The following is a 144179-nucleotide window of genomic DNA, read 5'->3' on the forward strand; positions in this document are numbered from 1 at the left end:
TACGCCCGGGGGCTTCATGGCGCTGTAGAAAGGAACGCGACGCACTGGTTAAAAGTAGAAGTGAAGCAGCTCAGCAATACGCCTGGGAGAAAAGCCAGGTTTTCAGGGAGTGTCTGAAACTGAGGATATTGTCACTCAGTTTTAGTTGAAGGGGAAGAGAGTTCCAAAAGTCTGCTGCAAGATGGTCAAAGCAGCAACCTCCGAGACGCTTCCTCTTGTAAGAAGGGACGATCAGAAGGGATTTGTGGATGGACCGGAGATTGCGGGAAGGGTTGTATCTCTTGAATAAGTCTCTAATAAATAGAGGGCCAGAGTCGTGCAGAGACTTGAATAGAGTGCACCCGGTTTTAAAAGCTACTCGCTGCTCGACAGGCAGCCAGTGTAGCTGTTTCAGCCCTGATCTAACAGACTGCCTTTTAGATAGATTCAGAATGAGTCTGGCTGCCTGGTTCTGAACCAGCTGGAGGCGTTTTAACTCTCCAGCTTGAAGCCCGAGATAGAGGCTGTTGGAAAAGTCTAATCTAGACAGGACCAGGGAAATGACAATCTGAGTGAGGGCAGCCGGAGAGAAAAAGCAGGCAATTTTCTTAATTTTCTTCAGTTGGAAAAAGCTAGATGACACAACTGCACCTACCTGTCTTTTCAGGGAGAGATCCTCGCTGATAAAGATTCCTAAGCTCTTAACTGAAGATGACTTAGACGGGGGGCTCCCATGCTAGATGGCCAAAAGCTAGGGTTCCAACTAAGTGCACTCTGTCCAGGCAAGACCAGTTCAGTCTTGCCTGGGTTAAGTTTCAAATGACTGCAGTTCATCCAACTCAGAATGTGAGACATGGTGTTTTGGAATTCTACCACTGAGTCCTTGGTGTTTAAAGGGAAGATGAGCTGCAAGTCATCTGCATAGTTGAAGATGGTAACTTTCGCTTTCCTAAGAGAATACAGAAGGGGGCGTAGGTATAAATTAAAGAGCAAAGGTGACAAAGAAGAGCCCTGAGGTACTCCACAGATGGTAGGTATAGTGGGAGCTGTGAAAGAACCCAATCTAACAGATTGAGTGCGTCCAGTTGAGGTAATATAAATTTTATGGTCAAGTTATGTTCCCTAGCGCGTACCCCACCGACTCCATGTACGAATTAAAGTGCATGTAACTTCCCTCCTGTACCAGCTATGAAGACGCAAATACATTTGCGTCCAACGTTAACATGTCCTCTTTCAGACCCACCATGAATGGGTCGAATGGTCTGTTCCTAAGTATGCTATGCCAACGTCTTTTTGTAGTGTACTCCTACGTTTTTCAGCCCTGGCTGAAGTAGGCCCTGAATCTCTGCCACCGAAACTCTTTTCTGGCTTCTGACTCCGAGAAATCTCTGCCCAGGCAGCCCCCGTACCCGTGAACTCTGACTTACTTCTAGCGCGGCCCTCCGTGCTCGGCTCAGCCTGCTGCCTGCGAAGATTGACTATAACCTTCGAGTTATCTGTTTCCCTCCCCGAAAATACATTCCTGCCTGCTAGCTTCAGTAAACATCCTTCCTCAGCTACAGGGCTAAAGGGCCGACCTGTCTCTGTGCAAGTAATTCATAGCTTCTGTTGCCATGCTTCCATGGAAGGCCCCATGCCCCCACGTTTCTCATACAGACACCCAGGCGCTTATACACGCACTCACAGCAAGTATAGAATAGCTTCTGCTCTAGAGACCTTTCCGCCCAGATAGCTTAGTTCCTAAACATCAGATATCAGATATGATAGAAGCACAAGTTGATCTGACATGCCAGACTTCTGTCTCTTTCCGTCAGTGTAAATGTCAAGTCCCCTGCACCCCTCCAATTACACGTCATGCAGCTGCGTGCGCATCCAAGCTTCCGATTTCTGCTGACATTGCCACATTTCCTGTTAGTGCCGCCCCTTTGTGACACCTATCAGTGACGTTTCCAGAACACACCTCTAGTTCACGCCTCTTGATTACGCACATGTACCACGTGTATATTGTTATCTTGTCTTCTCTCAGCTGTTACGCCTTCTATGATGTTTCCAATGATGCAAAATAAGTATATAAGCTATGTACTGTTAATAAAATGAGAGCGCGTTCATCTATCCCTTCTGACACCCTGTGTGGTGGTCAGAACATGATATCTTGGTCATGACCATTCCTTTTTGAGGAATAAAACCCCTTAGAACTCTAACACCACGGACTCTGTTTTTTTCACCCGATCTGAGTTATTATTGATTAAGTACTTACCTGCATAGAAATTAAGAGAGTAAATTAATTATTTACATCATTTTGGCGCCCGAACAGGGACCCCTCCCCCACCTCACGCGCCGGTTGGCGCATTGCAAGCTCTGTCCCCTGCCATCAGTTAGAAGGAACATACGCGTACCGGCAGGATTTCCTGCATCTCCCTCTGACCCACGGAGGTGACGAAGACTGCGATCAGTGCCCAGACGAGGCGGTGAGGAGTGCGGAGGATCCCGACCAGAGCCTAGCCGAAAGAAGCAAGGTCCGAGGTGTCAAGAGGCCCACCAGGTTTCCGAAGTTTCCGAAAATTCCCGAAGTTTTCCGAAGTTTTCCGAAGTATCGAGTCGAGTCCAGTCGAGTTTTCCGAGGCCTTCTGTTTCCGTGCTTCCCGGTGAGTACCATTGCTGGGTCGTATCTAGACGGGTTTGGGTACGCAAGTCCGGTCTGCACTGTTTTTAGGCAGAGTATCTGTACTGTTTAGCAGTATATCTAGTATTCCGAATTTCTGAATTTTTGCACTGTTACAACAGTGTATCTGTACTGTTGAGCAGTACATCTAGTATAGTGGGGTAGTCATCTATGTTTTAAATGTTTTTGTGATTAATGTCGTGGTATGAATGTGATTGTTTTCCTTGTGCATTATTGTGTTTTCTTGTATAAATAATTACATTCAGAATTAAGTATCAAGGATCGAGCATTTCAGTATCAAGTAGGCACAATGCCGTTTTTCAACAAGTTAAAGCAGATAGGAACTAGGAAAGGGATGTTAGAGGAAGAAATTCCGATCCCCCCTAGGGACACTCCAGGTAATTTCATGTATAACAAACATGGCATAGACGCCATATTGTATCTAGAGTTATGGACCGATTATACCAAGCACCTAGAGGAAAGATACCGATGGCCAGTTAACGGAACATGGGATGCCGAGTGCATCATAAAGGTAGAAGAAGCATTACGGAAAAAGAAAGCCAGACAATCTCAGAAAGACGCCATAGAATTTTGGCGTAAGGAATCACATAAACGTGCTGAAAGAGCACTCCGTAGAGAAGACAGACTTAAAGAATCAGAAAAGGCCCAAGAAAACGAATTAGTTATTGAAGGAATTCGAGTAAAATCAGAACAAATAGATCGCATCCGAAATAGCCAAGTGAACAACATGTATCTTTTGGCCGAGGGTACACCTGACGCCATTTCAGAAATACCGAAAAATTTGCCGTCACCATTAGTTCCAACTAAAGTAATACACAAGACTACTAAAGACATATTCCTAAATTCATACCTAGAGGATGTAGCACCAGCTTACACCAATCTGCCTGTTCGTGCCCTGCCTACTGACAGGGACGGGGGTGGCACTCCACCCCCAGGTCACGTTCCGCCGGTACCGCAACAGACCTCCCCCGTTCCGCCAGCCCCGCCACTTCCCGTACTCAAAACTGACCTACCGAAACCACGTTTGCCTGATCCACCTAAACGACAAGTTCAAGTTCAGATACAGACTCCACAGGGAGGTAATGTACAAGCGTCCGCTTCAGGAGGTGCGACCGCGGGTCCTCAGACCCCGCCACCAACTCACAGATTCAATCTCAGAGATATGCAGAGTCCTCTCACGTACAGGTCTCCCCACTCCTCTAATTCATCCCGCCTTGACGCATTAAAAGAAAACATGTCAGTTTGCAGATATGATCCAGTACCCGGAAAGGACGATTTAATGATATTGGCATCATTACGGTTAAGATCTGCTACTGATAGCTTGTTATGCTATGCAGGAATGAAGGAGCGTCTAGACAGAATATATGAGTTTGTTCAGACAGGAAAGGACCCTGACAGTATTAAGGATGCCATGGAGAAACAGAAGGTTGGCATGCAAGCGCTGATACTACGATTTTTCATAAATTGTCTAATAAGAGAACGAGACAGGCCCGGAACAGATCAGAGTGAATTAGATGCATTGAACAAGTGGGGTCAAAATATAGCTGATGGAAAACATGACAGACAGAATTGCATAGACTCTATGTACAAGAAAATTAGGAAAGCAGTGATAGCCGTACATCAGAAAGAGAAAGAAGAGGCTCCCTCCGAGGAGGAAGAAGAACAGGAAGAACCCGAAAGAAATGTAGGAACAATAGCATATGTAGGTAAGGGAACTTACCTTAGGAAGGGTATCCGTCCGGAGAGCAAGAGAGTTTTCTTCTCTGCCTTAACAAACCCGAATTCTGCTGAGCATCAGTTCCAGGAAACTGATAAAAGGCTCCGAGACCGAGTTGGGTACCATGTACTCAATTCTATGGATGAACAAGAACTAGCCCGATCAGCTGTATCATGGGCCGAAAATGCAGACATATATAATGATGACACAGTAGCGCAGACATTTCTGAACCTCTCCCCCGACGAACAGAAATTAGCAGGTGTATATATGATTCAGCAGGAGTTGTATTACCCAGAATCAGACAATACAAGTTACCACCCGATGCTGTAGTGGCTTTACTGAAAATCATTGAAGAGCTCATTGCCCAAGGAGTGGTCGTCGAGACCGACTCCAATATCTGTAATTCACCCATCATTCCGATTCTTAAACGTACAGATCCCAATGCACCGCCAGTATATCGGCTGGTGATTGATCTTCGAGAATTAAATAAATGCATTATTCCACGGTACCCTGTGGTCCCGGATATCTCATCCTTATTGACTGCCATTGATTCAGAAGCAACGTTCTTTACTGTAATTGATCTCAAGAACGCCTTCTTCAGCGTGCCTATTGATCCAGAGAGCCAATATCTCTTCGGATTCAGTTTAAATGGACGCAGCTTCAAATTTTCGCGCGCACCTCAAGGATTCACAGAAAGCCCCAGCATCTATAGTCAAGCACTGAAAAGACAACTAGATTGTATTCAAATGCCAGTTAACACCGCTTTACTGCAATACGTCGATGATCTGCTGATCACCGCACGAAGTGAGCCCGAATGTGAAAAAGCATCACTGACAGTTTTACACTTCCTGGCCGACAAGGGACACAAGGTGTCTCCTTCGAAGCTACAATTCTGTGTTCAGCAAGTTGTGTACTTGGGTCACTTGCTGTCCAAAGTGGGGAGACAGCTCACTCCCGATCGCATTCAGTTAATTGCAAATATGCCACAACCCCAGACACAAAAGGAAGTGCGGGCCTTCATAGGCCTCACCTCATACTGCAGACAATGGATTCCCCAGTATGCATTTCTAGCAAAGCCACTCATCCAGTTAACGACACAAGAGGCAGCGACTTCGACTGCCCTCCCTTGGACTCAGGAACATACACAAGCTTTTGAAGACTTAAAGAAAGCCTTATGTCAAGCACCAGTTTTAGCAACACCATGTTACAGCAAACCGTTTACACTTTTTGTTACAGAACGTGATGGTACAGCGTTGTCTGTCCTCACCCAAGATCAAGCAGGTTCACATAAGCCTTGTGCTTATTTTTCTAGTACATTGGATTCAGTAGCCCAAGCACTCCCTGCGTGCTTAAAGTCAGTAGCAGCAACAGCATTAGCAATAAGACAAAGTGACTCAATTGTTTTAGGTCATCAGTTAACAGTTCAAGTACCACATTCTGTAGAGGTTTTGTTAAACAGAACCCAGACTCAACACTTAACTATAGCACGACTGACAGGTTATGAATTAACACTATTCCAGCCACACATAGAAATCAGACGCTGTAGCATCCTGAACCCAGCAACACTGTTACCAAAAGTTATGACAGATCCAGCCCCACATGATTGTATAGAAATCATTAATGCAGTAACAAAGCCTAGACGAGATTTAACAGATGTTCCATTGACAAATCCAGACCTGACACTTTATGTGGACGGTTCATGCATGAGAACAAGTACAGGAGAATTAGTGGCCGCGTATGCCGTGACCACTGAAACTGAAGTTAAAGAAACACATCGTATTGACACACTGTCTGCTCAAGCAGCAGAGCTCATCGCTCTGACCCGAGCTTGTATTCTAGCCAAGAACAGAAATGTTAACATATACACTGATTCCCGTTATGCCTTCGGAGTTGTACACGACTTCGGAGTCCTCTGGCAAGAACGAGGTTTCCTGACCTCCCATGGGGCCAAGATACAACATGGTCCCCTCATTCAAGCACTGTTAGAAGCAATACATTTGCCCTCGGGCATATCAGTCATGAAATGTAAAGCACACACTAAAGTTACAGATTCCGTTTCCCAGGGTAACGACCTGGCAGACCAGACAGCAAAACATACAGCACTGACTCACATCCAGATTACTGATGTGACAAAGACAATAGCATCGACAAAGTGTATGACAGTTAGAGATCCCACCCTAGACGTAATCGATATCCAGACACATGCTACTCCAGATGAGATAAAGAAATGGGCTGAACTAGGAGGGATCCAGACAGATCAAGGTTGGGTGACGAAGGAAAAATCTATATGGTTTCTCCCTGACTCAATGGTTCAAGTCATGATAAATACAGCACATAGCCCGGCACATCTAGGAGAGAAAGCGATGTTAGACAGTTTACAGAATCTCTGGTACAACAAACACTTACGAGCAGCAGCAAAACAGAAAGTGCGTACTTGCATGATCTGTTGTCAGTTCAATCCAGGAAAAAGCGTCCCTGTAGAGCAAGGTGGATTTCATCCTCCCGATCACCCTTTTGAAGTCCTCCAGATGGATTATATCCAGATGAACAGTTGTCGAGGTTTTAAATATGTCCTTGTAGTTGTTTGTGCTCTGTCCCGCTGGACCGAAGCATACCCAGTTCCAGACTACACTGCTCCGACCACTGCCCGACAGTTGGTTCGTGAATTCTTCCCACGGTACGGTTTGCCCCGTGTCGTGTATTCAGATAACGGACAGCCATTCTCGTCCGAGTTGATGAAACAGGTTTCACTTTTGCTAGGATATCAGTGGAGGTTCCACTGTGTCCGACACCCCGAAGCAGCAGGCCTTGTAGAAAGGCATAATCAGACACTAAAGATCCGCCTTGCAAAGATCTGTCAGGAAAAGGGGGTCGACTGGATAGTCGCCCTGCCCGTGGCACTATTCTACATGAGAATGGTCGCCCATTCTAGATCAGGGCTATCCCCGTACGAAGTGGTCTTTGGCAGACCACCGAATATGTGGGGGACGCCCATTCCGAAGAAAATAACCGATGTTGATTGCAATATGTTGACAGATTACCTTGCCTCCTTGATGTCTGCACTCCAATCATGTCGTTCACAGGTTGCAGCAGCCTTCCCTGACAACACCGATGTAAAGGCGCATGAGGTCCGTCCTGGGGACCTGGTACTCGTCCGGAATTTCGACCGGAAAAGTCCGCTGGAGCCCCGTTGGAAGTCTCCGAAGACCGTCCTCCTTACAACCAGGACCGCCGTGAAGATAGAGGGGAGAAAGGGGTGGGTCCACACGAGTCACATCAAACTTTGCAATGAACTAAAAAACGGACTAAAACAGGACTCTGACTCGTCCACCCCCACCAAAGACTGTGTTGAAAGAAAAGACGTTACAGTGTCTGAACGAGAAAGGACTCCCCAAGAACTATATCGTATGAAACTCCGATCTAGCAAGTCAGACAGTTTAATTGTTTAAGTCCTCCCCTAGGTGAATCGGTTAAATAGTTTCTGACATGTATCCCCTACATCGAGATAGAGAGAGAGAGAGAGAAGCAAAGAAACGTACATACTGCAAATCACTGCGCAGTCACTGTATAGTGACGTTGTTAATAATGTTTTTTCTAAGTATTCTAATTATTGTTGCCAGCATTCTGCTACCTATATATTGGCCTATTTTCAGGCGTGAACAATCTGTTTACAATGTCTCTGCTGAACACACTTTTAGTGAACTTCCTGCACATGAACTCTCTTACAGACTTGCGCTGCGCAACAATACATTCATTAGTATGTTACACCACTCCCATCAGACAAATAATGCTACCGACTGCTGGATATGTGGCCGACTCCCTCCCTACCAGAATTACAAGGGAGCTCTGCCCCTCTTTCCGTACCCGTTCACTCACAATGGCTCCTGTGGGGCATGGTTTAAAATAATTAATTCCTTAGATCCTGATATTGCTGTTTTCGATGGGGGCTGGGTTTGGGGAAACTTGAACTTAGTCCTGCTCGACGTCTGTTATCCTGATAAAGAGGGACTTCCCACTCGAATAGGAACTGATCTAGAAAATGAAGTATATGGATTAGGTAATTACACAATTAGCCTTATGATCCTTACTGTTGAATCCGAAGCTGCTCCAGTTCTGCCCCATATGTTAGTATTACCAGTCACAGGTGAATTATGTATTAGCAAGAAAGGTTCAGTACACGTAGGTCATAGTAAATGCACTACTGTGGTCGAATTCAGTGATCATGGTAAATCGTCTTTCAAAGCTACCAGTCACTCCTATTTTGTTTGTGGTCATACCGCATACATACGTTTACCTCCAGATTGGGATGGTACCTGTTACATTGCATTCCTTCTTCCACCTGTTTTTCTAGCTCCTCCAGATTACCATAGAAATACGAATCTAGTACCGAATAGACCCAAAAGAGATATTCCACTTGTCGACTACACAGAAACGGCATGGGAACAGTATACTGATTTCAATAAAGGATTCTTTTTCTTTCTAGGACCTGTCCAAAACAGTAAATTAATACGTAGATTAACTAGAACACTTGAAGCAGTAGTACATGAAACTGCCTCCGCCTTAGGTAACTTAACAGAGGAGCAATCTGCTATGCGGGTTGTTGTCCTTCAAAATCGTCTTGTTATTGACGTCATCTTGGCAGATAGAGGTGGAGCCTGTAAGGTCATCGGGTCAAGTTGCTGCGTTTTCATCCCACAAAATGCACCATCTGTCTATGAAGCTATTACCCGTCTGCATAAAATTGCGAATCAGATACATCAGAATCCAGGCACCTGGACTTGGTCCGGTTGGTTCTGGACAACGTTAACAGCTTGGGGATGGAAGATCTTATCCTTCCTAGGCATTGGCCTAATTATAGTATTCAGCTGCTGCCTGTGCCTACAGTGTGGGCCAGCGATATGTGGACTATGTGCCACCTCGTGCATTGAACATTCCAGTTGTCTCTCGAACAGTCAAAGAAAGAAAGATGAACATATAATGTTACAAGAACAAACCGATCGATTTATGAGGATCGATATATCATGAAGGGTCCGTAGGGAACAAGGAGGGAATGAGGTAATATAAATTTTATGGTCAAGTTATGTTCCCTAGCGCGTACCCCACCGACTCCATGTACGAATTAAAGTGCATGTAACTTCCCTCCTGTACCAGCTATGAAGACACAAATACATTTGCGTCCAACGTTAACATGTCCTCTTTCAGACCCACCATGAATGGGTCGAATGGTCTGTTCCTAAGTATGCTATGCCAACGTCTTTTTGTAGTGTACTCCTACGTTTTTCAGCCCTGGCTGAAGTAGGCCCTGAATCTCTGCCACCGAACCTCTTTTCTGGCTTCTGACTCCGAGAAATCTCTGCCCAGGCAGCCCCCGTACCCGTGAACTCTGACTTACTTCTAGCGCGGCCCTCCGTGCTCGGCTCAGCCTGCTGCCTGCCAAGATTGACTATAACCTTCGAGTTATCTGTTTCCCTCCCCGAAAATACATTCCTGCCTGCTAGCTTCAGTAAACATCCTTCCTCAGCTACAGGGCTAAAGGGCCGACCTGTCTCTGTGCAAGTAATTCATAGCTTCTGTTGCCATGCTTCCATGGAAGGCCCCATGCCCCCACGTTTCTCATACAGACACCCAGGCGCTTATACACGCACTCACAGCAAGTATAGAATAGCTTCTGCTCTAGAGACCTTTCCGCCCAGATAGCTTAGTTCCTAAACATCAGATATCAGATATGATAGAAGCACAAGTTGATCTGACATGCCAGACTTCTGTCTCTTTCCGTCAGTGTAAATGTCAAGTCCCCTGCACCCCTCCAATTACACGTCATGCAGCTGCGTGCGCATCCAAGCTTCCGATTTCTGCTGACATTGCCACATTTCCTGTTAGTGCCGCCCCTTTGTGACACCTATCAGTGACGTTTCCAGAACACACCTCTAGTTCACGCCTCTTGATTACGCACATGTACCACGTGTATATTGTTATCTTGTCTTCTCTCAGCTGTTACGCCTTCTATGATGTTTCCAATGATGCAAAATAAGTATATAAGCTATGTACTGTTAATAAAATGAGAGCGCGTTCATCTATCCCTTCTGACACCCTGTGTGGTGGTCAGAACATGATATCTTGGTCATGACCATTCCTTTTTGAGGAATAAAACCCCTTAGAACTCTAACACCACGGACTCTGTTTTTTTCACCCGATCTGAGTTATTATTGATTAAGTACTTACCTGCATAGAAATTAAGAGAGTAAATTAATTATTTACATCACAGTAATGAATGAGCGGATCCAGCTCAGCGCAAGGCCCCTGAGACCTGCCTGCTCGACACGGTCAACCAAGATGGTGTAGTCAACCGTGTCGAACGCAGCCGAGAGGTCCAGCAGCACCAGAGCCTGGTGGATCCCCTCATCTGCGTTCCGCCTCAAAGTATTCTGCACCGAAAGGATGACTGCTTCAGTTGAGTGACAAGGGCGGAAACCCGCCTGGTTGGGTGCAAGATACTCTGATTCTTCCACAAATTTGGAAATACTATCGCAGACATGACCTCCAGTAGTTTGGCACTGTAAGGCAGCAAAGATATGGGCCTATAGTTAAGCGGGTCCAGCGGATTGGCGCCGGCTTTTTTTATCAGGGGAATAAGGAGGGCTTTTTTAAAGTTGTTTGGAACTTTACCCTGTGAGCGAGATCCATTCAGCATGGAGAGTATGCCCGCAGGAATGCTGGTTCCCACTTCTCTCAAAATGTGTGGGGGGCAGATGTCATCAGGGGAGCCTGATTTGACCTTGGCGAGAAGCTTAGATAGAATGGCGCCATCAATGAGGGGAAAAGATTCCAGAATAGCAGAGTTGTAAAAGGTGTCAGCCGGAAAGGAGGGAACAGAGTGGTGAGAATACTTTGTTTTATGGTGCAAATTTTATTAAAGAAAAAAGAATTCAGTGAGTTGCAGAGATCTTGGGTGGGGGCCACAGGTTGCGAAGTTCTATCGCTGCCACTAAGATTTTCCACGATGTTAAACAGTTCTCTTGATTTATTGTGGGCATTAAGAATTTTTTCCGAGAAATAATCGGTTTTGTGTTTCTGGATAAGTTTCTGATAGTCCTTTCGGGCCCTACAATAGCTGGCTTTGTCTGGTTCTGAGTACGCTGTTCGCCACTTCCGCTCCTTTTGACGAACTTCGAGTTTTAAAGCTTTCAGATGAGGTGTAAACCACCTGTGAGCGTGATTGGGGCGGGAGCGGGGAAAATTAGTGCAAGGGGCATGTACGTCAGCTGCCTGAAGTAGCCAGCTGGAAAAGGCTTCTTCAATCACTTCAATATCCTGATCTAATGGGGGAAGGGATGAAGTTAAGGTATCAATAAAGGCGGAAATATCGATATTCTTCCATATTCTGACTTTCCCTCCTTTCTGAAAAGGCAGCTTTCTACTTTTTGCAGTGGTGATGTTGAAGTGGATCAAAAAATGATCCGACCAGATGCAGGGCATGATGGAATTAATAGCCAAGAGGATGTTCTGTGACCAAATTTGGTCAAGGCTATGCCCTTTTTCATGGGTTGGGAGGTGTATCTGTTGGGTGAGATTCATGTCTAGAAGGGTCTCTTTCAGCGCAGCTGCCTGAGTATCCAATTCAGTAGAATTCAACCAAAGGTTAAAATCGCCCAGCAGCACGATTTTCTTGTGATTGATTATTAGAGGGGCAAGCTGTTCTGCTAAAGATGCCGCAAAAGTGGGCATGTTTTGAGGAGGACGGTAGATGAGGATCATAAGTAGTGATCCACTATTAGTGTCCATTTTAAAAGTCATGTTATCAGATCCTATGAGATCAAGAGACGGTAAAAGAGAAAATGTATGGGTATTGCGAATAATCGCTGCAACCCCCCCCCCTCCCCTTTTATCAGCAGGCCTTTTAACATGCAAGATGTAGTAGTCAGAGGGAACTGCAGCTAAAATGTCAGGCAAGGAGTCTGCATTGAGCCAAGTCTCTGTGAGGAGTAAAAGATCAGGTTGCTCAGCCTGGAGCAGGAAGAATATGTCCATATGGTGTTTGACCATGGACCTGGTATTTAAGTAAAAACATTTGAGAGTGGTCTCTAAGTCAGGTGAGGGTAAGGGAGTAAAAAAGGGGCTTGGGCGGGTGGCTTTATCAGCGATGAACTCGGGGTTCAGTATGCCATAGGTGGCGGCACGCTTTAAGACGTAAGCAGGTAGGGCGGGTCCCGCACTATCTGAAGGTCTAAGTTGTATTAAGCCTAGGGAGGAGTATGTGTAAATTTGACCAGGGATTTTGGCCCCAGGCCCCGGACTGCCGCGGACGGGCGCAGACGGGCTTGACTTATGCGCGACTTCGGCGCGCCTTTGTCGCGCCCGCTGCGCTCCTGTATACACATTGGTTTTGTAGCCTGCCTCCCGGGAGAACTAGACCGCTAGATCCGGTCCAGCCCCACCCAAGATGGCGGCTCGCCTCACCCTCCACGCAAACGGCACCGGCCACGATGGAACAGGGCGGGATACAGAGGTTAAATCAACACAGTAGGTAGGTAGGTAAAGTTTAAGCAATGATTTTCACTATTAAAATGAACATAAAATATTTCTGAAGCGCTGGCGCCTTGATCGCGCCAGAGCAGCGACAATTTCTACCAATAACTGCACGTTAAGCAGGAATGATTGGATTGGTGTATCTTGGAACAGCGTACAGTGAAATCGAGTTGAGTGGGGAGGCATAGAGTGTAATATTGTGGAGTGGAATGCAGTGGAATAGCATAGCCTGGAGTGGCATAGAGTGGAGTAGTATGCAGTGTAGTGGCATACAGTGGAGTGCTGTAGAGTGCAATACCATAGACTGGAGTGTTGGAGAGTGGAGTGGGGTACAGTTTAGTTGGGTAGGGTGTAGTGCTGTGCAGTGGAATAGTGTAGAGTATAGTGACATACAGTGGAGTAGCATACAATGGAGAAGTGAAGAGTGGGGTAACATTGAGTGTCACTGGCTTACAGTGTAGTTACGGAGATCGGAGTGGCATATAGTGCAATAGAGTAGAGTAGAGTCTCATACAGTGGAATAGCGTAGAGTGTAGTAAAGTAGTCGATTGGTGTAGAGTGGTGCAGATTGTAATATCGTAGAAAGGAGTGCTGGACAGTGTAATAGCATACAGTAGATTGTCGCAGAGTGGGGTGGCATATGGTGGAGGGGCGTACAGTGGACAGGTGTAAAATGCAGTGCGTAAAGAGGAATAGCACACAGTGCAGTGTTGTACACTGATGTGGTGTACAGTGGAATGGCATAGAGTGAAATATCATAGAGTGTAGTGCCATAGAGTGGAGTTGTATACAGCGGAACAGCATACAGTGGAGTAGTGTAGAGTGAAAGGGCGTACAGTGTATTGAGGTACACTGCAGTGTCATAAAATAGCATAGAGTGTAATAGCATACGCTGTAGTGGTGTAGAGTGGAGTGGCATATAAGGGAGCGGAATAGAGTGGATTAGGGTATAGTGAAGTGACTTAAAGTGAACTGGCCTATAGTGTGATCCCGTTGAGTGGAGAGGTGTGGTGTGGAGTAGCAAAGAGTGTAGTGTCGTACAGTGGCTAATTGAAACAGTTGTAGCGTGAAAGTGTTAATGGGTGTAGATGTAAGGTGGCAGGAAAATGTTTTATTTGGTGTAAATGGTGATTTTTGTTAGTATGTATTAAAAGAGTAAGTAGTTGTAAAGGTGTATTTTTTTAAATACTTAGTTATATATTGTGCCGTGGGATACCACTGTACATTTGTGGTATACTGTGGTACATGGGCATTAAAAAGCGGTTTGTAATTGGGCAGTGGCTGTCTTTACTAAAGATAAAAGAAGTTATGTTGTTTTTAGTACATTTTGTCTGCTTTCTGTATACTGCGTTCCACTACATTCTGGGTTAGGGTCTTAGATGAAGGTAAGTAGTAGGTTTTATTGTTGTTCCCTATCTATTACTACTTTATTAAAGTGTTAATTGGTAGAGAGATGTGTTTATAATTTTCTATATCTTTTTACAGCAGTCTAGAGAGAACTGCACATTTGTTTTAAAAACAGATTTAATTGGCACAGTAATTTAGTAGGTGTTACAGTGCTAGTCTGTAGACTTTTTACTGTGATTTAAATATGTATGTATGTATGTATGTATGTATATATATATATATATATGTATATATATATATATATATATATATATATATATATATATATATATATATATACATACATACATACATACATACATACATACATACAGACATACATACATACATAAAAAAAGCTGAGAACTCAGAATAGTTCCCAGTTTAGGTGGAAAACAGCTTCTATATGGAGCACTCTCAACACCAGTGACACTCTAGATCTGCTCACCTCAAATATCTGCTTTTCTATCAAAGTCTTTAAGCATAGGTGTATATATATATATATATATATATATATATATATATATATATATATATATATATATATATATATATATATATATATATATATATATATATATATATATATATATATATATATATCGGAGTATGTGGTGTATGTGCTGGAGTGCCCCTGTGGCCTGCAATACATTGGTAGTACCAAATTGCAGGTCCACAAAAGGGTACTCCAGCATATCAGGGCAATCAACACTAATGACGCCACCTACCCTGTCGCACGACATTTTAAGGAGTTCCATGGTAACAACAGTAGTCTCCTTAAATATTATGCTATTGACTCAGTGGGCCCTTTGAGGAGAGGTGGTAACCGGGATGGGATCTTAAGGGCACTTGAGACCAGATACATCCTGGAGATGGACAGCAAGAGCCCGAATGGCCTCAACTCCACGGAGGATTTTTACACTTGTTTGTAAGAAACACAAAAGTCTCCTGCTGCACTCTCACCATTTTCTCTCATAAATTGTGTTGGCTATATGAAGAAATGTTACCTGCCTTAGCCATCAGTGTTGGTCCGTTGGCGATCAAATATGACTATACAAGATAAAAAACACTAGGTCATAAGAATAATGTCGATAAAAATGGTTGCTGCATACCTCAGAAGCTTCATGTTACTGTAGTTAAGTTTAGTATCTCAGAAAAAAACCACTGTTTTTAATTGCACTTGTTCTATTTAGCACTTTCAACAGCGATGGTTTTTGGTATGATTATTTGTAAACACCTAACATTGGGTTAGGTATGGGGATATGTCAAAATGTACGCATATTTGTGCCCTTCTCATCCGATTATTATACTACTACACCGCATTTAATTATCTAGATGGTAGTAGTTTGGAGTATTTATGATGTATATAGATGTAAATATATGAAATTTTGTGTATATAATTTATATAGGTGGGACTTTTAGGTATGCTGTGCACTGATTCTTGCAACATCTAAGGCATTTATGCCGGCAGCTCTCAGACATTTGATCTTAATGTATTTTGACTTCGTTTGAGGGTTTTTCTTTGCACATGTTGTAATTATATGAAATTTCGTATGAAGTTTGTAAATACCTTATGTGCCCATGAATTAACTAAAATAACTCATTTGAATTATCGGATATTACAAATGTATTTAAACAGTTATCTAAGTGAAGGGCAATTGCGTAAAAAACGTTTGGTTCCCCGCCTTTGCAATGACAAGCAAATCAGTATCAGTCGCAGTTAAAACACTCCTACTGCTTCAAATGTAACCAATCAAATGTGTCTGTCGCTGTTGCAAGAGCATTTTAAATTTCTTGCAACTCTCTCAGTGCGTCATGTGACCAAGGCCTCTGTGTAGGCCGAAACGTTATGCTGGCGTGGTGTGCTGAGGAATAAAGAAACTCACCTGCACTCTGGGTCTTCCGTGTTTTTCCTGTCAGATGGTCAAGAATTCAAGTCTGTCGCAGTAAAGGCGCAAGTGCGGAAATATATATATATATATATATATATCAGGAACACTCCAAACTTCTGCATGCAAGTAAGGCACTGACTCAATGAAATTGACAATTCCAAATAAGTTTTATTCACTTATTAGGCTGCTTGACGCGTTTCGGCGGTAAGCACCCGCCTTGTTCACCTTGTACATATGTATATATATATATATTCACTGGAAAAAACATAGGTTTTAGGGGTGTTATAGTTAGCTGGACATTTCACTCGTACAAAACCATTGAAATTCCTCCGATATAGTTAGTTGTACTAACTACATCTCGCGCGCCCGCTATCCACTGCTGATGATGTCACATATTACATCATTCATGACATGGTCAGTGACATCACTGATGACATCTCAAATGACATCCCTGATGACATCACTGATGACATCATCCAGTGAATGTGGTTTGGTTCGTTATTTAAATATGTATGATATATATATAGCAATTTGCATTGAAGAATGATTGGATCTATAAATATAAATATCTGGATTGAATGATTTAGTAGCAGTGTGATTGACTGTTTACTTGACTAATTTACAGTCACGGCCCGTGCCGGGCGTTATACCGGGGCGGTGACGTCAGGCAGGGGAGGGTCAGGGTGGGGGGTTGTAAAATGCTGGATATGGACCATTAGAGGTAAGTACCGAAAAAAAAAAAAAAAACGAATTTCGTTGACCACGCTGCATCGCCAAATGTGATGCAGTGTGGGCAACGAAATTCGTTTTATATATTTTTTTCGGTACTTACCTCTAATGGTCCATATCCCGGATTTTACAACCCCCCACCCTGACCCTCCCCTGCCTGACGTCACCGCCCCAGTATAACGCCCGGCACGGGCCATGCCTGCTAATTTATAGTATCTCACTAAATATATTGGATAGTGACTAAACTGTGTGAATATCTGTATCACTTTGTCAGTAGGTGTGTAAACTGCTGCAACAGTTGGTTACTAGCTACGTGTAAGTCTATATTAGTTGTTGATTAGTTAACTGAGTATTTCTATGACTTTAAGGTCATGGTAGCGCTTCGCTTGTTGAGCGAGGTTGGAAGGAGGGATCTCGTCATGGTAGCAGGGTCAGCGAGCCCGTTGCGGCAGGCCTCGGCTGGGGTTGCAGCTGCTGTGGCTGCGTACACATCCCTGAAGCGTCGGAGGTCATCACCGGTGAGTGAGCGGGCCGGTCCCATATGAGGAAGCCGGCACTGCTGGGTTCTGTTCGTGGTGGGCGCGGGGGAGGCTCTGAGCTGGCGGGCAAACTTGCGCTTGAGGTAATGGAGGGCGGTCTCAATTGTTATACCCCCTTGGGAATTCCTCTGATGTTGCCCGGCCCCTTAAGCAGCGCGAGGGGGCAGGCGCATCGCTTTTGTTGTAGTTAAGCGTGGGGCCGTCGGGGGAGCAAGAAACGCTTTTCCTCCGCCCCTCCGTGAAGCGTGTAGCGGTGACAGGAGTCCGCGTTGGAGATGTGAGCGGGTGCAAATGTGTTGTGGCGCTGGGGAGGGGCTGAGCAGCTGGGAGGATGAAGGGGAGCCGAGGGAAGGTTTTTATGTGTTTCCACTTTGCCATGAGCAGGGCTTTTTGATGTGGGTCACGGAAGAATTAAATAGTGGCTTGCAGGGGGGTGTTGTCAATGTGGTTTCAGCCCCTCCTGCCTGTGATTTTTGTTGTGGAGCAGCATTTCGTAGAAAAGGAGGGAGGGGATTTAGGCGATGAGGGACTGGTAGTAGCCCCGTGCTGTTTTCCCCCCGGCATCTTGTAGGGGGGGTTTATCATTTGGGGGGAGCTTCTAGGGCGATGGTGAATGGGCCCAAGTTGAAGGGGGGATGGGTAGCAGAAGGGGATTCTCAGGTTTTGTTGCAGGGCAGGTTGGAGAGCATTTTTCTGGCAGTGGTGGTTTTTGGTAGATACACCGGCAAGGGCACGCGTAATGTCTCCGGTTGAGCGTGTTGGGAGTGTTGATCCTAGTTCATTGGTGGGGGTTCAAGGGGTTTTGGAGCCAGTATGTGTCGGGTAGGCTTCGGAGGGACTGGATAATTTTTCTTTTTTGGCCAGCAGGAGTACGGCGCCGTGGTGGGGTGAAACAGTATGACCGGGATGAATATATAAGGGGCGGTTGGTTTTCAAGGGGCCAGTTGGGACAGAACTCGGGGAGGGTGTTGTTTCTAGGTTGGGCAGGAGTTGTGGTCAAGCTTCAGCGGCGGTGGGGGACCTGTTGGGTTGGAATGATGTTGATGAAGGGAGGTCGTTTTTTCCCAGTGGTGAATTCAGACAGGAGTATGCAGTCCGGCCGGGTAGGAAGGTGGTCGGCAGATCCGTTGGTGTCTAGTTCGCAGGGGCCAGAGGCAGTTTTTTCTGTTAAGGGTCCCAGCACATCAGTTTGGTTACTGCGAGGCTACCGGGTTTGCACACGGGACGTACGGACTCTGGGATCTAAGGAGATAAACACCTGTAAGTGGAAATACAAAAGGCATTAATCTTCCTTGAACAGGTGGTGTGAGGTCTAGAATATTTTAAACGGTGGAAGTGATCTATGTCTACTATTCACGTTTCGTTCCACGCTACTTTGAGAGCCTATCGTACCGCGTGCATTATTGAAACCAATTGAAAGCTCGACACGTCAATAGCTCGTGCAGACGCAGATGTTTTTATCGCGTGCTATATAAAGTTTGAAATCAGCCCGCGGCGCATTACAGACAAGTATCGTTCGTTTGGAGGATAAGAGTGTGAAATACAACTTATCATTATCTCCAGCTAATTGGAATGTAATCTGGCTCGAACACGACTGGGTTAGCGAGCAAGAACTATATGCTCCATAAGGTCCATATGAATATTTTTATTCTCGCGGGACGAGAATAACCTAAATAGGAGGTATATACCCCAAGACCTTTATTGATTTGGATAAGAGAACTAGTGGGAATACATTACATGTTATCCTGATGATGGTGGCCATATATTAGTATCCACCGAAATGCGTTGATGCCAAAGGAGAAATACACCTTACATGAACTGAGGATAATTCTGACCTTTTGGCTGAATTAATTTTCTGTTTTGTACTTCCTTTTTATTGATTGGAAATTTGTGATTTTTTGTACATAATTTTCCTTATTCAACCAATGTCTGCTTCCCAGTTTTAATTTAATTTTAATTGTGTTTCAATGTATATGAATATCCTGTGCAGGATTATTTTATAGTGTTTCAATTGTTATATGTGTTGCATTGCTTCTATAGTTTTATATGTCTTTAAATGTTTGTCTTATGTAAGTAAGAGAACTGTTAATTTGAGTACAAGGTGCCAAAAGGGAATCTTTTTTTGACAAAACTCAGGTGTGGTACCCTATGCCTTTGGTATTGGGGTCCCTCTCTCTTTTATTAGAGTCCCAGCACATCAGTCCAAACTTTTCTTTTCAGGATTCATATCAGCGTGGAGCAGCAGACTCGGTAGGGCGCGGTTCGGCCCAACTGCGCCGAGGTGAAGGGAGGGTAGATCCTTGCGCGGCACTTTCCGTACCGCCGAGGGATCCCGCCGTGATCAGCACACGAAGGTCTGGCGTGACCTTGCTGGCCCCAACGAATAGCAGGTCGAGGTGGTCTACCTTACCGTCGGCTATGGAGCTCCAGAGTCAACGCTTGGGGGAGTACTGGCGGGTACAGTCTGCTCCCCCACCAAGAGGACGCTCAAAGGCCTTGTGGGCCAGTGTTGGTAATACGGGGTCTGGTAGGACCCGTGAGGTTGATTTTGCTAATGAGGGGCTTCAGGTGGTGGAGCCGAGTTTGCTTGAGTATGATGGAGAGTAGACATTCCCGATGGAGGGGAATGGAAGGATACGGAATGGGGAGGGCTCTCTCATGTATCTCATAGTGTTTTACAGGTTAACAGAGTGGTACAGCAGACAAGGAACTGACGAGAGCGCGGCCCCTTGGTGAGGGGTCCTCGGACAAGGGAAAGAGTGGAATTATCAGCACGACGGTCGGAGTCCGCTAGATCAGCCTCTATTGAGCCAGGTGAGAAAGCTCATACACAGGCCAAACCGAAAATGGTGTCTGTGGGGACTGGGGCGGAGGGGGTCGAGGGGGTGTTGGAGGGGAGACTGCTCAAAGGTAAATATGTCAAGGACACTCGAGTGGGCACGGAGGATGGAAATGTGGCTTTGAATGATAAAGTGGAGAGTTGGACTGATACAGATAAAGCAAGGGGGGTTAAGGAGCCACTTGATAGTAAGAATTAATAAACTGCCTTACATGGGGGTAACTAAGCCGTTGGGTGCTCCTTTAATGTTGATAACCAAGGAGCGTATATGGAAGGGTGAGTATCTTAAGATATTGAAACTCCTGCACAGAGAGGTCAGGTCTAAGGACGGTTCTAAGGAGGAGAGGTATGAATTGGCTAAACGCCCCAAGGTGCAGTTGACTATTGAAAACTGGACGGCAGCGTTCTTAATCTATGCAAGCCTATATTGTGAGAAATTCCCTGGGGACAGCGTGTCTATCTTTAAATATATGAATGTGCTTAGGAAAACACAGATTACAGATGGAAGTTATGCATGGGGCTCATTTCGATGAGGAGTTTAGGGCTCGGATGGCACGGGACCCAGAAGCAAAGTGGGGGGAGTTAGATACTGATTTATGGCAAGATACCATGGGAGCGGATGCAGGCGGTAAGACCAGTATTTACAGATAGCGGTCTGACGTTAATTTATTGGCCCTTTCAGGGGAAGCCCACCCGGGGTGGGGTGGGAGGCGTAGCAGCTACACAGATTGGAATGGGGGCATGCTGGGGTTTTCAATAAAGGGTCATGCACTAGGGAGTACTGTAAGACACAAATGCTCGAGCTGTGGTAAGCGGCATCCCCTTGTTAGATGTTGGGGTCCTAAACTGCAGGGTAGTCGGCAAGGAAATCCGTCAGGTGCAGGTACATCTGGCACCTCACAGCAATTTCAAGGGGGTCGAGGTGGTAGAGGCACACAGGGCACTGGGCCAAAGGGCTCCTACGCCAGTTAGGCGGGTAAAATTAGAAACGCTCTGTGGGGGTGTGAGGATTTAGGAGAGAAACAGAAGATTTTGAATGGTTTTCAATATGGATTTTATTGGGTTATCTGGGTCCAAGGTAGAGAATATGGGCGGAGAACTTGAAGTCAGTGTCAGAACATAGCGGGTGGTGTGGGAAAAAACTGAGCACAGAAGTGCATGAAGGAAGGATGGCAGGCCCTTTTTGATGATAGGCCGAAACAGAACTTGCTAACTTCAGCTAATGGAATGGTGCCCAAGAAAGAACAAGGTCAATGCAGGGTAATTCAGCATTTGTCATGGCCTGAGGGGTCTTCGGTGAATGGTTTCATTGAGGAGGAGGATGCCCCGGTTTCATATTCCTCAGTTGACGTGGCCATGTCACTGGTGGTGACCACAGGCGCAACTGCAGAGATGGCAACATGTGATATTAAGTCTGCATTTCGGTTGCTACCAGTCCATCCAGATGATTGGGATTTTCTGGGTATCCATTTTAAGGGTAAATGGTACGTGGACAAAACATTACCGATGGGTTGCTCCATGTCATGTGCTCTATTTGAAAGTTTTAGCACCTTTTTGCAATGCTATTTCACGCACTGAACAAGTCATAACTTGGTAACACACTATTTAGATAATTTTTCTTTGTTGGTTCCCCGGGCTCCGCGGAGTGCTAGACAGTTCTGGACACTTTCCATGAGCTCATGGAGGATATGGGTGTGCCCTTTGCTCCTTGAAAAACAATGGGACCTGCTATATTTTTATCCTTTTTGGGTATTGAAATTGATTCAGTAGCAATGCGGGATAGCTTGCCAGATGACAAAAAGTTGAAAATGCTAGAATTGCTGGTCAGTCTGCTGTCAAAACAGAAGGTGACGGTGAAGGAGATTTAGGTGTTGCTGGGACATCTTTCCTTCGCTTGGAGGGTGATCAGGGCAGGGGGGACTTGCTGTATAAGATTTGGCAGAGCTTTGGCTGGTCAGCATTTGCCTCACCACTGTGTCTGCTTGTCGGCAGGAGTGAAAGAGGATTTGCGTATGTGGTCCTTTTTCTTACTTCATTTAATGGTGTGCCCTTGGTCAGGGAGGATGATGTGCAGTGGGATGTGCGATGGTTTTCGGATTCAGCGGGTAGTGACGATTTTGGCTTTTTATGGTGAGGCAGGTGGTGTGCAGAAAAGTGGGGGATTCCGGGGTCTAGCCAAGGAGGCGGACAGGACCGCGACCCAATGCCTGAACACCAATGGTATGTAGGCAACGTAGGGTATTACGACTGGTGGTAGGTTCTTTGTTTACGTCAAGGCGAACTGCATATTCCCTGGCATGGAAGGAATTTTTTTAGCTCCTGGGGCATTGTTATGGCTGGGTTTTCTGTTTAGATGGGATCAGCCCCCAGGGGCCCCTATGACCCGGCCAAAACGTACTCACCTTCCCTCCTCAGATCGTATTCACAATGGATAGATTTACAGATATATATACAGGTCGCACCTAAGGATGGGGCATGATAATATACATATATAGGAATTTTCTACAATATCTTATTCACATCAGTTGGTCTCGCGGCCACCCTGACCCAGACCGGTCTACCCTAGGGCAGATATTGCGCACAATCCGGTGCGACTACACATGGGCCTGCAGAACCCTATGCTCCCGTTTCCAAACGCTCAACAATCCTGTCAAACTCCACGTCAGTATCCCCCCTGGCGCTCTCACTTATTCAAGCCACAATCCTGTGGGTATCAGCACTGGTATTCCTCCCCAGTGTTCTCACTAACGCCGCATATCAACGACGACCACATTCCTATGAACAATTATCAGGATAATATCTCAGTTACCTACTCGGAATAAACCTATAATAATAACTTTAAACACGGTTCCAAATTGTATGGTGTACTTTCTGTTCTTGGCATCAAAGGTCCACTCACTCCCTCTTTGTTCGATCACTATTTACCTGATCGGGATTACACATCCGTTCACATAAACAACTTTCGACTGAAAGATGCATTTACCGAGATTGAACAGGAACACAAGGCACACGATAATTCCATAAGAATTAGGGTATTTATTAACAATAGACACAAATCACATTACTATGCAACATAACTTCTGCAAAGAAAAGGTAAAGATTATAGCTGGTCGGACGTCACCTGATTAATATGAAGTTTGGACTCGGCAGTCATCTAGGTCCCCTTCTCGTCTCTGTGTCCTGGCTCGCCTCGCAGTCACCCTCAGCCGTCACAAGTACACGTCTGCACCGCTAGGCTCAACCTCGTCTGCTTCCCCTCAGGACCTCGGAACCTTGCTGATTATTAGCTACAGTCTCTCTCTCTCTCTGTATTAGTGCGCTCCGCGCTGCTTCTCGTTCAGTCTATCTCAGAGAGTTTCGGTCTTAAATCTTTCTCCGACTTCAAAGATGGCGACTTTTCCACCATGAACATGAATAATGGCAGAGATGCTAACGGCTAGATGCCGCCTACGGACTAACTGACAAACTGACTAACACCTTCGCTAATATCAAAGCCCGTTCCTTCATGGAAAGTTACGGCCAGTAACCTGCCGCCCACCAAATTCTTGTACCTCCCCGTACCAAGGACACTTTCCCAGCCGGCCGGCCTGAAGTTGTGTCTTCGGAGTGGAGAAAAATACATTCCTTCGATAAGGGTCAGCCTGAACCGGTTCTCTCCAAGCGAACAACAGCTTGAAACTAAAACATTACTCTTCACCTAGAAAGCCTTCTCGAGCTACTGGGCAGAAAGCAAAATGGAGTCTGTCTCGTTTAAGGCCTACGGAGCCCATAATATGCATAGCTCCATGAAAAGTAGCCTAGCATGTTAGCAAATGAGCAAATCATGACTAATACTTATATATCTATCCCCTATCTTAAGTTCATAAGCCTTACTCTAAGGAAAATGGTACGAAAATGCCCTAATATATGTAAGACAGGGTCCCTGTCTATCGGCCTACTCCCTATGCTATGGGGGTGATAGGCTGGAGTCACTCTCCATCATTCTCCTTCTCCAAAGAGCTAGCAAGAAGGCAGCCATAACATTACACCCCTTGACTCCAGTCTATTAACCACAAACTAAATGGAGCTAACGTCAGTAGACGAATAATATGAAACAAAATTAACTGATCTACGACCCTTACTAAGTCTAAAGAATTGCAGCAAGGAAGGTATACACTGAATAAAGCAACAAATAGCTAGTAGGATACAAATAGCAACAATAACCCCCCCTAAAATCTGTCGTAGGGAATGCATGTCAGGGAGCCAATTAAAAAACCAGTCAAAGAAACCCTGATCTATATGTTGTCTAATTTCTGCAGTCAAGTCGTGGAGTTTGTCAATATGGGATTGGATAGCTTTAGAATGGTCAGACAAATTAAAACAGCATAGGCCTTCAAAATCGGAACAATCATGACCATGTTTCAACAATAAGTAATCGATAGCCGCACGGTTTTGCAAAATAGCTCTACGTTCACCTTGGGAATCTAATAATAAGTCTGATAAAACAGTAGACGTTTGGTGAATTGACTTTACCATCCAGCAGGCCATTTTGCTGATTGTTTTGGCATTATAAACGGCCAATGCTGGCACACCAATAATAGAAAAAGCTAAACCAAGATATTCTGATCGGGAATAGAGATGAACAGAGGAATCACAATCTTCATGTAATGACATTGAATCTCGGACCATACGGGAATGTGAAGAAGGATGTGAGGAAAACATTAGCAAACTCAATCTAGTGATGGCACATGGACCACCAGAAATATTCGCAGGAATATAGGGCCAAGATGAATTCCCACAAGAAAAGAGCCATCCAGCAGGCAATAACATTGGACGATAATGGCTAGTGGCTACTACTAAACGTTTACAGGTCATATTATTCTTAACTGAAAGACATGAATCCGGAAGTCTCTTTGAACATAACAAGCGTTGATGAAATGAAAAGGTAGTAGCGGCTTGGAGCTTCAGCCGCAGGCACTCGGTAATAGCTTTAGGGTTGCAGGTCATCATGAAACAAAGATCTCCAGGGGTAATATTAAAAGTAGTAATTCTGGAATTAACAGAGACATCAAGGTCTGGAACAAGAGTACATGAGGGGCAGAATTCATGTGCTGCAAAGTCACCCAGAATAACATTAGGTCGGGCATTAGAAAAATTAAAAATATGGTGGAGTGTCTCAGTGGATGCAGGGACAGCTACCAGACAGGTCGCTAAAATGTCAGTAACGCTCTTCATTGGGGTAAGACAGAAATGCGGAGAGTTCGTCACCCGCTTCGCGAGTGTGATCCAAAAATTCGAAGACGTCTGCCACGCAGACCGCGGGGCTCTTATTATCCCATCAACCGGCGTCGGTGGATCCTCTCCTCTCCCGGCGTAGCAAGCCAAAAGGAGTCCAGCGCCGACACATCCTGCAGCAGCAATCCAAAGAATGATCTGGAAGAATACAAACACAGGCCTTAATCATTCTCGTAAATAACATTTATCAGCTGGGACAGCTTCCCAGCCATCTTTCCCTGGCTTCATCACCAAAACGGTGTTGTCATGACCGGTCGCAATAATATCAGCCTGTTCAGGAGGATTTTTAGGCGATTGCACCCATATTTTAGCTCCAGGAAGATCAGACGATCCGAAGCCTTTTTGTCCTCGCACAGTTAGCAACGTTGGGGCAGAGCCTTTTTTGATCTCACCACTGAAGACAGGCATAATCAGTAACTGAGCAACACGGTCAGACTTTTTGATAAACAAATCCGTCTCACTGCTATTAAGCAGGAGAACCTTAATCTCTCCCTGATAATCACTGTCAATCACTCCTCCGAGTACTTGTACACCTTTCAGGGCCAGGCCAGATCTAGGGGCAATTAATCCAAAACTACCGGCAGGTATAGAGACTCCAATGCCAGTTTCAACAATGATTCGATCTTTTCCTGGAAAATGTGCATCATTTAATGCATGCAGGTCTAGGCCTGCGGAACCTGGGGTTGCTCTACATGGAGCCAAAGCACCGGGGGTAATTTCCCAATATATTATAGTGTGTGACATAGAATTAGATTTTGCATCAACATGTGGAGGAAACAAACGCATCAAAGGAGATTCAGCATGTAACAAAGGACGATTGTTTAAAATCAACAAAGCTTGAAGTAGAACATCTCTCCACTGGCTGTAACGGTCATCAGTCAACTTGCGCAACTGTTCTTTCAACAAGCCATTCATTCTCTCAATCAGTCCTGAAGCTTGTGGATAATATGGAATATGAAACACCCAATCAATGTTATTTTCCGTACAGAATTCCTGCACCAATCTTCCACGAAAGTGGGATGCGTTATCTGATTGAATTTGGAATGGGACACCATAGTACAGAATAATCAGCTCCAGGGTTCTAATCGTATTCACTTGGGTAGCATTCTTACAAGGGAAAGCGACCAAAAGGCCACTATAAGTATCAACCACTGTGCAAATATATTGACAATTTCTGCTCATAGGGAGCGGACCAATGTAATCAATCTGCCAAATTTGGGCGGGCAATTTACCTCGATGTAAGTGACCTCGAACAATCTGAGGCACCTCTTTTTTCCTAGAATGCTGGCAAATGGGACAATGTAGAATGACATCTTTAATCAAAGAAAAGGGAATATGAATTCCTCTATCGGCAGCCCACCTGCTAGTGGCTTTCTCTCCAAAATGTCCTGCTTTCTGATGGGCCCACTTCGCCAATCCCGCCAAATCAGAATCTTGCATGTCAACCACTGCCTCAGAAATTTTAGACTGTTCATCTGCAATATTATGAAAAAATTTGTCAAGGGAGTCAATTGGAGTATGAGCATCCACGTGAAAGATTGTTACAGTACTCTGCGGGAGCAATTCCCAAATTTCTTGCCATAGTTCTTTCCCCCATAATTCTTTGGAATGCAATTCCCACTTATGAGAATGCCATGTTGGTAACCATACCGCCAGTCCATTCGCAGTGGACCAGGAATCAGTGAAAATATGACATGTGCCTGGTAGCTCCTGTTTCAAAACTTGGTAAACTGCATAGAGTTCAGCATATTGACTACTCTTACCGTCTCCAGTTGTGCATAACAATTTCTTTGTAACCGGGTTAAAAGAGACAGCTTTCCAATGTCTTTTGTCACCAATGAACTTCGCAGAACCATCCGTAAACCACACATGTTTTCTATCCTCCGCGGACAGATCATCAAATGATTTACCCCACTGCACGGGAGACTCCTGCACCACGGGAACCGAACATTCACTTTCCGCCTCATTGGAGGGCGCCTGCGCCACTCGCTCGTGTAAAACTGCCACGCCTTTCGGACCCACACGTGCCCTGTCCTGAATGTACCATTTCCATTTAATCACACTAGCCTCCTGAGCATGTCCAATTCGATGGGACTTTGGTGAACTCAAAACCCACTGCATAATGGGAATTTCAGGTCTCAAAATCACAGCATGGCCTAGGGTCAATTGCTCGGTATCCACCAGAGCCCAATAACAAGCAAGCAACTGTTTTTCAAAAGGTGAGTAGCGCTCACCAGCTTCTGGTAACTTTTTGGTCCAAAAACCCAATGGCACTTTTTGTCTGCCCTGCTTTTGCCACAAACTCCAATTAGCATACAAGCCTTCCACGGACACATTCAAATCCACATCACCTTCATTCACGGGCCATAAATCCAAAGCATACTGAATAGCTTCTTTAGCCAAATTAAAAGCAGTCTGTTGGGGCTCACCCCATTCAAACGCATTCTTTTTACGAGTGACTCGATACAGTGGAGCTAAAATTTGACTCAAATGGGGAATATGCTGACGCCAAAATCCAAACAAACCAATAAAACATTGAGCCTCTTTCCTGTTTCTGGGAACAGCAAAATCAAGTATTTTTTGTTTAACCTGTGGAATCACCTCTCTGTGACCCTCATGCCAATTGATTCCTAAAAATTTTACAGCTTGGGATGGGGTTTGTAATTTGTCAGGATTAATTTCCCAACCTTTCGCTCGCAAACAGTCAATGATCTGATCTAAATGGGATTGCACCTGATCTTGCGTTTCACCTTGGATCAAAATGTCGTCAATATAATGACAAACCTGAACTTGTGGATTCGTGGGTACTTCAGACAAATGTTCAGCCACCAGCCGGTGACAGATCGTAGGACTATGGACATAGCCTTGAGGAAGACTCCGGAACGTCATTTGACGTCCATTCCAAGTAAAACTGAATTGATCCTGACATTCGGGGGCAATCGGAATTGAAAAGAATGCATTAGCAATATCAATGGAAGCATACCATGTACCTGGATGTTTTTGAATTCTCTCAATCAGTGTGACAATGTCAGGCACTGCAACAGTCAATTTGGGCGTATGTTTATTCAATTCTCGATAATCAACAGTCATGCGCCAAGAGTTGTCACTTTTGCGCACGGGCCAAACGGGATTATTCCAAGCAGATGTGACCGGAGTAATGACTCCTGCATCAACCAAATCCTGAATCGTAGCGGTAATTTCATCATGACCACCTGGGATGCGATATTGCTTTTGAGAAATTACTTTTGTTGCCAAAGGTATTTTAATAGGTGGCATGCGTAAACGGCCAACCCGTACGGGTCTGGTCGAAATGTACTGTCGTATACCAAATTGATAGTATCCATCATCCAAATGCAAAGTCATACCTTTCAAAATGTCAATTCCAATGATGTATTCCAAAAGTGGCACAACTAACACAGAGTATTCTCTACGAGGGATTCTACCAATTTTAATTTCGAGTGCAGTCTGAACCGCGGGTGTTTCTTTACCACCCAGACCAGTAATCGTAAAGGACTGTCCATGAAACTTTCTCGATTTACCATGAATTAGAGTGGCCTCCGCCCCAGTATCAACTAACGCTCGGGCCCTTTGGATATTACGATGTTTCCAAAAAATCTCAATATCTACATAGGGTCTGTAATCTCTGTGGGCCCACTTGCGTACCGGAGCTTGACCTATTTCCTAGTCATTTTTCCTGCGTTCTGTCAACCAAGATAAATCAGGGTAAATGCTTTCGGCTTTCTTTGGCAATAGAATGTCTTGTTCATATCCGTCTCCAGTACGAAACGGATTAGTGTCATGTTCAAAAAGATGTGAATTACGGTCAGAGAGTCTGTTACGACCCTCCCTCCTTCGTACGTCAGGGGAATAACTCCTTGCATTTCGTCGGCTGTCGGAAACACGATCATCACTTCCTCTTTCACGATCATCCTCTCTCCCCCTTCCATCATTACGACGAGGGGATCCATCACGTTCATAGCGCCGATCACCACGGCGATCAGAATTCACACATCGTCTCTCATCACCACTGTCATCCGAACCACGATCATACTCATTCTTTCGCACACGACGGGCACCCTCCTTTCGATCCAGACCACGCTTACGAAACATATCCCATAAGCGATTATTAGGTTCACCATCAATGTCATCCTTTTTTACACCATCAGCAATGAGAGCAAGGAACATGTCACGTCTAGAGAATTTGTAATCACCACCAGTACGACCCTCAGGCCGAGATTGTCTTTCAGGTTTAAACCATTCACCCAGCTCACCAAGCTGACGAACAGATTTAAGCACAACAGACAAAGGGTTGCCAGTTTGGTTAATCAACAATGTCATCATGACCTGCTTGTAAGCAACAGGAGCAGAACGTATAATGCGATTACGCACAGAAGATGTTAAAAGACCATCCAAAAGTTTATCAGCAGTACTAAGAAAGATAGCCGTTTTCATGACCTCCTCCTTTAAACGTTGCGACGCATCGCGCAGAGTGTACCACGGTTTCTCATCAGTAGGCCAATCAGATTCTGTTGGATATTTATGATTACAGCCATCGGACGCAAGCTGGAGCAAAGAGATTTGACCAGCACCATTATAATTCCGAAAGTGATCCTGAATCGTAGAATCAGAACTCAAAGAGCAAAATCGTAAGCAATCAACAGCATCGAGCATAATACCGGCAGCGCCAAGCTCATAAAGACGCACCATCCAGGTAAGCAAGGCCTCACCAGGCCGTTGTCGAAATCGTTGCAGAATGTCACTAACCTCCTGCTGAGTAAAATCTTCAATACAGTCAAGAGCTATACCACCCGGATTACCAGGGGCCTGTTGTAATTTCCGTCGAAAAATCGGGTGAGCAGAAACTGCGGGAAGAGCTTCCGAGGAAGCCCGCATCTTAGATTTAACAGCACAATCAGGGCAAGCTACGTCATCCACACGGGAAGAACGAGCACGGTCACAATCGGGAGTTGAATCAATGCATGAAGCAGATTTACAATCACGTCCGGAGCGAGAAGATTCGCGCTTGTCACCCTCCTCTGCCGAGGAGTCAGAAGTATGAGAATCCCAGATATTACCGTCCCACTCATCGGGGTTCCAATCCATTCCAGCTTTCGCTACAACCATACGCACTTTGCGTGTAGATACACGACCACGACGATGTTTATACTTATATCGTGCAATACGGACCGCAGCTCTTTCAGCAATGGTCTGATATGTCTCAAGTTTGTCGGCAAGCAATTTATTTTGACAACGCAACAGAGTATGTGCATTTTGTAATTCAATACACTGTCCTTCCATATCTTTAAACTGCTTCTGTAGCTGAACAAACTTCTCATGCAATATTCTGTACGCATCTGCGTCCTAAAATAGGAAGCTCATCACCCTTCACTACTGGCGCTTTCTGCAGGCACGATACCACATCGGCAGGCTCCGCCTGCTCCAAACATGAAGACCAATTTTCACTCAAACCAGTAGAATCAGCCCACTCACGTGCCAAGGCCTCGTAAGGGGTACATTCCCAGCCGGGAATCTGAATCGGTAATTTGAAAACCGACGATGATTTTTTCGCAAACATAATGATACACAAAAAAGTATATACACAATTATAAACAAAATTTTATACGTACAAGCCGTGCGCAAACCAACAAAATTAAAACAACACAATGCACACAGGCTTCGTAAACAGTTCGTGACGCCAGATGTTATGGCTGGGTTTTCTGTTTAGATGGGATCAGCCCCCAGGGGCCCCTATGACCCGGCCAAAACGTACTCACCTTCCCTCCTCAGATCGTATTCACAATGGATAGATTTACAGATATATATACAGGTCGCACCTAAGGATGGGGCATGATAATATACATATATAGGAATTTTCTACAATATCTTATTCACATCAGTTGGTCTCGCGGCCACCCTGACCCAGACCGGTCTACCCTAGGGCAGATATTGCGCACAATCCGGTGCGACTACACATGGGCCTGCAGAACCCTATGCTCCCGTTTCCAAACGCTCAACAATCCTGTCAAACTCCACGTCAGTATCCCCCCTGGCGCTCTCACTTATTCAAGCCACAATCCTGTGGGTATCAGCACTGGTATTCCTCCCCAGTGTTCTCACTAACGCCACATATCAACGACGACCACATTCCTATGAACAATTATCAGGATAATATCTCAGTTACCTACTCGGAATAAACCTATAATAATAACTTTAAACACGGTTCCAAATTGTATGGTGTACTTTCTGTTCTTGGCATCAAAGGTCCACTCACTCCCTCTTTGTTCGATCACTATTTACCTGATCGGGATTACACATCCGTTCACATAAACAACTTTCGACTGAAAGATGCATTTACCGAGATTGAACAGGAACACAAGGCACACGATAATTCCATAAGAATTAGGGTATTTATTAACAATAGACACAAATCACATTACTATGCAACATAACTTCTGCAAAGAAAAGGTAAAGATTATACCTGGTCGGACGTCACCTGATTAATATGAAGTTTGGACTCGGCAGTCATCTAGGTCCCCTTCTCGTCTCTGTGTCCTGGCTCGCCTCGCAGTCACCCTCAGCCGTCACAAGTACACGTCTGCACCGCTAGGCTCAACCTCGTCTGCTTCCCCTCAGGACCTCGGAACCTTGCTGATTATTAGCTACCGTCTCTCTCTCTCTCTGTATTAGTGCGCTCCGCGCTGCTTCTCGTTCAGTCTATCTCAGAGAGTTTCGGTCTTAAATCTTTCTCCGACTTCAAAGATGGCGACTTGTCCACCATGAACATGAATAATGGCAGAGATGCTAACGGCTAGATGCCGCCTACGGACTAACTGACAAACTGACTAACACCTTCGCTAATATCAAAGCCCGTTCCTTCATGGAAAGTTACGGCCAGTAACCTGCCGCCCACCAAATTCTTGTACCTCCCCGTACCAAGGACACTTTCCCAGCCGGCCGGCCTGAAGTTGTGTCTTCGGAGTGGAGAAAAATACATTCCTTCGATAAGGGTCAGCCTGAACCGGTTCTCTCCAAGCGAACAACAGCTTGAAACTAAAACATTACTCTTCACCTAGAAAGCCTTCTCGAGCTACTGGGCAGAAAGCAAAATGGAGTCTGTCTCGTTTAAGGCCTACGGAGCCCATAATATGCATAGCTCCATGAAAAGTAGCCTAGCATGTTAGCAAATGAGCAAATCATGACTAATACTTATATATCTATCCCCTATCTTAAGTTCATAAGCCTTACTCTAAGGAAAATGGTACGAAAATGCCCTAATATATGTAAGACAGGGTCCCTGTCTATCGGCCTACTCCCTATGCTATGGGGGTGATAGGCTGGAGTCACTCTCCATCATTCTCCTTCTCCAAAGAGCTAGCAAGAAGGCAGCCATAACAGGCATGTAGGCGAGATGATGCTTGGTGTCGTTCTGAGGATGTAGTACAGTTCATCTTGGATCTTATAGAGAGTGGCCTGTCACGGGTGACCATTTCAGGGAAGCTAGCAGGTATATCTTTTATGGGGAAACTCTTTTGGGGCTATTCTCCTTCAGCTGGCGAGGTCAGGAAGAGAATGATTGAAGGTTGGGCCAGGGAGCGTGGAGGTGTTTAGTTGTCTCGTTCTTCCCTCTAGTGGCTGAATTTGGCTGGTATGTTTGAAATTATTTTCCCTTGGTTTGCTGGGATGACTTTGAAACTTGTTTGCTGCTCTGTTAGCATCTTTTTGAGTCCCGGAGTTATTAGGTTCCCATGCACTATGGGATTTTTTGGCAAGAAGTGTTTTTCTCAGAAGGTGTGCACATTTGGCTCTCTAGTTCTAAAACTGATCTCAAAGGATGGGGAAAGGGGTTTGGTTAGAAGCAAGGACTCCAACAGTTACTTGTCCATTGCGTTTGGCCCGTCGCTGGAAGACATTGTCGGAGGGGTCAGAGTGCGATCCTGTTTTTCTGCACATTTATGGGGCGCCATTAACAGCATTCCAACTACGCATGGTGTTGTGAAAAGCTTTGCAGCAGATTGGTTTGGACGGGGAGCAATATGGAACTCATTCTTTTGGGATTGGAGCAGCGACTGGAGCGCATAATAGGGGTTGGTCTCAAGGGGAAATCATGCGGTTAGGGCACTGGTCGTCAAATTCTTTTCAGCATTATGTGCGGGGCAACGTGGGGGAGGCGCATGCGTCATTCTCTTTGCTTTGAGATTCATTGTCTTTTTCTCTTTACAGGTTCTGTGGCTGGGCCCCATTCTAAAGAAGTGTCGGTTTGGATAGTGGGGCAATCGTTCATCCAATGGGCCCAAGTTCAAGCGGCCCTAACTTATTTTGGAAAATGTTGGGTTTTAATGACCAAATGTTTAATATTGTGTGGAAGGGAAAAGGGGGTATGCCTTGAAAGGAACTCATTCCATGTTTGAATTCGGCGTTGGTGAAGGGCCTATGTCCGGATATTTTATTGATACTCTTTGGTGAGAACGATCTTGGTGTAGTTATAGGCGTGGTCCTGCTGCGGTCTATGTAGAGAGATTTAACTTTACTTCAGGAACAATAGTCTGGTTGCCATGTGCTATGGTTTGAATTAGTTCCGTGCAGGGTATGTAGGGGGGCGGTGGACCCCAGAGAGATTGACAGGGCTCCAAAGAAAGTGAACTCAGAGATCTCAAGGTTTTGCCGTCATTTGGTTTTCGGGTGAATGTCACACAGGGATACCCTTTTTGAGTCAATTGAGTTCTTCCGTGATTATGGTGTGCATTTCTCCAGGGTGGGGAATGGATCTTTACTTGCTGGAGGTCAGGGAAGTTTTGTCCGGATGCCTGCATGTTCAGAAGTGAGTTTTTTTAGAATATTTCCTACGGGGGGCAGAAAGGGGGGTAGTTTCCTCCCCTGCCTATCTGGGTGGCGGGGTCTAGTTGTTTTTGGGCAGTTTTGGCAGAGGTTTGTTGATTAATGGGTAAGTTGTGTTATCGACAGGAAAAGGATAGGTTGGTCGTTTTTAGTTCGGATTACACGTTTTGGGGGATTGACAGAGGGCTTGTATTTATAGGTTATAATGGTTGATATGGTGATGTAATGTTTTGTAATGTTGAAATGTTGTATTGTATGGGTGTGGGCGGGGTCATGCACTTTTAGGGCGGGTGGGGTTAGGGATGTTACATATTTAGTGAGGTTTAGTTTTGGAAGGCTTTTTGCCAAGGCTGATTTAATATGTGTTGCGCACCTGTTCCAATAAAGCGGCCTTTTCCACATTTTCCTTGTCGTGGTCTGCTTCACCCCCCCTCACCCCTCCCTCCCATGGGGTGTTTGGGGGGGGCAGCCGACCGCAGGAAAAAAAACGAATGTCGTTGCCCACGCTGCATCACATTTGGCAATACAGCGTGGGCAACGAAATTCGTTTTTTTTTTCGGTACTTACCTCTAATGGTCCATATCCCGCATTTTACAAACCCCCACCCTGACCCTCCCCTGCCTGACGTTACCGCCCCAGTATAACGCCCGGCACGGGCCGTGCCTGCGATTCAGTAAAATTACCAAATGTGCAAGGGGGACAGGGTGTCACTTTGACGCTCTGTTGCACCCCTCAATTGTGCATGGGTGCACATGTTGCTGACATACATGCCCTTAGGGCATGTATGTCTGCAACATGGCATGTTTTTTAAAGCAAAAAAAATGCTTTTTGAAGGGTTTTCATTATCTACCACCAACTTCTAGTTGGTTGAAATTAACAAATTCTTAAACCCTTGTAGCACGGATTACAGTGCTACCTACATGTTGAATTACAGAATCGGTAATTTTACCAATTCGGTATTTTACCATATCGGAAAAATTACAAATTCGGTAAAATTACCGATTCTGTAATTTAACATGCCCCTACATCTCAATATCCAAATACCGGTCAGAAACGGACGAAAATTGGTATTTTCGGCCGTTTCCAACCGGTATTTGGATACCTACATCTGGCCCTAAACTATTTAAAAATCTTCAAACTTAAATTTCCCACTCCAGTGAGTGCAACAGTAGGAAAAGTTTTGGATAACGAAGGGGTAAAAATTAATATTCCCACTCCAGTGAGTGTAACAGTAGGAAACGTTTTGGATAGCGGAGGGGTAAAAATTACTACTACTACTCCAGTGAGTGCAAAAGTAGGGAAATTTTTGGATAGCCGAGGGGTAAAAATTACTATTACCACTCCAGTGAGTGCAACAGTAGGGAAAGTGTTGAATAGTGGAAGGGTAAAATTGACTATTCCCACTCCAGTGAGTGCAACAGTAGGGAAAGTGTTGGATAACTGAGGGATAAAAAATACTATTTCCACTCCTGTGAGTGCAGGAGTAGGGAAAGTGTTGGATAGTAGCACGATAAAGTTTACTATTTTCACTCCGATAATTGTAAAAGTAGGGAAAATGTTGGATAGCGGAGAGGTAAAAATTACTACTCCCACTCCAGTGAGTGCAACAGTAGGGAAAGTGTTGGATTGCAGAGGAGTAACAATTGATAGTCTCACTCCAGTAAGTTCAAAATTAAAAACAAACAAAATGTTAACAACAAAAATATTTAAAAAAAAAAAAATTTAACAAATATATAAACATGTTAAAAATTATAATACAAATATTTTTAATATTAAAAAGGTATAAAAACACATATTATAATGTTAAATACATATGGAAAATACCTACAAATATTATATTAAATAGAAGAAAAAATAATTTCCTAATAAATAAATAAATGTAATTTAGAAACAAAAACATTAATTATTCCATGTTTTCTTTTTTTATTTCCTACCCTATACCACCACACAATTCACAACCCACATCTAAATTAAATAAAATATACTTCCTAAATTTACATAATTAATTACCAATTAAAAAATATTATTAATTACAAAAAATTAAAACTCATAAAAAAGATTTTACTTTTCACACTTTTCCCCTATAATCCCCAAAACCCACAGCTAAAATTAACTGTAAAAAAATAATTACACAGTTAAAACCTATTTTTAATTTCAAAAAACTAATAGTATTTAACAACTAATTATAAATTAAGTAAAATAACTTACTCCCCACACAGTACCCCTACAACAATAAAACCCACACACAAAAATTAAACAAATACCCTAATTAAATATACAATAATTAATTAATATTAATGATCAACTAATGTTTCTTTAATTAAACATAAATTACCTCCCACCCTTTACCCCTATAAACCCACAACCCACACCTAAAGTTAATTACCCAAATTCCATATTTACTTATCAATTGATTAGTTAATATATATTAACAACCAATTATTAATTCATTAAAAATAAATTTCTTCCCACCCTTTACCCCATAAACTCCACACCTAAAAATCAATCACCCAATTATTTAATTATTTATCAATTAATCACTTAATATAAGTTTACAACTAATTATTAATTATTTAACATAAATTACTTCCCACCATTCACCCCTAAACATCTGAGAACCCACATCTACAATTATTTACACAATTTCCATAATTAATTTTCAATCAAATAAATAATATAAATTAACTAGTTATAAATTAATCAAAAATAAATTACTTCCCACCCTTTACAACTTTAAATCCCACAACCCATCCCTAAACAAATTACACAATTACCATAATTAAATAATTAATTAATTAATTAATACTAATTAAAAACCAATTAATGATTAATTACAAATAAATTACTTCCCACAATTAACACTATAAAATCTAAATTAAATAAATAAAAAAATTATCGCTAATTTCTTATAATTAAATTATTATCCACCCTATTCCCCTATAAACCCAGAACCCGCAACTGAACAAAAAAATGCAAAATTTAATTAAAATAAAATTAATAACTACTAAAAATGTACTACATAAATTTAAAAACATAAACAATACCTATACAAAAAACACACATCACATACATTTAAAATATAAACTAAAATACATAACACTGATTAAAAAATCTATATTTTAAACAACTATATTTTTGCAAAGAATATTAATGACTTCTATATTTTTAAAAACGATATTACTTACCTTAATTTCGATATTCTTGACCACAATATTCTTGCTGTTGATATTTCTGAATCACGATCTTTTCAACTCCATATTTGTGTAAGTAGACATTTTCAACTCGATATTCTGTCTCAACACCTTATTCTTTGCCACCTTATTGAAATGTATCCATCTCTATTTTGTGGTTTAAGAATACATGGAGCGGTAACATGGTGAATTTCCCTGTTTATTTAACTGATAAATATGCATTCACACTTTGATGCCTGATGCATTTTAGCAAATCAAGCATCTAATACAGCAGAACACTACGCCCACATGTAAATATTAGCAATATATACAAATATATGTTAACATATGCCTACATTTAAGGAAATCTCATCCTGTTTTTTGAACTACCCATGCTCGCTATCTGCTCAGATGTTGGCTTGGAATTCATGAACAAAGGGTTGAAAGTCACTCACTAAAAGCACAACTTTCAATATTTTTCTGCTTTTAAACATAAATACAGACAGGAAGCACAATGGTTTACTGTAAAAATCAGTAAAAACAGAAAACTGTGAGCCTTAATAATAAGAAAGTCTAATAAACGGCAGCGCACTCATTTTGTTAATTTAACTACATGATCTGAATATACAACGGTTACACGTTTTGATGCGATTACAGCATTACACAGATCGACTTCTATGCACACCTTTACAATTCCGTGAAGATAAGTTATAACCTAAACCCTGTAAACTCCCCAGCCACACCAACTATGGTTTAGGTTAGTATAAACACCGCTGTGGGGAAACAGGCTGGATCACAAACACAAATCAAACTCTGTTTAACGCTTCAAGTGGTCACATAATTGGTGAATACTGTGCTGTACGGATGACATAACGTGGACCCACTTTCCCCCCTATACAGACGTGAATAAATACTTGAATAAAATTATTCAGATCAATTCCTACCTTCACGAAAGTGGAAAACAAGTTTAATTGAAGCTGTTGCCTGTTTTGCAATCTATGCTTTATTGATGCAACAAGCCATGGACCCTATGCTTTGCTGAAGCGTGTTTTTCAAAAGCCGAGATCTTAATAAAATGTGCTTGCCTGAGCTAACATCAGCTAAGAAGATTCAGGTTTATTCTTGCCCAACTGAACACATAAAACAGATAGGAGCTTATGGTTAGTAGGGCAGCCCCACAAACAGGTCCTGGCTCAGCACACAGTCCTGTTGATAGGAATGTCTTCCCCATAAATGTAGGTTCAACTGATATGTAATGAGTCTGGTTTGATTGCGCTGCGGTATCTGATTCTTTACAGAGCCCGGGGACACTGAGGGGCAGATTTACAAGGCCTTTGCGCCACTTTTGCATCACTTTTCCCATGTTAAAAGTGACGCAAAGTTGGCGCAAGGGGCTTGTAAATCTGCCCCTGTGTCTTTTTTAGAAGGAGAACTGTGCATTCACTCCTTTAGTGTTTTGAAAGTAGCAACAGTTTTCCCTGCCCTTGAGCTAACTGACCTTGGGAAAACTATAGGCTATTTTACTTCCTATTTTTTTTTCACAGGACCCACTTCTTAGCGCTTTTAAGTACACAGACATTTGTCAATGTAGTCTCTTCTATCCCACCAAGTAGAAATTGTGAGACCTCAGATCAGGGAGAGAGTGTTGCAAGGATTTCTGAAAATAGTCCCCATTAGGAAAGTTCTACAGTGTGCCAAGGATCTGTGTTTCATCGGAGAGAGGGACGGTCCTGGAGACGACTGGATAAGCAAAAACGGTTCGCCAGACCTCTTTTGCGTCATGTTCGGCTGTTCTTTCAGATCTCGACGCAGTGAGCTCCAACGTTGGGCAACCATGACCAGATTGTTTTGCTTTTTGAGTATCTTTCAAAGGTCATAGCAAGACATCTGAAGCATAAAAAACATTCTGATCAAATATCATACTAGGACGTTGCAAGATACCTTCTTCTCTGCTTCACAGTCTTTTTCAAACTTTTCCAAAGCTCTCTAGCATAACAGTCTAAGGGTCTATCCTCTTCTCGCAGTTAGATGTCCAGTTTTAATTCGTAAACTGATTATCCTGAAAAAGAGAAAGAATAATATAGCTCTCACCTTGCCAGCCCAGTACCTGTCTTTCCAGGACTGGACACAGAGAAGGCGTCTGGAGCACTCTTCTAGAGTGCATGGGGAAAGGACGGCTCACTCCATTAATCCCAGGGCCTCCCTGAAAGAATACAATATGTGGAGGATATCAAGTATTTCCTTAAGATGACACTGCTTCGGAGGAAAAATACAAATGGTAAAAAACCTCCTTTGGCAATCTTTTAGTTTTGATTAACGATAAAGATAACATTAGAGTATTCAGGAAGGCACCAACCTCTTCCTGACAATCAGGATGGAGAAAAGGGCAAAGCAAATCCAGGAGCAGAATCCAGAAGGAAACGATCCAAACTGTAAAAAAAAACAAAGTCAGTGTCAAAAAAACGTAGCAAGTCGTGAAGTTTGCAACAAGCAAATCTGGGAACAAGATGCATTGTGACACGTTTCCCTTTTGTTATGCCTCCTATTTATATGCTGCAGCTTCAATAGGAACTTACATCACAGGAAATACTTTTTTTGGGTTAGAAGCCTCAGTCTTTCAATGGACTGACCATTACCTTGGAAAGATTTTTTGTAAGCTTAGACCCCACCCCTTTCTGGGAACTCATTGTGTCTGTTCAACAACAAAGCAGAGGCCCAGGTTTGACAACTTGTACACTGCTCGGGATTTTTAAGTCCCTTTGTGCTCTGCGCAACTCATGGAAGACATCTCAAGGTTACCACAAGCGTGGACGTGTCAGAATGATACGGGTGATGAAGGCACTCAGCCTTGAACTAAGTGCTGCATGTGAAAATGTGCATGAAAGTGCATGAAAAAACTCCTTCTCCCTTTGAACACAAGCAGTATCTGTTAAACTCTTAGGGGGTAATTAGGATGTATGCATCCTATCGGACAATGGGACCGCCCGCCATAAGGGTGGGAGTCCTGTGGGGGGTATTAGGATGCGCCCGCCATAGTGGCGGGCGCATCCTGCATTTTTAACATTGTGGCGGGCGGTGCTCTCAGCACCGCCCGCCACAATGCTAAAAATGCATGTATGCAATTGCATACACAAAGCAGCAGGCACCGCGTGGTGCCTGCCGCCTGCCGCATTGCGTATGCAATTGCAGGGGGGTACTACAGGTATCCCCCATCTGCACCCCCTACCTCGCTTTCACCCTGGGGGCCCGCAGGGGGTACCCCGAAGTGAAGACCGCCTGCCTTTCCGTGGCGGTACAAAAGGGGGTGGTGATGGACGGAGCATCTGAATCAATAAAACACTCACACCCAGTCAAAAGATCTGGGTTTAATCCATCACTGTTCTTTAGCCCACTCTGTATTACCGCCACGGAAAGGAATCTGTTTTAGCCCATGGTAATATGGCTGGCGGCGTCTGATAGACACCGCCACCAATTTAACCCTTTTCCGCCCCGGTCACAAGGCGACCGGGGCGGAAATGGGGCGGACGGTATTTCCGTCCACCACGGACCCCCCAGCCATACTAATATGGCGGGGGTCATTCCGGGACGGATGTCGGCGAATTGTCCCCGCCAGGCTGGCGGTGACTACCGCTGGCCTGGCGGGGGCAATCCGCACGATCATAATGGTCCCCTTAGTATCAACTTCAGCACAGATCCCAGTATAGATGTAACACTGTCTAGTGCCTTCCTCATACCAGGATGGGCTTGTTTCAGTCTGTGAATGCTCTAAATGTATGCAGCTGCAAACTGGGTGTAGATAGTGTCAGTGTAAGTGATGCTGGTTGGTGTGGTTCTATTACATTCCTACTTGCATTTTCTGGGGAAATCCTAATTGTCTGATCAGATTTGCTGTTCTTGATCTCAGGTTTCGCATCAAGATTTAACGTTGTGCTATTTTGATAAGTATTTAGTGATGGATATTGAATACTGAGCATAAGATTGCGAGGTTGAGATGCCAAGAACAATAGGGACTGACCTTTTGTAATGATTAACCAGGTGGGAGGGTGGTGGTTGTAAAAAGCAGTAAAGGTCGAGAGGCGGTTGACTGTTTTAAATCACCCAACCATAAATTATCTCCATCGCCTCGAGGCATGCCTTCCAGGGCTGATGGGCGGGTGACAGAAATTCTTAGAGGATTTGAACATGGGTTTCCCTTTTGGGGAAAGAGTTGGCCTTACCTCTGGAGGAGATCATATTTGGCACCACAGTTACGGGCCAAATGTTACCACCATTCTTAATATGGCACTCCTCACAGAAAGATGGCAAGTTTGAACTACAAAGGAGCGGAGTTCCCATGGAAAGACCCAACCACCGGAAAGGGGCAGAGACAGGGGAGAGATTGAAACCAGAATTTAACAATGAGGAAAAGAGGCAGAAGCATCTAAACCAAAAGGGGAATACAAAGAACAAAGTGGCACTAACAGTAGGAATGGACTTGGTGGAAAATAGAGAAGTAATGTGAAACTCATCGGAAGTGCCCCAATTGGAGGGATGAGGGTTTCCCTCGCTTCACTATGAGAAGAAATAAATCCAGTCAAAATACTTAAGACTATTGATTATTGGGATTTGTTCCCACCAAGGAAGAAAACATGAGAAACCTAGAAAGTGGAACCTTATAGGACACTGCACCTGACCCGCTATCCCTATCTATTATCTAAATACACTCGAAATACCCAGAGATCTGTGTGCACACTGTAGACGCACCCACTATCACAATGCAATCCAAGAAAAGGAACATCACAGTTTAAAAGAACAGCAAAGGTGCACCACAATACAAGGAAAGATATTAAATCTGTGTCCAAAGGTGTATTCTTCGAATATTCTTCTTTTATTTAAACAAAGTTAAAACAACGATCAGGATGAATTAAACAGCCGACGCGTTTCGCCCCATACACAAGGACTTCTTCAGGGCATAGGTAATTGAAATGCAATGCGAAATGGCAGAATGGCCAAGAAGTTCGAGGAGGGTATGATATAGTCCTTCCCCTTTGGTTTTTAAAGCAAAGCAACTCCAGACACGTATATTAAGCGAAGGTGATGTAAGATCAATCAGAGCAGACCGTCTTTGCCACATGTAATATCAATCCAAAATGGCTATTGAGTCGAGTTTGTAGAGCCCCCCCTTCTCATGAGTAAAATCCACAATCATGGATTGGGATAAAGTTGTGATGAGCCTAGGTTCACCCAATATCAATGGCTGAATGCCGTAACCAGCCTTAATTACCGGGGGTACGTCGTCAAGAATTTCTCTTGTCACATCAGGAACAAGTGTATTTGTTACAGTCAAAGTGTGAAATCCCGCATTCTATAGAATGCCTAGGTAATGTATAGAATGCCTGAAAATGCCTGAAAATCGAACGTCAAAGTATGAAATGATTGATATTTAATACATTGCCTAGACATTGTATACTTTGCCGGATTGTCTGCCGGCAAAGTATATAATACATTTAATCCCGCCATTTTATTCCCGCCCGGCAATGTGTGAAATCCGGCATTCTATAGAAAGGCTAGGTAATGTATAGAATGCCTGAAAATCGAATGTCAAAGTATGAAATGATTGATATTTTATACATTGCCTAGGCATTGTATACTTTTCCGGATTGTCTGCTGGCTAAGTATATAATACACCTAATCCGGCCTTTCTTAGTGTAACAAGTACTTCAGTCACAGTTCTGCTTTCATTGTTGTCCGGTAAGAATATCCTGTGCTTTATTTCATAGTTTTGTTCTTTCAGTTTCATTTTTTTTTATTTTTTATAAAAGTTTTTATTTTTCTTCACCATAATAAGCACAGTTTAACTTACACTGAATACAATTTAACAGTTACAATAGTTTCCTTAATTTCTATTATAAAAGTTCCATCTTTGAAATATGCCATACAAATAATAAATTCAACCAAGTTATTTTAGCACTTTGTTTTAGACAGTAAGGGAATCTAGAACAAACAATGAGGAAAGAAACAGAGAATAAGGGAAAGATAAAGTCCCCACATTCTTCCCGTCCCCCCCTTATTCGTCCTTGCTTTGCTTCTCCTTCCATTTACTTAATGGCTCCCATATTCTTCTCCCCAAGCATCTTCCTCTCCTCCCTTTCCGAGCATAGATTTTTTCCTCTATATTGTATGCGTACAGCATATTTGCCAACCAAGTTTGGAATTTTGGGGGATTTTTATCTAGCCAAGCCCTGGCTATTGTCAATCTGTAAACAGCCATTATAACAAACAAAAATTCTATGTACTGATCCTGCTCCCGTTCAGCCACTCCTAACATGATCCAAGATGGTGCAAGAGAGATCACTATACCTAAGGACCTTGCTAAAAACCCCTCTATCTCTTTAATCAATGTTTGTAGCTGAGGACATGTTGCAAAGATATGTATGCTATCTGCTTCCAGCGCATTGCAGCGGGGGCAGTTGATTCCTGTATTCCCACCTCATTTTGCTATCCTTGCAGGCGTAAAATAAAGAAAATATAATGTTTTATAATGCTGGGACTGCAGAGGGGCTGCGCTTAATATTGTGCATCCTAAATTTAGAGATTCGTGAAACAGGTTACTTTCAACTCCCAGTTTATCTGCCCATTTCATGCTAAATTTCTCTAGGTCATCCTGCTTCTCTTTCAACAGAGTTGCGTAAAAGGACCTAACTGTGCAGTCCCCCATCAGCTTAATTTTCTCCATTATTTCTATTTTATTAAAGCCTGCGTGGCCTCCCACTTTGTTTCTAAAAAAACTTCTAATCTGTAGATACTTGAAAAAACCCCTGTTATCTATACCATATGTATCTCGCAGATCTGAGAATTGCTTAAAACCATCCTGAGAGAACAAATCTCCTATTTGCGTAATCCCCCTTGCTGCCCACTCTGTCATTGTCTGATCAGCAAATATTTCCGCTGGGAGTGATCTGTTGTTAATCAAGCACACATATCTATTATACCTCCCCATCTTAACTTTCTTTGAAAAGGCGTTCCATACCGTAACTGCCGCCATAACAGTTTTAAACCTGGTTCTCTTGAAGTAGCTAAAATCCGTACATTTTAGAAAACAATTATAGGCATTTGCCCATGGGCGGAAAATCCGTTTCGCTCGCGGATATTGCGGATTTTCGGGAAATTCGCAATCCGCGAGATTTGCGAATTTCCCGCAAAATCCGCAAATTCGCACGCAGCTGATTTTTTTTGCGGCGCGCGGCGTTGGTGATACAATTTTTGCGGCGCGCGGCGTTTGTCATCGTTTGCCGAGTTGTTTTTCTCGATAGTTTGCGAGTGCTGCGCCATTTTGGATCTTGCTGTGTGATCCCGCGGGATTTGGCGAGCGCGATTACGTCATCGCGGCTTGCGAGCGAGAGTTTGTCAACGCGAGTACAGCGAGATCACGTCTCGCGGTACTTCGCAATTGCGAGATTTGAGATGCGGCGAGCAGCAAGAATCTCGCACAAACGAAAATATAAAATTTGCAATTCTGCACAAGAAATCCACCAGCAAGCAGCATAAACCTTCTTGAAATGATGATTTTTATCTGAATAACTCCTTAGGTTGACATTTGCCTGCACTTTTTTAGCGAGGAGTCCATTTTGGGGAGGGGGGAGGGGGGTGGGAGGAAGGAAGTGCCCCACAGTCTTCAACTTCCTGTTCCTGTCCAGCAGGCTCCTCCCAGTGCTTTGTCCATCTCCTGGTCACTTTTCATTTGGATCTGGAGCTGGAAGGAATACTTTTTGTGGATGCTGCTGGATATTTGGATTTGAGGCCTTTTTGACTTTCTTTGGATCATTGTTGGATTAGAAATTTTACAAGTAAGTTTGTTTGGGGCATTACAGTTGCTGCAACAAAAATTTTGGAATTTTCGATTTTTGGGCTGTTTTGGGGCCTTTTGCCCAGGGGTACTCTGTGGTGGGTGGACTGAGTCTTTCTGAGGGGTCTCTTTAATGTGAACATCATGGAGGGCATGGATGGCATGGGATTGTGCTGATTTTAGTGTGTTTTTCGATTTTTTTGGCTGCTGTTGGGGCCTTTTGCCCAGGGGTAGTGAGTGTTGCATGGACTGAGTCTTTCTGTGGGGTCTCTTTAATGTAAACATCATGGAGGGCATGGATGGCATTGGATTGTGGTGATTTTTTAGTGATTTTCGTTTTTTGGGGCTGTACTTGTGGCCTTTTCACCAGGGGTATTTGAGTCTAGCATGGGCCTAGTCTTTCTGTGGGCTGTCTTGAACTTAAACATCATGGAGGGCATGGATGGAATGGGATTATGCTGATTTTGCAGTGTTTTTCGATTTTTGGGGGTGTTCATGGGGAGGGACAGGCCATGTGGCTGGTGGCCATTTTGAGTGCAGCTACAGGCACTGGCCATGTGCTGGCAGGCAAGTGGCCATTTTGAATGCAGGCTTTGTTGTTAGGCCTGCAACCATTTTGCCTACTTTTCAACCTTTATTTATGCCCAGGGGTAGTGAGTCTTGCATGGGCCTAGTCTTTCTGTGGGTTGTCTTGAATTTAAACATCATGGAGGGCATGGATGGATTGGGATTGTGCTGATTTTGCAGCGTTTTTCGATTTTTGGGGGTGTTCATGGGGAGGGACAGGCCATGTGGCTGGTGGCCATTTTGAGTGCAGCTACAGGCACTGGCCATGTGCTGGCAGGCAAGTGGCCATTTTGAATGCAGGCTTTGTTGTTAGGCCTCCAACCATTTTGCCTACTTTTCAACCTTTATTTATGCCCAGGGGTAGTGAGTCTTGCATGGGCCTAGTCTTTCTGTGGGTTGTCTTGAACTTAAACATCATGGAGGGCATGGATGGAATGGGATTGTGCTGATTTTGCAGTGTTTTTCGATTTTTGGGGGTGTTCATGGGGAGGGACAGGCCATGTGGCTGGTGGCCATTTTGAGTGCAGCTACAGGCACTGGCCATGTGCTGGCAGGCAAGTGGCCATTTTGAATGCAGGCTTTGTTGTTAGGCCTCCAACCATTTTGCCTACTTTTCAACCTTTATTTATGCCCAGGGGTAGTGAGTCTTGCATGGGCCTAGTCTTTCTGTGGGTTGTCTTGAACTTAAACATCATGGAGGGCATGGATGGAATGGGATTGTGCTGATTTTGCAGTGTTTTTCGATTTTTGGGGGTGTTCATGGGGAGGGACAGGCCATGTGGCTGGTGGCCATTTTGAGTGCAGCTACAGGCACTGGCCATGTGCTGGCAGGCAAGTGGCCATTTTGAATGCAGGCTTTGTTGTTAGGCCTGCAACCATTTTGCCTACTTTTCAACCTTTATTTATGCCCAGGGGTAGTGAGTCTTGCATGGGCCTAGTCTTTCTGTGGGTTGTCTTGAACTTAAACATCATGGAGGGCATGGATGGAATGGGATTGTGCTGATTTTGCAGTGTTTTTCGATTTTTGGGGGTGTTCATGGGGAGGGACAGGCCATGTGGCTGGTGGCCATTTTGAGTGCAGCTACAGGCACTGGCCATGTGCTGGCAGGCAAGTGGCCATTTTGAATGCAGGCTTTGTTGTTAGGCCTCCAACCATTTTGCCTACTTTTCAACCTTTATTTATGCCCAGGGGTAGTGAGTCTTGCATGGGCCCAGTCTTTCTGTGGGTTGTCTTGAATTTAAACATCATGGAGGGCATGGATGGATTGGGATTGTGCTGATTTTGCAGTGTTTTTCGATTTTTGGGGGTGTTCATGGGGAGGGACAGGCCATGTGGCTGGTGGCCATTTTGAGTGCAGCTACAGGCACTGGCCATGTGCTGGGAGGCAAGTGGCCAATTTTGAATGCAGGCTTTGTTGTTAGGCCTCCAACCATTCTGCCTACTTTTCAACCTTTATTTATGCCCAGAGGTAGTGAGTCTTGCATGGGCCTAGTCTTTCTGTGGGTTGTCTTGAACTTAAACATCATGGAGGGCATGGATGGAATGGGATTGTGCTGATTTTGCAGTGTTTTTCGATTTTTGGGGGTGTTCATGGGGAGGGACAGGCCATGTGGCTGGTGGCCATTTTGAGTGCAGCTACAGGCACTGGCCATGTGCTGGCAGGCAAGTGGCCATTTTGAATGCAGGCTTTGTTGTTAGGCCTCCAACCATTTTGCCTACTTTTCAACCTTTATTTATGCCCAGGGGTAGTGAGTCTTGCATGGGCCTAGTCTTTCTGTGGGTTGTCTTGAACTTAAACATCATGGAGGGCATGGATGGAATGGGATTGTGCTGATTTTGCAGTGTTTTTCGATTTTTGGGGGTGTTCATGGGGAGGGACAGGCCATGTGGCTGGTGGCCATTTTGAGTGCAGCTACAGGCACTGGCCATGTGCTGGCAGGCAAGTGGCCATTTTGAATGCAGGCTTTGTTGTTAGGCCTCCAACCATTTTGCCTACTTTTCAACCTTTATTTATGCCCAGGGGTAGTGAGTCTTGCATGGGCCTAGTCTTTCTGTGGGTTGTCTTGAACTTAAACATCATGGAGGGCATGGATGGAATGGGATTGTGCTGATTTTGCAGTGTTTTTCGATTTTTGGGGGTGTTCATGGGGAGGGACAGGCCAAGTGGCTGGTGGCCATTTTGAGTGCAGCTACAGGCACTGGCCATGTGCTGGCAGGCAAGTGGCCATTTTGAATGCAGGCTTTGTTGTTAGGCCTCCAACCATTTTGCCTACTTTTCAACCTTTATTTATGCCCAGGGGTAGTGAGTCTTGCATGGGCCTAGTCTTTCTGTGGGTTGTCTTGAACTTAAACATCATGGAGGGCATGGATGGAATGGGATTGTGCTGATTTTGCAGTGTTTTTCGATTTTTGGGGGTGTTCATGGGGAGGGACAGGCCATGTGGCTGGTGGCCATTTTGAGTGCAGCTACAGGCACTGGCCATGTGCTGGCAGGCAAGTGGCCATTTTGAATGCAGGCTTTGTTGTTAGGCCTGCAACCATTTTGCCTACTTTTCAACCTTTATTTATGCCCAGGGGTAGTGAGTCTTGCATGGGCCTAGTCTTTCTGTGGGTTGTCTTGAATTTAAACATTATGGAGGGCATGGATGGATTGGGATTGTGCTGATTTTGCGTTGTTTTTCGATTTTTTTGTGCTGTATAACTGAACTGATGTTCCTCTGTCTTCCATTTTTTTTAGGTGCACAAGACTCAAGAGAACCACCAGTGCCAGGAAGAAGTCCTGCAGCGGTGTGTGTGTGCAGCATAACGTCATGCGACGTCACGTCTGGCCTCAGACAACTCTACAATTCGTGCAACTGCGGCCTGCTGTCTGACCTGCTCTGAAGAAGATGGCCCCAAAAAAAGGTCTCCGTAGCTCCTCTAGCAAGAAAGTTGCTAGTAAGGAGCAGAAGAAGCAAGTTACCAAGGAGGCTGGTGTGCCACCCGCCACGTTTTTTGGGAGAAAAAAAAAAGTACGCCTGCAGCAGCAGGATCTGCTGGGGACCAAGCTGGGAGCAGCACCCCTGCTCCATTGGGTTCAGTGCCTCCACCACCACGCCAACTTAAGTCAAAGCCCTTGAGTGCTTCAGAGGCAGTCAGTGTACTTCTCCAATCACCATCGACCAGTGATGTTGGCTCATTGCAAGAAAGTAGCAGCAATGTCCCTGAATCAACACAGGTTGTTGTAACTCATCTGACAAGTGTTGAACAACCACAGCCGCAACAACAACACCATGTGCAAGTACACACCCAAGTACATGTGGAAGGAGAGGCAGCAAAAGGAGATGCGCAAGCAAAGGTGCATGGAGGTTCACAAGTGCCCACAATAGTTGTTCCTCCCGAAGTAGGGGCACATCAGGAAATCGACAATGAAGCCGAGGTATCATTGGAAGCCACTCCTCCTGATGATCATTCATTGTCTTCCACATCCCTAGCAAGGAAAAGATCAAGGGGGGTGTCTACATCTTCTTCAAGCCCACCTCGTTCTGATGCAAGTGATCTGTCTTGGGAACCACAACTGCGGTCTGACAGTGAGGCACACCATGATCTGACACAGGTACCTAAGCGTAAAAGGAAGGTCGTCCAAAAACTCATACCTATGGAGTGTGATGAGGCTCAACAAGAAGTGACAGATACTGCTGGTGATGAAGCCTCTCACGATGACGACGAGCCAGTCATCACAAAGGTCACTGCAGCCCCACCGGGCATGCAGCAAAGAGACATTTTGACTCTATCCCGAGAAGCTGCTGAGCGTGATTATGATGTCGGCGAGGAGGCAATGGAAATGGAATCATTAGATTTGGAGTTAAGTAGTACACCAAAACCTACCGCTTCCATATTTCTTCCTCGCAAGAAGGTACCCACCTCGTCCTCGACCTCAATTCGTGGTGGTGAAAGTGCAAAACGTACTGAAGTTCGGCAATCCACATCCTCCACTTCATCTGGCATTAGCAGCAGGACCACCACCACCAGTATCGCCGCCTCCTCCGGCCCCCAAAGACATTTCAAGTCTGCAGTTTGGGACTTCTTTAGTGTTTGCCCAAAAAATGAAACCGTAGCCATTTGTAGCATGTGTAAGCTTCGAGTTAGTCGTGGTAAGTTGGGTTCCAACTATGGTACCGGAGGCCAGAGAGGTCATCTTGAAAGAAAGCACGCTGTCAAATGGTTTGCGCACCTACAGGCGATCGAGGAAGCCGGAATTGCACGTAATGCTGTTTCATCTGATAATGACGAGGAGGAAGAAGACGATTCAAACACTTCACTTACACCCAGTACCCCTGTCAGCAGCACACCCCATGTGAGCCACACTAAGAGTGTGGGAGAGAGTGAGACATCAATGCGGAAAAGTTCATCAGCGAGCGTAACTGGGTCGAAGATATCATCATCATCCCGTAAATCCTTGGTCCAGGGCAACATTAAAAAGAAGTTGTTTACAGAAGCGCAATATGAACGCAACCACCCAATGACGCGTCTGTATAACACTAAGCTGGCTAAAATGCTAGCTCTGGACCTTCTCCCTTTTTCTTTTGTAGAAGGGGTTGGTTTTCTAGAATTAGTGGCAGCGCTCTGCCCTAAATGGAAGGTTCCTAGCCGGTTCTATTTTGCCCGAGTTGCGGTTCCAGCACTACATGAAGATGTTCAGAAGGAGATTGGGGCAGCTTTGCAGAAGAGTGCTGTTCACACTATACATCTGACAACAGACATGTGGACCAGTGGCGCAGGCGCTGATTACATGTGCATCACTGCACACTGGGTCTCTTTTTCAGGGGCTAAAGCAAAGCTAAACACAGGTGTTGACACGAACATTGTTTTTAAAGCTGCTTGGAAACATGCAACACTAGCCATGTTTGGTTTGGAGAAATGTCACACAGCAGAAAACATTTTGGATGTCTTTAACACAAAGGTCCTTAACTGGCTGTCCCCACTAAAACGCCGGGTTGGTTATGTTTCCACGGACAATGGCGCCAATATAGTTAAGGCCATGAGGGACGGTTACTATTTCAGAGTGCCGTGTTTGGCGCACTGTATAAACCTGGTTGTCCAAAAATTCTTGGCTAATAAAGCCAGTGCAGCGTACAGTGTATTGGACACCTGCCGAAAAATGTGCAAGCATTTCAGCCATTCTTTTAAGGCCCGGAAGCAGCTGAGGAGCCTGCTATATCAACGTAAAATGCCAGTGAAAGCACTCATCCAGGAGGTGGTAACACGTTGGAACTCAACCTTCTACATGCTTGAGCGTCTGTATGAGCAGTATACGGAACTCGATCAATATTTCCTTACAGAGGGTACAGAGGAGCTGAGGATGGGTGGACCGCAATGGAACATAGTTCAAAGCCTGACACGCATGCTTCGTCCTTTTGAGTTCTTCACGCGTGCAGTCAGCAAGGAGGACTCTAATTTGGGAAAAGCTATCCCATTGTTGTACATGCTGGAGGACCAACTGAAGGAGGTGTGTTCTGTGTTTGAAAAAGATGACAAAAAACAAGACTCTTTGCTTCTGGCTGAGCAATTATTAGAGCTCCTACAAGGTGATGAACGTCTTAAAAAGATCCACTCAGAACAGCATTACATTTGTGCTACTATTCTGGATCCACGCTACAAAAAGGCGCTGGCAGGCCAAGCATTCTTTCCTTTTGATGATGAACATGTTCCAAAGTACAAACGTTGGCTAGCCTTGTCAGCCAAGAGGTTTGAAACAGAACGGCTGGAAATTGAAGGAAATGGCAGTACATCAGCAGGCCATCCCCAGTCAAAACAATCCACTTCTGCACCTGTGGCTGTGGCACAAGTGACCTCTCAGCCGTTAAAGACACCGGAAACCGGATCATCTGCACGAAACACAACAGAAACATTGGAGGCTGAAGAGGATTGGCTAGCTCTGCGTGGGTTTGGTTCTCAAAAGGTCAGAGGCACAGCAAGAGCTAAGCAAAGTGGAGGAACCTTGGATGAGGACCTTGAGTCGATGGTGAAGGACTATCTGAATGACTCAACAGAGGTCTATGTTAATTCTGACCCATTGGCGTATTGGCATGGGAAAAAAGAATTGTGGCCACAGCTCACCAACCTGGCTTTAAACTACTTGTCTTGCCCACTCGCAAGCGTGTCTTCTGAACGGGTTTTCAGTGCTGCTGGTGGCATTGTAACTCCCAAACGGAGCCGCCTCTCGCCCAAAAATGTGGAGAGGTTAACAATGATCAAGATGAATCAGCACCTCATACCACCAGATTTCAGAGTACGAGAGAGCGTGCCGGATGAAGAGGAGGTGGCCAGCAACATAGATGAGGGAATTTCTACTCTGTCAGGTGACACTGAGCTCACCCTGCCTGAATTCGCAGAGTATGATGACAAAGCCTTATTCTCATTCCTGGACCGTGATACCGAGCCCTGAAAATGAGACAACGAATCAATAACTTTCTTTTTCGTCCCTATTCACTTTTATTCCTGTGTGTCTGTCTTTCTTTGTTGTGCACAGTTAATATATTTCAAACTTTAATCAGATAATCACAAAATCAAGCCCATCAGCAGAACTGTCTTCGCTGGTTTGCTAATTGATTTGAAGTTGCCGCAGTCTGCATTCCTCAGGTTCACAAGTTCAGAAGAACATGCTCCTCTATCCTCCTCCTCCAGACTCCTATTTCCATCAAACCAGAGGGCTGGTTTACGCCCAATGAAGAAAGACTCAGCACTTGTGGGGGTGTTGTTGTACCTGTTTGCAGGTGAGTTGACGGCTCTGGGACCATTGTTGGGAAGCTCTAATACCGGATAAAAGTGGTTTGGACCAAATCCCAGGAAGACATTTTTTTGTGTTTTTGATGACTTGCTTGCCTTTTAGGTGCTCTTAGGGAAGGTTCCGTCTGTTTGTGGGTGAGTTTCATGGTCTGGGAGCATTGCTGGGACACTCTAATCTTGATTGCATTTGCTTTTCAGGAAATCCGTCGTGGCAACCCCGACTTATGGCCTAGCTACGCAGCGCGTTTGGACCGAAGGCCGAGAAATATTGCAAGTATGAGATTTTGCTTTTGGCCTGTTTGGGGGTGTTATGCTTCTTGGCGGGTGGGTTGGCGGGTCTTGGGGCATTCCTGGGAAGGTCTAATACCGGGTAGAAGTGGTTGGGACAAAATCCAGGCCGATTTTTTTTGGCTATTTCTGACATTTTGCTCAATGTAGCGTTTTCGGGTGCCTGTTTGGGGGGCTTCCTGGTGTTTGTGGGTGAGTTTCGTGGTCTGGGAGCACTGCTGGGACACTCTAATCTTGATTGCATTTGCTTTTCAGGAAATCCGTCGTGGCAACCCCGACTTATGGCCTAGCTACGCAGCGCGTTTGGACCGAAGGCCGAGAAATATTGCATGTATGAGATTTTGCTTTTGGCCTGTTTGGGGGTGTTATGCTTCTTGGCGGGTGGGTTGGCGGGTCTTGGGGCATTCCTGGGAAGGTCTAATACCGGGTAGAAGTGGTTGGGACAAAATCCAGGCCGATTTTTTTTGGGCTATTTCTGACATTTTGCTCAATGTAGCGTTTTCGGGGGCCTGTTTGGGGGGCTTCCTGGTGTTTGTGGGTGAGTTTCGTGGTCTGGGAGCACTGCTGGGACACTCTAATCTTGATTGCATTTGCTTTTCAGGAAATCCGTCGTGGCAACCCCGACTTATGGCCTAGCTACGCAGCGCGTTTGGACCGAAGGCCGAGAAATATTGCAAGTATGAGATTTTGCTTTTGGCCTGTTTGGGGGTGTTATGCTTCTTGGCGGGTGGGTTGGCGGGTCTTGGGGCATTCCTGGGAAGGTCTAATACCGGGTAGAAGTGGTTGGGACAAAATCCAGGCCGATTTTTTTTTTGGCTATTCTGACATTTTGCTCAATGTAGCGTTTTTGGGGGCCTGTTTGGGGGGCTTCCTGGTGATTGTGGGTGGGTTTCGGGATCTGGGCCCACTGCTGGCTATATATACTTTACTTTGCAAGAGGTTTGAAGCAAATCCATGGTGGCAGAGGGGAGTTAGGGCCTAGCTGCAGAGTGCGCGCGGAGTGATTTGGGAAATTTGTGAAAAATTGACTAAGTCCCCATTTTTGTACTTTTGCTCTTTGGCTGTTTGGGGGTCTTCTACTCGTTTTCTCCTGGGTTGACGCCTCTGGGGCCATTGCTGGGAAGCTCTAATACCGGATAAAAGTGTTTTGGACCAAATCCCAGGCGGAAAACTTTTTGTGTTTTTGATGACTTGCTTGCCTTTGAGGTGCTCTTAGGGGGGGTTCCGTCTGTTTGTGGGTGAGTTTCGTGGTCTGGGAGCACTGCTGGGACACTCTAATCTTGATTGCATTTGCTTTTCAGGAAATCCGTCGTGGCAACCCCGACTTATGGCCTAGCTACGCAGCGCGTTTGGACCGAAGGCCGAGAAATATTGCAAGTATGAGATTATGCTTTTGGCCTGTTTGGGGGTGTTATGCTTCTTGGCGGGTGGGTTTACGTGTCTTGGGGCATTCCTGGGAAGGTCTAATACCGGGTAGAAGTGGTTGGGACAAAATCCTCGCGGAAAAGCCTTTTGGCACTTTTTGTAACTTAGGGTTCGTTAGGGTTAGCCCTAGCAGCAGGATTGCATGTGTTTCGGGGTGTTCTAGATTTTTGCAACTGAGTTCTGGGGTCTTAGAGCACTCGTGAGAATGTGTAATTTTGGTTGCAAGTCATTTGAAGAAAATCCATGGTGGTAAAGGGGGGATTTGGCATCGTTAAAGAAAGCCTTTGCCACTATTCTTAACTTAGGGTTCGTTAGGGTTAGCAGTATTTCTATTGCATGTGTTTGAGTGGGGGGGATTTCGAATCTTGGAGCGATGCTGGCTATGGCTACTTTTGCTTGGTTGCTTGCAAGTGGTTTGAATGCAATCCACGGTGGGTAAGGGGTAATTAGGAAGGGGGTACTTCGGCCTACTTTTACTTTCAAAGTAAGTTTTGTCACCAGTTTTCTGCTAGGCCTCGTTTTTTGAGATTTGATTGGGGGTCTTCTACATTTTTGCGACTGGCTTTAGTAAGGGTCTGGGTGGGAGCACTGCTAGGAAGATCTAATTTTGTTCTAAAACACAGTTTACAGTACACCTAGCTTGAGGGGCAAGATCCGCTACATTAATTTGCCCATACTTATTTATCCTTCAAAAGGTGACTCAGAGTACGCACTTTCAAAAATATTGTACTGTCTACTAGGAAAATCAATATGTGACTTTTTGCACTCCACAGCCTACATACCTTATATTTATTTATCAGTGGTGTTGTAATATTATATCACTTCCTGTTTTTCGTTGAATAATTACAGGCCGGGTTTCAGTCTCTGCAATGGGGAAAAAAGGATGGAGTCAGGCTTCACAGTAGCGAGCCACAATTCAGCATCAGGCAGGCAGTGGACAGGGTGTCTTCTGGTGACCAACATCGATGGACGAAGCGTCGGCTGCAATGGAGGAGTGCCGCTAATAGGAGGATTTTTTTTCTGCAGGCAACTTACTTACCACTTCCAACAGGACCACTACAACCACATAGATACAGTATCCCTTGCCTTTTTCTCTGACTGTGACTGCATTTCTTGGATCTCTCTCTGCTTCTAAATTGATCCCTTAACACATCACTTAGTCCACTCCACTATCACATCTGCACCACACATAGTCATTTGTAAGTGCTCCTACGTAATTTGCAAGTCGCAGCACGCCTCAGGCCTTAGAGGACTGGGATGGCCCCAATGATGAAGCATGTCACCAAGGGGCAACCCTGGTGAGTTAGGGGACACCTAGAAAAAAAGCAATTTCTCCTTTTCTATCTACTATACCTTCCAGACCAACCCCACTGAGTGTTGTTGTGAATGGATTTATAGTGACCAGCAAGGCTCTCGGGTATCTGGCTAAGTACAGAGACCTTATGTTGAATATCGTTATCAATAATTCCACACAGGCCCTGTACTGTCGCATTCTTTCTTCCACAGTTGTCGAATGTACTACTTACTTTTCACTGACATGCATGCAGTAGTGCATGCACTTTCAAAGATTGATGGATAGGTTTGTACCCAAAGAATTGTTTATGTTCAATTGTTTGTCTATGCTGTGCTTTTTTTTATAGGGTGTCTTCTGGTGACCAACATCGATGGACGAAGCGTCGGCTGCAATGGAGGAGTGCCGCTAATAGGAGGATTTTTTTTCTGCAGGCAACTTACTTACCACTTCCAACAGGACCACTACAACCACATAGATACAGTATCCCTTGCCTTTTTCTCTGACTGTGACTGCATTTCTTGGATCTCTCTCTGCTTCTAAATTGATCCCTTAACACATCACTTAGTCCACTCCACTATCACATCTGCACCACACATAGTCATTTGTAAGTGCTCCTACGTAATTCGCAAGTCGCAGCACGCCCCAGGCCGTAGCATGAGCGAATTTTGCGGATCTCGCGTTCGCGAATTTTGCGGATTTGCGGATTCGCAATCCGCAAAATCCGCGAATTCCCGCGAATTTGCGGATTTTTTTTTTTGTGTTCGCCCGTGTTTCTGCCAGTTCGCGAGGGTTTTTACAATTTCGCAATTTGCGAACTTACCTGTCGGGTCGCAAGTTTTGCGAACTTGTTGTTTCTACGTGTCCAGCCTGTTTGGGACACTCTTCTTCATCACTGCCACTCTCTGTCACCACTGCCACTCTCTGACTACTCATGCCACCCTCTGGCCCACCCATGCCACCCTCTGTTTCATCACCACACCCTCTGGTTGTCCAGTGTACATTATTTTCGGCAAAGCAAAGCACACCTTCCCTGCCTCAAGTGACCTGATTTAATTTGGGGCTGATTAATGTGTCACAGAATATTTTTTTAGCTGGCACCTGCTTCCTTAGTGCGCCCTGATTAGTGATCTTTTGCACTTGCTAAGTGCTTTCATTGTTGCAAAATTAGTTACAACACCTGCCCTGCCCCAACTGACAATAATGAATTAGGGGCTGATTAATGGATTTTAACTTCCAGCCTGGCTCCTGCTTGTCTCCCTTAGCTGTAATTCAGGACCTTTGTGGCATATGTGTAACTATTCTGAGGTTCAGAGCAGGGTCACATAATAGTTTCAACTGGCAACTGAACTCTGGAGGGGCCCCTCAGGAAGCACTACAGGAAATGGCTACTAATGATGTGCCTGACCTTTTGAACCTGGTAAGTAGTTACTTTCAGTTTTGCTAAGATCATATTTCTGCAATTTTGCACTTATTCGCGGGGCGCGAACTCACGCGAACAGTGCGAGCAGTGCGAGCAAAATCCGCTGCTCCCGGATTTGCGGATTTTGCGGGAAATTCGCAAATCTCACGGATTGCGGATTTCCCGAAAATCCGCAAAATCCGCGAGCGGAACGGATTTTCCGCCCATGCCTACCGTAGAGGACTGGGATGGCCCCAATGATGAAGCATGTCACCAAGGGGCAACCCTGGTGAGTGAGGGGACACCTAGAAAAAAAGCAATTTCTCCTTTTCTATCTACTATACCTTCCAGACCAACCCCATTGAGTGTTGTTGTGAATGGATTTATAGTGACCAGCAAGGCTCTCGGGTATCTGGCTACAGAGACCTTATGTTGAATATCGTTATCAATAATTCCACACAGGCCCTGTACTGTCGCATTCTTTCTTCCACAGTTGTCGAATGTACTACTTACTTTTCACTGACATGTATGCAGTAGTGCATGCACTTTCAAAGATTGATGGATAGGTTTGTACCCAAAGATTTGTTTATGTTCACAATTGTTTGTCTATGCTGTGCTATTTTTTCTTGTCTCCCAAAACCTTTCCCAAAAACCCCCGTACCCATCCATTTTTCAAACCCTAACCCTCTTCCCCCGGGCTGTGTGGTATTGATTGATGTGTGACTAAATGACAGCAATAAATCCACACACTTGCTGGGGAGGATAAGGTGATAGCAACAGGCTGGTGAAGAAATCCGAGGATATATTCTTACTCTGCTTGACAAAGAACCATTGCTAATGTGAAAGAACTTCAACCGAATTAGTAGTTATACTTTACCATTTGTTAGGCTACAATGTGGCACTGTTCTACTGTACTTCTGTCACCTGCTATATTCTCAGTTGTACCGTTGAATTGCTCAGGAGGACAAACCAGATTTCATTTTCTTTTTTTTCATAGGCATGCAACTGCCACTGTGTCACACCACTAGTACCACCGCCATGAGGAAATTTTATCCGACCAAGATTGCCAACCATATTCGCTGTTTCCCGTGGAGCCAGCCCTGGGTCTAGCCCTACTTTCAAACACAAATTACAGGTAAGATAAGCGTTTGGTGGTTTGGGGGTATAATGGAGTATTAGTACGAGAGACGAGAGACTGAAGGTAGTACTACTAAAGTCCTAGGACTCTTGGATTCACTTCACTTAGTCTGTGAGAGGCACTTAGTGTTGAAAACATTTGGGCATTTACACTTAAAGGAAGAAAATGGAACTAAACTTTCAGGAAAACAAAGTCAACGTTAAACCCCCACCCACCAGGCAAGCAGTAAGAAACGGGTATGCTCAGATAAAGTTTGAAAAAGTATATTTATATCCCTAACAAAATAATCTCCCGCAAGACCCTCCCTAACCCCAACGATTGTCCTTCAAAAGTCCCCAAAAACCCAACTCCCAATTCCCACCCCCCAAAAGTCTCTAAAAAAGGGGCAAGGGACACTATGGGTGGATGCTGTCAACTTTTTGGGCCAGGGCATCATGCTCCTGGCGGAGCAAGGCGTGCTCTACGCGGAGCCCCTCCAACTGGTTGGAAAAGTGGTGGAGCTCCTGCTGGAGGCGGGACACCATCAGGGTACTGCGGCGCAGGCGTGCCTTCAATGCCTTGTAGGTGCAACGGCTGTGAGAGGAAGCTGTAGCTGTTGTCCTTGCTACTCGGCGGTGGCGTTTGGCTTTGGCAGCCCGGCTCAGTCTGGGTGGACCACTGTGCTGGGTGGAACTGGCAGCCCGTGGGGGAACGGAGGCCGATGCAGACGACGTAGTTGTTGTGGTCGACTGCACACTTTCTTCGTCCTCCAGGGCCACCAGCCGCCGATATTCGGCCACAGTGGCATCGATCCTCCGTTGCCGGGCCGCTCTAGCCAGCTCCTTCCTCCTTGTTCGTTTGGAAGGAGAACCTATATGAAGAAAGAAAGACATAGTCTGTAACCAATGCTCTTTAAGATTAACTCAATCATTCAGCAGAAATTTGTGTTGCACTACAACTAGCAACTTGCAAACGCATTACATAACTATTGAGGCCAGTATCTATCTAACCTCACACTTCTTCATCCTTGCTCTAACATTAGTGGGAGTTTAAGGAACAAATTCTACGAGCACTATGGACTTCCATTGGAGTCGACTATGAAAGTACACCAGTCTTATTCTTCTTCTTGTCTCTTGTTTTGGAAAATTGGTACGTTATCTTCTGCAAGCCGGCATAATGCCAGCGCAGTAATCTTGCACCCGAGAAAAAGAGACGCACGCCATGAGGAGTGACCTAGACTTGCGTTGCGTTACTGTACCCGTCCAGTACATGCAGGTGGTGAAGCTCTTACTTTTCTATCACGGGTGGCACTGAGAATACTCTGTTACAACTCAAGGGCTACTGCTTAATTAATTTAACTTTCACCCTACAGTGGAAATGAGTACTAGAAATGGAAAATTGAAGAAGATAAATAATCTGATTATCTATCACTTCACATGGGATGTTTTTGCTTATATATGGGATGACTTTAGGTGCTTTGCTTTTTATTGAGTGACCAGTGATACATCCACACATGAATGACTGAGTACTACTAAACTTATTAAGAGAGGTAGGGAGTGGCCACCGTAATAACCGGATCTATGCAGTGCTTGCAATACAAACTACTGCTACTATTGATGGTAGTATTTGGACAAAATTAAAAGTTATTTTCCTTGCCTTTCCTACACTGGAACGGACGTGCGGGTGCAGTGTTACATGCTCTTCAAAGTTACACTTAGTTCATCCACTGACCGTCTACTCTCTCTAGATCATGGGTACTCACAAACTTTCTCTCAGGGGCTACATTTACAGTGTAGTTTGGGGCCGAAGGCCGCACTGGTGGGGGCGGAGTCAGAGGGGGCGGGGCTAAAGCAAAACGATAAATTGTGACCATGAGGTTGCACACAGGTCCCTGCAGCAGATGCCCTCATCCACTGAGCCACCAGACCCAGCATTTACATACATCTCTCTCCCTCCTGCTCTCCCTCCTGCCCTCCCTCTCCATCTCTCTCTCCCTCCTGCCCTCCCTCTCCCTCCCCCTCTGTCATCTCACTGTGTGTGTGTCTATCTGTGTCAGCCTTCAGCCCGGGTTGAGACCGCTTCCTCAACGCGCACACACAGACAACAACACCAAAGTACTTAACAGGTCTTTAAAATACCATTAACATATTATTGAGGCTTTGTTTGTTGTAGCGCCCCTGCTTCTCCACCCTGACAATCACTGCTTGCCCGGCCCCACAGAGCAGAGGCTTTGTTCTATTTCACCTCTTTGTGGCCTTGCATCTCCACTCTGCTCTGTGGGGGCCGGGGGAGCAGTGATTGTCAGAGTGGAGATGCAGGGGCGCTAACAGGTGAAATACAAAAAAGCCTCTGCTCTGTGGGGGCCGGGGGAGCAGTGATTGTCTGCAAGGTCTGCGCACCGCCAAGGAAGGCTTGCCGGGCCACCACCGGCCCGCGGGCCGTACTATGAGTACCCCTGCTCTAGATACACATATGCTATCTAAGAGTCAGATAGTAGCATGATCCAGGTATATGGACACATACAGTTTCTGTGTCACCCACCCAGGCTGTTGTCCTTCCACCCATCATTGCTTCATCATTCACCCAGCCATGCATCTCATATTCTTGCCTTCCCAGCTAGTCTTCAATCTCAATAAGTAAGGAATATATAAGAGCTTACCTCTGGCCGCCACCACCACCGTCTCAACTCTCACTGCCGCCGCCTCCTCCCCTGAAGAATCGCCCTCCGCCTCCGTGTCGAGCACCACCACCTCCACACTGGCCCCGCCACCAGATGTTCCACCTACAAAGTACATTTAAGAATATTAGAATAAAGCACTCACTAGTCTTTGGTCTAGGAATGAAGACATGTGAAAACAATGTAATTTGTGACTGTCTACGTTAAAGTTAAAAAAAATGTCCCTTTTTCCAGGGAAGGTTGTCTTGCTGCACTTTTTGGCACAACTGATGAAGGCTGTTTTTTTAACACGCACCATTTTTCTTCACACAGACAGAAGATGGACTTCTAACAACAAGATCAAGTTGAAACCAGGTGAGAGCTCGGCTCGACCACAAGAAATGTCTTCAATTAATCGTCAGCACTAACCACTTTTCCATTATCAGTTAAACGTTTAGTTTTATTATGACTTCATTTTAATAAATGTGTTTACTTTTAATAAAGCTTTTAAACTTAAATACAATCTGTGTATTTTGGTCCAGACTAGAGTGACTGAGCGAAAGGTTTTGCAATTTTTGCAAGCATGAGTCCAGATAGAACACTTCAAAAGACATTATGGACAATCCCAGAGGACTGCACTAAGTTGATAGAGCTATTGCTACTAGAATCATGGGAGTTTCGCCAACCGTGCAATCTTAGTTAGCTACACAGACAGACTAATAAGAATAATCTAGTAATACCACAGGGAGTCATAGTAGAGGCAGGATAAGAATTTAGATACAGTCTACAAGAAGAGCAAAGACAATTTTGAAAAAAGTCAAATGAGGAACGCTAGGAAAAATAGGTACTAGTCTAAAATGAAAACTTACTGGGGCCAGCAGAGGAGCCCTCGCCTGCCCGATCCTGGCCCTGTTGAACAGCATCCGCCGCCTGCTGCTCCTGTGTCCTCCTCTCGCCCCTGGGGGGAGCTGACGTACAACATGAAAGAAAGAACAGAAAACATGGATGATTGTTGCTTGTCAATGTCAACCAAATCAAACATTTCAAAAGAACAATAACAAAATATTTCCGCGAAATTATATTGATTAGGGTTAGTTTTCATTTATTTGCGGACCTGTGACTTCGAAAGTCACGTAACTCACTAAACAAAGTACTGAAACGTTCACCTAGGACTGGCAGGCAGCAGTCCGCAGGCAAGACGCAAAGTGACAGACAAACTCCATTGTGATTTCAGTCAGATCAGTGACAACACTAACAGTTGCCTGCTACATTACCAGTCATTTAAATAGTCAAACTATCAATCCACCGCCACTATTTTTCTTATTGTCAGGGGTACAAAGGAAGGGGCAGATTTAAGCCCCTTGCGGCTCTTTTGCGCCGTTCTTGCGTGACTTTTGTGACGCAGCAGCTAAACAAAAAAGGGCGCCATGGTGCAGCGTATAATATTATAACAACGTGACGCATTTGGGAGATGCATCCCGTTATAAAGCCCTGCGCCATCAGGGGGCGTTCCGGCGCAAGGGAGGGCATTCCTGCGTTGGAACACATCCTAATAGTGGCTGAGGGAAATCTACAAAATTTCAATCAGTCACCTTTAGGACAATGATGCGTCACACAAACCCTGCACCTGCTTGAAGCAGACGTACGGCTTGACCCAGCATTGGGGAGATAGGGTACCCCAGAGCATTGCTGGAGCTGCGCCATTGTTGCGACGCAACTCCAGCAGTAAAGCTTCGGTGACGTTTTGGGCCCATGGTGCGCCGCATTGCAAATACGGCGCACCATGTTTGGTGGTGGTAGCGGGCCGCACAATTAATGGCGCATCCCTGCTACTTTGCAGGGATGCGACGGTAATTGCAATTCTGCCCCTTAGGGGCATACTTACTTACGCGTTCTGGCGCATCTCCAGAGATGCGCCAGATCAAATGCGTCACGCAAAACTACCCTTGCGACACGGCAGATGCGCCTCATTTACAATGCGGCGCGCCCTGGCTCAAGGGTAGGCACTTGCGTGACGCATCTCGTCACGTAAGAGCGGCGCATCGCTGGAGTCACGTCGCCAACGCAATGCAACTCCAGTAATGCTCAGGGCCACCCAATACTTAACATGCTGTGTCAGTCCTTTCGCCTGCTTCGAGCAGACATAAGGAATTGAATTGACGTAGCAGCGTCGCAGAAGTGCCTGCGTTAAATCTTGTAGATTTCACGCAGGCAATTTTGCGAGGCGCACAGCCGCCGGACCGCCCACCCTGCGTACTAGGAACGCACCCATTGTGGTGCAGGCCCATGGCTTTATAACGTGACGCATCTCCCTAGATGCGTCATGCTGTAAATGACTCGCAGGGATGCGGCACGTTTACTCCGCTGTTGCGTCACGCAAGGCAACGTAAACGTGGCGCAAGGGGCTTGTAAATGTAATCTGCCCCTTAGTGTCTAGCATTACGCAGTTCTGTAAAGTACACTCATACATAATAGTTACTCAGGCCAATGAGACCACGAAATAGAAAACAAATAAGCATAGTAGCAACGCCACTGAGAAGGAGAGCAGTGCACCTGAAATGCACAGAAGATTTTGAAATATAATTTAACTACAATGTAATAGTCATCAGCGGCATTATTGGCTTGCTCCATGTAAAAAACAAATATTTGCAATACAACAACACAGAGCAGGAGAAAACATCATAGTAGTGAGTGATTAAATGGCTACTACTACTCACCAAGCCCGGGGATCTCCAAGCCGAGCTGGTCCAGCAGGTCGCGCTCGCGGTCCAGGAGGTCCGTCCAGCGATGGGTGACCTGGCTGTAGGTGCGCTGGACCCCGTAGAGGTGGGATATGGCCCAGCACACCTTCTCCCACCGCTTCCGGCGCTCCCGCATGTTGTAGCCGCCGGCCGCGATCCTGCCGCCTCCCGCCTCCCGCGATGGTCCTGGGCAGGCGGCGCTCGACGAAGTAGACCAGCGCGCCCACTTCCTCCGGGCTGAATATCTCCCGTCGCGTCACCTGCTCCCGCCTCAATCTCCCGCATGCTGTCCTGGCACTGGGTCCAGCACTACTCCCCGCCGCTGCGGCCCTCAAGTGCCTGGGCAGCTTCACGGCGCCTGGTTTGACCATGGTCTGGGCAGGTAAGGTAGGAAGAAGTAGAAAATTAAGAAAGAATAGGATAGGGAAGAAGAAAAGAAAAGAGTTTAAAAAAGTAGTTTAAAAGTAAAGAAAAATAGCAGAAAAGACAAAAATATACAGCTAGGAAAAGAGAGGGATAGATAAGAAGCAAAATCGTAAAAAAAAAACTGAAAACAAGCAAAGGATGGCAAAGATACCAAGAGGATTAAACACCATTCCCAGACACAGAAAATGAATGAAAAACAAGATGGCCGGCGCCCGTTCACGAGCGCGAAAGTAAGTTCGCGCGAGATTTTCCTCGCGATCTCGTGCGAACCTCTAGATTTCCCGCGCGATCTCGTGCGAACCTCTACTCGCAATGCGAATACTGCGCGAGATTATACATAGCGGGCGGAAACGGAAAAACGTCACGCAAACAAAATGGCCGCGCCCGTACTCGACCTTGGGGTAAATTTGCGTGTTGCGCTGCAAGCGGCTCGCGAATACTGCAAAAAAACTCGCGAAACAACAAGCCGCAAAAAAATAAAATGCTCATTCGCACGAATTGGCGGCTTCCGCGGTCGGTTTCGCACGACGCCGCGCCCCGCGAATAGCGCGAAAAAAACGAAAAACGATTTCAGCAAAAGCAAAAGCAATTAGCAGGTGCAAAAGGTCAACCTCATGATTTGTAACGATTCTCTGTAGTGCTTCCTGAGGGGGCCCTCCAGAATTCGGTTGCCTGCTTGCAACTATTGTGTGACCCTGCTCTGACCTTAACTGTATGCCACAAAGGTCCTGATTTACAGCTAAAGGAGCAGACAAGCAGGTGCCAGGCTGGAACTTGAAATTCTTTCAGTGACACATTAATTAGCCCCTAATTAATTATTGTCAGTTGGGGCAGGGCAGGTGTTGTTAATAAACTAACCCCAAATTAATTCATGTCAGTTCAAGCAGGGCAGGTGGGCTTGCTTTTCCCCCCCCATCTTCTACAGTGATGATGAACCAGAGGGTGGCATTGATGTAACAGAGGGTGGCATGGGTCAAAGAGAGGGTGCCAGTGGTGAAACAGAGGGTGCTGGGAGGCTGTGATGATGAACCAGACGTAGAAACAACATAGTCGTGACCGTTGCGAGCCGACAAGTAAGTTCGCAATTGCGAACTAGTACCAAATCCCCGCGAACTGGCAGAAACCCTTGCGAACACAAAAAAAAAAATCCGCAAATTCGCGGGAATTCGCGGATTTTGCGGATTGCGAGTTCGCAAATCCGCAAAATTCGCGAACGCGAGATCCGCAAAATTCGCCCATGCTTAAGCACAACAGCATAAACCTCAGTAGACATATTATGCATTCTTACATCATCGGTATTCCCCCCAATTAATCCTTGTATATATTGCAATACAGTAGCCATATAATATAAACGAAAATCTGGTGCACCCCATCCCCCTTTTTCCCTAGAAAGTGTCATAAACCTATAGGCCCTCCGGGTCTTACCGTGTGCCCAGACCTATTACATATAGTCTCTAGGCCATTGAACCAGCTGGCTTCAAACAACAGGGGTATAGCCCTAAAAAAGTATAAAAATTTAGGTAAAACCATCATCTTGATGATGTTTGTACAGCCTACCAGCGACAGGTGTAGGTTATTCATTTTTTCCAAATCCTTTTTGACTTGAGCTATTAAAGGGTCCATATTGTTTTTAACAATCTTATCTACCTCTGCTGTAATTTGCACCCCTAGATAAGTTGCCGCTCTCACCACTCTGTCATCGTTACATATTACCCACTGTTTTTTGACAATCTGAGTTTTAGCATTGTTCAGGCTATATCCTGAGAACCGTCCAAATCGCTCAGCTTCTTCCTCAATTGCCCTGATAGCGACTGTAGGTTTTGCAGTCAGGATAGCCACATCATCAGCATATGCTAACGTTTTAAATCTACAACCATTTAGAACTAGCGGTGGAATCTGATCATTGCTTTCTAACTTACGTATGTAGTGATCGAGGTATAGAGCAAAAAGCAGGGGAGAAGAGGGACATCCCTGCCTTGCCCCTCTCTGGATATTAACTGCAGATGATTGTCCTCTGTTAACCCTTATATTGGCCGTCGGATTTACATATAAAGTCTGTAGGGCCTTAATAAATCCTGCCCCTATACCGTTCCATCTCAAAACTTCCCACAAGTACCTCCAGGAGACCCTGTCAAATGCTTTCTCAGCATCCAGAAACAAAGCAGCCATAGGGTCTTCTAAAGTGCTTGCTGCATCAAATGCCGTGATTACTTGTCTGGTATGTTGAGTTGTTCCCTTGCCCGGTATAAACCCATGCTGAGAGGGAGTTACCAATGATTCGATTACCCTGGATAACCTTTTCGCCAGAATTTTGGAGAACACCTTGACATCTGCGTTCATTAGAGTAATAGGACGATAGGACCCCGGGACGTCTGTAGGTTTACCCTTCTTCGGTATTACAATGATATCTGCGCCGCCCCATGATTCTGGAGCAGGCTCGCCCTTTTGTGCTAGCAGCATCACATTAAACATTTCTTTTAAGAGAGAAGGTTGAAAGATTTTGTAAAATTCTACCGGAATCTGGTCCGGACCAGCTGCCTTCCCAGATGGTAAGTCCCTCAAAGCCTCAACCAGTTCATCCAACTGCAATAACTCTTCCAACCCCTTCCTGTCCTCCTCTGCTAGCACTGAGGGCTCTATCTCACTTAGGTAAGTCCTTATATCCTCCTCTCTCTCCAGACCATCTATTGTGTAAAGCTCCGTATAAAATTGTTTGAACACCTCTCTGATCTGTTCAGCTTCCTTAACCCTAACTCCCTGAGAGTTTTTAATTTCCTTAATATCAGCCATCCCGTCCCTTTGCCTGGCTCGCACTGCCAATATATGGCCAACTCTTACACTGAGTTCATATACCTTTTCTTTATTTACCGTGTACCTCTCTACTGTCTTTTTCGCCATCCCATCCATAGCTTCGGCTTTAAGAGCAACTATTTTCAATAATATCTGATCGATTGGAGAGTGTATATGTATAGCTGAAATAAGTGCTTCCTCTGCTTCCCTAATTAGTTTATTAGCTTGTTCAGCTTTTGCCTTCAACTTTCTTTGATCCGTAATAACATAACTCAGGGTTTCCCCTCTTATTCCCGCTTTAAAAGCGTCCCACACTATCCCTGGTGATGATTTACCCCTGTTTATCTCCCAGTATTCCTTAATCCAATTACTCATTCTTTCCCTATAGCACTGATCCTGGAGCAGCTTTCTATCAAATGTCCATTGTCTTAGCTCTTTATTTCTTCTTTGCCCAACTATTACAGTTAAGACTAACGGACTATGATCTGAGATAATCCTTGGTTCCCTATCTATTCTTGCTCTATCTATCAATCCTCTCGTTATTAAAAAGTAATCCAGCCTAACCATTATCTGATGAGGGGCTGAGAAAAAGGTGCTCCCGTCTAGGTTTGGGTGATATTTTAACCACAGATCTTCCAACGAGTTATGCATTACCATATCTGCTAAGGCTCTATAAGTCCCCCTTTTCCTCCCTGAATATTTTCTACTAGGGTCTAAAAAACTACTGTCTGCATCATGTAGATTTAAATCACCGCAAAATATAATGGGCTCCGGCCATTGCGCCAATTCTGTGTCTAAAAATTGGAAAATATCCGGATCATCTCCTGTGGATCCATAAACCGAGACAACCGTGATAGTTTCCCCCCTAAACATTAGTTCTGCTATAACCCATCTGCCCCACTGATCCTCCTTCTTCCTCTTAACCTGCGTATCCTGTCTCCTACCCAGAATCGCCACACCTCTCGTCTTTGTATTTTGGTTAGTTTTTGCTAGTACATTAAAGCCAAGCTGGTCCAATAAATAAGCCTTAGTACCTTCAATGTGAGTTTCCTGAAGGCACACTAAGTCGAGATTTAACGATTTTAGCAGGGCAGCCGTTTTAAGCCTTTTATTTAGCTCATTTAGCCCACAGATGTTTATTGAGGCTATCCTACAAGTCATAATAATTCATACTTTTTCCTACTCTCTGTATGTACCTGTGCCAGCAATATTCAATAAGCTTCATTGTTACCTTACCTACAGTTTTACTTACTAAGCTATTGTGTACCTTGTCCCGCAAATCTTCCTTTATTCCCCTACGTGTACTGTGCTTACAACCACCTCCTAAGTGCATGTCATTCCCCCCCCACCTAAGCATGGGCGAATTTTGCGAATCTCGCGTTCGCGAATTTTGCGGATTTGCGAACTCGCAATCCGCAAAATCCGCGAATTCTCGCGAATTTGCGGATTTATTTATTATTTTTTTTTTTGTGTTTGCCACTCTCTGTCACCACTGCCACTCTCTGACTACTCATGCCACCCTCTGGCCCACCCATGCCACCCTCTGTTTCATCACAGCACCCTCTGGTTGTCCAGTTTTACATTATTGTGGCAAAGCAAAGCACACCTTCCCTGCCTCAAGTGACCTGAATTAATTTGGGGCTGATTAATGTGTCACAGAATATTTTTTTAGCTGGCACCTGCTTCCATAGTGCTTCCTGGTTAGTGATCTTTTGCACTTGCTAAGTGCTTTCATTGTTGCAAAATTAGTTACAACACCTGCCCTGCCCCAACTGACAATAATGAATTAGGGACTGATTAATGGATTTGAACTTCCAGCCTGGCTCCTGCTTGTCTCCCTTAGCTGTAATTCAGGACCTTTGAGGCATATGTGTAACTATTCTGAGGTTCAGAGCAGGGTCACATAATAGTTGCAACTGGCAACTGAACTCTGGAGGGGCCCCTCAGGAAGCACTACAGGAAATGGCTCCTAATGATGAGCCTGAACTTTTGAACCTGGTAAGTAGTTTCAGTTTTGCTAAGATCGTATTTCTGCAATTTAGCGCTTATTCGCGGGGCGCGAAGTTGTACTGGAAAGCCGCGAACTCACGCGAACAGTGCGAGCAAGCCATAAAATCCGCTGCTCGCGGATTTGCGGATTTTGCGGGAGATTCGCGAATCTCGCGGATTGCGAATTTACCGAAAATCCGCAAAATCCGCGAGCGAAACGGATTTTCCGCCCATGCTTACCCCCACCCCCCCTTCCCCCCTCTGCCCCCCTCCCTTTTGGATCCCACCCCCCCTTACTACAGGCAAATAGGTCAATCCTGACCTATGTGTAGCCCCTGTAGTCTGCAGTGTCGCTACTCTCTCCTTTCCTGATCCCTCATCTGTTAGATATACCTATGTATACTTTATTTGAATTTATCACTTACGGGGTTTTTAGTGGGCTGTTTGGTGGGGTTTTCGGTGGAGTTCTGCCTCTACTCTCCTTTCTATCTAACTCCGTGATCTCTGCTAGATATTCCCCCGCTTTTATCTCAGACGTGAACATCTTAGTGTACCCCTTCCTAATGACTTTCAGTCTCGCTGGGAACAGCAAATAAGCTTCTGCACCTTGCTTTTGGAATGGTACTATCATCTGCCTTAACTTCCACCTTCTTTCCACGGTAACGTGGCAGAAATCTGGTCTGGCAAAGAATGTGTTGCCGTCAGCTGTCTTTCTGAAATCTGGTCTAGATTTATCAATTATTTCTTGCCTTGTTAAAACATTCCCTAGGAAGACCAACATTGCTCTTGGTAATGCATTCTCTTGCCCCCCACGATTTTTCCTTACGAACAAAGGGTATCTGTGGGCTCTTTGCACTTCTAGTTCCCAGTGCCATTTTGATTCTGGGAAGGCTTCTTTTAGTATTTTAACCACGTATCCTCTAGGATCCTGTCCCTCCCGCCCTTCCACAAGTCCCAAATGTCTTACGTTGTTCCGCCTTTGGCGGTTTTCGAAATCTTCTAACTTCCATTGTAGGTCTTCCACTACCTTTCCCTGTTCCATTTTAAAAGTCTGCCATTCTGTTACGTCATCTTCCACTCTGCTAGTCCTTTCTTCAACTTGGGTTACTCTCACCTCGACCTCTTCCTGCTTTCTATTTACTCTTCTCAGAGAAGCTTGAAGCTTTTTTGTGTCTCTTTTTGCTCTTCGGCTTTCTGCTCTGGCCTCCAACTGCATCTGCTTCAGCGTTCCAAACAACATTTCAAGAGTTACATTTTGAGATTTTGACTTCCCACCATTTTCTCCTTCACCCTGATCATTTTCCTGGTAAGTCTCTGACGTAGCAGAATAGTCCCACGACAGTTTTTTATTCATACTACTTCTAGACCCTCTTCCGTCTCTTCTGACTCCAACTCTCTTTTTTTTCTGGGTCACTAGGTCTCTGGAGTCCTTACTTGTGTCTGAGCCGGAAAACTGATCTGTGCAGCTCCCCTCCTCCTCCTCATTTTCGGGTTCACTAATGTCTGTTGTATCGGAGCCCTCATTAACTGAGAAAAATTCAGGGGAACCTCCCCACATGCCTCTGTCTTCTCTGCCACCTTTAACATTGTCCCGGTCATACTCAAGTTCTTGCTGCTCTTCCAGGCTCTGGGTGCTCCCCCAGCTCGAGTCAGAGTGTTGCAAAGTTTTTTTATTCAACCCTGCCTCCACATTTAGCAGTGCGTCTAACATTTGGACGTTATTATGCCTCTCCAGCAGTTCTAGCGCATTAGGTTCAGTATCGGCTTTCTCTATTCCCCCCTCGCTCACCTTCTTGGCACCGGCGCTCTGCACCGCTTGGTGCGTGCTATTTCCCACAGCGTTCAGTGGTTGCTCAGCAACCGGGTCTTCTTCGCTTACGTCCTCGCGGTCTGCTGTTTCTTCGGCGCCCGCGTTCAGCCCGGCTGAGAGCCGCGGGGCTCCTGCTCCGATCTGCGATGCCATTACAGGACCGCTCCCTGCTCCAGCTTGCCGAGGGTCGTCCGCCTGCATCTGAACCAGCGGGGGTGCTTTAGAGATAAAGGATTCAGGTAATGTCGATTGCCGCATCTGCTCCTTTGCGGTCACCATTTGTACGCGATGTATTTTCCCTTCTGGCTCCAGTGTTAGCTCCCTTGCAGCCTTCCTCGCTGCTAAGCGGGTCTCTGGCTTTGCCTCAATCTTCTTTTCTTGCCTTTCAGTTTTTCTGAGCAGGGTGCTCTTAGTGGATCGGTTGAGATGCTCCGTTTGTTTTTTAGCGACAGTGACTGGTACTTTTGGGATTGCTCCTTCTCTTGTAGCTGAGCCTTTGATCGACCCAGCTATTATTGCTTTGTCTTTATCTTTGTCCTTATCATTGTCCAGCTTACTTCTTTGCGACATATTAGGGGGTTCTTTAGCACTGTTAATAAAACTTCTCCAACAGCTAGACAAAGTTTCCCCCGCCTTAGTTGAAATTCTCCTCAGTAAGGCTGACCTGAATGCTCCTGCCGCAATACGAGATAACAGTCCGGCAAGGACCCACATCCCCGTATTCACAAGCCCATTAACATCCTAGGATAGGAGAGAGGGGAAAAAGCGACTTTCCTCTACAGAGCTACGGCGGCCATCTTGCCCCAGGGTCTCCTTGTTCTTTCAGTTTCAAATGCGTATTAATTAATAAAGGCGTCTCATCTTGTGGCCTTTTAACACTTTGCGTAAATGGTACTGGTCATTCTGTATAATGCCTAGGAATTGTGTAGAATGCCTAGGAAAAGTATGTAACATTTTCACAAAAAACTTATATTTCCTAGATTGCCTCTAAACCATCAGGCATTCTATACATTACCTAGGCATTCTATACAATACCGGGATTTCGCACTTTTCCGAATGCCTAGGACTCTCATCTTGTGGCCTTTTAACACTTTGCGAAATGGTACTGGTCATTCTGTATAATGCCTAGGAATTGTGTAGAATGCCTAGGAAAAGTATGTAACATTTTCACAAAAAACTTATATTTCCTAGATTGCCTCTAAACCATCAGGCATTCTATACATTACCTAGGCATTCTATACAATACCGGGATTTCGCACTTTTCCGAATGCCTAGGACTCTCATCTTGTGGCCTTTTAACACTTTGCGAAATGGTACTGGTCATTCTGTATAATGCCTAGGAATTGTATAGAAAGCCTAGGAAAAGTATGTAACATTTTCACAAAAAACAAATATTTCCTAGATTGCCTCTAAACCATCAGGCATTCTATACATTACCTAGGCATTCTATACAATACCGGGATTTCGCACTTTTCCGAATGCCTAGGAATCTCATCTTGTGGCCTTTTAACACTTTGCGTAAATGGTACTGGTCATTCTGTATAATGCCTAGGAATTGTATAGAATGCCTAGGAAAAGTTTGTAACATTTTCACAAAAAACGTATATTTCATAGTTTGCCGAAAACCATCAGGCATTCTATACATTTCCCAGGCATTCTATAAAATACTGAGATTTCACACTTTCACTGTAACATATTCAAGAGATTTATCTTAAAGTGGCTTGTCATAACTGTAGGATTGCCAAGTTTATAAAATATATTATTTTATTCAGCTATATATTCTTGATAAACCAGAACTGAACTTCCTTATAAGCGGTTGATCGTCATTACCTAACAGGAGATCTGTAAGCAAATGTTTCTATCTTTAGCATAGTTCATTGTTTCTCAGTGAAACATTCAAGAAATAGACTGAACACTGCAATATTCTTCTCTGTGAACCAAGGCTAGCTAGTCCCAGTTGTACAAATGTTAACATGAGATGATAATTGTGTTATATTGGTTCGTGAGCTTCTCACGTTTGCTGTGGGAAACAAGAAAAGAGACTGCTTATAGACGGAGGATGCCTTCTCATTGGAGGAGAACTTTTGGAGCTGAAACATTGTAATAACGTGTGTTCATGTCTTTAACCCCTTCGCTGCTCATGACGAGCTCAGCTCGTCATGAGGCACGGTGGAGCTGTGTTTATGACGAGCTGAGCTCGTCATGTACAATGGGAAACATTGGCCTGCAGCACAGGAGGGGAATTGCCTTAGCAGCGATGAGGTTAATAAGAGTGCATGTTTCTAGTTAGTCAGAAGCCATTTTCCCCTGAGCCCCTGTTCTTCTGTGCGTTGCATTGCAGCCACTTCTCATTACCCTTTTTTGATGTTAGCTACTGCTGAAGGTGATTGCTGTCACCTGACACATTGTAGGTGACAATTTGTTTTATCCTTTTGCCCTGCCAGTTGCAGCTACTGCTGAATCTGTTTCCCCATTTTACTGATCAAGATTTACCTTGTGTAGTTGCTACTGGGACTATATATTGATACCTATGGAGAGATGAGACTTGGCTGAGTTTCAAGAACCACTCTTTATGGGTAATTAAACTGACTTTAGACTTTGATTTTGATGCTCCTTTGATCTTGCTCTTTTCCAACAACTCTTTCTGGGTTCTAATAGGTTAGGTTCCTTTTAGCTAGAATAGCGACTAATTCCTATATGGAACACAGTGTTAATTTGCTATATTGATGACTCTAACCATATTTTTATGAGTCCTGAAACCAGAATATTTGATTTACTAATTGAATAAATTGAATAAAAAGACAAAGATTTTTTTTTACTGATCTCTTAAATAGAAAGAAAGGTTTTGAAACATTTCTAAAACTCTCATCATCATTGACTGAGCTTAAATGTAATTGATGCCAATGATTAATTTGATTTGAACGGGCTTCCATTCAAACACGGAGACAAAGATCTGTCCCCTCGAAGAAGGAAGCAAATATAGCATGGAGTTGGATTCCAATCTTGTAAGTGAAAAGGGTGAACTTGTACTGGAGAGTATATTTGAACTCTTTCTACGCTATCATTTTTCAATCCCTGTGCCATCTGTTGAGTTTCCCTTGTTATGAAAAGTTTAATAGTTACTTATGCATTTGAACAACATTCTTCATCTAATATTAGGAACGAATATGTTTCAAACATGTTGTTATGTTGTTTGGTTTGTTTTGGTTGTTGCCAGCTTGGGTGTGAAACTGAATATTATCTGAATACCTTTGATTCTGAATGAGGTAACTGGAGATAACGGTGCAGAAGTACTCATGCAGTTGTTGAAGTGCACTGGAGGTAGAGGTGGGTCCACTGGTGATGATTTTTTGTACAAGACAGGCATAAGATCAAATGTATCCCTTGACTTCACGTGGAGATAAATGGACAACATCACTCGGGTGCCATTTCAAACTCCTCAGTTCAGTGGTTTAAGCCACCAGTAAATTAAGAATGATTACAAATATCTGGGGTGCCTTAATCAAATTCGTAGAGAAATTCTTCTCTGATAGTAGATGTTGCCAAGAATGCCAAGTTCCCTTGTGATGCACCATGCTGTGTTGGTAGGTATTGAGATCATCTAGGAGAAACTTGCAGACTCCAGCAAATCAAAGGGTTTTGATGCCTGCTTGTGGCTCTGAACATCCAACACTAAGCAGGTTATTTTTTAGAGGGTTTAAGTAGACATCTCACGAGTTTAATCTATTCCAGGAAGGATGGGTTGTGACCCGGCTTGCCGTATAATGTGGCTATGATTAAGGGCCATATGTATGATTCTCAAATAGCGATTTTTAGAGAATTGCTATTTGAGAATTGCAAAATGCTATGGACCATATGTATCATTCCTAATTGCGAGTGCAAACGCCGAAATTCGCAGAATTTTGGCATTCGCAATTAGGCTTATTGCTATGTATGAAAGCAAAACTGCCTCGCAAAATAAGGAATCGCAAAATTTGCGATTCCTTTTGCGATTGCATTTAAGGAATCGCAAATTGCTATTCCTTAAATGCAATGTAAGAAGCACAGAAAAAGTGCAATTTGGCCTTAAGGAATCGCAGATTATCACCAACTTCAAGTTGGTGGTAATTTGTGATTTTTTTGATAAATGCACTTTTTTGCATTTTTAAAAGTGCCATGTGGAGCACATACATGCCCTTACGGCATGTATATGTGCCACATGTGCATACATGCATATTTCAGGGGTGTAACAGGGTGTCCTTTTGACACCCTGGCACCCTTGAAATTGCATTCTCAATTTGCGATTCTCTAATTGATAATCACAAATTGAGAATGTCTTCCCATTCATTCCAATGGGCCTCTAGGCCCATAGGAATCAATGGGGAGGTATTCTTTAACTGCGAATTGCAATTTCCAATTCGCAATTAAGGAATATGTATGATTTGCAAAAGTATTTGCAAATCCTACATACATAGCATTTTGCGATTCTCAAATAGCGATTTTCAAAAAATCGCTTTTTGAGAATCGCAAAACCTAAGTTTCATACATATGGCCCATTGTATGTAGGATTTGCAAATAATTTTGCGAATCCTACATATTCCTTAATTGCGAATCGCAATTAATTGTGAATCTCAATTAAGGAATACCTCCCCATTCATTCCTATGGCCCTAGAGGCCCATAGGAATGAATGGGAAGACATTCTCAATTTACGATTCTCAATTAGTAAATCGCAAATTGAGAATGCAATTTCAAGGGTGCCAGGGTGTCAAAAGGACACTCTGTTGCACGCCTAAAATGTGCATGTGTGCCCATGTGGCTGTGCACCACATGGCACTATGAAAAATGCAAAAAAGTGCATTTATCAAAAAATCGCAAATTACCACCAACTTGAAGTTGGTGGTAATTTGCGGTTCCTTAAGGCCAAATTGCACTTTTCTGTGATTCTTACGTTGCATTTAAGGAATAGCAATTTGAGATTCCTTACATGCAATTGCAAAATAAGGAATTGCTAATTTTGCGATTCCTTATTTTATGAGGCAGTTTTGCTTTCATACATATCATTAAGACTAATTGCGATCGCAAACGCTGAAATTCTGCGAATTTCGGCGATTGCTATCGCAATAAGGAATGATACATATAGCCCTAAATGACACGTGTGGAGACATATGTTAAAAAGCTTTAAGTACTGATAGATTTAGGCATAAACAAGTGCAGACATTAAAGAGTTAATGCTAGCCAGGGCTGGACCAAGAACCTACAGCAGCCCTAGAAATGTTGTTGGACTAGCAGCCCCGGAGGGGTAGGGGGGAGGAGTGTAAAGTACCACTGCTTTTGTGTCTGGAGGCTGCTGCAAACCCCCCCCCCCCCTAACAAAACCAGCTCTTCACCGCTGCAAAACCAGCCCCCACCCTTCCAGCCTCCCAGGGAAATGTCAGATGCCTGCTATGGCCAGTCCGGCCATGAGGCTGGCCCACTGCCTCTGTCACTCAATATGTTCCTCATTATGATTTTGTAATTTTCTGGAGTCGAGCATCAAGAATAGGCAGGCGTGAGATGTGAATCAAGTTTCAGTAACGCCTACTACGGAGCATTCTTTCTCCTCTTTCGTCTTGCATACACACTTTTTTATTTGGGTATACATATATTCTTTCTTCTCTGACAAGTCGTGTACCTTGAAGAGTTCTTGCATTGTTTATGCCTATTTTTAGGGGTTCACACCAGGTTCTGGAAGCTTTAGATCGAAGAGCGAAATGAAAGGTGGATTTGCTCTTTGAATAGACTGGAAGAGAAATGGTCGTTAGTGTTAATAATTTATTTTAGTTTTTGAAATAGTGCGATCAAAACACTAAGCCGGTATGACAGAGCGATATGAAGCAGCACAGTGATTCACATTCCAGTAGAAAGAAAAACAAAAAGGTAATGCACATTGTCATCTGTATTATCAGTAAAACATTACAAGTTGGAGGAGTGGTTGCGTGTGATAGTTTTTGTGATGGCTGGCCTGAGAATGAATGTTGTTGAGGGTCATATGGTTCAGATTTCCTTTTGACTTGGTCAGCTGAGCAGGACGGAAGGAGGGTCACTGGCTTAGGAAGACCTGGCTTCTGTTGGGTAAGTGGAAGGGCTTGTACATTTCTCTTTTGTCGTGGCTTTGTGATTTTTATGTGCGGAAAGAAGGAATCATGTTGTACCAGTGTTGATAGACTAAAGAGTAGCATAGCAAGAGCAAGAAAGAAAAACACTAAGAAAGTGAGAGAGAGAAGATGAAACTATAATAAGTGAGAGGGCGAGTGGCACTGTGACATAGCAGAGGAGACTATAAATAACAGGGGGAAACCCGGGGAGAGTTGAGAAACTAGGATTAATTCAGGGAGAAGGAGAAACTATAGAGTGATTAAGAGAGAAACTACGGTATCATAGAGAGAGAAACTACGGTATCATAGAGATTGAAACAACGGAATCATAGAGAGAGAAACAACGGAATCATAGAAAGAGAAACAACGGAGAGAGAGAAACAACGTTATCATAGAGAGAGAAACAACGGTATCATAGAGAGAGAAACACGTTATCATAGAGAGAGAAACAACGATATCATAGAGAGAGAGATAACGGTATCATAGAGAGAGAAACAACGGAATCATAGAGAGAGAAACTACGGTATCATAGAGAGAGAAACAACGTTATCATAGAGAGAGAGATAACGGTATCATAGAGAGAGAAACAACGGAATCATAGAGAGAGAAACTACGGTATCATAGAGAGAGAAACAACGTTATCATAGAGAGAGAAACAACGGTATCATAGAGAGAGAGACAACGGTATCACAGACAACAAAGGAAAAAACGGGGGTGTAAATTTCGTGAAGATAAGAAAGCATCAAGGACCGGTGAGGAAGAGAAACTGCAAAAGAGAAGACGTGGAGAAACAGAGACATGTGTGCTAGTGGGAGAAATGCAGTAAAGTGGAGGAGGGGTGAGATGTGAGTGGGAGCGAGGCAGTGTGGGGAGGGCACCAAGAGGGGAGGAAGGCAAGTGCTTGCCCCTGGTATAAATTAGTGCCACTCCATGTGTCAGCCCCGGGCCTAATAGTGCCAGTTTAGCACTTGTCATCCTCAATTCCCCTGACTGGTCGCCACCCCTTGGCACAGTTTTCTGGCATAGCTGGTTCCGGCTGGTGCAGGGAACACGCACCACAAGTCCGGCTCTCGCTAGCCGGCCCGAGAGCGGCAGGTGGACCGACGGGGGGGGGGGGGGGGGGGGGGCTGCTGGAAGAGAGGGAAGCGGGGTGCCAGCATTGCTAGCCCAGTCTCCCATCTGTGAGCGCCTCAGGTTAAACACTCCATCTCTGAAATTGTAATTAGCGTTCTTGCAGAAAAAAATGCTGTATTTAAAAAAAAAAAAAAAAAGCTCTGTTCAGACGGCCGACATCACAGCCATAATTAGTCGCAACACGTTGTGCATTTAAAGAAGGGGGCCTCTGATATTTAATGTATTGCTTCTTTGCCTAAATGAGCCTTAGAACTGCTAAAGGGGTCTGGCGAGCACACGTGCGAGTGAATCAAATCGAAAACAACCTTGGATTTGATTCCCCGGCAGTGGCTGACTGCATCAAAAAGTGGTTGGTATACCGGTTTCAGTTTAAGTACGGTTTATGTCTTTGAACCAAGCAACATTGATTTCACACCCTTGATGCACGCAATGCACCCACTTGCTTTACGTATTCCTTGGGTACGGCCATTTTGTTCGGTCCTAAATTAATTGTACAGTTTGCGAAGGTGCCAATTTGCAGCAATCGGATTCATCACAACACACCACGTCAAAATACTGCACCTGTTAAATACTCAGGCCATGGAGTTTGGTATTTACTGAATGCAGTGTTATTAAATAATTCTAAGTTCCACATCTTCGAATGGCGATAACACAATAGTGCGTTTCCTTGGTGTGAAAACTGAGAATGTTTGATTTTTTTCCCTCAAGAAATACCATTAGATTTTATTTGGCGAAAACAATCCTGTAAAGTTTTTTCATATTTTGAAAGCAATTTAGGGAAGAGATGTCAATGATTCGAACTGTAGTTAGTCTTTGAGTCTCATCAGAACAAAAGTAATCTGACTAAGGTTCCCTAGAAACTGTGGAATCTTGGGACCTTCAATAAGGAATCCTCTAAGCAATCTGTGAAAGAATACTTTAAGACAGAGTCTACAATGTCTACTGGGCTGCTTGGTTAGTCAGACAGTTCCTGTTGGGTAAAGACATTTTTCAGGAGAAAAAAACCTTTGTATTGTGTCGAGAAAGTGGTGACACCAACTCATACAAGAGTATTCCTAGACAAAGCCAACAATGCAAAACGGATGCCTCAGTTCCCTAGATGGACCTGTACAGCTGAATGAATTACTCAGGAAAAGTACACCTTTGTATTGAGTCATGCCGCTGCAATCAATTTGGTGGCATGACACAATGTAACGGTGTGCTTTTCCTGGCTGCTTACCTAGTGAAGAAGTGGCCCATGGACAGTAGGTATCAATACACAGGCATTGAAAGGCTTATCTTACAGCAGCATCACCTCAGTCAATTTCCCAATACTTCGCTTTTGTATGCTACAACACAAAGCATGTAGGAAAACACAGGACTGGCTTAGATGGGCACTTGGGACAGTAAACACAACTCCCCTGCATCTTTCCTTGCTTAGAGCAAACTCTACAACAACAAGAAGGTTGAGTCTTTTAAAGTGTTCCAGGAATGTGATTGGCAAATTTTCGGTCCTGGGGCTTGCCACATCCTCAAGAGCATGTGAAGTGGAGGCTGCTGCTTCTGTAGCAGTAAGACTTTCAATGACCGTAAACTGAAAGTCAAGGAAAGGCATGAGTCTTCCCGTGGAGGTCTGGTGATAAACACCGTACGCAATGTATGTTGCTATTGCAAATAGCCCATTTTGCAGGCTTACCTCAAATGTTTTAGCTCCTTCCTCGTCTGTTTTTGACTTTGTTTTTGATGGCTTTAGGAATGTGGACACTTTTTCACTGCTGACCAGTGCTAAAGTACATGTGCTCGGTGTCTAAAATGTAATGGAATTTGTTTTCTCCATGATTGGCATATTTAATTTACTTCAATTCAAATTTGCTTAATTCGATAAAACAATTATCATAACGCATACTACAAGTATAAAAAGTCACATTATAAGATGTTTTAAAAAACAATTTCCATAAAACCATGGTACATAATTTACTAAGAAGTCCCTAGTACAGTGCATTGCATGTGCCCAGGACCTGTAAATCAAATGCTAGCAGTGGGCCTGCAGCGCTGATTGTGCCACCTACATGATAGCCCTTCAAACCTGTTTCAAGACTGCCACTGTGATAAGCGTGGCTCAAATCCACCCGAGTGACTTACCACACTCACCTATAGTCACTATATAGGAAGTCAGCCGGACAGTGGAGAAGAATAAACAAAAGTCTTTATTAGGTCAAACACACTCATATGAGAGGGCCCTGTCCGACCTCACTCCTAGGAGTGCGAACGAGAGGACTGACTCTCTGCATCACAGCAATACATTATAATGCAATACAGTAGCGAGGGGTACGCCCCTTGTGGAAAGTTACCGAGCCTCAGACCAGTGAACAATGCTCTCATAGAGCAGGCATCTGCACCTGCGAGGGATACATTATTATCTCTACTCAAGGCCATGGAGCTAGGCTTCAGCGTCTCTGGGTATGAGAACATTACTGATAAAGAGACTTGTTAGTTTCGGCCACAGTAAGCTGAGAAACGAAAACTGCTGTCTTAGTACATTTCTGTATTCCTGCGGGAGGGGCATATGAGCGAGCAGGGCCCGCAGGCACAGAGGGTTACACAAAATGGTGGCACACAGGCTAAGCTAAGAAGCTAATATGATCACACGTACATTTGAATATAAGTAAAAGCAAGAGTAATAATTCAGCATAGGTGCATATACGAATCTCATTAGTTAGTCATATGATGCTAACTCACACACCATCAGAGGATAATTAGGGCATCGAAAAGTGAATTCTATCAGCCCTCCTTTTAGCATCATTGGCTAACTATAGCCTCATTTATTTGCAAAAAGGTAGTGCCGACATCCATTCTATGGGCAGGACTTTATGTCTTTAGTCTGGAACATCTTCTGCAATGAACATCAACCAACTTGCATCAGCAGGAATTTCAGTAATCATAGAAGTGGTATATTGACCAGGTAACTTCTTTTTCGGACGTATATTCGCAGCACACATGGAACAACATGGAGGGAGGCAGTATATGCAAAGGCAGCAAGTCAGTATTACACTCACCACACCAACCAAACCCATTAGTATTTTCCAGCCCCAGGAAGAAAAGGCACCCCAAAGCCACCCCTGCAGGGACCATGTCCCGTTATCCTGAAGCAGTTCAGTCGCTAGTTTATGTAATTTTTGTACTGCCAAGTTAACTGTCGGGGCGGAGTCAGGGATGTAAACGCAGCAAGACGTCCCGATGACGCGGCAGGCCCCGCCCCTATCAGCTAGTATGACGTCAAGGACCATCCTGTTCTGGATCGTGAATAATCTCATAGCCTGAATCTCAACAGATATATTAGTCGTAATGTCGGCTTCAGTTAGAACTACCTTCTCCATTACCCTAGACAGTCGTCTAATAGCTCTGCTGTTAAATATCGGGCCCCAGAAAGGCAGTAAACCCTTAGAGAAATCAGTCCATTGCTGATACGAAGTGTCCGTCTGGTCGACGTCATCTACCTGGAGTTCCCTCCTTTTGCGCTGCTCTAGCGGCTGTTCCTGAGGACTGGGAAATCGACGATGAGTTTTGTGGTAATCAGAGGGAGCCACATACACAGGGGGAATCATGTAGGCTAAATAGCACACCCCACCCCAACCCTCAGGTAACCATAAGTATCCATTATCGCCACAAATGAAATAGATACTTGGTGGGGCAATCAAAGAGGGGCTCAGGGGCAGGCGAATTGAAGCAGTCACATTACAAGAGCTATTACCAACCTTTATGGGACCCCTTCCCTCTATACAGAAAAATGGAGGAGGACCCACCACAGCCAGAGGTATCAAGGACTTGGAACTGTCGTTACTCTTTGGAGGGTGTCTGTAAGATAGAGTGGCGTTCAATTTCAGGAAACTGTCCCTCAGTCTGTCAGTATCATTTGGTATCAAGAATCGGCCCAACCTTTTCTCACATGTCTCTATGAAAGTCTGGTCAAAACGTCCATCAGTATGTATTCGTCCAAGGGAAGCTGGGGGCAGAGGGCGTACTCGCATTGTCATTGTCCACCCTCTATTCTGTAGTCGAGGAGTCAGGGAATCTGGCTGCTGGAAGTATTTAACAAGACCTATAAGAGTATACCACCCCACACAACTATTCACTGGCATCAAAGGAAGAGCAAGGAATCTGTCTTTCTTATAGGCAGCAGAGGGTAAAAGCCCGCAAACCCAACAATCAGTCAAGTTGGTAGTGGCATGTGCATGGTGCAAAGTCTTAATAAAAACATTGTCTTTGTAGCTTTTACGCAACATTCTTTCACCATAATCAACAGTAATCATATTGTGTTCCGGAACAGCAGTGGGTGTGGGTGCGAAAACATGGACGGGGTAAGCCTTGTCTAGAAAAAACAATATTCCAAGAGTCACTAAAAAGGCAATCAAAACAATTATTATGACCACAATCTTTCCTTTCCGGGGAAGGGCCAACCAAGGGGAATCAGGCACAGGTCTCGGAGGAGCAGCAAAAGGCTGCTCCTCATCAGGAATGGGACGCCCAAAGGGATACATTGTAGAATAATCCTTCAAAAATATCAAAAATCAAAAATTAAAAATCACACTACTACTAGAAAAATAGTCCCAGACAATCCTCAACCGGCCAGAGGGGTTCTTCAACCCTTAAAAGGGATCTTCTCCCTGTGTCCTTCAAAGCCTCACAGGCAGGCTTTTACCGTCCATACCTGACTCCAACGATGTTATTCAATCATTTTAGAAACAAGGGAAGCACTTAATTCGGGCCCCGCACCACTCTATAGTCTCAAAGAACACAATCTTCGGCTAAACACCAGGGCTCTTATAAGTCCATCCCTACCACTAAATCTTCTTATTCAGGAAATCCACTAAGCCCTTCTTCCGGTGTCTAGTCCATCCTTTTCAGCACTGTTACTTGTTAATTTTTGTTTCCGGGGCCTCAAATTATAGCGAGTGCTCCCTGGCACTTCAGGATCCGTGAACAAAACAGGCGTATCTGTGGCAGACGCTGTACTTTCTGATGTCTCTTCACTAGTAGCAAGGGGAGTAGTAGAGCTCTCTGAATTCTCTGTTCCGCTACGCTCTTCTCCAATCAGTGAAGCATCCGAGAAAGGAGCATACCTCGGTATAGACTCGTGCTCTTGGTCAGCGATGCCATCCTGTACCCATTGGTCATAGGGCAACGGGAGCGGGACTCTTTTTACATGGGAGGCGTGAGTCCACGCTTTCCTGCCGTCGATCCGAAGTGCAGTGCGGGTGGTGAGGAGCACCTGGCGCGGCTCCGACCACCTTGGTTCCAGACAAGACTTCCGCTGATATCTTCTGACGACCACCCAGTCCCCTGGGTGGATGGAATGTCCAGGCCCCTCCGGCAACGGCTTCAGAGTGTCTGCTACCTGCTGATGAATAGAATGGAGATCTTTAGTCAAAGCATACAGGTAATCTGTCAACAGAGGGTATGGCACTTCAGTAAAGCATTTAGGTCTGGGCACTCCCCAAATATTGGCCGGTCGGCCGAATACCACTTCGTGGGGGGAGACGCCCATTTTTGCGTTTACAGTGACTCTTGTTGAAAGCAAAGCTAAGGGAAGTGCGTCTGGCCAACGGAGACCTGTACTCTCACATATTTTGGCCATCTTCAGCTTGAGCGTGCCGTTAAACCGCTCCACTAGTCCTGCTGCCTGAGGATGTAAAGCTGAATGAAACTTCTGGGATATGTGCAAACCTTTACATATTTGTTTTACTAATTCTGCATTGAAGGATGTGCCATTATCACTCCAGATCACCCTAGGTAATCCGAAGCGAGAGAAATACTCCTTTATCAACATTTTAGCAGTAGAAATGGCGGTACAATCTTTCGTAGGGTATTCCTCCACCCACCTACTGAAAGCACATACGACTACAAGGACGTACTTCAAGTTGTTGACCCTTTCCATTTCAATGTAATCCATCTGGATTACCTCGAAAGGGAAAGAAGGGGGTGCAAAATTTCCAGTTGGGACAGGAGTACCTTTTCCAGGATTGTGTCTCAAACACACCATACACTGGCGAACCAAATTAGTGGCCATTTTAGAGATATTTTTATTACTCCACACCGGGTCTAACAGCTTGCAGATACCCTTGGCGCTCACATGGGCAGGTCCATGCGCCATCGTCACCACTGGAAGAACATACGCATTCGGTAGCAGCCATCGTCTCTTGTCTGTCGCATCTGTCCAACATTCATCCGCATCCAGTCGTCCCTGCCCATCCTTCCATGCTCTCAATTCCTCGTCTGTTGCTTTTCCCTGTATGTTCTTGACACTCTGTACAGTGTCCGCGAACATATGAACATCTGGGACCCATCTGGCTGGTCCAGCCACAAACATTCGTGGTAATTTTTCTCTAGCAGTCTCTTTTGCTGTTTCATCGGCGAAAGCATTGCCTCGCCCTACATCATCCACTATCGTCTTGTGTGCGCTACATTTTATCACAGCCAATCTTTTGGGTAGTGTCAGTGCAGTTAGCAGTCGTAATATCAATGGACCATGTTGTATACGCTGTCCGTGGGAAGTCAAAAATCCCCGTTCTGCCCAAAGTCGCCCATAATTATGAGCCACGCCAAAGGCGTATTGGCTATCGGTATAAATGTTCACATCCAACCCCTCACTCAACTCACATGCTTTCATTAGGGCAATAATCTCGGCAGGCTGGGCAGAATTGTAAGGTATTCTAGAAGTCTCCACCACCGTTTGTAATGTCGTTATTGCATATGCTGCCGTCGATGTACCGTCTGGTAATTTAAAACAGGACCCATCCACATACAACTCCCCGTCTGGTTCGTCCAAGGGCCTGTCTGTCAGATCCACCCTCCCCTTTGTCTCCTCTTCCGTCCTGAACAGACAATCATGTATGTCATTGTCTTTGGTATTTGTATCTGTGTCTGTGGGGATAGGTAACAAGGTGGCAGGGTTCAGTGTAGCACACCTTTTAATCGTAACATGGGGTGCAAAAAGAGTCATCTCATAACCCGTGAGACGAGCACTAGTTAAGTGCTGCGTCTGTGTCCTGTTCAGCAAAATGTCCACAGCATGCGGTACCATTACTGTGAGGTCTGATCCCAATACGAGCCCTGCCGATTGTCTTATAGAGACCGCAGCAGCCGCCGTGGCTCTCAGACAGCTCGGCAGCGCTCTTGCCACATTATCGAGCATGGCAGAGAAGTAAGCGCAAGGTCTCTGCTTCCCCCCGAAACACTGAGTTAAGACAGACAACGCGCAACCTTCCGCCTCGTGCACGTAGAGAACAAAAGGCTTCTGGTAATCAGGTGTCCCAAGAACTGGCGCAGAACACAAAGACGTTTTTAGTGACTCAAACGCTTCTTGACATGCGGGGGTCCAAGGTAGGGGCTCGCGCACTTCTTTGGTAGTCAGATACGATAGGGGTTTTGTTAGTAACGCATAGTTAGGTATCCACTGACGACAATACGATGTTATGCCTAAGAACGCGCACACCTCTCGCTGCGTGTTAGGGACCTGCATGTTAGTGATCGCTTTTATGCGCTCTGGCGTCAATCTCCTCCCCACTTTCGAAAGGAGGTGACCGAGATAGGTGACCTCCGTTCGACAGTATTGAAATTTCGGAAGGGACACTTTATGCCCCCTTTTTGCCAAATGGTGTAACAATTTCACAGTAGCATCCCGACAACCCTGCTCGTCGTCCGATGCTATTAGGATATCATCCACATATTGCAACATGACGTTGCCAGGTGGAAGTTCCAGGTCATCCAATTGCGCCTTTAGGGCCTGACTGTATATGCTCGGACTCTCCGTGTACCCCTGAGGAATTCTCTTGAAGCGGAAGCTTCGGCCAGCCAATGAGAATCCGAATAAATATCGGCTGTCCTCATGTACTGGAATACTGAAGAAAGCATTTTTCAAGTCTAGGACAGAGAAATATTTGGCCGAAGGGGGAATCATGGTCAATATTGTAGTGATGTCTGAGACCACCGGATACTGTGGCTCCACTACTTTATTTACTTGCCGTAAATCAATCACAAATCTATAAACATCAGGAGTATTATCAGTGGCATCAGGTGACCGTCTTTTAAGGATAGGCAAAATAGGACTGTTACATATGTTCGAATCAGTCTCTTCCACTACTCCAGACCGAATTAAATCTTGTATTATTTGTAACAAGGCCTTCTCTCCCTCCCTAGGAATTCTGTATTGTGGAACTCTGGGCAATTTGGCTCCCACTTTCACTCTTATTGTCACCGGGGCAATATCCATTTTTCCTACATCATTATCACTGACAGCCCACAAGCTGTCGGGTATGCCTCGGAACTCAGGTGGCAACGGGCCATCTTTTGAAAAACACTGTAGTGGGCGGGCAACATTCGGGCCTAGAGTAAGGTACACGCCATCCGGAGAACAATAGATGGTGGCATGCAATCTCTTCAATAAATCTAAACCCAGCAAATTTTCTCCACAATTTGATGTCAATAAAAACGGTGAATCAACAGTAAAAGGGCCAATCGTTAACGTGAGAGGTTTAGAAATGGGGCTAATCACCGGAGTTCCTGCGAAACCCACGGATATGTTATTCTTGCCAGACAGAGCCGCCCCTGGGACCCGAGAACGAGCCACTGAACTTTTCATTGCACCCGTATCCACTAGAAATTTTTGTTGAGACCCCATTAAGTCGGCTTCGACGTAAGGTCCCCTCTGATCAACTTCCATAAGTACTGGTCCCAGGCTCTGTCCTACGCTGTCCTAGTTGTGGGAGTGTAGAAAATAAGAAGTATTGATGTACATAGGCAACGTTCATTCCCCTTTTCCCACTCCCCTCCCTGCACGCACCATGAATATTGTAAAGCATTGACTGCATCCCTCAGCCCGCAAAGGCCTGTACCCATGCGTACATGACAGCCATTTTAGGCACCTTGGCCTCTTGCCCACTCATTAGAATCACTGGCTTCCCTCCTGCGCGCATTTGAGCACCCCCCCTCTCCCACTCTCACATACATAGACCATGAAACCCAGCACTCTGCGCGACCCTGCTATGAAAGGCAACCCTCCTGCTTGACCCAGGCACCCCCCCCCCCCATTTCCCTCTTGAAGAGGCATCCTTCGCCTCAGCTGACATAGCCCCCCAGTTGTATCTGACTGCCCCTGTTCTCTCATGTACAGGTCATAAGATCTCTCTCTCTCTCTCTCTCTCTCTCTGCGCGACTCTGGCCCTGCATGCACCCTGACCCCCCCCCCCTCCTTCTCCTCATATGAGCAAGTCATAAACCCTCTTCTTCCGCAAAGCCCTGTCCTTGAGAGTCACGGTCGCGCCTGACCAGCACCTCCTTCCCTTCCATGAATGCCCCTCTATTGACGAGCCCTCCCTCCGCGCTCGATTGTCCACGCAGGCATGAATACCACTCCTTTGATGACCCCTTCCCCCGAGTTCGACTGACCACACATGTCCGAGGCCATCGCCTAAGCCAGGAGATACCATTTACTGCCCTTATTGTATGCCTAGCCACCCCACCCCCTGGGCCATGATCAGGCGCACACATCCTACGACACACTCAGCTGCACGATCGCCCTTCCCTCTTATCAGCAGGTCAAGGGTCCCCATTGTGAACGTATGTGGAGTAGGATCATCACGAGGATTATAGGAATGTTTTCCTTTTGCGACACACTGACCTGATTGTATCATCAAATGTTCTGCAAATGTATAAAAGCCAGAGTCTCAAGCTCACTTGTTAGAGCACCTCCTGAAAGACACTGTGTTTCGTGTCCGAAATGACTGGCTCTCCTCATGAGAAATAAACTCTGTTCTTGATTCCTGCTCCCAGCGCCCGTCTCTTTATTTGGTAAATTATTCGGAATGGAAACTAAGAGGCGGTTTGCGCCAGCAGCCTGGGCATTGATAGAATTATGGGCTCACTTTCAACAATTGGCGTCCCAACGCGGGGTCCATCAGTGACATAGGGTTCGGTAAGAGAGATCCAGACGAAGAAGTGAACGTCTAAAATGATCGGAGTATACCTGCCTTGAGAGGGCCCTAGCCCGGCTGCCGATCGACAGAACTTCACCAATTCTGAACGGACCTCTCTTGAGTGACCTATTGTCCTGACTGGAATCCCACAGGAATGCTACATGGAGTAAGAGAACGATCGGGCGCTGGAGGAGGGAGTCGAAGAACTGTCCGCATGGTCCGGTCCGGGTAAGATTAAGTAGGGTGTTTTTACGCCTGATTGGTAGGGTGGTTCTATCCACCTGATTGATTGAATTGATTGTATTGAAATCGGTATTTGTATACTGATATTGTATTGGTTGGTATTGGTTCATTTAGCTTTGAGGGCTACTTGACATATTGGTTCTCTTTTGAGAACGAGACATTCTCTGTTTGCAAACAGCGGCGAATAGGAACGTCGTCCCTCTTTGCAGATAGAGAAGGGTAGGTAATGCAGACTTTTGTCCCCGTTGTAATCCGTCATGCCTACTTTTCTCCCCACTGATTGTTTGAAGTCGATTAATAATCGATTGTTGCTCTTTGAGATCTTCCCTGTGTACAAACTGAGACGAGTAGAAATATTCTGTCTTCCTTTTTGGATAGCGAAGGGCAGGTAATGCAGACATTTGTCCCCGTTGTAATCCGTCATGCCTGTTTTTCTCCCCACTGATTGGTTGGTTGCCTGGACATTGTTGTTCCAGGAATTGTTTCGTTTGAGGTATTTTCTATTTGCAAACAACGTGAAATAGAAACACTCTGTCTAGTCTTTGCAAGTAGAAAAGGGTAGGTTATGCCCCTTTGTGAATTCGTCAGTCCTACCCACTCCCCACTGGTTGGTTATTGTGGGGTAGCTCGCATGGTCCGCCCAGGAGACTACTCTTATGGAGGACATATGCTCTCTACTCATGGGCCATTTAATAGAAATAGACCGACTGGTCCGTCCAGGAGGCTACCCTAGTAAGTGGAAGTACATCGCTCGGTCTGTCCAGGATGATACCCTAATGAAGGAATATATGTTCCCCTTTTGATCGATAATCTCGTTCCACCCCGGACCATTTATTGGAGGGGACTCGTCTGGTCCGTCCAGACGTACCCCCCTAGTGAAAAGGACACATAAAAATATGAAGTGATCACCGTTCCCTACTAACAGAAAGCTTTAGCTCGAAACACGCTAAGGAAGAGAAAGAAAAATAAAAAGAAATCAGGCTAAGTCAGTAACCCCCTGATGAGCTTTTGACTTCACCAAAAATAAGAAACATTAGAAATAATTCGTAATAAGAAATGTAAAATGGCGAAAAGATTCGATATCAGAACATAGCCACGAGGTAGCTAGGCTTCACTGCCTGTTCCTGTTCCCAACATGTCTGCCTCATTGCCCGCCCCGCCCAAATAACGGTCACATGAAATAGAAAACAACTCGATAGGCACCTACCCCCGTTCCGGAAGCTCCCGAAGTGCAACAGGTCCGCGGTTACGCCCATCCGGAAGGCGAGGCCTGGAGGCACGAGGGACTCGCCTGGCCACGGTCAGGAGGAGATGACGTTGGGCAGGCGGTCCAAAGGATGACAAGGACCTCTCCGTCTTCTCCCTTCTGCCGCCCTGCAGGCCGCGGGGGGGGGGGCTGTCTTGCCTCAGCCGCCGACCACCCCCCCCCATCATCAATGGCTGGCACGGCCAATGTCGAAAACGATGGAGCCGGAGAACGGCGCGGGGTCGCTGGAAGGGGGAGGTGGCGCGAACGACCCTCCCCCACCTCCCTTCAGGTGGAGGCTTCCAGCGACACCCCAACACTCTTCGCTTAAAGAGGGTCAACATCAAAAAGAGGTCTTCTGCCCAGGACGGGCACACGCTCCATATCGTCTCTCCTCGACCTTGAAGATTCTATAAGAGCCGGGGGGCCCCCGACCCTCTGCATGGGTGCCCCCGCCCCCTTCACTGGGAACCACGACATCGGTGCTACTCCTGCCGGCACCAGACTCGGATCGGAAATGGCTAAGATGCCGCCACGGCACAGGCTTGTTCAGTTCCGGAGGAACACCAGAATGACCCGGTAGGAAAATTGTTGCCGCCCTTCCCACTCTTTGACTCATGGTCCATATTGTTAGACTGTTAACCACATAGCACGAGACTTTTTGAACTGCCAACGGAAAGTTCTGAGCCAACCATGTGAGACTAGAGACACTCTGACTGTGCTGGAACTTGCCTGACCCCACCCAAAATGGCGCCGACACAAAATGAGACGTTTTTAATGAACTTTGTTGCACCCTGATTGCGCAAGCTTTTTGCCCCGAGATATATATAACGTTTTGGATAATGAAAGTAGATATGAAGGATATTGAGCATGTGCTTGGACAACGAATTGACTTAGGGTGGGTACTGATTATGAGTTGGAAAATGAATTGGTGTAATTTAAGGTAATGAATGAACATTGGATGATGTATTTATGAATGTATTAAAGATGAATTACTGACATACATCCTGCTTGCTCTGTAGGGGAGTTTAATATGATTTTATTGCACTGCCGCACTTTATGCAATGAACTGCCACCAGCTTCGTTCTTCCCATGTACAGTTCCAATCTGCTCCGTGGCTAGCCCACCGGGTTGTAGGCCTGTATTTATGTGTCAACCCTCTTTATTAAAGGTATTTTGGAAACGAAAGCATAGTTGTAGCGGATTGCATTAATGAGTTTTGAATGTATTACTACCATGAGCAACGAGAAAGTATGATGAAGGCTAAAGGTTAAAAAGGACCCGATATTTAGCAGCCACACTATGTGTGACAGGCAGCCGGAAAGGTGCTTTAGAAGCCCTAAAACGACACCACAGAAATGCCACCTGACCGCCACCCTTGTACCCGATCAAAAGGGGTTACGACCAAGTAGCTCATGTCGCACAGATCGTCAATGATTATCTGTCTGACCTTTCTGGTCCATCTGGGCTTAAACGCCGTGATGGTAGGGAAATGCACTACGTGAAAATAGGTCGAGTATGTGGTAGGTAAAGCGTTTCCGGATTACTGCACGTTGATGAGGTTTTGAATGTTGCCCCCCACCCCTTCTTTTTCCTCCCTTCTGCAGGTCACGTCGGAACACTGGCTGATGTATGGATGGACGACGACCGAACCGCCGATGAGAGGGGGAAAAAGGGAATATGAGCATGGTCCTTAGGACAAGTAAAAGTTTTTTTTAAAAAGACGTAGACTTAAACATGACTGTTCCTCCTTAGAACATAGCAACGGGAGGATGAACCGACATAGAGACTGGACAAGTACTGAATGACAAAAAAAAATTTGACTAGAAACGACGCGTTAAATAATGTAACTGGACGTTTTGACTAGGTAGGGAAAGGACAAAGAAAAATTGTACGGGTAAGGGTTGCCACGGCACCACCCGCCTAGGAAGTTAGAAATGTTGCCGATGTTCAAAATGCACTGCCCCCTTTCTCACACTCTTACAGATATAGCCAAGCTGTCCGACTGTTTTCCCGATCAATACTTGCCGTCGCCTCAGCCTGGAGAACTTCCCACCAAAGGAGGGAACAGAAAAAATGGTTTAAGATCCAACCATGGGTAACTAGCACGACCAGGTTAATTTCCGATCAACTAAACGGAGGTGTGAGTATTGGTAATTGGGAACGCTCGCAGGCGTGACAAACGAGAAGGAAAAGGGGGGAAGGGCAGAAAGAGCTAAGCACGTAGATAAATAGGATAGTAAAAGATACGTAGGATATATATAAAAACAGATGTTGTAGACTAACAATTGTTTCCTGTCTTGTTGTGAATGTCTTGTATATGTGTAATACATGTGCCGTCTTCCCTGTCTGAGTTTGTGTGTGTGTAACGTACGAATATATGTCTCCCCTCTGTCTATATCTGCTTGTTACCCGACCTTTGCTGTTCTGTGTTGTGAGCGCACTAAATGACCTATTTTCGTACACGTCTCTCTCTCTCTCTCTCCACCTTTTTTTTCTCTCTCTCTACATGTCATACGTGTACCGAATGGCTCGTTTAGATTGCGGACGACTCTCACTCTCTATGAGAGTCTCCCTATTTTCTCTCCCTCTTTTTGGTAAAATTGTGCCCCACCGGCACCAGTCTGATTTGATACATATTGAACACGAAGGTGTTCAGCGAAATTGACCGAAACTAAAATGACTGTATCTCGCCATGTTACTGCCTCTCCTTTCTGCAAAATGAATGAACTTGAATTGGCTGAGAAGGAAAGGACAGGTAAGACGGCTAAGGTCCCCCAATTTGGCCTTTTATAGGGGAACTATATGTCAATGGCATCCTAATTTTTATTGTTAGAAACAAGCGCCAAGGTCCAGATTGACCCCCAATGCCCAGATTGCCCCACCCCTTTGCACCCAAGCACGAATGCCCGAAGCGTCCCCGCCCCACTTGATCGACCCCAGCTACTGTCCCCGATATATATATCTGATGACCATGAGTAACTGCCGCCCCTCGAGAAAAACATGTTTGACTCTGTCTTTCAATGATTGCACCCCCGCTCTGTTTTAAAGAGTTAGCCAACTCTAAAGGGAAATGTAAGACTGTTAAGGCTCGAATTAGAAGGACGAGTCTCTCCTGAATGTTGTCAATCTTGGGGTTTTTGTTGAAATACGCAAGTGATAAGAGTCCGACCTCTGTCCATATATGTCATGAACGAACGCCGATTAGACTTGGTGCGAACGCAGTAGAAATACCCACCTACTTACTTCATGGTAATAGACTTCTGACTATGACCAAAGAGCATAACGCCAGGTGCTAGGATTGCGAGTGGAATTCATATGTAAAAATCTCTTCTCCTGCCAGTTCTCTAAAACTTGTTTTTACCCATTTAAAGATACTCAATCACCGGAGGAGAAGGGCCGGACGTGACGCACAGCGTGGCTGCAGATCATGAGACACATGCGACCTCAACCAAAGGTGGAGCCGCAGGACAACAAGAAACGGGACGAGGCAGCACTCTCAAAGGCGGTAAAAGAAAGAATGAAGGGCTGTCCTGAAGCTCTCTGTCCGCCAACCCACGTGTGCCTGGAGCCTCCGTCCCTCTTTTCAAGCCCGATTGATGGGCCTGCTTGCTTGTTACCCATTGCTCCCTTGGTCCCTTTGGTGTGTCCCGGGAAAATCTGCCCCCACTCCGCCCTCTCACTCCCATCGACTAACGAAACCGCACACCCTCTTTTCCATGCGACTCTCTGCTGAAAGGAAGAACAGCATCTAGATGGAAATGGGGTTATGCCACGGAAATATAGGTGCCAAGCATAAGGCGCCACTCAAAGGATTGGTTAGGGAACAGGACTGTGGTCTAACAGCAGAGGACTGACCGCACCCTGCAACGCGTAAGGATAGAACCGAGCTGGACCTATAGCTCCACCGCGGGTGCTCAACAGCGCCAACGAAAGGACACGGACTAGAGCCTACCAGTGATGGCTCACTGATAAAAGACACTGTGACGAAGAGATCTTGCGTATTGAACTGAATTCCTCCCTTGACTACTTGGTCAAAATGTTCATTGGTCACATTTTTAAGTCAGAAACATTTATGCTATGTAGTGATTTGAAATGATAGGAACTCGACAAATGCCATCCCCTATGTGCTGCGTTCTGCCAAATACATCAACTGTCCATGATTATATGACATATGTTAGTATTGACAAATGCAAATTCTTCGATCGCACCTGTTTATATGTACCTTCCTCGACTGCAAAAATGAACTTTGCTATGTAAAATGGGGCGACTGTAGAAAATAAGAAGTATTGATGTACATAGGCAACGTTCATTCCCCTTTTCCCACTCCCCTCCCTGCACGCACCATGAATATTGTAAAGCATTGACTGCATCCCTCAGCCCGCAAAGGCCTGTACCCATGCGTACATGACAGCCATTTTAGGCACCTTGGCCTCTTGCCCACTCATTAGAATCACTGGCTTCCCTCCTGCGCGCATTTGAGCACCCCCCTCTCCCACTCTCACATACATAGACCATGAAACCCAGCACTCTGCGCGACCCTGCTATGAAAGGCAACCCTCCTGCTTGACCCAGGCACCCCCCCCCCATTTCCCTCTTGAAGAGGCATCCTTCGCCTCAGCTGACATAGCCCCCCAGTTGTATCTGACTGCCCCTGTTCTCTCATGTACAGGTCATAAGATCTCTCTCTCTCTCTCTCTCTCTCTCTCTCTGCGCGACTCTGGCCCTGCATGCACCCTGACCCCCCCCCTCCTTCTCCTCATATGAGCAAGTCATAAACCCTCTTCTTCCGCAAAGCCCTGTCCTTGAGAGTCACGGCCGCGCCTGACCAGCACCTCCTTCCCTTCCATGAATGCCCCTCTATTGACGAGCCCTCCCTCCGCGCTCGATTGTCCACGCAGGCATGAATACCACTCCTTTGATGACCCCTTCCCCCGAGTTCGACTGACCACACATGTCCGAGGCCATCGCCTAAGCCAGGAGATACCATTTACTGCCCTTATTGTATGCCTAGCCACCCCACCCCCTGGGCCATGATCAGGCGCACACATCCTACGACACACTCAGCTGCACGATCGCCCTTCCCTCTTATCAGCAGGTCAAGGGTCCCCATTGTGAACGTATGTGGAGTAGGATCATCACGAGGATTATAGGAATGTTTTCCTTTTGCGACACACTGACCTGATTGTATCATCAAATGTTCTGCAAATGTATAAAAGCCAGAGTCTCAAGCTCACTTGTTAGAGCACCTCCCGAAAGACACTGTGTTTCGTGTCCGAAATGACTGGCTCTCCTCATGAGAAATAAACTCTGTTCTTGATTCCTGCTCCCAGTGCCCGTCTCTTTATTTGGTAAATTATTCGGAATGGAAACTAAGAGGCGGTTTGCGCCAGCAGCCTGGGCATTGATAGAATTATGGGCTCACTTTCAACAGGAGAACCCTGTCAAATCGTCGACTGAGTAATCATCGTTATAGTACTGGCCACCACCCCTCTGCAACTGTTGCCTATTTGTAGTATTGTCAAAATAATTTCCACCCGGTCTCCCGCCTCCTTCCGACCGTGTCACCTGTCTCCCGGGATCACCACCACCTCTTCCTCGCCCGCGCCCCACACCAGTACTTGACTGAAGCAACGGGCAATCCCTCCACCAGTGCCCCTCCTGCTTGCACTTCGCGCACTGATTCGGTCCCAGCCGTTCCCTGCTCTCACCTCTCCCAAATCCGCCTCCGCGACTCGGCGCCGCACCCCTGCCTCTGCCTCTCGCCACCTGCTGCAACAAAACCCTTGTCTTTAAATCCTTAGCCTTCTTTTCCTGCTTGTCCTTATTCTCATTTTCCCTATGCTCGTAATATTGCGCCATACTGAGTATTCCCGAAGGAGAGGACGTTGTCCACGTGCTCTCCGACGCTTGCAGTCTAGCTGATATTTCAGGCAATAAGTTCGTGACAAACCTGTTGACAAAAAGCCGTAACCCTCCATCCTGTGACACATCCTGCCCACTAAAATCCATAAACGTTTCCTCAAACCTCGTAAAGAAATCAGAGACCGCCTCATCCTTTTTCTGCTTACAAGCTGTTAACTTGTCCCAATCTACCTTTTTCGGGGGAATGAGAGAATGCATATACTTTATAATGCGCCCTGGCAATGCTAGTATCTCAGCCTTCGGCTTCTCCCCTGGCTTACGCTCCTTGTCCCAATCCTGCAACTCCTGCCATGTACCTCCTAACTCTTCCACATGGTCAGTACCTTTCACTTGCCGCCACACATCAACCGGGACCAAAAGCCCGAAAAACAATTCAACATCTGCCAACGTCATCACAGTGGAAGACGCCGCTTCTGTAAGCTCTTTGTAATAGGCAGTCGGGTTCTTTCGAGAATCCGGTAGCTGGGCCTTCAATGATAACACCTCACTTCTCTTCCATGGGGTATACACCCATTGCTCCTGGAAATGTGCATCAATCCTGTTCCTAGTAACAGCCGTCATTACTGGATCTAACAACTCGGGGACCTCGGGATGAAAAATAGGGTGCACCTCGCGCATTGGGTGGAGACCTGGGAAATGGGGTGTGCCAGCAGAGGGTAATTCATTCCTGTATTGTAATAGTGCACGTAAAGTACTCATCACTTCCCTCACCCCAGTATTCGTTCTATAGGCTCCAGTCTGTATATCTCGTAAAGTCGCCGGAGCCACACCTCCATACCCCTGCTCCCAAAGTGGTATTAATACATTGGACATATGCCACAAAGCGTGCTGCTGCATCAAAGGCTCAAAATCTTTCATGGTGGACCAAATATCTTCAAACGAATAAATATTATTCCTGGCCCACTGACATGCCTGATTAGCCACCATGCTCTTTTCATCTAAACCAACCGTAGAACGCGTAAGCAACTTCCGTACCTGTGAGAGTAGTCCACTACCTGCGCCTCGACTCGGTGTTAGCATTTCCTGACCGGGGGTAGTACTAGCTGAAACAGTAGGAAGTGCTAAAGAAAATTGGGAGGGGGCGGGTGAAGTGGTCTGGAGTAATGAAACAATTGGTGTCGAGGGCGAGGATTGTTGGGGGGCACTCGCTGAAGGACCCGGAACTCCACTAGCGGGGGCTGAAATTGGCAGGGAGGGATACAAGGACTGTGGGGCATAAGGGGGAGGGGGTCGGGTATTCAAAATGTCTTCCATCTCATCCGGATCGTCCTCGCGCACTACATAACTTTTATTTTCTTTCAACCTACAAAGTCTATCTGAGCGCTCCATGCGTAGCGCATTCTCATTTCCGACCTGTTCTCTCGCCTTCTGCGCCATAGTCTGGGTAGATTTCTTATACTCCTCTTTCTCCTCTCGTATCTTGCATTTCCTGGCCTCTTTCTGCCGCACTCGCAAAGAGTCGAACATACTCTGACGGCTACGCTTAGCAAACAATTTGTCCTGCAAGTAATCCAACTTAGCTTCATCAAAAGAACCCGTCAAAGGCCATTGTAAATCCACATTATCAGCAGTGTACCGGTGCCACAAAGTACCAAACAAAAGCGGGACTAGTCCATGTTTGACATACATATCAAAGCTCGGAGTCCCTTCAGGGGGTGCAGGTTGGCTCTCGGCCAGTCTAGTATCTGAGGGTCGACAACAGCATCCGAAACATCGTAACTTACTAAAACACGGCATCTTTACTTCGGTGTGAAAGAAAACGCTTCACCACACTAGCTCGAGCTCGTTCATACACACATATAAACATACATTAGAAAACCACATACACGCATACACAATATCTCCAAACACGTGTTACCAAAATGGGACAAGGCCCGTCTACCAAGTCCTGGGGAACCTGGACTCTACCGCAGACCGAACAGTACACTAACCGTTCTGAGGACGGGGAACAGATCCGCTACCCGTGCGGCACTATGGATCACTGCGCGCTTTACCGCGGGAAACCCAGATCACACCTCCACCGAACCACCACACTAGGGGTTCAGGGTAAGCGCACCAGAGTCTGCCCACAATGAGCCACGCCTTCACCACAGTACCACCCGGTCGGATCGCTACCGACAATTACATTTAATACGTCCCCAACCTCGTCAAGTCTGTCAGAGTACCGACTCGTACTCTGAGTTCCCCGGAGCACACTAGCCCCAGGAGCTCACCGGCCCCTCAAACCGCTGGAGACACCCTAGTCTCCCGGAACACCCCCGTTCCTTAAACAATCACAGGTGGACCACTCACCTTCCGTAGGCGGCACCGACCTCTACCGTTCTCCACCTCCGGCTGCCAAGACCAACGCGGTCAGCTTCAAGTTCCGCCTTCTGGACCCCGGCGTAAGATGCGAACCGGGACCTCTCCCGATCAGCAGGGTGGGGCAGCGCTGCGAGAACCAAGCTCGGCATCAGATGGGTACCCGGGCCCACCGTGCCGACCAGCGGGTCCCCGGTCTTCTGCTACCCACTTACGGGTGAGAAAGATCCTTATCGCGGGGTCCCTATTCGGGCGCCATCTGATAAGCGTGGCTCAAATCCACCCGAGTGACTTACCGCACTCACCTATAGTCACTATATAGGAAGTCAGCCGGACAGTGGAGAAGAATAAACAAAAGTCTTTATTAGGTCAAACACACTCATATGAGAGGGCCCTGTCCGACCTCACTCCTAGGAGTGCGAACGAGAGGACTGACTCTCTGCATCACAGCAATACATTATAATGCAATACAGTAGCGAGGGGTACGCCCCTTGTGGAAAGTTACCGAGCCTCAGACCAGTGAACAATGCTCTCATAGAGCAGGCATCTGCACCTGCGAGGGATACATTATTATCTCAACTTAAGGCCATGGAGCTAGGCTTCAGCGTCTCTGGGTATGAGAACATTACTGATAAAGAGACTTGTTAGTTTCGGCCACAGTAAGCTGAGAAACGAAAACTGCTGTCTTAGTACATTTCTGTATTCCTGCGGGAGGGGCATATGAGCGAGCAGGGCCCGCAGGCACAGAGGGTTACACAAAATGGTGGCACACAGGCTAAGCTAAGAAGCTAATATGATCACACGTACATTTGAATATAAGTAAAAGCAAGAGTAATAATTCAGCATAGGTGCATATACGAATCTCATTAGTTAGTCATATGATGCTAACTCACACACCATCAGAGGATAATTAGGGCATCGAAAAGTGAATTCTATCAACTGCAGAGCCTGATAATTCAGTTTTAAACTGCTATTTCAACCTGGGAAGTTCACCTACTTGGCAGGCTCAAACCTTCCCTTTTATTACATATTTGTCACCCCTATGGTAGGCACTAGGTAGCCCCTTGGGAAGTGTGCAGTGTATTTAAAAGGTAGGACAAGTGCTTTTGAGTTTTATATGTCCTGTTAGTGAAAAACTGCTAAATTGTTTTTCACTACAGCAAGGCCTATCTCTCACACAGGTTAGCATTGGAGCTGTATTGTAACACTTTACATGTGTAACTTCCAATTGAGAGCAGATAGAAAATTGGAGTTTGGTGTCGCTGGACTGACAATTTAAAAACATACCTTTTAGTGAAGATGGTTTTTAAATTTCAGGTTTGAAAAGGCCACTTTTAGAAACTTGTCATCTTTCTTACTTTAACCATTCTGTGCCTCTGCCTATTACTAGAATACATGTCAGGGTTGGATAATAGCTTGGCTTTGCGAATTCCCTCTAGACAATCACACACAAAGGGAGCTGAGGTCTGTCCTGCATATCCTGAAGGCCCTTTACCAGGCAGACAGGTCTTCCTGAGCTAGAATGAGAGGGAAGAGCTTACATTTGCACCTGAATAGGATTGTGCCTGTCCTCACACAAAGAGCTGCATACCCCCCTGTGGAAGGGCAGAGTCTTGTTCCCTACAGAGACCTTTCTTTGAAAACTCCCTACTTCAAAGGCTAAAATGGGTATAAGTACTGGACTCCTGACACCATGTACTCAAAACACTTCTGGACCGAGGACTTTCTGCCAGGAACAAGAGATGTTGTACTGCCAGGAGGGACTGGCACTTTTCTGCTTGCATTGCTGCGTTGGCCTGTTACCTGCTGCTTCTTGCCTAGGAGTGAGAGTACTGGACTTTACTCACTACATCCTGCATCTATAGGTTCTCCAAGGGCTTTTTTGGGCTTGCCTCCTGTTACTGAAGTCTCAGGGATATCAAAGACTTCACCAGCATCTTGCTACCAGCACATGGGCTCCTCTGCTGTGAGTCCTGCTCTGCCAAGTTGCACCAAATCCAGTCATGGACCCTTGGAAGAGAGTGTTTGGTGCTGCAACCCAAGAAACTAAGGCATAAACTCCAAAAGCATATTCAGAACCATCACATTCCTGTGAAATCAAATGATTGCTGCTGCCTACACCGAAGCCATGGACACTGCTCACCGAGTGTGGGATGCAACAACTTCAACTCAACGCAGCTCTGACTTTGCCGACACAACGGCTCCAAATCACTGCTGTTGCATGAGTCTCGGGCACTTCATCACCGACGTATGTGACGCACCGTTTCGACGCATTCCCGACCCGACGTGGCTTCTAACCTATGCATCGCATTCTGCCCAGTGATTCAACATTGACGCCTCAGAAACGACGGACAACACCTGACTTCCGAACCGTTGTGTCGTCTGCGACAGAGCCACATCACCTCCATATTTCAATGCATCATCCCCGAGCATCCAAGCATCCAAGGTACTATCAGTGGGTCTGTGTGACTCCTATATCCAGCCGGAGCCCCATCGCAATCATACTGAACTTTTGGATTTGCCACAGTCTAGCACAACCCGATAGTCCAATTGGAGCTGTTGATTTCTAAGCATTGCATTTTGATATAATCTTGCAAAATTAATATCTTGACTTGTGTATGTTTGATGTTTTGATGTTTTGATATTGTTTTACTCAGATAACTATTGGCTATTTTTCTGAAAAATGGTGTGGAGTACTTTTGTGGTTTTTTCACTGAGTTACGGTGTGTGTATGTGCACAAATACTTTACACATTGCCTCTTTAGTTTAGCCTGACTGCTCTGTGCAAAGCTACCTAAGGGTGAGCACAGATACACTTTTAGTGTGTACTACACTTACCCTGATGTGGGATTGTGGTTCCTACTTGGACAGGGTGCACACTCTGCCATTCAAACACAAGAAATCCCTGTACCCAGGACTTTAGTTAGCAATCATCTAACGGGCATGAGAACATCCTACACTAGAATCTTCTATCGTAAAATTCTGGATCTACCCCCTCTTAATTCTATGATTGGGTATCTATTGTCTCTAATGCCCTACTGTCCATGCCAAAACACTGTTCGGGACTACTAATAGGGGGTTCCAGTGTGTGTTCAACTCGACACAACCTATGATGTCAGCCCTACTGGGGCAATACATACAACCACATGCAGACAATTGAAACAGGAAAAAATGTGTGGCGGAGAGGAATGATTTACGGTCCCGTTATGACATCTGTACGATTGATACTATAATCTACAGTAAGGCTGAGAATTGCCTGACCGGCTGGTACGAGTGAACATGGCTGGTTCAGGTTTCCTGATTTAAAGATGTCCAACGCTGGTGCAGTAACAGAGTGTTAACCCTGATGAATCTGCCATAAAATGTATTGGGCAGTGAAACATGTTGGTTACAGGTAGTGGTATGCGACAGTAAGCTACCAGCCTTTTTAACTCAGCAGCGCATACCTTATTCGGCAATAAAGTGGTATAGTTGGTGTGACTGCTGATTTTACCTTCACTCTGTATTGTTTGTCACGTCCGGGAGCTATGCTCTGAGCTCCTTGTTCTGCACCTTTACTTTTACTATCTGTCTCACTAATTTTTTTGTGTTGTGACACGTTTGTTTATTGGTAAAGGAATGGCAACCGATGATGAGAAAGGGGTAAATTATTGGTAAACATCTGATCAATTTCCCCGAGGGTGTTCGCCCGTGAGGTGCCTTCCTCCCGCCACACATTTTTTCCTGTTTCAATTGTCTGTGTGTGGTTGTATGTATTGCCCCAGTAGGGCTGACATCATAGGTTGTGTCGAGTTGAATACACACTGGAACCCCCTATTAGTAGTCACAAACAGTGTTTTGGCATGGACAGTAGGGCATTAGAGACAATAGATACCCAATCATAGAATTAAGAGGGGGTAGATCCAGAATTTTATGATAGAAGATTCTAGTGTAGGATGTTCTCATGCCCGTTAGATGATTGCTAACCAAAGTCCTGGATACAGGGATTTCTTGTGTTTGAATTTCATTGAGTGGAGGGCTTTCCCTATGGTACCCGTCTTTCCCTCTAAGCTCCCCTTGTTATTGTATGCACACTCTGCCAACCAGAAACCCAATTTCTAACAGTTGCCATCTGGATCAGATTAATAAACAACTTCTTATACCAAACGTGAGTTTTACTACTCACATTCTTTGGCTGAAGAACCTGGTCATTCTTATCCATTCGTCCATGTACTTGCTGTAATTTTAAGTATACAGGTGAACTTGTGAACTTCAGCCATCTGAAACCTAACCCAGCCATATTGTGGAATGCTGTCATCATAAATTGTAGTGAGCATGGACACATCATGCCTATCACAGGACTTGAATGTGAGCTGTACATGGGAACGCAGCGCAGAGCTCTTGATTTTTTTGAGCTTTTTACAAAGAAGCTCCTGCTGGAATTCTTTGCGGTGACAATGAACTGCACCACATGCCACAGTGCCAGTTTTGTACAGCTCACTGAAGAGCCCTACTCCAGTGTAGAAGTTGTCCACATATAGGTTATAACCTATGTGAAGGAGTGACTGGACAAGCTTCCAAACAATCTTTCCTGTGACTGCTAGCATGGAAGGGAAACCTACAGGGTATATAGTGGAGTCCTTCCCTGTATACACTCTCAAGCTGTACACAGTGCCAGTAAAGCTCTGACACAGCATATACAACTTGATGCCATAGTGAGCACTTTTGCTCGCTATGTACTGCCTGAACAGCGGCCACCCTTTGTATGGGATCAAGGACTCATCCATCACTATATTCTTTCCAGGTGTGTTAATCTCTGGAAACTTGGAAGACAAATGTTCTACGACAGGCCGAATTTTGAACTACCTGTCATGGTCTGGATTGTCCCGTGTCAATACAGCAGAACAGGCATTGAAATGCAGTATATGTTGCAATAACAAAAAACGATCTCTGCTCATGTATGGTGCAAAGATGATGGTTACCCAAACAGCGAGAGCAGGCCAGTAGACTGCAAATGAACCCCATTTTGAGCATTAGGCCCCAAAATATCTTCAACTCCTAAAGTGAAGTGGGAGTCCACTGGTGTGCCTGAGAATTAGGCCCTAGAGTGCCTCCACGCTTCCTCGGAATTTGTTCAGCATGCTAATTTGTTTGCTGAACAATTTGCTCATGGAAGTCAATATCCATATAGAGATGGACATTGTCAATTGGCAAAAAATTGACTGTATCGACTTTACATCCAGCATCATTAGTGAAAGGTGGAATTTGTGGCTGAACTTGGGGGGCTGCCAACAGAGCACTCCATCTGTGCTTGCCGCAGTACGTACCTTCTCTCTGGGCTGATCTAACCTTTTAAGGTCAATCTGATGCACAGACTGTGCTTGTGAATGGACAGCACAACTTCCATCATCATGTCCCTCAGAGTCACTGGAAGATGAGTTGTCGGACGGAAATCTGCCTACTGAAAAATCACTTCATGTCATTTGCAGGACATCTAACCTGTTCTTCTATTGGAATTCTATAATGCATATTAGTAAGCCCATTATCGCCGTTTTAGCGGCAGTTTCCTGCCGCTAAAATGGCGATAATTTTATCGAGGTTGAAGTTGAAAATATTTGTAAAGCGCACTGTGGACAAGCGGCTTCCTGGCGCTAGGTGATTGACGGTGGCAGATGGAGGAGCACCAGGGGATTACTGAGTAGAGAAGGCTTGAGCAAACAGATAAGTTTTGAGCGCATTACGGAAGTGCAGACAGTCGGGGATGGACCTGATGGTGAGTGGGAGGCTGTTCCAGAAGTGGGGGGCAAGAGTAGAGAACCTAGTGCCACCTGCTCTGATCTGATCTTGCGGAAACGAGGAACACTGAGAAGTGCCTTGCTAGAGGAACGGAGATTGCGGCAGGGAAGGTAGTGGGTGATCATAGAATTGATGAAAACAGGCGCCGTTCGGGCGCGGGCCATGAAGACTATACATCCCATCTTGAAAAGAGTTCGCTGCAGGATGGGAAGCCAATGGAGGGACTTAAGTAAAGGGGAGGTGTGGTGAAACTTAGGAAGCCGGTGGATAAGGTGAGCGGCCTGATTTTGGATGGTCTGGAGGCGTCGCAGCTCATAGGCAGGAATGCCCACATATAAGCAATTCCCGTAGTCTAAGCGTGAGAGGATCATAGTCAAAACAATAATTTTGAGAGCTTCAAGGGAGAAAAAGCGAGAAATCTTGCGGATAATCCTGAGGGACAAGAAGCAGGATGAGACAACAGGGGTAACCTGAGGGCGCATGGAGAGGTCCTGACTAATTTTGATTCCCAGGGTTCTAACTGAAGCAGAGGGAACCGGGGGGGGGGGGGGGGGCAAAGATGGAAGGCCAGAAGGCGGAGGTCCGAGGGCGGAGGTCCAAGGTCCAAGGTTCTTGCTAATATACCCCTAATTTCCAGAAGACACAAATCAACCTTTGATCTCAAGACGCACACATTCACAGTAGCCCCTGCAACATTCTGCACAATCATGCTCCTTGTGAAAAAACACAGTGCTATTTCCAGAGTCACTGGAATAATGTGGCTGGACAGCACCCAATTAAAGGACAGGGTTGACTAAATCATGCTACAAGGAAGGGGAAATTATGCAGCATTATCTGGCCTATTTTCTGATAGTATTACATCATTATTTTTTTCTTTGAAAACATGATAATGCTGCATGGGCAAAGATTATACCTCATTACCATCAATATAGCAACCAAATACAGAAATAAGCAACAGAAAATTATCAGTCAACCTTTGTGCAAAGCCTTCCATTGTTGGTATGTATTTTTCTAATAAGATCTCCTACCCTCCTGCTCTAAAATGTTTTCACATTTATTTCTTGTTTTTTTATATGTGTGTTTTCCCCGGGGGAGGGGGCCCAATTGCCCTATCAGGGGAAACACACATTTGAAAAAAAGAGCCCTCAAGGGGGTTGATTCATGACTTGAGGGCCAACCCTCACCTACATATCTTTTATATTTTTTTGGGGGGATGTTTGTTTTCCCCGAGTGGGTTAGATTGCCACCCCCCCAAGGGAAAATACACATTCCTTAAAAAACTGAGGGCCGAGGCAGACATGTCAGGAGGGCTGAACCCCTAAAAATATCACTTTAAAAAAAGTTTTACTTCTCCTAGGGACGTAATTGCACCCCCACCCCGGAGGGAAAAACCTCTTTTTTATATATATATTGGTCCCCTGGGGGTGGTCGGCTTGTTCACTGTAAGGGTAACTCCCCCCCCCCCCAACACTAGTCTCTGGTGGCCTAGTGGTGTTTCCTAGCTATGGATCGTGGAGCGATTGCGATCCACAGCTTCAGTAAAGCCTTTCCAATGAGGTCTCCCTGAAACTTGGGGAGGCATTTTTAGCATTTTCCCCCACCGGAGCAGAAGAGAGCACTTACCTGCTCCTTTTGCCGCTCCAGTGGGGAATCTGTGACATCAGTGTGCCTTGTAACAAATTGATGTGGGGGAGGGAGGTAGAGGCTGACTCTGAAGCTAGTACACCTCACTGCAGCCCTTTTAAAACAAAAAAAAGGAACATAGCATTTGAGGTGACCAAACAGCTCCAGTTGCTTCTTAGCCCTAACAAGGTGTCCTTATGTGGTCTGCTGCAAGAATGCCTAGTGCTTCATAATGTGTCACTTAGAGATCGATTTCTGTAACTCGGGCTCATTTAGAATCTCTTCACCTCAACCTCAACCAACGGGTCACTTTTATTTTTTAATGTTTATCATTCTTGCTCATATGTCCGGTGCAAGCCAAGGGCAGATTGCAGGCATTAAGCATAGCATGCTACTATAACAGTATGATTCTGAGCGTAACAAATTGGTGATCTTCTGTTATCTGTCTTTTTACAGTCACCCCTGAGGAAGGGCACATGTTGCCCGAAATGCATTGGGTTTAATGACTAATTTAACATCACGCTTCAAGGAGGGGTGTACCCCCAGCTGTTGTTCAAAAGGCCCGGATAGGCATTTGTTGAATTTGGGGGACATATATTTATCATGTACGAGTATCAAGTGATCAAATTTGGAAATAATAAAATTGGATTACAACGAAGAGTAATGTTTAGAATGAATTTGTTGGAATAATTCTCTTCTGGCAGCGCAATCTGGGTTGGAACCTGACGTGGCTCCACTATCTCTTCCTCCATTGAACTTGTGCGCATGGATGGAATGCACACACAGAGTAGCACACCATAACTATTGGATATTCTGAATCACAGAATGGTGATCAACAAGGAGTGCATACTACCACTTTCTTAAGCACTGTGGGATTTCAGCCCTTTCAACAACGCAATAGAACTGAATTTTAGTTAATTTGACGGGAAATGGTTATGAAAAATTGGTCATTTTTTATCTAAAACTCTGAATGAGGCATATTTGTTTTTTTTTCATGGAACAGTTCTAGTCTACCCGAATATTGAGCTCTAAATATCAACTATGAAAACATTGCCCTATTGGAGTTCCTAATAGAAAATCTACATCCTATGGGGTGATATTTTTGTAAATGATATTTAGGATACAACATGTCAAACGATCTTTATGTCAATGATATGTCAACATACAACACTCGCCCTTTTGCCTCCTTTACTCGGGCTCTCTCGCTCTTCTCCAGTCTTTCTGATATGCCCTTTGAATCTTAAACATTGTTATCCCCAGTGAGCTGTAGTATATAATGTTATATGGATGGGTTTTCTCAGGCACAGCATTCACCCCATGGGCAGTCATGGTGCTGACAAATCCCTTATAATGTCGGATGCAAGTAATCTGTATTTAGCAACAGGTGTGCCTTAAGGCAGGAGCGGCCGGTGCAGGTAAGAGCGGTGAGGTGGAACTTGACAGACGACGACGGAAATTTAAATATATTGTTAATTTTCGCTTGTCATCACCTGTTGAGTTCCCCCCACCCTACCCCACAGCTTTTACCTGCCTGGGCCACTCCTGCCTTCAGCTCCTTCCTCAAACTAAGGTTTGGTAGAGATTTGTCTGACAGGAGGGGTAGCATGTTTCAATGGCAAAAAAAGACATTGTGGCTTCTTGATCCCTGTGTCTGTAAGCAGAAGTTGTGTGAAGAACGCTGTGGTCGCAACAGATTACATTTACGCAGTTTGTGGGTCAGGAAGAATGGACCAGACAGTAAAGTACTCAACTAACAGCAAACACAGGGTCACTAAAACCTGTAAATGCTGAAATGGAAACGAATACCATAAGAACCCCTTTTAGCACTTGCTGCCAAAAGGAGCATTTGGAGCCACTAGTATACTGCACATGCTCAAGTTTTGCACAGACAATTATCTGGTGGTGCAAATCAGTGTGCAAGGTACAAAAACCAAAGGGTGTGTTTGAGGTGTCCCCCACACCCTAATAAATCTTATTTTAGGTAAATAGTTTGGTACTGGTGCTTTCAGTTGGGTATGCTGAAGAGTATTTCGTATTTCACAAGAAATATTTCCATATATACAGACAAAAAATCATGCACACACTCTCCCTCGTTCCTTTAAAAGTCTTCAAAAATGTTGGTTATTTTGCTAAATAATGTTTTCTCTCACTCATTACCCCTATCAATCCTCATTCGTCTTCCTTTCCACGGCCCCTTTATCCTCTCTCATGTTCCCTGCTTGTCAGATTATGTATTTTGACATATAAGGGCACACTTGTCGTAAAATCTGAAGGTCACCGCCCACCCGCCAATTTTTTTTAACAAGCAATGTCGTTGTCTGTTGTGTCACATTGTACTGAGGAAAAGTCGAAAAGATGAGTTGGGGAGGTGAAAACTAGCAAAAACAAAGAGCTGGTAATAGTGTCAGCAGAGTGAAGCGTAATGCAACTTGCATGTTTTCAGCTTTCAGTTTTTTTTCTGCTGAACTACTCTAAATTAAGGGTTCCTAAATTATGCTGTGACTACCTACTAAATTGTAAAATACTATGGTATTTTTAATATCTCCCTCTGACTACCCTCCCTCTCAAGTGCTCCCACCCTTTTCCTTCCTCAACCTGTTTCTTCACCAGTGTAGTCTAGCCAATGTGCTTGCTCATTGGCAGGGACGGACTGGTCTATAGGGCAATCACACAGTGCCTGATGGGCTCGTCTGACAGGCTACATGAAAATATGCCAATTAGTTTCCAAAATGGGTGTTCTTTATTACTATTCATCGTGTTAAATTGGGAGTGGTGATCCTCAGTCCAGAAATGCAAGTAATAACTGAAGTCCAGCGCTAGGAGGCAGAAGCGGTGCATTATTTTGTCTGGTGGTTGCAGGTGGGGTGCACTCATTTTGGGGGATTTGCACTTATTTCTCCTCCTCTGTCTTTCACCCAAAGCAACAGAGAGAAAAACACACAAAGGGGAAAGAAGGAGGAAGAGAATGACTGGAAAAGTGTAAAAAAAAAGAACAATCAAGAACCTGTATGAGTGAAGGAGCATTTGGAGGCAGATTAAGGAGGCATGAGGTGGAATCAAGTCTACGCAGCCTTGGTACTCGGCAGACCGACATCCAAAAGAGCCTGCTGCAGGCTTCTGAGCAAAACTTTGGGCAGCATCGCTTATTCCTTCCCAAATGAAGCACTGCTAGTAACCTAGAGTATATTTAGCCCCAGACACAAGGGGAAAGAAGGGGAAAGAGAAAGACAAAGAAAACATGTTAAAGGGAGAAAGCAGGAACTGCAAGAGTGAAATGAAGAGGTGGGAAGTGTCTGGTGGTGGAATCAAGAGGGGTGAGGTTGAATCAAGGCTGCGCACATTGGACACACTGGCATTCAACAGCGCCAACCGCAGGATTGTGAGAAAATCTTTGAGACCTGCCATCCATTTTTTTGCAAATTAAGCACTGGTCGGAAGACCAAAGAGAATGGTGGATTAAATGTGACAGATCTGTGGCTTGACAGTAGGAGAGGTAGATCCGAGGTACAGAAGTGGAAGGAGGGAACTTGTCTTTTTGAAAGAGGGTGTTGAGAGATCTGCATGGCTAAAGTGGGAGAGAGCCACAGACAAGAAAACGGGGTTTGACAGGGGGACTTAGGTCTGCCTTTACGTTCCTTGGCGCCTGGATACTACTTCAATTGGAGACACCTTTCACAAAATGAAATATACCATTACTTGGATGTTTTAATGAAACGCTGAACTTTTCACCCACCTGCTGCCTGGAGGAGACAGGCAGGGGATTTTGTTGAATATAAGATTATCCACTCAGAAAATTGTGTTTCACTGTCACATATGAAGATTTATGAAATTAGATTAAATATAAGCCTTTGTTGTTTCTGATGCTTTCTAGCTGTCCAACTTATTTATAGAACGCATTTCTGGCGTTCCTGGAATGCCTTTCTTGTTTGTAGAACATACAGTCCTGACTGCGCAGAAGAAAGATCGCCAGGCCATTTCCCTGTTGGCTGCTGCAGCATAGTCTGACTTGAATCTTTCGTTTCTCTGCCTTGGAACTAGAAGTTGAAGACGACTGATCGAGACAAATTTGTTATCCCTTTTTACAGTGACCTGGATCTCTGGAGCATTTGATCCTGTTGGTTTAGGGATCCACGCGCTGGCTTGTCTGTTCGCCACGTAGGCTCTTTACCATTGCACCGTTGCCACCAAAGGGAAACCCAAAGCTGAGCACAGGCTTGCTCGGATACTGTGCTGGACTGGGTCTCACCTGCCTGGCTCCACTCCCCATAAAGACCAGCGCAGGAGCCATGGAGTGCAGCGCATGCGTAACTTGAGGTTTGCTGTTTTTGGGTGGCTAATTAGGCTCCGCTGATGGAGTTCGAGGTCACCTCACTCCTACCCCTCTCTGTCGTCTCTCTTCAGCCTCGCTTACCGCTCTCCATCTCCGCCCTGACAGCTTTTCCCCGGGGGCACCCAGCTCACCGTCTCTCTAATCCTCTCCATTCCCGGCCACCCTCATCACCAATTTGCCAAGATGAAATATTCATGGGTGACATTGTTGGTGATTGGCTGTAACAAGCGCGCGCTCGCTCGCTCCGGTGAGCGGCAGACCTGAGCGTCTCTGACAGCCCAGAAAAACTTCGATGTGATAGTTGTTCATAGAGCAGGGAGCCCGTGGGAGTCACAGCGCGGGCCAGCGCTGGCCTGATGCAAACAGCCATCTTGGCACAACAAGGCTTGCCTGGGCAGGGGCGTGTGAGAACCCAGGAGTGAATGTGCGCCAATATTGGCAGGTGTTTAGGGTGCAGTCCTAACCTTTCAGTTAAAACTGCACATTGAATGATCTCCTAAAACGATAAATACCCCATCGCGCCATTCCTGGAGAGGAGAAGTACATAGTCAACATTAAGCACACATGAACACACCCTTTTTGACAATCACTGTGGCGTTCAAAGGGCTAAGAGTCGGAATGCATGCTAACGTGGCTTCCCGGGACCCACAATTTGGGCCTAAATGTGATGAAAGGTTTCCTCGGCTCGTCTTATTTCAAGCAAGCAATCACTTATTTTGCAATTATATTAATATCTTAAGACCTATTGCGTAACAACATCAAACCATACATCATTTGAAAAACGAGGAATGGGGAACCACTATTTTTTATCACTTTGGTACACTTCAAAATTAGTTTGTGTATGCCCTAATTTTATTTTAAACCTCATTTACAAAATGGGCAATAACTAAAAAGGAATGTCCTCCTCTGGCAACATTGCCTTTGAATAACGTTTAAGGGACAAAAAGGAAGCCAAGAATGGGCCCTATCCCAGCTCTCCGCTCTGACTACAACATGTTTTCCTTCTCAGATAAGCATGGTGGATTTGTCACCTGTGTCGTTTTCTGAGTAGTCTCAGCAGTCAGTGCCTTCAGGACTACAGGCCCAGCTTGTGATGATACATCAACTGCCTGATGGACTCCAGTGGGTGCAGAACAGCTGATTGGCTTCTGTTAAAAACGAGTAAACTGATCTCGTATCTTTCGTTTTGCACCAACTACACTGTCGACCTCTTCGCAAAAGAGTTAATTTCAAAACTCTTTCAGTAAGTTGCAAAACTTTCTATGATACTGGTCTCATCATCCGTAAGAATAAATTCAGGAATTACCAACCTCTCAGAAAGCTGAAGCTCTGTTCTAACTCAAATCAATATATCCATCTTGCCCCTTTTTGAATTGGAGCTGTCTGTCCCCCATTCGATTCTGTCACCAATAAGATTGTTCTCATTCTGTTACAGCGCTTGAATACGTGACAGTACCGCAATTAACTTCACCCAGACCTCGCTTACATATTCATATGGCGCCACGTCGTCATAATTAAAGGTATGACTGTTGGGCTAATTATTGCGGCTTTCCATTCCGGTTGACCATACGGGCCCATTGCTAATTAGAATATTTTTCCCAATTCCAATCCGTAAAGATATTCGATTTTTGGCATCATAGTTTATTCAACTTCTGGTGTCTCTATGTTTGTGTAGCCAATATAAGTTAACAATTGAATTTTATACCACTATACACTACTCTCAGTAATAGACATCATTGTTACTGTTATTCTATTTATAGTTGGTAGTTTCTTGGAGCAGCTAGTCCTACCAGGAGCAGTATATTAATTGGATTCTCTACCGCAGTGATCCTTCTCTACCCCAAAGTGAGTGTCCACCATATAGAGTGTCTTTTACTATGGTTTTTAAACTCCCTGTTGGTTAGTGTTTCCCTCTGTAACTATGACCCATACCATTGAGCTAGAGCATGATTAATTGCGTACTCTGCTCTTATTGCCCATGTCCTGAGGCCCGCAGTGGCCCGGACTCCATGGTTTATTTTGCCTTTATTACCCACCCACTATGGTTAACAGGAAGATGACTGTTGTGTCCAGCTAATTCATTTTTGTGACACTGGTTTTTCATTTTACAGATAGGACGGCCCCACTCCGTCCCTTCCCCCACTGTACTTGTCCTGATGAAGACCCCGGTAAAGGACTTAATTTAGCCTACATGTAGGGGTCGAAACGTCAACGACTTCCTCCTTTTGGGACTTCCGGCACATCCCCTGGATTGTATTAAACTATATATGTGACCGTAGAATGTCCCCAGCCGAATTGTATTTTCAATACTTGCCATAATCTGTGTTGGCTTTTTGTTTGTGGAATATTTCCAATTACGTTTCGAAGATTGTAAATATTTACTTCTTTTGAGTCTGTGTACTTTCCCTAACTTTTTCACCGCTTTTGAGCACCACTTCCTCTCCTCCCCCTTTTCCCTCTCCCAACATGGGGCTTTTCACTTTTCTAATGTGATTGTAATTGCTTCACTGATTCATACGTAGTGTTGTTAAATAAATGACAACATTTATTTAAGAGTAACAGTATGATTAATTTTTTTATTGTTTGGCAATTGTGTTAGTGTGTTCTCACTCAACACGTTCTCCTTGCGGGGACCCCTTCTTTACATTTACCTAATTTTATTTTAAACCTCATTTACAAAATGGGCAATAACTAAAAAGGAATGTCCTCCTCTGGCAACATTGCCTTTGAATAACGTTTAAGGGACAAAAAGGAAGCCAAGAATGGGCCCTATCCCAGCTCTCCGCTCTGACTACAACATGTTTTCCTTCTCAGATAAGCATGGTGGATTTGTCACCTGTGTCGTTTTCTGAGTAGTCTCAGCAGTCAGTGCCTTCAGGACTACAGGCCCAGCTTGTGATGATACATCAACTGCCTGATGGACTCCAGTGGGTGCAGAACAGCTGATTGGCTTCTGTTAAAAACGAGTAAACTGATCTCGTATCTTTCGTTTTTCACCAACTACACTGTCGACCTCTTCGCAAAAGAGTTAATTTCAAAACTCTTTCAGTAAGTTGCAAAACTTTCTATGATACTGGTCTCATCATCCTTAAGAATAAATTCAGGAATTACCAACCTCTCAGAAAGCTGAAGCTCTGTTCTAACTCAAATCAATATATCCATCTTGCCACTTGCATTGACCCTTTTGTGGAACATTTTACAAGTCTAATTACATGACATCCTGAACCAATTTTTATTTTATAAAGCTTCCAAAAATGGCTTCCCTCCCAATAAACTTCTGTTTGATTGTTCTTTCACTTCCACAGCACTATGAGTCCTATTCTGGTTTATGTTTGTGATAAACGAAAGTCCCACAATTTAACATGCGTTTAAATACTGATATGGATGAAACCACCCGGCCATGCACAATGGTGTGCACTTGCTTTACGCTGTATTTTATGCTCTCTACTACAATCTGACAGTGCACCATTGCTGCTTTATGGACACATTCTAAGAGATTACCAGTGGCATAATGCAGCGGTTACATACCGGTAATCTTCACTTCTCCAAGTCAAAGTCTTCCTCGCCTCAATAATTACATAGTGAACTTTGGTTCCCCCCACAGAACACTCCAAGCAAAATTTAGCACTCTAGCATTCCCTATCCCTCCCTAATATGGCTGACTTCCTTTACCTTTGACCTTTACTATAAAAGTAGGCTCGACCCACCGCACTTCCTGTTCCTTTCCCCTTGAGGGCAGAATGTTCTAATTTGTAAAACAAAGACCGCACAGAGCCTGAGGGGATTTAAATCCCCTCGGACTCCATGAGGCCTTTTGTTCACAGCAATAGTTGCGACCAAACCTTGGAATGTCGGAGCTCAGGCTTTCTACCGGCCATTAGAAGTCCAAAGCACGCCATCGTTTTCAATGGAGCTCCCAAGATTCCAATGTTCTAATAAGCATTAAAACACACACCCTCGTTGTACAGATTTTCTTTTCAAGGCAACCTCTTACAGGCAATAACAAAGTGTCTCGTAAAAAAAGGAAACCGGTTTGTAACAGGCCGTGACACCATGCAAGCTCACAAACACACTCGCATTTTTCGTATTTTCTTTTGTTTTTGTTTTTGTTTTTGTCCTTGGCATAGGTTATTTTGCCTGATCACTTTGCAAGAGGATATGTATGTAAATTATACTTACTGCGTTGCATGCGCACTGGTCTTTGCCGACATCGTCCTGAAAGATGTCTTTGTTTTGAGTGAAATACCAAAAAAAAAGTGCTACGCATGGTCATTGCTGGCTGTGTCATTTTCTTTCTAGGCATTTTTGCTTACCCCCTTCCCTCTACCCTCTCCTTTATCCACCCATTGTTGATTGCCGCTTACCACCCGCACCCCTCATGTCACAGAAAAAACTCATTGACGAAGCAATGGTTGAAAGTAAAATGAAAACGCAATGACACGGATAATGTTGACCAGTGAAGCTCCTTGAGGTGTGATGTGAAGTGAGTTCTGTGTGGGAGGTTGAGACTGGCTACCGAGTTCTGGATGGTTTGTAGTCTTCTAGTGAGTTGCTTAGTGATGCCTTTATTGAGGGTGTTCCCATAGTACAATTTGTTGGTGAGTAGGGCTTGAGTGACAGTTTCTGTAGTATGTGGGTCTTTTCTTGGAGAGTAAGAGTTGCATGTTGTCTGCGTAGAAGAGGATGTTAATTTTGTGCGCACAGATTATGTTGGCCAAGGGGATAATGTATGTATTGAATAAGGTGGGGCAGAATGATGAACCTTGAGGCACTTAGCAGATGACTTTACAGTTTTGTAATGCTTCATTTTGGGTTTCTAGTTGGTATTTGGCGATGTTGTGCCAAATTTGCATGATTTACCATTTGCTCTTGCATGGAGGATTTTATTTTTTCAGTGCTGAATTATGTTGCCTACTTTCATGTAACAACTTTTTATGTAAATATTGCATGTGTAAAATATCACATGCTGTATTTTTTGCATGCAGTAATAACTGTGTGTGTCAATTATCGCTAATGATATTTTATATATCTGTGACTGTCCGTGTCTCATGTAGGGAGATACAGTAGTCGGGCAGCTTTGTAGCACACTATTCTGATGCCTGCACCACCCCCTGAATCACTTTCTTTTTCAGGGGAGGAGCCTAGAGGGTGGGGTTGGAGCAAGCTCGAAATTGCACCAATAACCTTCCTTTTTCCCCCTGCTGTTAGGTGATTCCCAGGTTGGGGCCAGGAGACTTAACACCTTAGATGCGGCGCAAATATCCCTCCCCAGTGCTGCGCTGTCCATTGGAACTAGTGCTGAATGGACGTCCAATGGACGTGCGCAGCACTGGGGAGGTAGTGCTGCCGTCGGCCAACGCCCCGACGCAGCACTTAAGAGGTTAAGCTCCAGTCAAGACCACAGCCCAACCTATTTTGAGAAGTCACTGCGATCGAGAGGACAAATAAACACATGCAATTTTACGAATTCATGGAGCAACAGCAATTCTGCACTACTCATGATCGGGGTCTTAGAGCACTAAAGGTGTTACATCAATAGTAAAAAGTAACATTGCCACGCTCCTCACCCTCATCAGATCAGACCATGTGATTAGGAGGAAAGTGTTGCTAAGTATTCTGTGTGTCCTTCAAGCCTTGGCCCTTCCCATAGAAAGATGGGTCTTCTCTCAACTGCAGTCAAGGATTACAGGGGCATATTAGCAAGAACCTTGTTAAAATTATCGCCGTTTTAGTGTCAGGAAACTGCCGCTAAAACGGTGATAATGGGCTTGCTAATATGCGTTATAGAATTCCAATAGAAATCCCAGGTTAGATGTGCAGGACACCTAACCTGGGCTTCTATTGGAATTCTATAACGCACATTAGCAAGCCGATTATCACCGTTTTAGCTGCAGTTTGCTGCCGCTAAAACGGCGATAATTTTAACGAGGTTCTTGCTAATATGCCCCCCAGAGTTTGTATGGGGAAGGCGTACAATAGCAGATTCCTGCAGATTGCACAAGGAAAGAGCAGGGTTCATCTGAGTACACCTAGAACAGGTAGTAGTGGATATACCACTCTAGAGACTAATGTGGAGGAGAGGAAACGGGCCAACTAAAGCAGGTGGTTAAACTCCAATCAAACATTTTTTGTAATCTGAGATGTGAAAGTTGTTGTGGGCGGTCCGACTGATTACTCGGTCCTTCTCTAGCCTACACACGTCTGCAGCAAATTTCCATCGGAATGGGCACCGAGCTCATACACTCTGTAGAAGTAGAAGGGTTGGATGGTGATGTCACTCTTGTAGGAGGGTTACAAGAGTGGGTGAGATTGGTACCACACCCCAGTGAACCTGAGACATCTCTACCACATAACACCAACAGATTGCTGCAAGGCTTCCAGAGGGTACAGTGACTTCACAAGGATGTGATGTGCGACCCAGTATTTTGAAAGAAGGTGCTTAGTGCAATTAACACCAGTCTGAGTTTTCGTATCGCAGCAGGCCATGGTGATGTATTGATGCTGCAAAGAGTCAGGTTCTGAGATATATGTAACACCATAACTGTATCTTCTTAGGTACTAGTCATGGTAACAAATCAGTTGTTAAAAGTCCTCACAATCATTCTGTACACAAATGGCATTGCAAGATATGGGAGGTATTGGGAAATCATCCCCTTGGTACTTAACAGCCAAGACACATTTGTTTTTAACTGGACCCTTTAGGTCAAGTTTAGGTCATTACACTGGGAGATGCAGCACTGGCTTTACCTCAGTGCCTATGAGCACTGTATTGTTCATCCTAAATGTGGTAGAGAAGGAAGAAAAGTGGGGTGTTAGTTTCTGAGAGAAGGGGAGGAGTACGCCATCGTATCATTTCATGTGAACTCTATGTAGAAGGAAGTCAGGGAACCTTGGCGTTCTGGTAAAGGAGGAGTCGAGTAGTGGATAGAGTGAGCGAGGGGTGTTTGAGTTAAAGCCTCTTTTTAGGAAGTGCACTGCCGAATTCTAAAAATAATTATGTGAGCTGTTGTGTTAATGTTTTTCAATATTTTATGAAATTCTAATAAAATGTATTATTCTAAAACAATTGTTCTAAACCCACTCCAGCACTGTGTCCTCCAGTCATACTTGTTGGAGGAGGAAACCATCCTTTTGTGGTACCTGCTCGTCAAAGACCAAGGATATGCCAAAAGACTTCAGGGACCTTAGACTTCCTTTGGCCAAGCTCCCATTTCAGATAATCCAAAGTGGTGGTGACCACAGATTCTGTGCTCTCGGGTGGAAGCCAGCCTGGGCTGCGTCCGAAACACCAATGCCCTTGATCAATGACTGAATCTGGCCGATCAATATATGTTCAAGCAGCTTAGATGGATAAAGCCCAATATACGTTGTAGAGTCCATAATAGAAGACGGGGTTGACATCTGAGGCTTCTGTACAACAAGTAATTGTGGTTCTTTTTGAGCACCTTAGTTTGCGTTATGGTCCCCTGGTACACAGAGAGAGCTGTTATGTTATGTTATTTTATAGAGCACGATAAATACCCCAAAGGGTGTCCTGGCCCTAAAATAAAAGATTTCCAACAAAGACATGGCTGCAAGCAGGGCCTAGGATAACTAAAAGGTGTTGTCACAACAGAGATACTTCTTATCAAGAAAGGCATAATGCAAAGAGCTCTGCTAGAATCTGAAGAGCTACGTTTTTAGAGCTTTCGTGAATTGAAGTAAAGAGGGTATTTCTTCAGATGAGCAGGAATCTCATTGCAGTTTTGCTGCACACCCTCATGGTCATTCTGAAACTGTTTCTCTCGTGCCCAAATTAGCCTCCCCGCCCCGTCCTGGGTTTACGGCAACAGGACCCTCAGCTGGTGCCCCTTCAGTTCTGAGCGTGCCATCCTTCAGTCGGTTGGACTCTAAGGGAGGTAAGGGAGGGGATACCTCTTTTCTAGCTTATTTTCTCCTTTGTCACATCATGCGGCAGAGGTGACTAGGAGAAGCTTGTCCTGCTGGCCAGAAGCAAGGAGCACTTTATAAGGCCCACACCCCTGGCCAGACCCCATCTTCAGCAAAATGTACCCCACACCCCTGCGGCGCAGGAGGGGGTCATCCTTCAGGGGTCCCTCTATTCAGTTTAAAGCCTATGGTGTTCAGTGCCCTCATCACATGCCACAGGTGGGCCCCATCATCTTGCGTAACACCAGTGAATTCTGCCAGAAGCCCCTCTCCCCCTCCCCCATCAGCACGCCACTGTCGATAAAACTTGAGCCATACTTGGGGGTGATAATAATAGCTACTATTTAAACTTTTTTAAAAACGCAGTTCCCTCTGAAGTGTACGTTATTTGAATGATTCAGATGTATATCTGTTATTCTTGGACGGAGCTCCCACAACACGCACGTAAACGGACTGGCGCATTCCATGAACACTATAGGACAGTATTGGCACTGAACCCACCTCTCCCTCGCTCCTCCGGCTGAGCCACGGCGGGGGTGAAGGATGCCGTGTGTTTGTGTGTGCTTCGGATGCTCCCCCGTGATCTCTCCCTTACGAAGTCCCACACACCGCAGAACAAACGCTCATCAGCTCCATTTGAGAGTCTGGCGACTCCATAAACACCCCTCGCCGCTTCCCTGCGCGGTCATTTAGTATCTCCTAACCGCCTACATGACAACATCTATAAACTGGAGTGCGCAAGGCTACAAACACAGAAGGCAGTTTCCATGGCAACTCCATATTTATCCACCTTAGCTACTAATTAGGGGGAAAAGCATATAACATATTGGATGTCAAAGAAGCTTTGTAAGCTTATATTTAACTGGCGTGCCTGGATGTCAAAATCAAAAATGATTACTGTTAATCACCTTCCAAATTATGGAGGACAGGAGCTCGGGAAAATAAAAACGGGATTACGAGCCAGGAAGGGTGGAGGGTGGGGGCTGGGTGCTGTTATTGTATGCACCCAGCCTTTGGGCAGCAGGGTAGGTTGATGGAAATTGATATCCATGCTTAGAGTGAGGTAAAGGTGACAACGGGTCAGGGGGCAGCAGAGGCGTGGCGTCCGCCTATGACTGCAAGGTGAAGGGGATGGGGGAGGGGGGAGGGGGCGGGGGATATCTGTCAAAGCTTTATTGCAAACACTACTTTCTTCACCATTGAAAATTCTTGTGTGGGTGTGAGACTTCTCTATGGTGATTGCTGATTCAGGGATGGTCGGGTCTGTGGTGGAAGTAAGGTCTTGCCCCTGAAGCTCCTGCACTCGGAAAACCCTTTCCCAGCATTCTCTGCGTTTATGGGTAAAGTTTCTCTGGATTTCAGTCTGATAAGGAATACACTTGACGTTATTCCTGAGGTATTGAAGAATCAATAGGAAAAAATACTATTTTTCCTAAAGGGCTATCATACTAGTAGTAGTGGTTGTAAGATTGGCCATAGCTGTCCAGTGTAGCAAAGTAGGTAATCAACTCCAGATCTTCTATGCTCTTGCAAACACTTTGGGACTTTCAGAATCCCATCTGTCATGGATAAGAAATACATAGTACATTTTTGAACAACAGGAATCGAGTTTTATTCGAGCTCATCTTGCAGACTGTGGGACAATCGAAATCTCAGTTTCAGGGACTGGACATTCTCAAGCGTGGGCAAGAGACTCTGGAACACCAGAAGCTTCAACCATAGACACGAACTGGGCCTCCCCAGCACAGCCCAGAGCTTTAGAACAGATAGGCAACCTCCCTCAAACCTTTTCCATTGCTCTGTAAGCCCAGGAACTGCAGTATAGTTAATTTGAGATGAGAAGCAGAAATCTGACCCTCTCTTCTGCAAATCCTAGCTGCTGGAGCAACCAAAGCCAGTGTACAGACCTTCTTCAGACTAGCCTTCATACTGGAACATGATAAGAGCGGCACTCAGACGAGGTCTAGGAAGAATCCTTTCTTCACAGTAACATGCAGGTTCTGAAACTGCCTGATTGCATGCTTTGACAGGCGCCCAACTTCTCTAAACTACTGAAGTTCCTTAAGAAAATGCTCTTCAACATCTTCTTTATCTACGACACTCATGCAGGATGGGTCCACACACCACCACACACCAAGTACTCTTAAAAATTTACTTTCTGAACTCAGTTGTACTCCTAGCCAAATTGTGTACTGTGTCTGCCGCACCACTGGGTGACATACCTGATAATGCTCTCAATAAGGAGAACCACAAGAGAAACTAGCAAGATTGTTTAAGGCAGGTTTGTTGCACTGAAGCTGTTCCAGATGAGACTTTGTCCGGTTCACCTCCATCCTCAGATCTAAGGCTCTCTTGGGGATCACACAAGGGATGGGGAAAGTCTGAATATAACACCTGTGGCCTCATCTCATCTGATCTTTCTGCTGACTGACCTTATAGTGGATTCAGTTCTGTACATCACATAATATCCTCTTCCTCCGCCCCCTCCCCCTTCCCATCGACCCCTCACTCCTCTTCCCCTCCACCCCGTCCACTTATTCTTCATCATCTTCCTTTTCCTCCTTCTTCAATATACCCATAAAGAAGCAATGTTCAGTTTGGAGTGGACTGTGAGGTGGTTGTGGGAAGTACGGTAGAATGAAGTACTATGGTCAAGGCATCCAGCACGCCCCTCAGTGTACCGCCACCATAACTTGGCCAGCCCCGACTTGCTGGTACCTCATCCGCCTGTCGCCATCCACCCTGTCACATCCCAGCTGGAATTAGAGAAGGCACAAATGTCAGGTGGTTTGTTCCTGGTATTGAGGAAAAACACCAGGAAAGGACCATGTTTTAATGAGGCTAAGTCATTATTTCCCATTCTGAAGACAAAAATCATAGCATCTGGATTTTGGGGTGGGAAATACGTCCAGAAACTGAAGTTCTGGCTTCTAATGCTCTTCCGGCATCAACATTTGCCCTATGCTTTATTAGGGCAGGACAGGCAGCTCATTCTGTTGCGTTTCCTGATGAGATTGTAAATATGAGTATCCTCTTTGTCTCCCTTCGCCCTCTTGTCCTGAGATTTTGTGCTCGATCCGCAGAATGCTCATAGTCACATGCTCCTGACTCCCTCCATCCCTCGCTGACATGCCCACCGTCCGCGGAGTTTGTTCATAGACCAGCGACGACCTATGGGGCCGCTGCTCCTGGCCTGCTTTGAAACACGGCCCTGACAACAGCACCGCCATGAACACGGACACCGAAACAAAGACACTTGCCGTTAAATAATATACCTCCATCTTTTAAGGATATTTTTGAAAAAAGGATTTGTGACCAAATTTAAAACTACAGCATTCCCTCTGGTTGTTTTTGCCGTGCATTGCAGACTTTTCCACCACATGCTGCAATAGTACCTCGTTCCGCATCTTACCGCATCCCGGGACAGACACATCACTCCGGCTGAGCAGCGCATATTCGACCTGCCTCCATGCAAAGCTCTGCAAACAGGATTTACAGTACTCTGTTCAGCTGGCCTAAGTGGGTTCCTGCAGCTGACCTGCGCTCCATTGCGGTTGACCTGAACTTGTGATTTGGTCCCGGTCCGGTGTGACCAGATATCCCCAATATCGCTTTGTGGTGCTATTTTAGACAATAAACTTTAACATTCAATAGCTCCAATTTCTACTGATTGGGTTTTTATCGTTTTGGTCTTGTTTTATTCATTAAAAACGACAATATTTTTCTAAATCTGGTGTGGGCTCCTTTTGTGGTGTGTTTTCACAATTTTACTGTTTCTTCCCTATGATTGTATTTGCAATGAAATGTGCAGGCCCACAAGATTTGAAGGTAATCCGCAGTGATGCAACCTACATATGGCAGACATCGATTAACAGATGCATTAATGGGTGTGCATATGCGGATGTTAATAGGCCAATAGGCATTAATTACCATGCATGTGACTCTGATATATATTGCACCTAGCACATATGTTTGCTTACCTGATTTATGCCAGGTAAAGGTTGGCATAGTTTCAGAAGGCATGGTGCCCATTAAGAAGGTAAAAGGCCCATGCTTTTCACCCCTGAAAAGGGTAAATATGTCAAATTGGCATGCTATTGTATATTCGGAGATCAGCAAATTGTGATCCCCAAATTACTGTGCACATCCTCCATGCAACCGTACTCCACCAGGATATGCCTAATCCAACATTCTAGTCGGAACACTAAGAATTACACTATTCTATCAGGATGGAGCAACTGATTAATTTTAATCACAAAAGCGAAAATTCAATATGGAAACAGAGATAGTTAAAGAAGGGTAACATACAAAATGTACTTCACAATCTTGAAAACTTCTTACATCTGTGTAGAAAAACAGCAATGAACAAATGCACTCCTCAAAGGTTTGGGGAGTTTAAAACTTCCTTCTAAAATACTGATTGTTTCGTAACCTAGAATTGGATGAGATGCCCTCACAAACTTCCTTCGAGAACACTACTCCTTGAATAACAGAAGGATGCAATACTTACATAGGATTCTACACCTCTGCAGCTTCAATACTCATTCCGTTACTGTTTGCCAAAGACTCACTCCAACACTATCCACATCGTCCAACCACCAATAATGAAACATACCGCTACCTGTCTGAATCATTGTTACAGGGTTATCATCACTTTGCCAAAACGGATCTACTTATATTTTACATACAACCAGCTTCCATCATAATTGCATTCTTAAAACAGCAGCAAACCTTCCCTTTCGTGACCTTCCATCTCAGCTTCCCGCACTCCTTTTCCTTTTCTTTAAGTTCAACCTCTTTCACACTATGGTTAACATCATAATATGTCTTACACTTCTTATGTGACCCCTCAATACGTCTTTACTCTTCTGAAGGGCCGCACTGAAATACTCTTGCTGTATGCTCTCAACTTGAATTGTGTTTTTGAGTATGATATGGGTCATCACATGAACCCAGGAAGGCTTCCACCAGTATTATCTTTCTTTGTAACAGAATATACCCCCGTTATCCCTTTAAACTATTTTTCTCAATTTTTCTTTCCGCAATTAGCAAACTATATTATCCCTCTAATCACATATTTGACTCTCTCTCCTGCTCCATTGCCCTCAGGATAATACTTAGTGGTAAATCTGTGCCTTATGGCTGAGCACTCCAATGATTCTATCTCTTCTTTGGAATTGTGCCAGTGAAATGGCTGCTTAATTCTCTGAAGAACAAGTCATCCAGACATCTTTTGTGCTTTTGGTATCAACCCTCTCCAAAATTTGAATTTCCATAAAGAAAATTAAAAAAAAGAAACAACTAAGAACTTGATCGGATTATCACTTCAAATTATTGGAACCATTATGTTAAAAGCTACGTGCTGCCACAGCATTGTGATTTTTAGAAAAAGACAAATGTCCTAAACTTTTTCAAATAAAATTATGAGCAATAAACACAGACTTAGATAAGAGCTATGTTTCTTGTATTCAAATGTCCAGCCGGACAGAGGAATTTTTATTTCCAAAATAAAGTGAAGATTCAAGTTTGAGTGAAGCACAACATAGATCAAGAACTGGGCACAAGCCTGTACCAAGTGAGAAGAAAGAGAGACCAATACATGGGGGAAATAAACAGGCAAACAGAGTGGAGCAAAAGGTGGCTTACAATACAATGTTGAACACCTGATAGTGCAAGCAGAGAGCCTAATGAGGCTTCCGTGGGGTGATGGGCGGCGAGCCACTTGCAACTAGCCATTGAGCTACTCCGGACAGGACTCCCTGCAGCCCGACTCCGCGACCGTATCGAGGACCAAGAGGACCCATACTGCATCACCCAGCAGCCGCTCCTCACCGCCAGCCTCCCAGGCTTGTATTGCCGGACGCGACTCCCCGCAGCCAGACTCCGAGATCGTACCGAGGACCAAGAGGACCCAGACTGCATCACCCAGCAGCCGCTCCTCGCCACCAGCACCTCAGGCTTGTATTACCAAAAAAACGCACCTGGCCCTCTGCCATTGTGCATAGGTCACGCATATTCATTTAGGAATGTTATCTAGACGTCCTGCCTCACCGCCCATCACCCCATCGAAGCCTCATTAGGCTCTCTGCTTGCACTATCAGGTGTACAACACCACCCACGAGGCTGCGAAAATAGACGCCGTCGAGTCACCCTCAAACGGTTAGCAGGCCTCTAAAAATCAGGCAATAGTAATTTAAGTAGTCCTGAAGATGATCCCAGTGTATTATTGGAGATAGGGATCGAAACATCACATCGACTGTTTTAACAGTACTACATCCTTCATTTGTGCATTATGTGTTGTAGTTACTGTTGGTTTGTGCTTACACAAGATTGCATTGTATTGTAAGCCACCTTTTGCTCCACTTTGTTAGCCTGTTTATTTCCCCAATGTATTGTTCTCTCTTTCTTCTCACTTGGTACAGGCTTGTGCCCAGTTCTTGATCTATGTTGTGCTTCACTAAAACTTGAATCTTCACTTTATTTTGGAAATAAAAATTCCTCTGTCCGACTGGACATTGGAATACAAGAAACATAGCTCTTATCTAAGTCTGTGTTTATTGCTCATAATTTTATTTGAAAAAGTTTAGGACCTTTGTCTTTTTCTAAAAACCATTAACTACCCGAGGTCCTCAACTACCAAGACGGGTTCCCTTGTTGTTTATACTGCCACAGCATAGTGAGGCTATTTAAAGGGCAAAGAGGCAGTCTGACGGGCAGATTTGCAAGCTCCTTGCGGCACTTTTGCGTCACAGTTGCACCACTTTTTGTGACACAGCGGCGGCATAAACAATGCACCACGCCACAGCCCATTTACAACGTGACACATCTAGGGAGATGCGTCACGTTGTGAAGACCTATGCCACATTATACCTGCGTCAGGTATAATGTATGCAGAGTGGGCGTTCCCATGCAAAAAGCCATGTAGGACTGACGCAGTGAAATTTACAACATTTCACTGCATCAGTCTACACCTTCATTGTGTCAAAATCCCTATGCCTGCTAAGATCAGGCGTAAGGAATGACGCAGGGCTTTTAGAATGGGACTTTCATATCTATTGTGGCACAATGCTGGAATTACGTCACTTTCATGAGCAACTCCAGCAATGCATCACTTTTGTACCAAAAGATGCATCAGAAATTATGACACATCTGCTAATCCCTGTGCCATGGAGCACTGTATTGTAAATACAGTGCATCCATGGTGGTGCAAGGACATTTGGCGCTGGCGCAAGGAAACTGACGCATCTATACTGATGCAGCAGTTCCTTGCCTCTTTGAAAAATTGCCCTTCTTCAGTGAGTTTGTCTTATATCTCCCAAATAGTTTCGATTCAGGCCTACTCATGCTCTTTCAACTTCCAAACACTTTTTACTCCCTCTCTTTCCTTTTCAGTAGGTCATTGCATTCACATGCGTCATTCCACTCATTCTTTGTTATCGCCTTGACTGTTTAACTACATGCGATGTTGTACTCATTCCACATATCTTCGTCCATTTCTTTTATGGGAATATACATTCTAGTTAGAAAGTCTGTTGCAAAATTCAGTCTGACAAAAGAGAGGCTAGATCTGCACAAACAAGCACTAGCAAATCTCTTTTTACCAAGGGGTCTAATACAGTTTAACAATCGCCAGTCTCCTAAAGAGTTTGATGTACACTTGAGGTTGAGCTCTGAACTTCTTTTTACTACCATTTCTGTATCGGGCAGAAAGGAGTCCTCATCCATTTACCTTTGTTCAACGACAATAGAGCAGAAGTTAAACTACCTATTTCTGTTTAGTAGATATTTTATATTTTATTTTATTTGTCAGTCAGCTAACAATCAGCGGATTAAAATGAACTTGGCCAGACAGGGCAAACACAAACAGTTTCATTGGAGCAGACTTGTAAGTGTACATCTCTGTCTTTTCTTACTATTGCAGGAACTAAAACTAAATTTGCTGATTTATTTATTTAGTTGTTCTCTTTTGGCAAATACATGTTTCCTTCACACAGGTTTAATTCAGCATAAAAAATATTAATTATTTTAAAAAGTGCCTATTTCTGCAGGAGCGCACTGCTCTCTAGATGAACGCTCGCGCATTCTTGAATGGTGATATCTCTGATTGGTCGATAGGGCTGAAAGAGGCATTTTCACACTTTAGAGATTCAGTTAGAGTTAATTGTGTGCCACGGATGATTGGCATGTGACCGTAGGTCAATCAGCCCATTTACAATTAGCCGAGAAAGTGCTGGCCAAGACTAACAATATCCTGGCTCCAGCAAATTCACATATAATGGTCCTAGGCAGGATATAGTTCTGATCACGAGGAGATGTGATATGTTAGCTGACTTTTATACCAATTATTAACAATATTTGTGTATTAAACTAAATTTTAAACTAGAATTATATTTATGACACACAAAGGCATTTTCCACTAAAATTAACCAACACCCGACGAATGGCATTTAGCTCCTTTCAAGATATGACTGATGTAAAAAATCACACTTTTCTACCTTTTTAACCGAATATTCCTGATGTGTGAGTGCAAACCACTTATCCTTTCATATTTGAATTTGTTTTATTAGTTTTCCCATTGCATATAATCATGGTTGTGATACATACAGTGGGTCAGATTTACAAGCCCCTTGCGCCGCTTTAGGCCGCAGTTGCGTCACTTTTGTGACACAGCGGCGGCGCAAAAGATGCGCCATGGTGTGGGGTACTTACAACGTGACGCATCTGGGAGATGCGTCACGTTGTAAAGCCCTGCGCCATAAGGAGGCGTTCCTGCGCAGGGGGGGGGGCGCCTCGTAAAAGTTGCTCAGTGAAATCTACAAGATTTCACTCAGTCACTTTTGGGCCCATGCTGCGTCAAAACCCTGCGCCTGCCTGAAGCAGGCGTAAGGATTGACGCAGCATTTTAAAATAGGGCCCCCCAGAGCATTGCTGGAGCTGCGTCGCGTTTGCGACGCAACTCCAGCAATGCGCCGCTTTTACGGCACAGATGCGTGACGCATCTGTGCCGTTTTAGCCCCATGGTGCGCCACATTGTAAATGCAGCGCATCCATGGTGGCGGAGGCTTTGCGCACAATAACTGGCACATTCCTGCTGATACGCAGGGATGCTCCAGTTATTGTAAATCTGCCCCAGTGTTGCTAACATTTGTATAACGTGTTGACAGTTGGCCGGATAAGTGCTGCATATGCAAAGTTACCATGAACGTCATTAAACATGTTTCATCAGTATAACATCACTTATATCTTTATGAATGAATTAAATTCCATCAGGTTTGACACATCATACAAACCACCAGAGTGCATTCAAGTAAAACCACTTTACTCTAGTTTTGGGAAGAATGCTACACATTGTGAAACTGTTGTTAAATAATTTCATGTTCTGACTAATGTTACTGGATCACTGTGCTTTTATAAGGTTCTATTTGCCCCAAGTTGTCCTAAAACGTCATTGGTTGAGAATTAGGACTTGGGGGCATATTAACAAGGGCTTTATCTCCGTTGTTTTGGCTTTAAAAGCCAAAGAAACAAAGATAAAATTATTGCCCTATCAACAACAGGGTGCTAACATGCAAAATCGCATGTTAGCACCCTTTTTCACTACACTTCCTTTGCATCTCTAATGAGATGCAAAGTGGGCATTCCAGAGCAAAATATTACGAGAAATGTCGCTAAGCGACATTTCTCCTATTATCAAGCTTCACGCTAACCCTGTTAGAGACAAAAACAGCAGCGCTAAGCACAGTTAACGCTGCTTTTTTACGTCTGCTAATTTTCAGACTTAACCATGTAATAGGAGGTGGATTACATGGCTAAATCCACCATGGGCTATCAACAAGTATATCCCTATCCTTGTAGTTTTATCGCTGCATTACCAGCGATAACCTCCCAAAATGCCGCTCTTGCTGGATTTTTCATCACCTAGGCAATTAGCGTTGTTAACAATGCGATAACCAGGCGATATTATCCAGCGATAGCGGGCGTTAAAAAAGATTAACGCTAAGCGTCCTGAGCGTTAATTTTCCCTGTTTCTTGTTAATATGCCCCTTGGTTCCCACAAGCAGTGTTTGTCTCAACACTTGCAAAAGCATCAGACCAAACTGCACCTCTCATTAGGATTACCTGTTACTATTTGCAAAACATTACATTAGCATTACATTAGTGTAGGAGCAACATTTGCAAGATAAAGGATGAGTACTACCCTGAGAGAACAGCCTTGTTTGAAATTTTTCTTTCCTACTCTTCTTTTTTAAGGTATTGCAGTACACAGTGGGGCGCCAATCTATCAATGACTCCTTTTTGTAGAAGGAAACTGTTTGTCAGCCTCGTTGGCTGAGAATTTGAATTATAATCATTGGCGTAACTTCAGGGAGTGTGTTTGGGGTGTTATACCACCCTAATAAATGCATTTTCTGAGAAATGGTTAGGTACAGGTGCTTTCAGTCTGGTATGGTGAGGAGTCTGTCAGATTTCACCAGGAATGTTTAAATAGACACAGACAAAAATCCACTCATTCTGTCCCTCTCTTTGTTTTGAAAGCTCTAAAAAATGTTGGTTATTTTACAAAAAATCAGGTTTTCTCTTACTTAATGCCGTATGGTTCATACTTTCTCAGTAAAACTATGAGTTTGTTGGACAACTTAAACATTAACATTGTGCAAGACTGAGTCTATCAATCAATCGGGGAATAATAAGCGCACTACTCACCCATGAGTGTCTCAAGGCGCTGGGTGGGATGGGGGGAGGGTTCAGCAGTTCGGTCTTCAGAGCCTTCCTGAAGGTGTTCAGGGAGGGGACACATCTGCTGTCGGTGGGGAGCTCGTTCCAGGTCTTGGCTGATATGTAGGAGTAAAGATCGTCTCCCTGTTCTGGCTCTGAGGATGCGCAGGGTTTCGGCGAGGAGGTGGTTGGTGGAGTGGAGGTTTCGTTTGGGTACATGGAGGGTGATACTGCCATTGAGGTATTGGGGTCCGGTATTGTGAAGGCATTTGCAAGCATAGGTGAGTATCTTGAAGGTGACTCTTTTCTCAACGCGGAGCCAATGGAGCTTGCATAGGTGTTGGCTGATGTGTTCATGTTGGCGGACCCCAAGTACGAGTCTGGCGCGGTGTTCTGTATTGTCTTGAGCTTGCACAGTAGGGACTTGTTGATGCTGACATAGAAGGCATTTCCGTAGTCCAGCCTGCTGGTGATGAGTGGGTGGGTGACTGTTTTCCTTGAATCGAGGGGATCCATTTGAAGGTCTTACGGAGGATGCGTAGGTTGTTGAGACAGCTGGAGGTGATGTCATTGACCTGTCGACTCATGGAGAGGGAGGAGTCTAGCACGATGCTAAGGTTCTTGGTGTGGTCCATGGGGGTCGGGGTGCAGAGGGTGGATGGGCCACCAGGAGTTGTTCCATGCTGAGGGGGGTGGTTCCGAGGACTAGGCCTTCTGTCTTGTTTGAGTTGAGTTTTAGACAGCTGTTGCTCATCCAGGCTGCAACGTCCTGCATTTATTCCTGGAAGTTGAGTCTGGTGGTGGTGGGGGCCTTGGTGAGTGAGAGGATGAGCTGGGTGTTGTTGACATAGGAGACTATGCTGAGGATGTGCTGTCTGACGATGGCGGTGAGGGGAGCCATGTAGATGTTAAAAAGGGTTGGGCTGAGTGATGATCCCTGTGGGACTCCGCAGTTGATCTCCGTGGGTTCGGAGAGGAAGGGTGGCAGTCTGATCCTTTGGCTCCTGCTTGTGAGGAACGATCTGATCCAGTCGAGGGTGGTGCCTTACATACTGAAGTTGTGTAGTCTAGCTGCGAGTGTTCGGTGGGAGACGGTGTTGAAAGCTGCTGATAGGTCTAGTAGAATTAGGGCTGCGGTGTGGCCTTGGTCGAGGAGGGTGCAGATGTCATTGGTGGTGGAGAGTAGGGTGGTCTCGGTGCTGTGGTTGCTTCGGAATCCGGTTTGGGAAAGGTCAAGGATGGCGTTGTCTTCAATGAACCTCGTCAATTCTGCATTGACTGTCTTCTCTGTGACTTACACAGCAAAAGGGAGGAGCACGATGGGCCGGTAGTTCTTGAGGTCGGTCAGGTCTGCTGAGGGCTTCTTGAGCAGGGGCCTGACTTCTGCTCGTTTCCAGTCATCGGGGAAGGAGCCGGTCTCGAAGGTGGTGTTGATGGTGCGTTGCCACACGGGTGTGATGGTGGTGGTGACTCTGTGGTATATGTGGTGTGGGCAGGGGTCTGTAGGGGCCCCGACTGGATGCCTTTCATGGTCGCAGCGGTCTCCTCTGTCGTGATCGGTGTCCAGGCAGAGATGGTGGTCTGGCTGTCAGTGTCGACGGGCAGGCTGACTGTCGAGTCAGGCGTGTGGTCGTTGAAGTTGTCATAGAGGTTCTTTATCTTCAGGTGGAAGTAGGATCCCAGCTTGTCGCAAAGGTCCTTAGGAAGGAGTGATGTCCGTGGCTCTGCTGCGGGGTTTGGTGAATTCCTGGATGATGCTGAAAAGTTCCTTGGAGTTGCTGGAGTTGGCGAGGATTCTGTTGTGGATGAAGGTCCTTTTGGTGCCTCTGACACGCTGATGGCATTCCATCATAGTGTCCTTGAAGGTGGTGTAGTTTTTGGGCGTTATGCTGTTTCTACAGTTTTTCTCCAGGCGCCTGCAGGTGTATGTGGTTTCTTGGAGGTCGGTGGTGAGCTAGGCGGCTTTCCTGGGGTGTTACTTGTCATGGTTCTGAAGCGAGATAGCTTGTCCGCGCAGTTGGAGATCCAACTGTGGAATTCCCTGGCCACGTGATTGCTGTTCTTGCAGCAAAGAGGGTGTTGCCTTTGAGGGTGGAGTTGAGTTGTTCCTTGTGACTCTGCTCCAGTTCCTATGTGGGGGGCATGGAACTGGTTGGGGTGGCTTGGGTTTGCTGACGAGGAAGTGTATGCAGTGGTGGTCAGTCCAGGGGGGCTGTGTGGTGTGGCTAAAGTGAACGCTGTTGGATCCAGCGAAGATGGGGTCAAGAGTGTGTCCTACCTTGTGGGTCGGTGTGGGGACGAGTTATTTCAGTCCGATGTTGGCAAGGTTGTCACGGAGAGCGGTAGTGTTGGGGTGGTTGAGGTTGTCGAGGTGGAAGTTCAGGTCTCCAACGAGTATATAGTCCATGGTGGTGACGGCGTGGGGGGCAATGAGGTCGGTGATGGTGTTGGCGAAGAGTGATTGGGGGCCGGGGGTCTGCAGGTGAGGGTGCCATGGAGTGTGGAGTTAGGGCTGGTCTGGAGCTGGAAGTGCAGGGGCTCAGCGACGGGGAAGTTTTTACTGGAGGGGGTGAGGCGGAGGGAGTTTTTGTGCACGATGGCGATGCCTCTTCCCGGGTGATTGGGACGGGGCTGAGGAGGCGCTGGTCCAGGTTTCCATGAAGAAGGTGACGTCGGGTGAGAGCGAGTCTAGGAGGTTCCAGATTTCCACACCGCGTCAGTGCAAGGAGCGGACATTAACCCCTTCACTGCTGATGACTATCTCAGCTTGCTTATAAGTATAGTGATAGTTGTGCTGCAACCTAGTGCTCCACATCCTTGTGTGCCTAGGGTGGGTGAATGTGCCAGAATCCCTGTAGGATGATATAACTCCCCAGTTACCTGTGGGTACGTTTCCTCTGGGAGGCCATCTTGGTGCGGTGCTGGGCCCCATCCTTCTCAGGAGGTAAACAGGATTAAGCTGGGCTGGAAAATTGGCATGGGGCGACCTGGACAACGTCAGCAAAATGCTCCTTTGATTAGGCAAGGGTGTGATGTTTTTTATATAATAAATGTCACCCGTGTTGCCATGCCGAAGTCCCAGTCAGGCTGTCATTACTGATTCTATCCTGATAAAGCTGTCGCCAAGCTAACGATAATAAACAATATCATTTTTTGCAGTGAACTTTAGCTTTCATACAGAATGTTCAAGGCTCTCATAATATGCCCACGAAGATGCGTATACGTAAGCAAAGTTATTTCATGGAACATTATCCATACAAGCACACAAGCAAATGTGTGTCAAAAGTCAACATTCAAGAAAAGATGTCAACTTTAAACGTGAATATGTAAGATAGCGTGGTTCCTGCCTGGGAAGAGTGTGTCAACAATACACCCACTTCTTGGACGTGAGGTGACTAAAAGTTTCCTGAAAACAGTGCTAAAAATATAGATTCAATCAAGTATTCAAAGCTAAAATCATAAAGGTATTGTGCTTCTTTAATAATAAAAGCATAGAGAAAGCCAAATTGGATCAAAAACATAACAGAAAAATGATAATAATTACACTTTATTCTAAAATCAATTTTGTGGATAAAAACATGGCTGAATTAAAAAAAATCTCCACTGTTCGAAACTGCCAGATTGTTTAAATGATCCGAGGAGTAGATGAAACATTGCTGATCCCAGCATCTGCAGACGATTGCTCCACTGGCACCGTTCTCACCAGCTCCATGCAACAAATATGTTCAAATCCAACTTACTCCGCTGAAGGAGTAACGGCCAGTAGCGGATCCGGAAAGGACGAGCCAAGATTCAAGTCACCAGGAGCTGAAGCATCACAGGAAGGCTCATAATATGTGTTTTGAGGCAACAGCAATCGTGCAGGACATCTGTACAAGTGAGTCTTTAGAGGATCCACCAGTAATGAAGTGTCTGAAGATTGGAACAGTTGCATCCCCAAGCATATATCCAGGGCACACTCAAAAATGCACAGCTGGCAGCGGAATAGACTGCATGCAGTGTAACTAGACAGGCTGAAAGGATGAGAACAAGTTGTCATTTAGTTCTTGAAGCAAGAGTGTGCCAATGGGCTGCATCATTCTCGCATGACACAGTAACACATGTGGTAGTGCCAACCCTATTTGGCTGCATGGTGAAACATCCATTGTGGGTAATAAAATCAGTGTCACAACAGCTAGGAATAGGACAAGTGGTATGCCGGCCAAAAAAGCTTCCTAGCATGCAGTGTATAAAAGATGGAATAACTGCGAAGACAGCCTTGAAGGTACTAACTAACCTTGAGCTAATTATTTTAGAAAATAAGCTATCCCTGCAGTGTTGGAAATGTTAAAAATGCAGCACACCAGCTCACTAAAATCATGTGGTAGATTGCTGCGAAGTAACAACTGTATCTCAGAGAAAGACCTTGCAACTTGAAGGTCAAACATTTCCCATGTAGATGTTAAGGCCACATCCTTCTCAAACAATAAGACTTTCAGTCTGCATAAAGCATCAACATTCGCATTCAAAATTGTTATCGGGGAACAAATTATCGCATCCCTACCTGTACGAGAAGGTGGATGCAGTACATGCGTACAACAGGTCACAACCCCGGAAACCATCACCAAATAAGGTATTTCAGGTTTCATCATCCCACAGCCACCTTGAGTATTCAAACTCAAAAAACTCCCATTAGAGAGCAATCTGAATGCTGGACAAAACACTGCAGCCGGGGAACTTTTCAGATCACATGACAAGTTCCCCTTGGACGTATTATATGCTCCATGGAGTTAACCTCACTGCAAACTAGAGAATGGCCTAAAGTATTTTTGCAGTCTATACCACTAAGAAAAACCTCAGTTGCACATTTCTACAATGATAAGTGAAAGGTAGGATCCATGCCTCATGTACAAATCCCGCGGCTGCTTAATAGATAATGTATTCATGTAATTGTCAACTACTGCTAAAGCCTTCTCTAAATTTGCCCTGTCAATCTCATGTAGTCTGTCAGAATCTTCCTGCTGTGAAACTTTCCACACTTCATTGTATATTGCATACAGAAAGTGTTTTTGACGTGGCTTTTGAAGACCTAACAAAAAATCCATGTCATCAGAAAGAAGAGACAAGTGCTGTTTCACCTCAGACAATGTTGAATGTTTTAGCCACTCTAGGCACAACTTTCCAACAGTGTATGTTGTTTCCACTCCTGCGTGTTCTGTCTGCAGGTAACGTGGGTTTGACCTATTGATCCTGAACCCCTTTGTGTTGTCATGAAAATGTGCCTGACATCCGTTAGTATCTAACAGCCAAACTAACTGTCCCTCTGGATTGGAACATGAAGAACTGTATGTCCCATTTCTAATTATGTTGTCAAACCTGACCTTCATGCATTTTGTGAATCATTGCCAATTCCCAATGCATGCAAAGTGGGAACGTTTCGTGTTTTGAGATCATTTAATTTGACCAAGCAAGTCACAGGACGTCTGCTGTACAGTTTTTTCTGGAAAATCAGTTGGTGCTGTATAAGGTATGCTCTAATTAAAAACTCATTGCTTTGAACCTGCCAATCTCTAGTTCCCTCTATTAATTTTACATTGTTATTATCTATCCACGAGTCATACCCTTGTGTAAAAAACTGGGAAAAAAATAAAAGGTGCGGAATAAATCAACTTTTTATCAATGAGCATATTTTTCTGTGCAATAGATGGTGTAGGTTTATAATAATAAGCGTTTGGGTCTGTTGTATCATGACCTGAAAAATATGCACACTTCTGTGCAAATGTCTTTGAGCTACCCTCCTGTGGTGTTGGGAAGTGTTCCCATTGGGTGTAATTAAATACTACATGTGGAGTACTTGCTTTATGTAAATCACGATGACCATAATGGTGCAAACAGAACATTTCATCATTGTTAGATGTATCACCATACAATTCTTCACTATTAAAAACCGTATAATGCTTTAAATCATCAAGCATTTCAGGCATTATGTTAATGTCCCAGTCATCAGAGATAGTACCAGGAGTGTTGTAAAATACATTTATTTGATCTGTTAAAATCATAAAAAGTGTGGAACATACCACCATGATGAAAACGTCATAATTCAGATACAGAATAAAAATTGCATTAAAACATTTTTAGTTGTCATAACCCTTATGTGATATGGTACTAGGAGTGTTAACATCATTTAAGCAAATACGAAATACATATAGGACTTGTAACATTTCTGTAGGTCCGAATATATCATAGGATACCTTATCCTAAACAATTCCATCAGGAACTGGACCAGTTGAAATGTTCACCAGAGAAAGGTCTCTTCCCACTTTGTATGAGGAGGAATGGAGTGTTAAAACCTTGTTTACCAGTTCAAAAGTAGAGCATTCTATGAGATAGTGTCCTTTCAGAAGCAGGAAAAAACACAATCAAAAAACCAATCCAAATGAAGAGGAAAAGTAATGAAATTGCAATTCAAATTTTCATCCACAGAGGGATAAGGTATATCTTTTTCAGCCAAATTAAAACTTCAAGTAGTGGAGGTGGGTCAAATGCAAAGAGAAGTCAATAAAGTGGACAAAATAGCTGGAGGCTGTTTGTGAAAATGTGGAAGGCTTGTAAAGCTGTGTAGAATGATAGCTCACTCCAATGGTGGTAGGTTTAGGCACCATCATTGTCTGCTTGCAGAGTTGAAATCTGTGTGGTTATATTTGACAATATAACGGGAAGTAGTGATACTTCAGTGTTAGCTATCTCCGGAGGGGGAGAAGAATCTTCATCATTCTTTAAAGCTTGTAACGTGAATTCCTGTAATGTAGTGAGAAGAGCCAGGTAACTACCCAGGAGCCCTCGGGGCCTACTATGTAGAAGTGATCACTAGATGAGGTTTGATGAGATCTATAGACAAAAATCACATTTGTTTGCTACCGGCAAGGGGGCAAAAGTACACCTTTGGCACCCTCAACAGCCAGGACAGGCACAGGCCTGAATTTCTTTTTTGTTGATTATTTTTTCCCAGACTTGATACCCCTTCTTTGGAATCCAGTCAGGAGTTGTCGGTGCTTCGCTCATTTCCCCAATGGCTGAATGTTTCTGCTGGACGTTGCTCTGAGTGTCTCTAAATTCATTCAGGTCCTGTAAAATTCACTGATATTAAAAGGTGTTTCCACCGATACTGCACTGGGACTATCAAGGTCTGGAACCCACATCTTAACCCTGAACAGGACTTCATAGGGAGTCCGACCACCCAAGGATCTTTTTGGCAGATTGATTAAGGCTCCCTGGATCCCATACAGGTGGTGAACCTAACTGCGACCTGATCCTAAGCCTCTAGCTGCTAAAGACTGCTTTAAGTCACGTTATTTTCTCTCCACTGCTGCATTTCTCTTGGGATGAGAGGGGGAAGAGTATTGCACAGTCAAATACAATTTTCCCATGGTGGCTTTCTGTACGCCCTAGAGGTGAACGCCGGACTCTGGTCCATATGGAATATGAAACTGCATATATGCAGATAAAGACTTGCAAGTCCTTTATAACAGTTTGAGTGTCAGTCAAACACTATTGCCATACTCATAGGAATCGAGAGCAGGGATCCAGTGATAACATGATGAATTTGTAATACCCATCTGACTGTAAGGGTCCGTAATGGTCCAGATAAACACAAGTCAGAGGCTTGTCAGAGACCAACTGTGGTGTAAATTTTGATTTGAGGGCAAGTGTCACATTTAAGAACATAATTATTGGCCTGTTTGTAAAGACCTTGCCACCAATAGTATTTTTGCAATAATGAAAATGTAGCCACCAACCCTGCATGAGCAGGTTCTAAACCTTCATATGCTGCTAGGAGCAGTCCTAACCTGTCACCTGTAGTAGGTATTACTCTATCCCCACTCCTGGAATATGAACAAATTGAATATTTTGCATGCTTAACTGGAAGGAATATTTTATTGGAAAACCTTTTGGCTCAGCATGTGTATAACATGAATCCATGGAAATCTCGCTTTAAGGTTAGCCACTTGTCCCAAAGCATCTCATGCTTGATTGTGTACCCTTTGGAATCTCTGAATCCATTCTGGCTCAAGTAGTGTAATGACTCATTGTAAGACTGGACACAATAGTACAAATCACACACTAAAAGTGTGGGAAATTCAGGATCCATATTTTCTAGAGCCAGAATTAGAGCTTTGAATTCAGTCAGCTGTGCTGTGAAATCACCAAGTAACTGCATGTTGGTTTTATGAGGCTAGAATTCTCCGTTCCTCATATCACTGTTTACCACCCTGCAATTGGAAGAATATTTATGTTTTGTCTCTTCTGCAGGCTGGGAAGAACCATCAGTGTAGATAATAAAATCATAATAATCTAGAGGCATTATTTCATTGGGCAGAGGATATTCATGTTTGTATTGAAGGTATGCTTGTGTTTGTATTGTAGAGTCAAATATGTAAACTACATCTGTTGCTGTGAGTGAGTTGGCCCATTGTATCCATCATGGATGTAAAATATTTGTGTTCTGAACACTGGCCTTTATGAAAGCCTCTAAGGCTAGATTGGGAATAATGTCAATTATTCGTTTTCCCTGAGCCAATGATCTTTCTTTCTCTACAGATGTCTGTACTGACATCAGGATTTCTTTTGTTGGTGCAAAATACATTTCTGCATGTGTATATAAATGCAATTTATATGCAATTGGTACAGTGTCTCCTTAATTGAATGCCGCATAGGTGTAGCCTGATGTCCCCACAATTATATGAATCACCAAGTTTGTGGTGTTTTCACATTTGTGTAAATGTTTGGAGGCTAACATATCAGCTTATTTGAACAAAAAATCTGAGTGTGTTCAGACGTCAAATGTATGTTCAAAAAGTCAAGATGAATAAAGTCATATACAGTATTTTTTCAATGTATTCGGAGGTTGTAGAAGCACACAATTCTCTGAGAAATGTGTCACCAGGCTTTTGCTTTCTCTTGACAGCTCATATTCCAAGAACAGGATGCTGAGATGGGCGATCGTTGATTTTTTAAAAATGACATTTGTAGCCCATGTGAGCAAATCTCAGAATTATGCAATCTACTTTGGTCAAGTGTGTTGTTAAGCCATTATCCGTTAGGTATATGTCATCAATATAGGATAATGCTTGGTCATCAAGATATTGTAATAGTTCTGTGATCGGGGCTGAAAACAGTTCAGGGCTATTCTTATACCCTTGAGACAATTGACAGAACTGTTTCGGAGAACTGAGAGCACTGAATGAGGTCAAGTACCTGCTTTCAGGTGCTAAGTTTTGTCAGAAAATTCCATGTGAAATGTCTAAGAGAGGTTTTGTATTTTTTGTGTGCTATATATTTCATCAGTGCTGTTTTGTACAGCAAATGTGCATGTAACAGTGTTCAAGTGTCTGTGATCTAAAACTAAACTATATGAATTGTCTGGTATCATTTATGGAAAAGAGGGATTATTCATTGGTGAGGTGCAACTTTCTATTACACCCTGGTATTCAAGTTATGTGAGTAACTCTCTAACTTGTTTTTCGGCCTCATGTTTATAAGGGGTACTGTCTATGAGGTAGTGGGGTGGATCTCATAGGTACGATGTGGAAAGGGGAACCACCATCCCAACTCAAGTGGTTGCAGTATAATGCCGAAGCTTGCACTAAGGCTCCTCCTTGACGTATGTATGTTTAGCAGATTCCGAAATGAGGTTGAAAAAAACCTGGCAAAATTACTGTTTCTCCCTGTGGACAATCTGTAACAAACTCTAGTGGCCAATCTTTTTCAGCCAAGAGAATGTTGTAACAGAATGACAAGTTCTCCCAAAAGACAGCATTGATAGTACGTTGGATATCTCCCTCCATCTGGAGTTGCATTTCATATAATCGACTCGTGACACTCAGACCACCTGGACATAGTCACTTGCTGCTACTGCCACAAGACACTACATAAGATTCCGGTGAGCTATATGACTTCTGCCTCATTGTCCGGCATGGTCAGAGCCCACTCCCTATTCAGAAGTTGTATTCTCAATATCTATGACATTCTTGGATTTTTATCCCTGCCACTCTCTTCTTTTTAAATTGAGGCTTTATCTGTGGAGGTTTGTCTTCCTTTTTAGGTCTCGCATAGCGTTGCAGCACATGCGCTGCTCGCCCGGCGAGACATATAGTAAGAGAGGATATTTCAGAAGGGGGTTCAAAGCCCCGCCCATTATTTTCATTGGCTTGCTGCACGATTTATGCTAAACTAGGCCTGCCATTGGAAATGGGGGTTTGTAGTTGCTGCCCTTTCGCCCTTCCCGTCCGGCCTATCCGGACAGGATCGTCTGTTTTGCTGCTGTCGCAAAGCAATTTCTTATCTTTAGGGGGCCATCTGTTTCCACTCAGCCCCCGTGTTTACTTTTTGCATCGCGCTTTCACTTAAAGTGAAAGTGAAAGCACGATGCAAATATAAACAAGCTGCTGCCTTCCTTCTATTTCTTATCTTTAGGAGGCGTGTAGTTTTGGACCATGTTGCCCAAGTGTTGTTTTTCCTGCTTTTTTCACCCGCACGCTTATTAATTTAATTAATGTTGCCGCGTGTGTTCTTTTTTCACTCACACGCTTCTTTATTTAAGAAATTTGCAGCGCGTGCTCTTTTTTCACTTTCACGCTTGTATATTTAATTATTTTTGCTGCACGTGCTCTTTTTCCACGTGCACGCCTGCTTATTTAATTAATTTTGCAGCGCATTCCCTTTTTTCACTCACAAGCTTGTACTACGGTTGGCGAGGGACCAACAAGGGGTTGTCTATCAGGGGAACACTGTGTAATTTTCCCCCGACTTCACCCTGGTGGTGCAGGAGGCAGAACGAGAGCTTATGCCAGTGAAAAGACTACTTAATAAACAGGACATTAAGTACTCTCTGCTATACCCCTTGAAGCTGCACATTTTTTTCACATGGGCAAGACTTTGTACTTCACTGATCCAAAGATGGCCACCAAATTTGTGTGCAACCTCCGCTCGGCTGGGCGGTCTCCGAGTTCAGTGAAGGATACCGAGGTTCATAGTCAGATTAGCAATAACAATTAAAGGGACCTGGCACATCAGCCCTCATAGATAAGGGCCTGGACCTGGGCCCACGGGCAGTTCCCCGCAGCCTACAGGAACGTAACTATTAACCACAGCTGAAACTAAGCACGACAGTGGAACCTGTAACAGGAATCACACCTAACCCACTATCCCCAAAAGATTTTTATAGAGTAGGCAATGGCCCTATATGCGTCAATGAGTTAACAGTTGGAGCACCCACAGTCAAGGTGCGGTCCAAACAGGACTATACAACTTTAAACAAGGAACAACCACTGCACCAATTAGTACTTAGATATTTAACAGTAGTCAAAAAACTAAAATTCAATTTCCGAGATGTATTTCTAGATCTTCTTTTTATTTTTTCACAATTCATGCATGTGCACGGAAGAACAGCCAACAGGCTACGTCCAACACTATGGACTTCTTCAGGACAAGCACTTAATAATGGAAGTAGAGCGACCAAATCCCCCAACAGTTACGGGGAGGGACCTGTGTTGTTATCCGTAAGTAGAATCCAAGTCAAATAGTGGCAAAGGAGAATCCGACTAAGAGGTTCAAAACTTTAATAAGATCCATCCTGTAGGTTCAGTCTAATAGATGAGTCCCAACTAAGGAGACTAAGGGCATATCACCCCTCAAGTCGGCATTGTGATAAGTACCAGTGTGCAGCCTGTACTACTCCTGTGCCCTAACTGCAAGTGATTGAGGTCTATTTGCCACCTTAATTAAATGCTTTTGAATTGTCTGATGATGTCTGCCTTACTAGCAGCGGGGAACTGCCTTCCCACTGAATTCAATTGGTCTACCCACCCAGGTTTCTATAGCTGGGATGAGCCCAGCGCCTAGTAGTTCCACCCAGGGATGAGTCCTTTTTTTTTGTATAATTGTTGGCCATAGATGGCTGTGTTAAGACTGAGTGGTCTTTACTCAGATGGTTTGTATGGCTGTTGAGGAAGCAGGGTGGATTATACTGGTTTTTTTTTTACAGAAGTTAACATATTTTCTTGATGTTCTTTCCCCCCTTCTCCTAATTTTGTTTTCTTAAACCCTGGATAGCTCACAGTGCACCGTATGCACCCATAACCTAGCCCTAGCAGGTGTTATGCGCAACCTCAGAACATGACATCCCTGACTCCCCATGGAAATCGAGGAAAAAGATCTAGAATCAATAAAGGAAACAAAAAAGAGTAATCAGAATCACGAGAATGGTAAAGAAAATGAACAAATCAAACATTGTGCTGTTACATAGAATATATGCTTGGATATAAGTATAGTGATAGTAATGCTCCAAACTAGTGCTCTCTATCCTGGTGTGCCTAGGGTGGGTGAATTTGCCAGAGTCCCTGTAGGATGATCCAACTCCCCAGTTACCTATGGGTATGTTTCATCTGGGAGCCCTTTTTGGTGTAAAGCTTGGCACTATCCTTCTCAGGAGGTTAACAGGATTCAGCTGGGCTGGCAATTTACATTGGGCGACCTTGACAGTGTCAGAGAAATGCTCCTGTGATTAGGCAAGGGAGTGAAGACATTTATATAATCATTTTCACCCATTTGCCATGCCCAAGTCCCAGTCAGGCTGTCATTACTAATTCTATCCTGACAAAACTGTCACAGAGCGAGCAATAATAAACAACCTCAATTTGAACAGTAAACTTTAGCTTTCATGCAGAATGTTCAAGGCTCTGATAATATGCCTACAAAGATGTGTAAACGTAACGTAAGCAAAGTGATCTCATGGAGCATTATCCATACAAGCATGCAAGCAAATGTGTGTCAAATGTCAACGTTCAAGAAAAGAAGTCACCTTTAAACATGAATAGGGGCGTGGCTGGATCACAGACCAAGATGGCCACGTAGTCTCAGAGCTCCGCCGAACTTACCGGAGACAATGACCATCCCGGAGCCTGCATGCAGTCCTGCGGTGTGGCGTGGCTGTAAAAGTGCCCTACGCACCGACGGGAGTGCAGCGGTGTCATTGTTTTGCTGCCTAGTGACCCGGGGCCATTCCGCCCATGAAGTGGAGTGGCGTGGCTCACTGGTTAGAGGCGGCAGACCAGGGAGCAGAGGACGGCCCGGGACCAGGGTTCAATTCCCAACGCGGCAGGGTCTTGGACCAGGGTCAGCGGACTCGATAATTCTCACCTCTCTGCCCACTCTAACAGGAGATCACACTCGGCAACTCTGGGCATTAGCTTGCCTCATCTCCACAACGGCCCCCCACATACACCGGGGATGCCTGGTTTCACCCTGGAGATACCCAGTAGGACCATCTCACAGGGAAAGCCAGGACGGGTTCCCCAGTGGTCTATTGCGCAGAGATACTCCTTCGGGAGTCGATTCTAGCGCGTAAGAAACCCGCAAATTAAATTAAATTAAAATTAAATGAAGTGCATGCTGGGGCCTGCGTCACGTGGACGAGCCCTGGCATCGATTGCGACTGGCGTGCCTTGGGGGACTGATGCGGCTTTTCCTCCTCGCATGGCTCACCGGGCGGACTCGAAGGATTGCAGGGCCCCCGCTGGGGCCGCTATGCATCACATGCTGCTCTGGACCCCTCCTGAGGCATGTGACCGGTGCGGGCTCCCCAAATGGCAGTGGGTAAGTCCACGCGTATATTTCTAATCGGAGCGGCACCGGCACGTACTGGCACCGCCCTGAAGTCCTGCGGCCCCTTGTGCAGTGGCCGATGACCGGCCAGTGTTTTTGGGCCCTTCTCTGTAATTGGGCACCTCACCATCCCCCCCCCCCCGTTGGTGCCCTGAGGCCCTCAGCGGTCTGGATGAACTGGATGGCCCTGCAGCAGTGATGGGCCTGTTTACATCATTGGAGCAGCAGGATCACGCATTGTCCCCCATCCTCCCATGAGGCCTGAGCAGCGGTGACTTGGGATTGCACAGCATTACTGCCTGGATGCCTTAAACAGCGCCCGTTGGGGGACCTTGCTGATTACCGCATTAGGGGCCAGCTGGAGACGCTTTAGAGAGCAGTTTTCTTTGCCGGTATGACCAATTGACTGCTTGATAGGCCGGACACAGCTGTCCCATTTGATTGGAGCCTGATTGTTGTCCCATTCTCTCCTGTTACCCCACTCCTAGGCCATGGGCAAGGGGGACCAGAAGCAACGAAAACTCACCTTTGAGAAAACAGGTGGGGTCGCAGACTCGACGTGCAATACGATGGATGAGGGGGGCGACCAGACTGCCTCCCCAACTCAGGAAGTTGTGCAGGGAAATGAGGCGCTCATAGCAGAACTTAAGGCGGTTTTCCATGCACTGGATTCATGTTTCAACACCCTCGACAAGCACCTTGACACATTGGGGGCCCACCTGGACCAGCATGATAAAAGACGACTAGGTGGAGGGTAGGGCCTCTGACCTGGAGGATGGTGCGCCCAAGCAACAAAACATCTGAGCGGATGGAAGGCCTACTAAATAACGTGGCCATGAAGAATGAGGACCTTGAAGCCCTCAGTAGGTGCAACAATGTCCGCATCATGGATGGACATAGCAGAGTCTACAAACACGGGTCAGCTGGATGGGTTCGTTGAGGCCTTCTGGCAGACTTGTTCGGTCGGGAGTCCATCACCACTAAGGGGCCGATTCCGATTCAGGTCGGAAATCGACCCGACTGACTCGTGTCCGGAATGGAGACCAACCGACACCTACCGGCACCCTACAACCCATGCAGTGTGGTGCAAAGCCTGTGATATACGACCGAGCCGTACGGAAAACAAGCCGTACGACCAATCTGTACAAAATTCAACTAACCGGCCAGAAAATGGGCATGAACCGCACCGACCGACACGAACCCGGACTGAACCCAAGTTACCCGACCAATACGTATGCGCGACGTCCGACACGCACATTACGATGCAAAACGCATGAAAACCCACCGATTCGCACGGAGCCCAAGCCGCACGACCGACACAGCCCGAAAACGTACCTGAAGCGACAGGGACCACCGCGATCGATTCACATGCAAAACAGAACCAAATCTGCGTGAAAGGCAAGGAGCAGCCCGCGCAAGCCAACATAGGCGTCCGACTTGGTCAGAAGACCGTCTCCTACATGCCCACAAAAAACAATGGCAAAAACACCAAAAAAGGACCAGTCAAGCAATGACAAAATCAATAAATAAAAAAATAAAAAAATTGGCACAAAGACACACCCACAACTCCACCTATAAAAAGGAAAAAATACACTACCATGATCCTTTGCAAATACAACAGAGCAGCCAGCACAGAACAACTTGAGACACCAGCCACAGACACACAACTCACCCATCACACAACCCACATACCATCAGCACCCCTCCAAAACCTCTCACACATACACCTACCAAAACACCCACCCTCACTCACACCCACACACTGACCCACCCACATCACTCCTCGCCACCACCCATCACCAAGCCCCCTAAGAAGAATCCACCGTTCACAGAGACAGAGTTAGAAATATTGGAAGATGAGATCCTCAGAGTGGAGCCACATTTGTTTGGAGCATTGGTACAAAGGACCGCTATGTCACAGAAAACCAAGATGTGGGACAGGATTGTGGACAAGGTGAACGCACAAGTACCAGCGTATCGCACAAAGACCGACATCCAGAACAGGTGGTATGACATGCGCAGGAGGGTCAGGAAGCTCCTCCCGAAGGAACATGCCCTGAGCCAGTGAGTGGCCCTCCTGCCAAACCAGTCTACTTCAGGTCCTGGGAGGAGAAGGTGCAGGACATCCTACCACCAGAGGGCATTCATGGCCTAACTGACATACCAGAGCCTGGTGAGTACACAACCAATATGCCCAATATTGTGTCGCAATACACACACATCACCGTTGAGGGGACAGTGAAACCATGCACTGATAGCAAAGGCATAGGAAACAAAAGTCAATCAGCCCAAGAAGTCTATGCTAGACAGACAAACACAATAATGGCCACATCATAGTGATTTGTAACTGTGTCATGACATGTACAAACCTACCAACAAATAGAGAAAGCCATTGTCAGCCATCTTTTCAGCACAGGCACACCCCCTTACAGGGAAGCCGAGTCAGAAAGAGGGAATCGAAGACATGCTGGGAAGGAGGGTGTAGCCCAGAGCATGCTGGGAGTTGCAGTCACTACCAAACCTCAGCCACCTACATAGCCCAGCAAGCCCACACTGCACCATGCCCACCTCACTGGGGGTGGAAATA

The sequence above is a fragment of the Lissotriton vulgaris genome, chromosome 7, assembly GCF_964263255.1.
Source record: "Lissotriton vulgaris chromosome 7, aLisVul1.2, whole genome shotgun sequence".
Lineage (NCBI taxonomy): Eukaryota > Metazoa > Chordata > Amphibia > Caudata > Salamandridae > Lissotriton > Lissotriton vulgaris.